The 129,756-nt window shown below is 45.4% G+C and overlaps 6 protein-coding genes, 2 non-coding genes and 2 pseudogenes across 11 annotated transcripts in view; 6 read left to right on the top strand and 4 right to left on the bottom strand.

Moving 5' to 3' along the window:
- Positions 1 to 26,426: 26,426 nt before the first annotated feature.
- LOC118001773 (poly(A)-specific ribonuclease PNLDC1-like) lies at positions 26,427 to 44,330 on the bottom strand. 2 transcript variants are annotated; one of them, XM_034991913.1, is made up of 19 exons: positions 44,255 to 44,330; positions 43,790 to 43,847; positions 43,437 to 43,510; positions 42,206 to 42,245; positions 41,545 to 41,668; positions 41,294 to 41,382; positions 39,530 to 39,630; positions 38,037 to 38,113; positions 37,713 to 37,856; positions 37,141 to 37,210; positions 35,307 to 35,392; positions 34,046 to 34,101; positions 30,980 to 31,044; positions 30,490 to 30,543; positions 30,261 to 30,303; positions 28,630 to 28,729; positions 28,147 to 28,322; positions 27,920 to 28,018; positions 26,427 to 26,665 (listed from the first exon to the last, which is right to left on the bottom strand). In XM_034991913.1, exons 1-19 carry the CDS (start codon positions 44,328 to 44,330, stop codon positions 26,602 to 26,604), a joined length of 1,596 nt encoding a protein of 531 aa, XP_034847804.1. In that variant the 3' UTR covers positions 26,427 to 26,601. The 2 variants fall into 2 exon arrangements, with proteins under 2 accessions (XP_034847804.1, XP_034847803.1); XM_034991912.1 differs by lacking the exon at positions 44,255 to 44,330 and having other exon boundaries at positions 43,790 to 44,085.
- A 1,594-nt stretch (positions 44,331 to 45,924) lies between these two features.
- Positions 45,925 to 51,334, bottom strand: LOC118001866 (39S ribosomal protein L18, mitochondrial). The gene is made up of 4 exons (XM_034992047.1): positions 51,158 to 51,334; positions 50,692 to 50,878; positions 46,938 to 47,169; positions 45,925 to 46,444 (listed from the first exon to the last, which is right to left on the bottom strand). The coding sequence occupies exons 1-4, from the start codon at positions 51,207 to 51,209 to the stop codon at positions 46,373 to 46,375; spliced, it is 543 nt and encodes a 180-aa protein (XP_034847938.1). The 5' UTR covers positions 51,210 to 51,334; the 3' UTR covers positions 45,925 to 46,372.
- Positions 51,335 to 52,138: 804 nt separating this feature from the next.
- On the top strand, positions 52,139 to 63,069 carry LOC118001864 (T-complex protein 1 subunit alpha). The gene is made up of 12 exons (XM_034992045.1): positions 52,139 to 52,381; positions 53,202 to 53,287; positions 53,482 to 53,610; positions 55,434 to 55,531; positions 55,914 to 56,024; positions 56,334 to 56,515; positions 56,904 to 57,030; positions 60,818 to 60,993; positions 61,363 to 61,486; positions 61,791 to 61,983; positions 62,121 to 62,284; positions 62,764 to 63,069. The coding sequence occupies exons 1-12, from the start codon at positions 52,318 to 52,320 to the stop codon at positions 62,978 to 62,980; spliced, it is 1,671 nt and encodes a 556-aa protein (XP_034847936.1). The 5' UTR covers positions 52,139 to 52,317; the 3' UTR covers positions 62,981 to 63,069.
- On the top strand, positions 55,689 to 55,828 carry LOC118001875. The gene has a single exon (XR_004676867.1). It is a non-coding gene; the product is annotated as a small nucleolar RNA SNORA29 (small nucleolar RNA).
- Positions 61,542 to 61,671, top strand: LOC118001873. Its single transcript, XR_004676866.1, has one exon. It is a non-coding gene; the product is annotated as a small nucleolar RNA SNORA20 (small nucleolar RNA).
- On the bottom strand, positions 62,974 to 75,943 carry LOC118001865 (acetyl-CoA acetyltransferase, cytosolic). The gene is made up of 9 exons (XM_034992046.1): positions 75,810 to 75,943; positions 75,139 to 75,273; positions 72,314 to 72,495; positions 70,678 to 70,795; positions 66,164 to 66,307; positions 65,178 to 65,300; positions 64,428 to 64,582; positions 63,783 to 63,893; positions 62,974 to 63,374 (listed from the first exon to the last, which is right to left on the bottom strand). Exons 1-9 carry the CDS (start codon positions 75,862 to 75,864, stop codon positions 63,204 to 63,206), a joined length of 1,194 nt encoding a protein of 397 aa, XP_034847937.1. The 5' UTR covers positions 75,865 to 75,943; the 3' UTR covers positions 62,974 to 63,203.
- Positions 68,282 to 68,997, top strand: LOC118001867 (annotated as a pseudogene).
- A 7,294-nt stretch (positions 75,944 to 83,237) lies between the features above and the next one.
- On the bottom strand, positions 83,238 to 109,822 carry LOC118001857 (pre-mRNA-splicing regulator WTAP-like). 3 transcript variants are annotated; one of them, XM_034992041.1, is made up of 8 exons: positions 109,670 to 109,822; positions 102,522 to 102,559; positions 100,088 to 100,143; positions 96,737 to 96,795; positions 94,943 to 95,070; positions 91,323 to 91,501; positions 85,952 to 86,106; positions 83,238 to 84,493 (listed from the first exon to the last, which is right to left on the bottom strand). In XM_034992041.1, the coding sequence occupies exons 2-8, from the start codon at positions 102,549 to 102,551 to the stop codon at positions 83,910 to 83,912; spliced, it is 1,191 nt and encodes a 396-aa protein (XP_034847932.1). In that variant the 5' UTR covers positions 102,552 to 102,559; positions 109,670 to 109,822; the 3' UTR covers positions 83,238 to 83,909. The 3 variants fall into 3 exon arrangements, with proteins under 3 accessions (XP_034847932.1, XP_034847930.1, XP_034847931.1); XM_034992039.1 differs by lacking the exon at positions 109,670 to 109,822 and adding an exon at positions 109,334 to 109,508; XM_034992040.1 differs by lacking the exon at positions 109,670 to 109,822 and adding an exon at positions 108,947 to 109,307.
- On the top strand, positions 93,240 to 93,355 carry LOC118001876 (annotated as a pseudogene).
- Positions 109,823 to 128,252: 18,430 nt separating the features above from the next.
- Positions 128,253 to 129,756, top strand: part of LOC118001859 (superoxide dismutase [Mn], mitochondrial) — an 11,438-nt gene continuing 9,934 nt past the window's right edge. Inside the window, exons 1-2 of the mRNA XM_034992042.1 lie at positions 128,253 to 128,371; positions 128,729 to 128,931. Coding sequence (XP_034847933.1) covers positions 128,349 to 128,371; positions 128,729 to 128,931 — 226 coding nt within the window. The 5' untranslated portion in view covers positions 128,253 to 128,348. The remainder of the gene's footprint in view (positions 128,372 to 128,728; positions 128,932 to 129,756) is intronic.

Genomic DNA, 129,756 nt, shown 5'->3' with positions numbered 1-129,756 from the left:
CACTGCTTCGGTAACTCCGGGGCACCAACACCTCTGTTCGGGGGTACAGCGTGTCCTGTGTGCCGTGAGCAGCCATCCTTGACACCGGGACGCTCTGAACCCCAACCCAGCCCTCCGCAGCTGTGTGCCCAGGGAAAACAAAGGCACTCTAATATTATTGAAAAATCTCACGTGTGTGGTGAGGGCTGGTGACTAGGGAGAAAAGGGATTTGTGAAGAAAGAAAGTTATCCTCCTTTGCTGCCATCCTTTTAAGCCGTTTCTATGGAAATGATCATCGATGGATGAATGGATAAAGAAAATGTATATATACACCACATTTACATACATACCACATTGATATTTATATATGTACACACACACACACACGCACACATATACACACACACAGTGGAATATTACTCACCCATAAAAAAGAAGGAAATCTCGCCATCGGCAACCGCGTGGATGGACCTCCACGTGGGCATTATGCCAGGTGAAATAAGTCAGACAGATAAAAACAAATACTACATGATCTCACTTATGTGTGGGGAAAAAAAGCCAAACTCATAGAAACAGAGAATTGGTGATTGCCAGAGGCTAGGGGTGAAGGGTGGACAAAATGGGGGAAGGAGGTCAAAAGGTATAAACTTCCAGTTCTGAGATAGTTAAATCCTGGGGATGTAAAGCAGAGCAAGGTGACTATAGTTAACAATATTGTAGCATACATTTGAAAGTTGCTAAGAGAATAGATCTTAAAAGTTCTCACTACAAGAAAAGAAATTGTAACTACGTATGGTATGGATGTTAAGTAACCTATGGTGATGATCATTTTGCAATATATACATATATCAAATCTTACGTTGTACACCTAACACTAACTAATGCAACGTCATGGGGCACCCAGGTGGCTCAGTCGGTTAAGCATCCGACTCTGGATCTCAGCTCAGGTCTTGATCTCGGGGGTTGTGAGTTCAAGCCCCACACTGGGCTCCACGCTGGGTGTGGAGCCTACTTAAAAAAAAACAACAACACTAATGCAGTGTTAAATGTCAATTATATCTCAATAGAAAAGTGTCTGGTGGTCGCCAGAAGGGAGGTGGATGGGGGGATGGGTGAAATAGGTGAAGGGGGTTAAGAGGACACTTATCACGATGAGCACTGAGCAATGTATAGAATTGTTGAATCATTATACTGAACACCTGAAACTAATATAACACTTCATGTGAATTATACTTGAATTTAAAAAAAGATGACTTCACTAGCCTTGGATTTATACATAAATATAACATACTTACAAAATATGTATATATAAATATAATATAAATCTAAGCAACTACTAAAACAGCTATACCAAAACACTACATATAAAATAAAACGTAGTTCTGGGCGCCTGGGTGGCTCAGATGGTTAAGCGTCTGCCTTCAGCTCAGGTCATGATCCCAGGGTCCTGGGATTGAGCCCGGCATTGGGCTCCCTGCTCCGCGGGGAGCCTGCTTCTCCCTCTGCCTCTCTCTCTCTGTCTCTAATGAATAAATAAATAAAATCTTTAAAAAAAAAATAAATAAATAAAACGTAGTTCTAAAATGTGTTCAAGGAAGTCACATGAAGGGACTAAAGAGAAAAAAACAACTATAAGAAAGTGAGGGAGAACAAAGAAAGAATGTTTGCATCTACATCTTGAATAGGGTGGTGGTTATACAGGTGTGTGCATTTTCTTAGCAGTCGTCAAGCTGTGTAACTGTGTTATTTTTTTGTATGTAAATTATATACCCATTAAAAAAAAATTTTTTTTTTTGAAACTAACACAAAAGCAAAATGTCCTGAAACGAGAAAGAGTGAGAGGATAGAAAACTCAGGCGTAACCTGATTACACCCTGGGCATTTTATTTTTTTTATTTTTATTTTTTTTAAAGATTTTATTTATTTATTCATGAGAGACAGAGAGAGAGAGAGAGAGAGGCAGAGGGAGAAGCAGGCTCCCAAGGAGCAGGGAGCCCAATGCGGGGCTCGATCCCAGGACCCTGGGATCATGACCTGAGCCAAAGGCAGACGCTTAACCGACTGAGCCACCCAGGCGCCCCACCCTGGGCATTTTAGTGGATGGCTTTGCAGTACACGTAGTGTCAATGTATAAACTGAAGAGCTATAGAGAGGCTCTATTTTGTCCTCCCTCAAGCAAGGATCGGATCTTTCCCTTTATCAGTCTGAAGATGGCCACGTCTCCCGCTCTGCTCTGGAGGACTGTGGAGCAGGGGGCCAACCCCTCGATGGGGGGGCAGCATTGCTGGAGGAGTCCGGCCCAGATGGACAAGAGCCAGGCTGCGCTGTGGACAACACCAACCTCAGGGGCCATTAACAGCAAGAAGCAGTGGCCCCCCACACCCTCCAGCACACGCCCCCCCACCCAGCCCTGCACCTCGCCGGTCCACGTGGCTCTTCTCCCCCTTCTTCCCAGCCCCTTAGCACATACCCAGTCACAGTCAGTGGAAAAACAGCTCTGCAAGGACGTGCCTGATTCTTTCCATCTTGGCAAACTGCAGCCTCTTTTTTTCCCTGCAACTGCCTCCAATAATTGAGCAATGCAGGCAGCGGGCTGGGGAGGAGCCTTCAAGGTACAATGGCGAGGAGACGGAATATTGGAAATATTAGAACCTCTTGGTGCCCTATGCCTGGTTTCCCTCCGCAAGAGAGGAGCTGGGACTCTGTCTCCAGTCTGTTCCTCCAGCAAGATGTGTCCCCATGCGCCATCACGCACACACACGTGTCCACCCCACGGGACAAAGGGCTCGTGGCTCTGCCCTCTCCCACAAGCACTCCGGCTGCCACTTCTGGAAGCCTTCTCCCCCATGGCAGACCCCTGCTAACCTCTTTGAGCCTCGAGTTTTCTCGAGCTCCCTGCAGGAGCAAGCATCCACACACCCCACCCCCCGCCCCGCTGCAGCCCCACCCATGAGGAATCCTGACATGACAGGACAGCCAGTGGAGAAGGCCGCTCACCCCGGCCGTCAGCCTCTGTGTCAGTCCCAGCGAGCAGTGACATGAGGGGACCACCGTCACCCCCACCGCAAAGATGACTCCCTACTCCTACCCCGAGACCCACCTGTAAAGGCCCCCTTGACTAGGAAATGCAATTCGATGCAGGTTCAAATCTCATTAACAGACAGATGGACGTGAAACCTGCTCTTTGGAAGACCTCTTACTCTGCATGTAATTTTCCATGTTAAAATGTACCTATCATAAAATTTAACATGTTACCCATTTTAAGTACCCAATTCAGTGCGCTAAGTACATTCATAGTGTTGTGCAACCACACGACCCTCCATCTCCAGGACGTTTTTCATCCTCCCAAACGGCAGCTCTGTCCCCACTAAACAGGAACCCTGCGTCCCTCCCTCCCCTCGGCCTCTGGCAAGCTCTCGTCTTCTGGCTCTGAGTCTGACCACCCGAAGCGCCCCCCGTGAGCGGGAGCATGCAGTATCCGTCCCCCTGTGACTGGCTTATTTCGCTGAGCCTGATCTCTTCGAGGTCCGGCCACGTTGTCTCATGTGTCGGATTTGCTTCCTTTTTATGACTCCATGAGGTCCCATCGTACGGAGCGGAATGTGTTCGGAACCCATTTTCCCCATCCACTTATCTGTCGATGAACTTGGGTTGTTGGAGGACGTCCTTCTTCAGACTTGCACTGGGGGACTTGCCTAAACAGCCTTCTTTCCCTCTAGTTTTTAGGACCCCTCTCAGAAGCAACTGGGGCACCCAGAAGACGCTGCCGGGACTGCCGGCCCTAAGCCACGTGTGCGCCCAGGGACCTGTGTCAGGGAGGTCCCTGAGCTGCCAGTGACAGAAACGGCCTCCAGCTAACCTGAATAGAAAGGGGGTTTATTAAAAGGATATTAGCTAGCTCACAGAATCTCCAGGACAAAAAAATCCGGGCTCAGTTAGGATGCCAAAAACAACTGCGTGATTGCTAAAATCGTGCGGCAGCTTTAGCTCCATCAGGACGGGGCTGCTCGGCCAAGCCTCAGATGATTCAGCGGCGCCGTCACCAGCACGGGCCTGCTGCCCTGGGCTCGGGGTCTCCCTGGCCACCAGCCACCCCCACCAGAGAGAGGGCGTCAGGGAGGCCGCTCCTGGTGAGGGACAGGGCCAAGTGCAGGCAGAGAAGAGGGCTGGGCCACGGCCCGCAGCCAGCTCGCCCCGCGCCGCCAGGTCCCCACACGGAACTCCAAGGAGTCCAAAAATTCTCGACCCCAAGCTGGCCTTCCAACTGTGCCAAAGGTGCATTTGTCAAGGGAGAAGCATAGAACGGAGTTAACAGTGCAGCAGCTTGGTGCGTGTGCTAAGACAGACATAACGTAAAACTGACTTGTTAACCTTTTTCAGGGCACGGTTCAGCAGCATTAAGGAGAGTCACACTGTTGGGCAACCACCACCACCAACCGTCTCCAGAACTTTCTCATCTTCCCAAACAGAAACCGTACACAGTACTTGTTCTCTGCTCTGGCTTCTTTCCCTTAGCAGACTCTTTTCCAGGTCCGTTCCCCTCGTGGCCTGGGTCTGAGTTCCCCGAGGCTGAATCATACTGAGCACAGGGAACATACCACTTCGTTTATCTGTTCTTCAGGCCACAGACCCTCGGTTGTCTCTGCCCTTTCGCTGCTGTGAGCAATGCGGCTGCGAACATGGCGTGGAGTCCCCGCTTGCGGTTTTGGGGGGTATAGTCCAAGCAGTGGAACTCCCGGATCGAGTGCTGGTCCCATGGGCAACCTGCTGGGGAGCCGCCACGCTGTTTTCCCCAGGGCTACGCCATTTCACGGGCCCACTGGCGACGGCTGAGGGTTTGGATCTGTCCGCAATCAGATTCTCAGCAACGCTTGCTGCTGTGTGTGTTTTGGGTACAGCCAGCCTCGTGGCCATGGAGGGTAGCTTGTTTGGGGACGTGCAGATAGCGAGATGTAGAGTGTGCATGCTCCCCTCTGAGCCCAGAGTCACCAGGGCTGGGCCTGTTCTCACCAGTTACGTTGGAGAGTGGGTTAGCTTCCTAGAGGAACAAATCACCACACACTGGGGGGCTTAAAACAATAGAAATGTATTCGCTTACAGTTCCGGGGGCCAGAAGGTACCAGCCGGGCCCTTCTCCCGCCCTGAGTCCCTAGGGAAGGGCCCTTCCTTGCCCCTTCCGCCATCTGCTGGCTCCTAGTGTCCCTTGGCTTGGGCCGCATCCCCAACCTCTGCCTCCGTCTCCACGGCCTCCTGCCCCGGGTAGGAGGGATCCTTAGCCTCGGCACCCCAACAGTACTCGTCTCTTGCAGTTTAAATAGTTTCTTTCAGGCAGGAAGGCAAGAAGACTTTCAGTTCAGTTGTTTCGAACACCCGCCCCATACAGAGCCGTCCCTCCCTGAAGAGCCCGTTCCTTCCCTCCCCCTGCAGAGCCCAGGCAGCATTGGTACAAGGCGGCTAAGGGATCCCGTGGCCTTAGGGGTGACGTTGAGTAGGGTCCTAGGAGAGGCAAACACCAAGGTGGGACGGTATCTGGGGCACTCTGCCCCATAAGAGCAAACAGCAAGCGGGCGGCAGGGGGAGAGCTGCCAGACCTCAGCGCAAGCCTGCTCCTGCCTGCAGCAGGGGGAAGATGGTTGGTGGCCGTGGCCTGGCCCGCCTGTGGACCGGGAAGTTTCAGCAAGGCCGTTGGAGCATCCCTGAGCGCATGACGGCTGTCCGTGCAGTCCCGTTTGCCCCAGCATCCTGTATGCGGCTCCGCCTTTGCCGGGAGCGGCCCCTGGCGGTGAGGCCTCAGGGCCCGGCCACCACCACCTCTGGGCTCCCCCGAGCTCCCCCCGACGCCCGGGCTGCTGGGCTCTGGGCCTCGCCAGCACCTTCCTGGCCTGGCTCTGGCATGTCTCCCTGCCCCGCTCCACCTCTACCCCAGCAGGACGTTCTCAGCCCACAAATGAAGCGGGAGGTCACACCAGGCTGGTCAGGCAGGATGCCCCGGGGCCCCTCCACCCAGGCTCCCAGACCGGAAGCAGGGAGAACCACCTCTCCTGCACCTAATCAAAGCCCCTGGGCTCTCCACAGCCTGGGTCTGAGCACCACGTCAAGCATCCCACCTTCGAGCCTTTGTCCCCAACAGGGACTTCATGACCAGCATCAGCCCCTGAATGTCCAGTCTATCTTAAAATAGACGCTCCGTGTCCTGTCCTCCAGGCCAGAACTAATGATATCTACAGCACCCCCAAACAGCCCCCAGGAAGCCAGTCCTTCAAGCATCTCCGAAAGCTTTTTTAAACTGGTTTAAACCCTAGCGTGAGCAATGATGTCTGTCTCAGGCAGAGGAAGAGGGACACAAGTCACAAACTCTGCTGAGAACAAAAACACATCAAAACATATTTCAGAAAATAGCATCCCTCCTTCCATTTGGGAAAAAAAGAGAGTTTCAAGTGACTCCACCTGTAGGCAAGGCGAAGCCCTGTCGGATTTCTTATTCTTAGGTGCCCTCCAGTGGTGACTTGGGTTTTCAAAAAACGGAACTCATTCCCATAACTCTATGTACTCTTCTGTTTCCCTGCTTCTGTAAGAAGTTGCATTTTTATCTCTGCAACTATTTTTAGGGGAATTTTACCTCCCCAAACCAGGGAAGATCCCCTTACCTTGGCAGACCCCAAATCAAATCGGCTGTTTTTAAATGCGTGACAGAGAGGCTGTTTTAAGCAAGTGAGAGATTCTGAATTTCTAAGAGGCAGCACTCAGAAGGGGTTTTAATGAAGTCCCTTTGTTTTCCACACAAGATAACATTCCGCTATTCAGATAACGCCCCCGATTGTCCACACCTTCTCATCGACGTTTCCACCTTGAAGTTCCAAAGGTTCAAGATTGGGGGGCTGCCTGCCTTACAAGGGTGGACAAAAACTGGACCCGGCCCAGCCCTGCTCCCCTCCCACGAGGTGACCCGTCTCCCTCTTTTAGGCTCCAAGATGACTGATAATGAAGACAGGCAATTATGACTGTCCCTGTCTCCGTTTGGGGACACTAAGAGGTGGGCTCGTTCTACATTGCTAACAGCCATGACGAAAAAGGGAAGCACACAAAAGCTATCATGACATAAAGAAAGCTCTCAAGACCAAAGAACAGCTTATGCTCTTGTTCTGCTTTGTCATTAGAGCTCCTCAGGATGACCTCCAGGGCCTTGCTGGGCTGGCTCTCCCGGGAGGACAGAGCGATGGAGGAGGTTCTGGTAAGTGCCCTGCTTGCTTCTGCCCAGGGTCCCCAGAACACCTGTTGTAACTGAAAAACTCAGAGTGATCCTTGGGCTACCACAGGTCCTGAGAATGTGGGCGCCTGATGTCTTAAACAAAATACTGGACAAAGTTGAGTACAGTTCTGCACACAAAAGACAAACTTCTTACACTTACCTCTATTGTATATTCTCAATGCACCTCTTGGCGGAAAACACAAAAGTAGAGGATGTGGTTCAAGACTGGAGACTGGCAATTCTGAAGGTGAGATCATCCCTGTTTCTTGCAGGAGTGGGAAGCGGGCCGGAGGTGCTCAGGGAAACAGAGCCCACGGAGCCAAACAAGGCCAGAGTTCCTGGATGGGTGTGTATGTTAGCCCCCACCTTCCCCAACTGTCATGGTGACTCACAGGAACATTAGCCCTGTTCTCATAGCAGTTACATGGCTGCAAGGAATAAGAAGGGAAGGCCATTAAAGCCCTACAGACACGCCGTTGTAGGAAATGTACATCCACAGGGGTGCCCGGCTGGCTCAGCCACTAGAATGTTCGACTCTCCGTCTTGGGGTCCTGAGTTCAAGCCCCACATTGGACATAGAGCTCACTAAAAAAACAAACAAACAAATAAATAAAATTTAAAAAAAGAAATGTCCATCCATAAATATTTATTCACTACTTTGTTTTCACCCTTCTCAAGTGCATAAAATATTTGAGATGACTTTAATGAATGCTTATAAATGATGTAGATAAAATTAAGATCTTAGAAGCACAGGTAGGATGAAAGATTTAGTCCAAAGGAAAAATTACCACAGAGCTATCCAGACTGCAGTCTCACAGATATTAATATGAATTCATAGCTACCTACGTATTTGATCTGAGCTTCTTGGTGGTCAAAGCAAAAAGGGAAACATGATTACCATTCTCCAGAAGGATACTACACTGATGTTGTTTCTTAGCTCTCCTTGCACTTAGATCTGAATACAATTTCTCTCCTGGTCTTCTTTGGAGTGAATAATGAATGCTTTTTTAGCATAAAAACACTGTAGTCCAAGTACACAGCTTTTTAGAGGTCCAGCTTGGAATGTGCTTAAAACCCTACATAACCTAGGAATAGACTGACAATCTTCAAAATATTTTCCATAAACTCAGATTTCTCTAGGTAGGTTCTTGGTAAAAGTAGATCATCAGGCTGTTCAAGGATATAGTCCCAGGCAATTATTTTGTTCTGTATCAGAATCAAAATAAACACAGCTACATGAGTTCCCAGTATCTGAAGGACATCCACGGCGGCTGCCTGTAACAGTCGGTCTGCAACTCTCAGTTTTCTAAAGGAAGCTACCTGACACTTCGTCCGTGTGTGAGTAATAATACTGCACAGAGGAAATATTCTCTACTGCTTTGACAGGACACAAATTCCACATAGTGGCACTAAGAAACCACCCACACTGAACAGTTAATTCCTATTTCTTTGAAAGTGACTATGTTCCCATCAAAGAGGAAATGCTCTAATGCGGAAATCGGTGATGAAGACGCAGAGGATGAGCAGCGGCTACTTGGCTGGGTGTCCAAGGCGCGGGAGGGACAGAGAAGCTGTCGCCTACAAGAGGGCCTCGGGCTACGAGCAGCTCTGGGCCAACCACCGCCAATGAGGAGCAGGAGGGGTGGAGCTGGTGGTGGCTCTGAATCCATGAGGCGGGAGATGTGGCTGCTTCCCTAGCCTTCAGGACTCGAGGTCTGTCCACACTTCGCTGCGGGAGCACAGCGCCGCCAGCTCCCCCTGAGCCCGGCCCCGGCCCGGGGGGAGCCCCGCCGCCATCTCCCTGCCCTCCACCTGGCAAGCTGTCCGGGCTCAGATCCCGTCTGGTTCTGTCTGCAGGATGTGGATGCTGTGGGTGCCTGGGGGGTTGCATGCGGCAGTTGTACAAAGGCTTGACAGTCTGCAAGTGACCACCAGGACCGATAGCCACTGCTGTGGGCGTTTAAAATCTTAATCTCCAGGGCACCCGGGGGGCTCAGACGGTTAAGCGTCTGCCTTCCGCTCAGGTCATGATCTCGGGGTCTGGGGCCATGATCCCTGCTCAGTGGGGGAGCCTGCTTCTTCCTCTGCCCTCTGCCCCTCCCCCACTCGTGCGCTCTCTCTCTCTCTCTCTCTCTCTCTCTCTCTCTCTCTTTCTCTCTGTCTCTCTGGGACACCAAAGCATCTCCCGGCTCCCGCTCAGAGAGAACAAACCCGTGTCGGGACCAGGTGGAACAATCTTGCAAGGGCGGGCAATGAGGGAAGGGGCCGTGTCCAGGAGGATAACCAAAGGCAAAGAAAAGCCAAATACAAATGATTGAGGAGAAGGAAAGAAAACAAGCCTGTTACCTTCTTTATGAAAGGATCTGGGAAGAAACAAGGAGAGAAGAATGGAAGTTTGGGACATGGATACTTTTGCCCGTTGCATATTTTTAGAAGGATATTCCTGTAGGACAGGCCTACATACAGAGCACACAAGAGAAAATAGCTGACCAATGGAAACCCCTGGTTGGTTTCTGATTTTTGGTGCCATATGTGGCTTTTCTGCTTCTAACAAACGGTTCTAATGATTATAGTCGTTACTATATTGCCAGCCATCTTTCCCTTGGAGGTAACCGAAATGACCCCTTCCCGAATTTTGATAACCTTCTAAAAGTACAGACTTTTTCTAAGAAGTGCCTATTTATCTTGAGGGTACAGTTGCCAAACCGCTTTAGCAGAAATACTAGCTATACACGATACAAATTTGTCAACCTTCTAGATTTTTCTAGTAGCATTTTAAAACTTGATTCTTGGGCAGAAAGTACTAACATTAGAGTGCCCAATTTTAAGTCAGACCCTTTGCAATTCCATATGGAGGGTCATCCATATCTAAGTCTCCTTTCCTTTATTTCAGGGGGTGGGGCGGTAGAGGGGGGGCTGGGGCCTTCATTACCAGTAAGTCACCTAGTGCTTGACTAACACTCGCATTCCGGGGGAGTTGCCACTGCCTCTCCAAAACCAGCTGTTGAAGAGGAGTCACCATGGTTCATCTGCAGGTGTATTACAGGGGACGTGGAAGGTTCCAGGAAGTTGTTACCTGTAAACAGCACTCAGGAAATGTCCATAGGTGTGTGTGTGTGAGTGTGTGTGTTTCACTTGCCTGTATTCCACAAAGGATGTGAAGTAGCTAAGACACATAAATTAAGTAAAAATGTGGACATGGATAAAAGCTGAAATCAGAGGGGGGGCGGAGCAAGATGGCGGAGGAGTAGGAGACCTGGATTTCGTCTCCTCTCAGCAATTCAGCTGGATAGGGATCAAACCATTCTGAACACCGACAAACCCAACAGGAGATCGAAGAAAAGAAGAGCAACAACTCTCTCATCAGAAAAGCGACCACTTTCTGGAAGGTAGGACGTGCGGAGAAGTGAACCCGAGGCGATATTCGGGAGGATAGACGGCGGGGGAGGGGCCTCCGTCGGCCGCTTCTGGCAAGTGATAGAGCCGCGGGGCACAAAATCGGAACTCTTAAAAGTCTGCTCCGCCGAGGGACGTCACTCGGGGGGCTAAGTGGGGGGTGGAACCCTCCGGGACAGTGTGGTCTCAGGACCCTCGGGGTCACAGAAAGACCGGGGGTGCCTGAGGGCGGCAGAGCTCCCAGGTAACGGAGCAGGGAAGCCGGCTGCAGAGGCGGAGCCCAGGCGCCATAAACCGTGATCCGCGGCCCAGTCGGGCCCCCGCTCCTCCAGCAGGGACCCAACAAGCGGCAGATGCGGGGAGACTCACCTTCCTCCCCGGGAGGAGCTGCGCGGGAGGGCACCGCAGGGATCGGCTGGGTTTGGAGACGCCACCCGGGGTCGGGGGCCAGAGAGAGAAACGCGCGGTCACAGGCTGGGTGAGCACGGAGTGCGGCCGGAGACCGGGAGACGGGAGTGACTGACGGCTTTTCCCTGGGGGCGCACTGAGGAGCGGAGCCCCGAGTTCTCGGCTCCTCCGGGGCGGAGATTGGGAGGCCGCCATTTTCACTCTCCGCCTCCAAAGCTGGACGGAAAGCTCGCAGGGAACAAAAGCCCGGAGAGCAAACCCGAGCAGATGACTTAGCCCGGACCCGGCAAGGGCGGGGCAATTCCGCCTCCGGCAGAGACATTTGGAAACCACGGCAACAGGCCCCTCCCCAGAAGATCAGCGAGAACAGCCGGCCAAGACCAAGTTTACCGATCAATGAGAACGGCAGAACTCCAGCGCTAGGGGAATACTGCACATAGAATCCATGGCTTTTTCCCAATGATTCTTTAGTCTTTCAAAGTTAATTTTTTTTAACTGTCTTTTTGCCTTTTTCTTTCTTTTTGAATTTTTCTTTTTCCCTTTTTCAACCAACATCTTATCAATCCCTTTTTTAAAAAAAAAAAAACATTTTTATTTTTCATTTTTAGAGTCATATTCTATCCCTTCATAGTGGTTACCCATATTTTTGGCTTATATATATAAGTTGTTCTCTCTTTAAAATTTTGAGATAGTTTCTTCTAACAGATTAAAATATACCCTAAATCTCTAGTATATGGTGTTTTCTATTCCCCTGCCTAATCACATCCTCTCCCTTTTTTTTTCTTTTTCTTTTTTCTTTTTTTAAATCCTCTTCTTTCTTTTTTCAAACAACTTCTTATCAATTCCTTTTATAAAATTTTTTATAATTTCCATTTTTACAGTCATATTCCATCCCTTCATCATATCAACCCTTATTTTTGTACATATATAAGTTTTTCTTTCTTTAAAATTTTGGGAGGCACTTTCTTCTAAAAGACCAAAATACACCCCAAATCTAGTGTGTGGCACTGATCTATATACCATATAGATCATATTTGATCACATTCTGGTTTTTTTTGTTGTTGTTGTTCTTTTGTTTTGTTTGTTTTTGTTTTTATCTTTATCTTTTTCTTTTTCTTTTTTTTCTTTTTCTTTTTTCTCTCTTTCCCTTTCTTATCCCACTGCTTCAGGTATTTTCTGATTTGTTTAGAGTATATTTTCTGGGGACGTGGTTACTCTGCTAACATTTTGTTCTCTCATTAATCTATTCTCTGCACAAAATGACAAGACGGAAAAAATCACCTCAACAAAAAGAACAAGAGGTAGTACCGACTGCCAGGGACCTACTCAATACGGACATTAGTACGATGTCAGATCTAGAGTTCAGAATCATCACTTTAAAGATACTAGCTGGGCTTGAAAAAAATATGGAAGTTATTAGAGAAACCCTTTCTGGAGAAGTAAAAGAGCTAAAATCCAACCAAGTAGAAATCAAAAAGGCTATTAATGAGGTGCAATCAAAAATGGGGGCGCTAACTGCTAGAATAAATGAGGCAGAAGAGAGAATCAGTAATATAGAAGATGAAATGATGGAAAATAAAGAAGCTGAGAAAAAGAGAGATAAACAACTACTGGATCACGAGGGCAGAATTCGAGAGATAAGCGATACCATAAGATGAAACAACATTAGAATAATTGGGATCCCAGAAGAAGAAGAAAGAGAGAGAGAGGCAGAAGGTATAATGGAGCAAATTATAGCAGAGAACTTCCCTAATTTGGGGAAAGAAACAGGCATGAAAATCCAGGAAGCACAGAGAACCCCTCTCAAAATCAATAAAAATAGGTCAACTCCCCGACATCTAATAGTAAAACTTACGAGTCTCAGAGGCAAAGAAAAAATCCTGAAAGCAGCTCGGGAGAAGAGATATGTAACCTACAAGGGTAGAAACATTAGATTGGCAACAGACCTATCCACAGAGACCTGGCAGGCCAGAAAGGACTGGCAGGATATATTCAGAGCACTAAATGAGAAAAATATGCAGCCAAGAATACTCTATCCAGCTAGGCTGTCATTGAAAATTGAAGGAGAGATAAAAAGCTTCCAGGACAAACAAAAACTAAAGGAATTTGCAAACACAAAACCAGCCCTACAGGAAATCTTGAAAGGGGTCCTCTAAGCAAAGAGAGAGCCTAAAAGCAACATAGACCAGAAAGGAACACAGACAATATACGGTAACAGTCACCTTACAGGCAATACAATGGCACTAAATTCCTGTCTTTCAATAGTTACCCTGAATGTAAATGGGCTAAATGCCCCAATCAAAAGACACAGGCTAACAGACTGGATTAAAAAACAAGACCCATCGATATGCTGTCTGCAAGAGACTCATTTTAGAACCAAAGACACCCCCAGATTGAAAGTGAGGGGGTGGAAAACTATTTACCATGCTAATGGACACCAAAAGAAAGCTGGGGTGGCAATCCTTATATCAGACAAATTAGATTTTAAACCAAAGACTATAATAAGAGATGAGGAAGGACACTATATCATACTAAAAGGATCTATCCAACAAGAAGATCTAACAATTGTAAATATCTATGCCCCTAACATGGGAGCAGCCAATTATATAAGGCAATTAATAACAAAAGCAAAGAAACACATCGACAACAATACAATAATAGTGAGGGACTTTAACATCCCCCTCACTGAAATGGACAGATCGTCTAAGCAAAAGATCAACAAGGAAATAAAGACTTTAAATGACACACTGGACCAAATGGACTTCACAGACATATTCAGAACATTCCACCCCAAAGCAACGGAATACACATTCTTCTCTAGTGCCCATGGAACATTCTCCAGAATAGATCACATCCTAGGTCATAAATCAGGTCTCAACCGGTACCAAAAGATTGGGATCATTCCCTGTCTATTTTCAGACCACAATGCTTTGAAACTAGAACTCAATCACAAGAGGAAAGTTGGAAAAAACTCAAATACATGGAGGCTAAAGAGCATCCTACTGAAGAATGAATGGGTCAACCAGGAAATTAAAGAAGAATTAAAAAAATACATGGAAACCAATGAAAATGAAAACACAACTGTTCAAAATCTTTGGGATGCAGCAAAGGCAGTCCTAAGAGGAAAGTATATAGCAATACAAGCCTTTCTCAAGAAACAAGAAAGGTCTCAAGTACACAACCTAACCCTACACCTAAAGGAGCTGGAGAAAGAACAGCAAATAAAGCCTAAACCCAGCAGGAGAAGAGAAATCATAAAGATCAGAGCAGAAATCAATGAAATAGAAACTAAAAGAACAGTAGAACAGATCAACGAAACTAGGAGCTGGTTCTTTGAAAGAATTAACAAGATTGATAAACCCCTGGCCAGACTTATCAAAAAGAGAAGAGAAATGACCCAAATCAACAAAATCATGAATGAAAGAGGAGAGATCACCACCAACACCAAAGAAATACAAACAATTATAAGAACATATTATGAGCAACTCTATGCCAGCAAATTAGATAACCTGGAAGAGATGGATGCATTCCTAGAGATGTATCAACTACCAAAACTGAACCAGGATGAAATAAAAAACCTGAACAGACCTATAACCACTAAGGAAATTGAAGCAGTCATCAAAAATCTCCCAAAAAACAAAAGCCCAGGGCCAGATGGCTTCCCAGGGGAATTCTACCAAACATTTCAAGAAGAATTAATACCTATTCTTCTGAAACTGTTCCAAAAAATAGAAACGGAAGGAAAACTTCCAAACTCATTTTATGAGGCCAGCATTACCTTGATCCCAAAACCAGACAAAGACCCCATCAAAAAGGAGAATTACAGACCAATATCCCTGATGAACATGGATGCAAAAATTCTCACCAAAATACTAGCCAATAGGATCCAACAGTACATTAAAAGGATTATTCACCATGACCAAGTGGGATTTATCCCTGGGCTGCAAGGTTGGTTCAACATCCGCAAATCAATCAATGTGATACAATACATTAATAGAAGAAAGAACAAGAATCATATGATCCTCTCAATAGATGCAGAAAAAGCTTTTGACAAAGTACAGCATCCTTTCTTGATCAAAACTCTTCAGAGTATAGGGATAGAGGGTACATACCTCAATATCATAAAAGCCATCTATGAAAAACCTACAGCGAATATTATTCTCAATGGGGAAAAACTGAGAGCTTTCCCCCTAAGGTCAGGAACGTGGCAGGGATGTCCACTATCACCACTGCTATTCAACCTAGTATTGGAAGTCCTAGCCACAGCAATCAGACAACAAAAAGAAATCAAAGGCATCCAAATTGGTAAAGAAGAAGTCAAACTCTCACTCTTTGCAGATGACATGATACTTTATGTGGAAAACCCCAAAGACTCCACCCCAAAACTGCTAGAACTCATACAGGAATTCAGTAAAGTGGCAGGATATAAAATCAATGCACAGAAGTCAGTGGCATTCCTAGACACCAACAACAAGACAGAAGAAAGAGAAATTAAGGAGTCGATCCCATTTACAATTGCACCCAAACCATAAGATACCTAGGAATAAATCTAACCAAAGAGACAAAGGATCTGTACTCAGAAAACTATAAAATACTCATGAAAGAAATTGAGGAAGACACAAAGAAATGGAAAAACATTCCATGCTCATGGATTGGAAGAACGAATATTGTGAAGATGTCAATGCTACCTAGAGCAATCTACACATTCAATGCAATCCCCATCAAAATACCATCCACTTTTTTCAAAGAAATGGAACAAATAATCCTAAAATTTGTATGGAACCAGAAAAGACCCCGCATAGCCAGAGGAATGTTGAAAAAGAAAAGCAAAGCCGGCGGCATCACAATTCCGGACTTCAAGCTCTATTACAAAGCTGTCATCATCAAGACAGCATGGTACTGGCACAAAAACAGACACATAGATCAATGGAACAGAATAGAGAGCCCAGAAATGGACCCTCAACTCTATGGTCAACTAATCTTCGACAAAACAGGAAAGAATGTCCAATGGAACAAAGACAGTCTCTTCAACAAATGGTGTTGGGAAAATTGGATAGCCACATGCAGAAGAATGAAACTGGACCATTTCCTTACACCACACACAAAAATAGACTCCAAATGGTTGAAAGACCTCAATGTGAGACAGGAGTCCATCCAAATCCTAAAGGAGAACACAGGCAGCAACCTCTTTGACCTCAGCCGAAGCAACTTCTTCCTAGAAACATCGCCAAAGGCAAGGGAAGCAAGGGCAAAAATGAACTATTGGGACTTCATCAAGATACAAAGCTTTTGCAAAGCAAAGGAAACAGTCAACAAAACCAAAAGACAACCGACAGAATGGGAGAAGATATTTGCAAATGACATTATCAGATAAAGGGCTAGTATCCAAAATCTATAAAGAACTCATCAAACTCAACACCCAAAGAATAAAGAATCCAATCAAGAAATGGGCAGAAGACATGAACAGACATTTTTCCAAAGACGACATCCAAATGGCCAACAGACACATGAAAAAGTGCTCAATATCGCTCAGCATCAGGGAAATCCAAATCAAAACCTCAATGAGATACCACCTCACACCAGTCAGAATGGCTAAAATTAACAAGTCAGGAAACGACAGATGTTGGCGGGGATGCGGAGAAAGGGGAACCCTCCTACACTGTTGGTGGGAATGCAAGCTGGTGCAGCCACTCTGGAAAACTGTATGGAGGTTCCTCAAAAAGTTGAAAATAGAGCTACCATATGATCCAGCAATTGCACTACTGGGTATTTACCCCAAAGATACAAAAGTAGGGATCCGAAGGGGTACGTGCACCCCGATGTTTATAGCAGCAATGTCCACAATAGCCAAACTGTGGAAAGAGCCAAGATGTCCATCGACAGATGACTGGATAAAGAAGATGTGGTATATATATACAATGGAATATTATGCAGCCATCAAAAGGAATGAGATCTTGCCATTTGCAATGACGTGGATGGAACTGGAGGGTATTATGTTGAGTGAAATAAGTCAAACAGAGAAAGACATGTATCATATGATCTCACTGATATGAGGAATTCTTAATCGCAGGAAACAAACAGTGTTGTTGGAGTGGGGGGTGGGGTGGGAGGGATGGGGTGACTGGGTGATAGACACTGGGGAGGGTATGTGCTCTGGTAAGCACTGTGAATTGTGCAAGACTGTTGAATCTCAGATCTGTACCTCTGAAACAAATAATGCAATATATGTTAAGAAAAAAAAAAAAGAAGAAGAAGAAGAAGGTAGCGGGAGGGGAAGAATGAAGCGGGGGAAATCGGAGGGGTAGACGAACCATGAGAGACGATGGACTCTGAAAAACAAACTGAGGGTTCTAGAGGGGAGAGGGGTGGGAGGATGGGTTGGCCTGGTGGTGGGTATTGAGGAGGGCATGTTCTGCATGGAGCACTGGGTGTTATGCACAAACAATGACTCATGGAACACTTCATCTAGAACTAATGATGTAATGTATGGGGATTAACATAAGAATTAAAAAAAAAAAAAAGCTGAAATCAGAAGGGCACAGGCAGATTGGGAAAGAAAAGCCAAGGGGAAAGTGCTACAAACACGCAGACCACAGAGTCATCCGGACACCGGCCACTGGGCGCTAAGCTCCTGGGCATCAGAGCAAAGAGAAAAACCCAGTAGCGTCCATGACTTGTGTTCTCTGTCAGCTGACTAGTCCCTGCCTGGGGGGCACAGTGCGGGGAGGGAGGATGCACACACACCCGGGTCTGAACAGGATTTCTACCATGGATGTTCCCAGTGATACAGTGAGCAAAGACTTTGAGATCAGTCATCAGGTGGTGTTTTTTACACTTCTGTGGTTCCACACATTTCTGCTGGGATATAATTCACATACCATCACATTCACCCATTTAAAGGGTTCAATTCAGGGGCGCCTGGGTGGCACCGTCAGTTGGGCGTCCAATTCTTGGTTTCAGCTCAGGTCTGATCTTGGGGCTGTAGGATCGAGGCCTGCGTTGGGCTCCATGCTCAGCATGGAGTCTGCTTGGGTTTCTCAATCTCTCTGCCCCTCTCACCCCCATGTGCTCTCTGTCTCTCCCTCTCTTTCTCTCTAAAATAAATAAATCTTTAAAAAATAAAGTGTACAATTCAGTGGGTTTTAGTATATTCACAGAATTGTGTAACCATCCCCACCGTCTAATTTTAGAACACCTTTATCATCCCCAAAAGAAAGCCCATATTCCTTAGCTTACACTCCCCATTCCCCGGCAACACAAATCTACTTTCTCCAAGTTACCTATGGATTTGCTTACTCCGAACATTTCATATAAATACAACATATGGTCTTTTGTGACTAGCTTCTTTCACTTAGCATAAGGTTTTCAATCCATGTTGTAGCATGGATCAGCGCTTTTATTGCCAAATAATATTCTATTGTTTCCATAGATCTTACATCTCTTGTAAAGTTAAGCAGAGAGCATAATTCTGGGGGTGGAGCAGGGGGGAGGCATCAAGTCAGAGGCTTTCTGGTAATCCAGCGGGATCTGTGGAGCTCACAGAATATCTAAGAAATGAAATGCACAGGTAGTCCTTCAAATTATGTTTGCAACTTTGTTCCAGACGGGCGCTTGATCAAAACCAAGCAGTGAGCAGCCCAAGTGCATACTGCCTGAAAAGGTGGGACAGGCAGAGCAGACCTGTGCTGGTTAAGGACGGACACACAGACTTCAAAACTGACAGGTCAGATGACAGGATTAAGGACCTTTTGTGCTAATTTAGGACCCTAACCAAGATTCCTACTTAGAAAGATGACTATTCCATCTGTGTAGGAGGCCCTTGCAGGCCGAGATAGAGTTTTACTTAGCCAACTGTTCTAGATCTTCCCCAGCATGTGAACAAAAAACGATCCAGAGCACAAAGCTGTGCAGCAGAGAGCCCATCTCAGGAGGTTGTGAAGACTCTCAGAGCAAAGTAAGCAAGTACCCACCACTATGCCAGAGAAATCTTAATGCATCCATGAGAACCATCCGCTACTATGAATAGGTGGCAAAATGAACCTCTAAGTAGACGCTCGTTCCCTTGCTGACTATACTTGCTGAATAGAGACCAATTAAATTTGGACAAATTATCTGGCATTTTTATTTAAAATCATTTTGGTTTAAAAAAAACATTCTGGTTTTAAGTGATTTTTTTAAAGGTTTTATTTATTTATTTGAGAGAGAGAGAGAGAGCGCGTGCGTACATGCATAAGTGGGGGTGGGCAGAGGAAGAAGCAGGCTTCCCACCGAGCAGGGAGCCCCATGCGGGGCTCGATTCCGGGGCCCCGGGATCATGACCTGAGCCGAAGGCAGACACTTAACTGACGGAGCCATCCAGGGGCCCCTGATTTAAGTGATTTTAAAAAGTCCTTCTTCCTGACAATGTTCAGGTTATAGAGCCAATTACCTACTACTTGCACTCCTAGCTTCTGATTTATGAGAAGTTATTTCTCATTTCGGTCTGTGACCCTTTGTCTCTGTCCCAGCAGCCAAAAGCCCTCTTGCCCGTCAGATGCTCCAGCCTGTCGTTTGATTCATCATTAAACAAATGCTCACTGAGTCCCTACATGTCAGGCACTGGGGACACGACGCCAAGCAAGACAACAACCCTGCCCTCACGGAGCCCACACAAGCAATAAACAATGAGGTGCATGCAAGGTGCTAAGAGCAGAGGCACAAGAGCGGGGAGGAGTTACGCGTTAGACGTGGTGGCATGACAGTGGCCTCCCGTAGACGTGACCTTGGATGGAGACCAGTGAGGCGAGGAAGAAAGCCAGGAGGTCTTGGATCTGGAAGGAGGGAAGCAAGTCACTTAGAAATTGTTCCCCACAGCTGTGCCAGAGCCGCGAGGACTGGAAGGGGCTCTCGCCCGTCTGCAGTGGGAAAGTACAGGCGTGAGTTGTGAGGCTGGTGGCGCGGCGGAATGAAGCATGTCTGTCCGGTTAGGGTTCAGCCCGAAAAACCGAGCTGCTAAAAGCGTAACAGGAATAAGGGAAGAACCAGGACTGGACGTGGGAAGTCAGAGGACCTGGGGAAGTCCCCGCTGGAGCGGCCTGGAGTGCCGGCGCAGGTGGGCTGCTCAGGGCACACAGGAAACTCCAAGAAGCATCGTGCCCAGCCATCCTGCAGAGGGGCGCCCACGGAGAGGGCGCGGCTCTGCAGAAGCTGGCTGGGGCTCCTGATGACGGGCAGGGCCACAGGCCAGCGTGGTATTTGCATCCACCGCTCAGCACCTGTCTCGGGATGAGGGTCGAGGAAGGGGGGACAACAGGGAAACAGCCCCGAATGTGTCAGACTTTTCCTGCTCCTGTCTCGAGTTCCCCTGCTGCACTTGCTGAATGCGAGCTTGTCGCAGGGACGTAAAGGAGCTCCACGCCCCACCTGCGTGTGCCTGTAGCAACCACCCCTGGGACACCCCGGGAAGGCTTCGTGGAGGCTCTCAGACTGGCTGCCAGACCACAACCGGGCGGCTTCCGGGGAAGGTGCCCGTGGTTTGGATTTGGTGGGTGACACGCTGGAGGCGTGGGGTCAATGACAGCTGGGAGCTTGCAGCTCCAGTTCCACGGAACTGAACTTGGCAGGTCCCCGGGCTCCTCAGACAGTAGAGGTGACCGAAATCTTCAGTAATCAGCACTTGGAATGAAATGTCATGCTGTTCGAAATCTGCCCGCTGGTAGGTTCTGGCTCCCTCCCACCCGACTGCCCCGATCAGACACGATAATCGTGCCTGCCGAGCGTCGCGCTGCAGCAGGTCTCGAGCCCCGTACAGCTGGAGAGAGGAGGACTCCGCCACGGAGTGTGTGCGCTTCCACCTGCCGCACGGTAAGACCGCTTGTGCTCCCCCCAAAACACACTGGGAGCATCAGCGGTCCGCATCCTCAAGCATCCTGCCTGTAGGTCCGGGCACCGCTCGCTTCGGGCCGGCCTCCCAAGGCTGGTTTTAGGCTGTCTTTATCCCTGTCACAGTCAACACTGACGTTGAAAGGGAAATGGCCAGTCTCCAAATGATGTCAATCATTCACTCTTATCACTAACAGGCTGAGCATTAACCCGGATGTGCATATTTATTGGTAAGTTGTGTGCTGACCTCATGTACTGATCTGCACATGAGAAAATGAAACTTTGAAGGGTAAGGAAAACAAATATAAATGAGGCTCTCCTATTGCCTTTCCAAACGCCAACGAAGGTCTTGGGTTTTCGCACAAGCCCGACCCCCAGGTAAGTAAATAGGCCCCAATGCAGGCAGTTTTTAAGACGTACAGAAAGGACCCCATTTGGCTGCAACGTAACAGCCAGGTGTCTAAGATTCCGTTAGAAATAGCTTCGGGTGTGACCGCAGGGTGATACTATAATGGCATTTGGTGAAGGAACGCAGGAACACTGGAACACTTCCTTGCCCGGTGACATTCCCTGGGTTTGCCAGGGGATCCTCACAGAGCCAGCAAAGGAACACTCTCTGAGCTGAGCTGCAGGCAAGGCCTCCTCAGGGCCTCCCTGACTCCAGACAGCCGCTCTGTGGGGATCCAGACACGGTCCCCTTCCTCCAGGGTATGCAGCGCCTCGTCAGAGCGCATGGCCTGGGGAGTGCTGCCCGGACTCCAGGCCCCGCCTCCTGTTGGCGGCCAGGTCCACCTGGGGTGGTGTGATGGGACCCCAGCTGTGCCCACGGGGGCGAGCGGGGAAGCAAAGACACTGCTGATGCGGGACGCGCCCAGAGCCCAGGTGGTGGCTGCTCCTTCTGGTCCCTGAGCCCATGAGGCCCCTCGGGGCGTCGGCATCTGAGCGATCCAGCAGCACCCAGTCAGCACTCGGCAGCCCCTCCTGGAAGAACTTTCCTTTCCCGGTTTACTCCCCAATGAAGCCTTTCTCAAAACTAAAGCATTTCTTGGGCAATACACTAACCACGTAACATCCTGTAAAAATGGAACCACGTGCCAGGAGACCAGGCAAGGGGGCGGCAGGCGTGGGGCCCAGCGGCGTAGCGGAGCCCAAGCGCCCCAGCCCTCCGCCTGACCCTGGGGCGAGACTCACCTGCTGCCTCACCTGAGTCGCTAACCACCAATAAATGACAAACACTATCTTGACAATGAAAAGACAAATGTCCCCTTCTCACAGGCACTGAAATAACACAATTTCAATGTACTCCCATGGCGACACCACACTTCTAGCTGCTCAGGTCCAAGACCACACATCCCCAACTCCGCTCGCTCTTCAATCCCACATTCATTCTGTCGGGAAGCACAGGGGCTCTAACCGGCAAGAGGCACCTGGATGCAGGACCCACCGCCTCCCACCACTGCCTTCCCCTGCCCCATCCCCAGGCCAGAGCAACAGCCTCGTAACCCCTCGCCCCCTGTGCCACACAGCCTGAGCCATCCCTTTACAACCGAAACTGGAATTAAGATAAAAATTAAAAAAAAAAAAAAAAAAAAAATTCCGGGCGCCTGGGTGGCTCAGTTGGTTAAGCGACTGCCTTCGGCTCAGGTCATGATCCTGGAGTCCCGGGATCGAGTCCCGCATCGGGCTCCCTGCTCGGCGGGGGGTCTGCTTCTCCCTCTGCCCTCTTCCCTCTCGTGCTCTCTGTCTCTCATTCTCTCTCTCAAATAAATAAAATCTTTAAAAAAAAAAACCTAAGCCAGCCGTGCCCTCCCCGGGCTTCAGTCCTCAGATAAAAGCATCACCAGGGCCTCGCCTGATTCACCCTCGGCTGCTTCCCTGCCCTCGGCTCCTACCTCACCCCCCTGGGCAGGCACTCCCCAGCCCCAGGGCTTTTGCAGCAAAGCCCCTGCTCACACAGCACCTCTGCGAGCCTCCTGAACACTCTAAGGTTGCAACCTACCCCCGTCTTTCAGTTTTTCCACTGCCAGCTCGGAATGACCTCACGTCCCCTTTCATCTTGGTCGTGTCTGCCTGTGTTTTCCTGGCCGCAGGCCCCAGCACCGGAGCGGTGCCTGACGCAGGGCAGGAGCTGAGCGAGGGTTTGTGGATGAAAGACTGTGCGCTCTGAGATCCGTACAGGGTTCAAACAAGTATGTTTTAAAGAGCAAGTCCAAAATGGTATTAAGGGAGAGAGAGAATGAGTGCCTGACTTTTCTGTTTTCTGCAACATATATTTTATTTTAAAAAATGTATAAACTCTGGCTTCTAAAGAGTCCACAGCAGCACATTTCACATGAGCTGGGTCTCTCCGGGATCGCACAGGCAGTGACGGCCCGTGCTTCACAAGGCTGAGGATGGGGCAGGAGGCCGGGCAGGTCCACGGGAGGCTAAAGGAATCATCCTTACAAGTTCATGAGCAGAAGCATCAGTGCCCTTGACAGAACGGCCAGAGCTCACTGGAACCGCCTTCCCTGGGCTCCCACTGTCCCGAGCGCGCTTCATTTCCGTGGCTCCACTCCCGGGTGGGGCCAGGCTCCCAGCAGTCAGGGCGCACACCCTGGGAGGACTGGGGCCCAAGTCTACACCAGGGGAAGCGAGGACAGACTGGGCTAGAGGGTCGGGGTGGCAGTAGGGTGGGCGTTATCCTGTAACCCGGCGTGCGGAGCAGGCTGGAGCGGGGTCGAGTGTAAACAACAAAGTGGGCTGAGCCCACGTCTCCCCCTGTAGTCTCTCTTTCCCCATGTCAGGACCTGGTACTTCTCTTTAGGAAAAGGGATCAAGGCAAATGATAGCAAGAGTTCAGACAGCAGGGGTTGGGGGAGGGAAACCTGTGTGTGGGAGCTGCCTCGTGTTGACCCTCGGCTGACACTATGGAAGCACCGTAGCATTCCAGAGACCACAGCGACAGTGTGGGGTCCCCAGCAGAGGCTGTGGGTCACTGCCTGCAAGCCTGGCCTCCAGCAAAGCCTGCTTCAGCCTCTGCTTTGTCGTCGTAAGGTGGGGGTTACACACACTTACCTGGCAGGACTGCGGTGAGCGAACTAAAACAGCGCTGCTGGAGAACGTGGTGGGCAGAATACTGGCGCCCAGAGACGCCCACATCCTAATCCCAGAAATGGGATTATGGCATCACGTGCAGCAAAAGGGACTTAGCATTTTAATTAGATTGCACTGGATTTTCAGACAAATTTATGGAAAATTGCACCAGAGATGCTTAATGGTTAGAAAGTAACAGGCTTTGTTTTTTCCTTAGGAAGTATTCCAAAGTTGATCACAAATGAATTTTTTTTTTTTTTTTTTTAAGTAGGCTCCATGCCCAGTGTGGAGCTTGAACTCACAACCCTGAGATCGAGCCCGGAGCTGGGATCAAGTGTCAGACACTTAACCGACTGAGTCATCCCAGGTGCCCCAATGACATGAACTTTTATCTTTCAGAGAAAATGTACTTGAAAGATATGAAAAGGCTAATTTTAAGATGACCGTTCTAAGACTGCTCTTTCCACCCATGATCTTTCTTATGCTAAAAATCTCATCGGTTACAAACAAGATTCAAACACTCTAAGAGCAAGAGCCGGGGTCAAGTCACTTCTACATGATGGGCGGTCGTTAAGGACATCCTAGGCCAGGGACACCTGGGGCAGCCGTGCATTCTTTTCCTTGACTGCAGAGGCAGAACCATGTCAATTATGCAGAATGTGGAGACTCCCCATTTTTAAGGTGCCTCAATGAGCAGCATCAAAGAGATCAAAGTCCATTCCAAGTAGCACGGAGGCTCTAAGCACAGGGAACTCTGGCTCACGGGGACACAGAGCCCCCCACCCCCGATTCCGTGGACTAGAGAGCCAAGCGCCCACCTGCGAGGGGACAGACCAGGAGCCCGGCCACACAGCCCAAGCGTTCTAACAGAGGCAGGAGAAGCCCAACCCCTGAGGGGGCCACCAGGACAGCAAAGATCCAGAACCTAGAGGAGACACCAGCTGAATGGAGTCTCAGGGGCGAGGGGAATGAGCCAGGCAGAGGGATGAGGAATGATGCCCAACATGGCTACAGGACAGGAGCAAGCAGGAAGGTGAGGGGCTCAGGAACCAGGGTGCAGAGTCTGTGGAGGGACTCTGAGCAGGAGAGGTGCAGGGGGGGCAGGCGGCTGGGGGCAGGCTGCAAGCCCGGCCTGTGAGCCGGTCTATGGTGAAGGGAAACATGGCTGAAAGGGGAGAATGGGCCTGAGCCACAAGGCGAGGCAGAGGGAAGGGGGGAGGGTAGAGCACCTGGTCTACGTTTTTGCTTTGGATTTTTCATTTAACGATGGGATAAAAGAACTACATGAAAAGCATGGGGATGAAGACCTAGACAAGACGAGGAGAAAGCAGGATGAGGGCAGCAAACAGCCCACGACCGGGACCCCCCGCCCCCGCCGCCCCCCCTCCCTGCAGCAGGGACGGCAGGCAGCGCAGCCGGCGTCCCCACCGCCCGAAGGCAGCCCGCATCGCCAGCGGACGGCCCACTGCAGGTGCACGCAACAGCGGCGCCCTGCAGACGGGCCAACGGGTGAGTAACTCCCTTCTCCAGAACCACACAAGCCAGTTGCTCCAACCCTGGAAAGTCAAAACGGTGACTCGGTTCACTCTGCCAAGGGCTTGTTCACTTCTCACGTTTGCTTACCGAATGTGGAGCTCATCTAACGAGACTGAGCCCCAAAAGCCCCCAAGAGAAAAGGGGGTGCTCCTCAGCGTATACAAAGTTACATTCAGTGGGGGGCGGGGGGACCTCACTAGGATGCCTTTTGGACAAACGGGTAAAACTTCCTTCCCCCCGCCCCCAGAGAGCAGGCCTTCACTGGTCCAACCACGAGCTGCCCCACTGGTCACTCACATCCCTCAGGACGGGCCTGGGGCTTCTGGAATGGCGTCTGCCCCCACTAGCGATTCCGCTTTATGGCTTTATGGAGGAAACTCCTCCGCACCCGCCCCTCACCCTGAATTTAAGGAGGCTTTGCTAAATCGGTAAGTGAAGTTCATGGTTGAGGAAACAGCCCAGCCGAGTTCAGCTCTCGATAGAGAACAGCTATTCTATATACACACACACACAGCTGGGTGAGGCGTAGAGCAGCGTGGCCCCTGGCGTGGCCCAGTGCAGGGGAAACAGAGTGACCAGATTGTATCTGGCCTCAAAAGGTACGCAATCTTTGCTTCTGAAGTGAATGTTAAATACTGTAAACCATAAAACATCACCAATACACATGGACACTTAGCTTCATTTCTTCCCCCTTTACTAAACTCAGGCTGGTAGGGATTTAGGTCTGGGGAAGGGCCTACCGGCCAAAAATTTCTCTCCCAGAAATAATGGAGCCTTTGGCTCACCTACTGTCCAGCTCCCATGCTAGCTGTCTGGGCAGGAGACCCTCTGGGGGTCTAGCCTAAATTCCCAGAGGCGAGGACTTCTCCCCATTCAAAGAAAAAAAAGCTCTGGCCACAAAAGTACCACATCTAAGGAATTCTTTATCGTTGATAATCATTACAGAATTTCACCTTCAAAACAAAGTTCCTCATAAGGACCACACAGATTGGCCTGCAAGTAAAAATATGATTTACACAAATAAAACCCACAAAAAAACCAAACGGATGGCTGTCCCAGGGAGGTGCAGGGATAGGACAGAGGCTGCCGGCTGCACTCAGTGGCCAGGTCTTCCGAGGAGAAGCGCCAGGAGGGCCCAGGTGATGACCACGCCACAGACCCTGCAAGACAGAGAGGTCAGCGGTCCTGGACGGCGGCGGGCTGTGTGAGAACGGGCAGGTCCAAAGCCAGACACGCAGGCCCCCACCCTGCTCACCCAAATGTTCCTGTCTTCCCATCATTCTCCCAGTGTGAACTTCTGCCTTGAGGGCAGAATGGCTTTCAGACACATGCAGACGAGTCATTTTCCTAGTGATTTACATCAGAGGTTGACGGATGGAGAAAAGATTGCCTAGGGGCCATTTTTCTTCAAGCATGCGGTTTTCTATAGATACGGCTCCTAACCAGCAAGCCAAAATCCTCAGAGCAATTCCATCTTTCAGTTACGCAGGCCAAAAACCATGATTCAAGCTCGACCCTGCTCCAGTTGGTCCTTGATCCCCCTTTAGCGCCCCACTCTGCCAGCCGGCAGCCCAAGCCCCGACCGGACGTTCCGCCCGCCTGCCTCCCCAGTGCTCTGCGTGCTCTGCAGTCTGCCCCACACAGAGCCAAGAGTCCCACCTCTCTGAAAATCTCCAGCTACCCGCAGCTTCTCCCACAGCCCTCACCCACAGCCCTCCACTCCACCAGGCCCACGTTCCTCCCCAGCCTCTCCTCATGGTCTTCTCACGGCCCCTCGGCATCCCGGACACCTCCCCACTCAAGGGCCTCTGCCCCACTGCCTGGCCAGTCCTCCCCAGTGCTCTCCCTGGCTTGTTCCCTTACCTCCTTGGAGACTTTAATGGGGTCCCCATCTCTTCCCTTAACCAGTAACCCCTCCTTCTGGCCCCCCACTCCTACCTCCTGACCTGCTCTTATTTTTAATAAATGCTTGTCACCTGATCGATCCTGAAATTCACTTGTTCACGGTTACCTCCCACTGGAGGGTGAGTTGTAGGAGAGCAGGGATTTTGTCTTATTTGCGGATGAAGCCTAGAACCTATGACACTACCCAATCCAGCAGACGTTCAGTAAATGCTCGTCCAGTGTTCCTGAAGGACATTCAGGTCGCCGTACTTGGGAATGACTCCTTTACAACACACACTGGTGGGCTGCCTGGCGGGCTCAGGCGGTTGAGCATCCGACTCTTCGTTTCGGCTGAGGTGGTGACCTCGGGGTCGTGAGATTGAGCCCCGCATCGTGCGTGCTCTGCGCTCAGCGGGGAGTCTGCTTCAGATTCTCTCCCTCTGCCCCTCCCTCCGCTCGTGTGCACGCTCAAATACAGCCCCCCCCCCCCAGCGAGCAAACTCCGCAGCCGCGGTCCCGGGCACGCTTACTGTAACAGGCAGCTGATGTTCGGGGAGTGCCTCCAGTACCGGTAGAGGGACACCTGCAGGCTGGGGTGGCCCCTGTACTCCTTCAGGATGCTCCGGGCACTGCCAACAGACAGTCTCGGGTCAGGCATGCAAGCGTCAGCCCTGCTGTTCCAAGCAGGCTCCAAGTGGCCGCAGAGAGACAGGGTGGCTGAGGGGCACGGGGGTGGGCCGAGCGCCGAGGCACCTACTCCTTAAACTTGTTGGTCAAGAGCAGGAACTGGCTCCGCGAGAGTCGCCGCACATCGAACTTGCAGAGATTCTGAAACTCACGATAGACTTGCTGCTCGCTGACCCCAGGCCACCTCCGGACACGGAGGAGGAGGATGGGAGGTCGGATACTGGGGCAATCTGGACCCGAGAAATTCTAGAAGGCAGGGAGAAGAACAGAGGAGGTTTTCTGCACTTCCTACGGACAACTGACCTGGTTTGAAAATCCTGAGAGGCTAGGAGAGGCTCTGTCTGGGCTGGGAAGGGACGGAAGGAATGCGCGCATCCACGACGCTTTGGGCAGGAAGACAAGAACAGAACAAGCCTAGCGGGGGCGGGAGGACCCTCTTCACTCTGGTTTTGGTTGCTCTCAGACCACCTCTGAGAGATCCCCGAGAAAACCGGGCTGCTTCCCAGCACATGCCTCTGAGAAGGGGAAAGGAGCAAAAAAAAAGGCTACTCACAATCTTAGGGACCCCAGCTCGGATAAGATTCACCTGGTTCACATAGGGAGCGAGCACATCAAGGTAGAGAGAGAAGGAGGGCTCAGGCATGGGGCCAGCACTACAGGGACAGAGAAAACCCCAAAGCATTCAGGCACACCAGCGGTCAAGCACAGGTCCTCAGCCACAGCGAAGGGTCTGGGGACGGAATAGGGGAGGGTGCCGCCTCAGACCACTCTCCCCTTCCTCCTTCCAAATCGGCAGACTCCCCCAACTGACCAATCCCAGAGCGCCCTCTGGGGCCCCAGCCACAGCTGAGCTTTCAGGGGTCACCATCTGTCGGTGACACTTGGATAAAGCTTCCTTGACAAGCATCAGCAATGGGCTCAGAGAATTAGTGAGAAGCCACGGTCCAAAGGTCCACTTGACAGGACATCGCTCTCAATCCCGAATGGCCGTCCCTCAGCCCTCATTCTCGCGAGCCTGCCTCCATGCAGACATGACCACGTGCCGGAGCCCAGGTCCGGGCAAAAGCACGGGCCTTGGAGCCAGGCAGGCCCGGGACGCCATGGAACTTCTCTACCCCTAGGAGGGTTTTGAGGTCAGGAGGATTAGAACCCAAGCATGGAAGGCACCCAGGTGCAGGGCATGAGGGGCTCCCCCATCAGGCACACGTGTACCTCCCAGTCGGCACTCAGATGCTGTCAAAGCACAGGAAAGAGTGAGAGAGCAGACTTATTTAAGTTATAAGCCTCACATCAATAGGTTATAGGGTATACAGCCATTACTAAAATGGAAAGATAGGGGCGCCTGGGTGGCTCAGTTGGTTAAGCGACTGCCTTCGGTTCAGGTCATGATCCTGGAGTCCCAGGATCGAGTCCCGCATCGGGCTCCCTGCTCGGCAGGGAGTCTGCTGCTCCCTCTGACCCTCCCCCCTCTCATGTGCTTGCTCTCTCTCAAATAAATAAATAAAATCTTAAAAAAATAAAATAAAATAAAATGGAAAGATATAGGTAGTACCAAAGTTAACAGATTAGTAAAATTAATAAAAATTTTGGACTAGTCTGAAAAGGTTTCCAAGTCAGCCTCAAAGACCCTGTTACAATTTTGATTCGCTCCTTCACCAAGCCTAAATCCTATTTAACAAATGCACACACCAAGGATGGTGGCCTAGAACGCATCTTCCAAGTGTGGCCTTGGTGCCTAGGAGCCTGGTGCCGTTACCATGGGGAAATGCATTTAAGATTCCAGTTCGGGGTTTTAAGAATCTCTCCCCTATATGCCTTATTCCGAGTCACTACCCTTTTCCGCAGCTTGTGTGGACCCCACGGATGTGCCCTCCCACCTCACTGATTTCCATGGTTACGAGAAACAGGTGGATAACAAAGCCTGCATACCAAACACTGTGAAGCACCGAGGCAGGTGTGAGGCCCTGCACCCCACCTTACTGCCTTGGCCTCCTGGCACGTGGATCTGCCCCGTGCTGAGAAGGGCCCTGGCCCAGCTCAGAGGGGGCCGGGGCAGTAGGAAAGGCCATCCCGCACCGCCCGTGTTTGGGAGAGCCACAGGAGCCCGGAGGTCCTCGCTTACAGCGAGGGCTCAGGGGATTGGACCACAGTTCCGGGAACAGGACAGAAGGAAGGAACACTCACCGGTGTGCTCTCCACAGAAGCAAGTGTGCCACTTTCAGAAGAACTGGGGGGGAAAGCTGGAGATGTAACACACGTCCAGGCTCAACCACAGCACCCCATCAAAATACACAAACCCCTGCTTTATGTCCGTTATGCACAACCCACCTGGAAATAGATGGGGAGCCTCGGGATGGTGGGGATTATCACAAATAAAGCAGGAGTCCCCCTTTCAGAGGACGGCAACGCTCACCTGATCCACAGAGGAAGGCATCGTACGCGGCCTCGTGAGGGTACTTGGTCTCAACTGAAGCAGCGTTCCAGAAGGAGAGAGCAGGGCACAGCCATCAGAACATGGCCTGCACAGGGCTCTCTCCCCCACCCAGCCGCACACCCGCACCGGCCGTGCACACATCACCGACAACCATCATTCCTCCAGAGATGTGTGTGCCCTTCTCCCCACCCACGCCTGTCTTCACCCCGGTCCCCCCACAGCAGCAGGAAGCCGAGGCGGAGAGCCTCCCGGCAGGCCGGCCACATGTCCAGGGGGAGGTGACCCCCAGGAGCTGCGATGCCTTCTGGGGTGGCTCCCTTGTAAGGGGGGTACCTGGAGCACAGACAGGAGAACGATGGAGCACTCCATGTGGCCCTCCCACACACCTGTCCATGGGGAGGCCAAGCCTCCACTCTGGTACCTCAATACTCTGCCGCCCATGGAGCAGCTTATGCTCACAGGAACATACCGTATTTTTCACACTTGCTTGCGTGAATAACCACTGGCCCGGAATTCTTGGTAGGATTCAAGTCACTAGTAGAGAAGAAAAACAGGATGGAGAGTCACCGCAAGTAAGCCCTTCTTGGTCTCTCCTCACCACGTTAACGTAAGTAAAAGGGTCCTCAGGACTGGGGTGCCTTTTTAAGAAAAAGACAAACAGGAACAGGCGGTAGGGTCTCGGTAGACAGACCAGGGCAGATGGAAGGAGCACACCTGGGCCGAGGCTGCAGCTGGGCTGCTCTGCGCACCTGCCACACGCTGAGCCAGACCCGAGGCACCAGGACACATGCGACACCGGCTCTGCCTGCAGAGCTACCCCGTGGCCCAAAGGGCAGGTACGGGGCTGGTCCCGCTGCTGCAGCGCCCCAGGCACGCACGGAGCACCCGAGGATAGGGAGGCTGCGGGCTGCAGGGACGGAAGGCTTCTCGAAGCAGGCAGTACCCCAGGAGTCCCCAACCCAAGGAACTCGCTCAGCTGAAGCCACGGGGAGGCGACCGGCATCTCGAGCACGGAGAGCATGCAAAGGGAGCGAGGGAAAGGGAGCGAGGGCTGATGGCGCTGCCGAGGCGAGCGGTGTGGCTGAAGCCCCCGTGGGAAGGGCAGGGGCCAGGAAGAGAGCTTGGATGATCTGTGGTGGGGAGACTTCAGCAGCATCAGGAAGACGGACCAGAAACCTGGCTCAGTCAGGTTCATGTTTTGAAAGATCACTCCAGCGACAGTACGCAGTGAGCCAGGCCAGGCCAGGGGATACCCGTGGCGCCTCTATGGTCCCTGGAATGAAAGAGGCCGGGGCGGAGGCAAGGATGCTGGGCACGCAGGGGCAAGGCAGACCTGAGAGGCTCCAGAGACGCTCAGGGCATCAGACAGACAGGAGTCCACGGACTAGAAGACGTGGCTGGCCCAGCCCCGGCCCTGGCACAGGGGATGGCACTCAACGAGGAAACCTTCCCTTTGTTTTCCGACAAAGGCTCTTAGAACCTGGGTGTGTGCCGAGCACCTCTGCACCGCTCGTTTCCCCATCTGTCCGGTGCATGTGCCCATTCGGTTTCAGGCCACCGGTCACAAGGCCAGCAGTGGACGCCACACAGACACGGGCCGAGCGCAGGCATCGGTCCAAGTCCTTTCCCGCGTGCGAGCACACTTGTGTCCACGGCTACCTGCGAGCTCCCCGCAGTCATATCCTCAGGTCACAGGTGGTACAACGGAGGCTCAGAGAGATTCGGTCGTTGCTCACAAGCCAGCGGGTGGCAAAGTCGGCCTTTCAACCCAAGCAGTCTCGATTCAGAGCCTGTGCGTTTCCAACAAAACCCTCACATTTGTGCACGGCCCCTGTGGCCATCAGGACTTCGCGAGAGTTGCAGGCACAGAGGTGGGTTTGAGGGACGGAGAACGATGCCAAGTTAAAGGTGCCCGTAGTCGCGTGGGGCAGGAAGGCCCGGCAGCCAGGCAGCGAGCGAAGGGCTGTCCTGGAGGTCTAAATAGTCACGGACAGCAGTAGCTGAAGCTAAGGGAGTGCATTTGGTCACCCAGGGACACGATAATGAGCAAGGAGCGGGTCGAGGAACGACCCTGAAGGGACTTAAGGGATGGGTGGAAGAACAAGAACCCACAAGGAATGGACTGAAAAACCATAAAACCCACCAGAAATCCAGGGAAGGGTATCACCGAAGCACGGGTGGGGAGAGGCTGAGCGTGCCAGGCTCCAGAGAGCAGTCACCATGCCCATTCCTCGGGCCTCCCATGCATCAGCCCTCGGCTGGGACGATGGAGGAGTCTGCCCCGGGCAAGCTCACGAGAGCAAGTTCCGTGAAGGAAGAGAACCTGACCTCCGTGGGTCACGGCCGCATAGAGGCCCCTGAAGAGGCATGTTGCAAAGAGAAGAAGGAAGACTGTGGTAGCGAGAGCACAGAGTCAGGAGGGTGGCTCTGCAGTTTAAGCGAGGAGAACAAGGCTGATGGCGGGCGAGGGGAGGGGAGGGGAGAGGGCCAGGCTGGAAGCCCCGCCAGGGACACCGCCGAGCCAGTGGAGGGAGGACCACGGGGCTGGAGGCTGGACAGGCGGGCGCAGGGCAGCCCTTCCCGCCTGGGCCCCCCCGACAGGAGGCGCTCATGTGTCCTGGCTGCTGGGAGACACCCTGACAAAGACAACACCACAAATGTTGGCAGGGCAGGGAGCGGACACTGCCTGCATTTGGCCTTGGATTTTCTTCCTGGAAATGGGGACCTGGGGGCGGGGGGCATTGGAGGAAGAACATGAAGCACGAGGGCCCAGAGGAGACTACCACGCACTGCACTGCAGGGGGGTGGGGGTGGGGGAATGCGGGTGGTCAGAGGACTGTCACCAAGAGAGGAACAGACCCATTCTCCTTTCAGAAAGGTGCCACCTTCAGCTGCCATGATGCCCCTCTCTCTCTGCTGCTCGGGGTTTCCTGGTCCTCCCAGATGGGGAGGAAGGAACCAAGCTCCCCAGACCCTGGCACTTCCCAGGCATCGTGTCCCCACTAGCACGACCCAGGCCTCAGTCAGAGCTCTAAGGGGGAGGTGGGAGCTGCTTCTACAGAAAGGTCAGGGTCATCCCTAGTATTGGGATCATTCATTCACTCAAGTGTTTGGGGTGCACCCTCCAGCCCCGTAGCAGGCCCATGACAAACACCAGGGTCCAGATGGAAAACAGCCCGATCTGCTGGAGCTTACCTCGCCAGTAATCAGACACAGATCAAGAGAAATTAAACCCTGGCCACCAGAAACCACCATATAATTCAACAGCTGTAGGTATTTCACGGGTTCCTGCCCCTCTAGATAGGGTGTACCCACCTCAGCACTAGGAACACTGTGGGTTGGGGAATTCTTGGCTGTTGGGGGCTATTCCTGTGCATCCTGGCCTCTACTCACCAGATATAGCCCCCATTTGTAACAACCCAAAATGTCTCAACATTGCCAGATGTGTCCTGGGGAATAAAATCCCCTCCACTGAGAACCTTTGCTCTAGGAGCAGCTCAAAAAAAAAAAAAAAAAAAAAAAAGGGCTTCCTTACCTGTTTAGGACTTCATAAACTTCTGAAAGATTTGAAACCCTTGGGAAATTCAGTTCCTAAAATTATGGAAAACAAATCAGGGAGAATAAAACTTGTGCTTTGTTATCTGCTTTGAGTATTGCCAAATGGCCATTAAAGAAACATGGAAAATAGTTCCTATAAACCCCTCTTTCTATTCAAACACAAGTGTCCTTATTCCTTGATCAGGATGTCCAAGCACCTAATGATCTTGGGTTTCCTAAAAGGTTCCCAAAAAGCGAAGCTAGAAAAACTTCAACAGCTCCTACAGCCTTCCTTCAAAGACATGTGCTTAAGTGGTTCCATGAACATACGCCTCCAAGGCACCAGGCCATGGCCAAGGACACACTCGTAGGACACCAGGTGCTCTGAGAACCAGAGCCTTGGGACATGCCAGGTCGCCGTAGAGCTCATCTCCTCTTGTGTGACAAGGAGTCCACATGGGTCCTCTCAGATCAGCCCACGTCCTTCCTGCTTCACGCTAGGACTCTGCCACACGGACACGAGCAGCATCAGAGAAGTGTTCAAGAACTAGAAACTGGGGTGGTACAGCAGTGAATGGGCTCTGGGCAAGGATGTACCAGGCAACCCAGTGCCATTTCTGTGGCTCCCTTATTGGATAGTTAACTTCAAGTGACCAGCTTCAGGCTTTAAAATGCTGATCTGATTTCCCTTTCTCTGTTCCTCAGTTTAACTTCGAAGAATCATTTAAGCCAGTGGGGTGCCTCCCTTCTCCATGTGTGGTTCACACCCTAACTGCACTGCACAAGCCCCTGGGAGCTTTTGAAATACAACCCCCCCCAATCCCTCCAAACCACTGGGAGTTGGTGGTGGGACCCAGGTGTCAGGATTTGGCTTCCCAGGGGATTGTAATGCACTCAGGGTGGCAAACCCATGACTTTACACCTCAGTAAAGATTCTTCAGAGACTCCTGCACCCTGATGCTCTTGGAGTTGGCTGCAAATACTCCTCACACATACCTCAAGCTCCAGCACAAGCTCTTCTGTGGACTGCTTATTTAGATCAGACAAGTTCCATATACCTCATTCAAAACATGGGAACTCGAATGAGGGAAGGAAAACACTCAGAAGCTAGTAAGATAACCCAATGTTAAAACACAAAGGAAGCCAATACTGGTTGTAAAATAGGAGAAAAGGGTTCCAAGAAAGATTTTTAAAAAGAGACAAAGTGACGTGTGATTGGGACAAAGCACTCCTTAACCCAAAGCAGCCCCGTTCCTTACCTTCCAGATATCCTTGGTCACGTTCTTAGTGTCAATGAGAACAGGAAACAGGTTGTGGATATTCAGCTTAAATTGATCATAGCTTTCTGAAGGAAAAGACCAGATAGAAGGGAGTTTGTTGGTAAAACATGGGAAGATTCTCCAACCTAGCTTGTCACCAACACTAACAAAGCAAACAAAATGGGAATTAAAAACGTCCTTTCTCCTAAATCATTAAGAATTGACAGATCTCAAACCAACCTGCCATCACCATTCATGGTGGTGAAAGCCAAATGGCTTTCCATTAAATTCAGGATATCGTCTATGGTCAAGGTTAATGTAGTTTGCAAGGTTCTAGCCAATGGAAAAACGGAAAAAGAAGTGCTATTGAAAAGGCAGATATGAAATCGTCACTTACAAGGGACTATTCAGAGAAGATCCAAGAAAAATCAACTAAAAATTGTGAGTGAAGTACCCCGATAAGGAACTGAGCTATCGATTGGTTTATTTATCAAAGGCCTACCTGCACACAGTTTAAAGAGGTTTGCTGCGAAACCAACCAACACAAGCCTTGCTCTCCTCGTCCCACTCCCCAGACAAGCACTTTCCAGTCCTTTTCTCTGGGTGTTTGTTCCCGGATTGCTCAGCTATGCTACGGGCGATTTCACCAGTTTTAGGCACCTACGTGGCTTCCTACTGCGTAAGAGGACTCCTGACTCAGCCCCGGACCGCACCTCCTTGCTCTCGTGGGGCCAGGTCACATTCCCCCCCACCCCGCCACCTTTCCTTTCTTACCCAGCTCTTGTTCTCCCTGCAATTTTGTTTTGTTGTCTCAGTTTTTCTGGTCATGGCTTATGAATTTTACCCCAACTTCTCCCCCAATTTCCTCAATATGCTCAAACTAAGGTGTTTTATCAATTCATTTCTTGGGGAAATCTTAGAACCGTCTCACCCTCTTGATCTAGATAGTGTACATTACTTCATTTAATCCCTGATACTAGGATATTGGTACCATTACTACCCCCCATTTTATAGGAAGCAGAGGAAGTGCTTTGTTGGAGCTCACACACGTAACAAGGGGTGGAATGAGGAGCCACGCATGGCTCCCAAGTCCATGCTTTTAACGGCTACACGACCCCGTTGTACATCCAGCCAGGGCACCATCAGTCATGGAAAAGTATGGCCCAACCACAAGACAAGGCCACACAGCCACTGATATGGAATTTATTAGGCCAATGACACAAATGCTTTCGGTAAGTGGAAATATAGCCAAACATAAAATCACCTATGTAGGGCGCCTGGGTGGCTCAGTTGGTTGAGCGACTGCCTTCGGCTCAGGTCATGATCCTGGAGTCCCTGGATCGAGTCCCGCATCGGGCTCCCTGCTCGGCGAGGAGCCTGCTTCTCCCTCTCACCCTCCCCCATCTCATGTACTCTCTCTCTCTCTCTCATTCTCGCTCTCTCAAATAAATAAATAAAAATCTTTAAAAAAAAAAAATCACCTATGTAGTGTGATCTAATTTGTGAGAACTCACAGAGGAAAAAGCAAAGTGTTGGGATTATAGCTGAGATTGAAGGCAGCATCTCTCCTGCTCACATTTCTGATTTTATAAGGTTTTATACAAGGATCTGGGACAACTTCCATAATGGGGGCCAGAGTATCCATTCAAATGTAAGTTTTTCTGCCAGAAAGGCACCTGGCTTCCACTCCGCGAAAATGGGAACAGGCACAGAGATGCTGGGACTCTACAGAAGCCAGTGGATCGTGAGGAGATAGCACAGGAGGACCCTGGCCCCCACCCCCTCTCAAGGTGGCCAGTGAAGATGGAGAGGGGGATGGCAGGTGTGCCCGTACCTGGGAGTGGCCGGAAGAACTTCTCGTGCAGATGCAGCAGGTCCATCATCATATTGTGGCCCACTAAGGGCTACTTGGAGGAATCGGCAGGTGGCAGAGAAGAGGTTTAAAAACAGACATCCGAGGTGAACATGCTCTCGCAGAGGGGGTAGCCTTAGAACCCACGGCAATCCTACCACACGGCAGTCCACCCCCCTTCACCCCACCCTCATGAGAGGTGGCCCAACGGCTCTGATGCCAGGAGGACAAGCACGGTGCAGGAGGGATGTGGGGCACAGGGTCCATGCTGGGGGTCTAAACTGAAGAACTTCCCCCAGCAGTCCTAGGTCAGCTAGTAGTGAAGCAGCCGTGTGCCCAACAGGGGGAAAGGAGCCGCAGGGTTTTATGCGGACACTCTGCCCCAGCTTAACCCATCACGGTTTGGGGAAAGCAAGGCTAGATCTAAAAAGCCAGTTACTGACAGGAAAGAACCACTTATCTCAAGGAATCTTATTTTTGTTGGAGGACACAGCATATTTCTATGCTCAGAAATACAAATGACTGCTAGGGATCAGATTTTTTTTTCCCCCTACCTTCTGGGCTTTCACCAGCATCTGGAAAAAGACCGAAAAACCCCTGGCAGAGAGAAGAATCTTCTCCTTCCAACAGCTGGCTCGATCACAGGAGGTGTTTTCAAGATACCAGCGATGTTGTTTACTCACTTTTTTCACTATTATCTGAGACAAAAGTAGAGACAAGTTCTCTGAATCCTGGGTTCCTGGGAATGAAGCCAAAGAAGCAATTCATCTCAAAAGGAGAGGTGAAAAGACAAGAGAAAGCCTTTCACAGAGGCCAGATTTGGTGGAATGAGCGAGAATAGAGCCACTGGGACCGCCTGCTCGCAGGTGGGAACTCACCCCCTGATCTCTCAGGACCGTCCAGATGTCGGGGAGGGCCTGCCTCAGCACCAGCTGGACCTCAAAGGCCTGGAAACCTGTGGCAAGGAAACGCAAGGCTTGCACAGAACCACCCAGACGGGGGTTCACTTTCCCCTCAGGAGAAGAAGTTGAGAGATGCACGGGGACAATGGAGAGGCAGCTCTCAGGTGTACCTAAACCCAGGAGCCCCCACGACAGGGATGGCACAGCATTCACGTCCATTCTCGAAGTTTATCTCAGGGCCACTCTGAGACAACCCTGGCGAGCCTTTGTGGGGGGGTTATAGCTTTTGACATTCACTGCATTAGAACAGTGAACGTTAAACAATGCAAAGTTCTCTTTTAAAATAATAAAACCATTACCCTGCTACCCGTGATTTTGTAACATCATGCACTGGTTATGTGAAAAATATTGCTTTGTGGAGTTACTCGAATTTTTTGATATTCACATATTACATACGATCAACAAGACATGTACCACGGGCCATCAGAATGGTCTCAGTATTGGGAAGCTTGTCAAGCTCACGGTGGCAGACCTGAGTTTTCCAAAATTTTAGTTTTTGATGGAAAGCTCAAATTTTATCACTCACAAATTCTGTTATTTTCCTGCAAGTGACAGGCTTACTTTTCTCACTTGAGAAAAGGACTGAAAATACCCAAAATCAAAATAACCACAGTCTGTTCTTTCATGTAAAAACGACATTCCATTAAAAGAAAAGGCATGGACTCAGCTCCCAGCTCAGAAACATGAACGGGCACTTTCATCCAGGGAACCGCTGCACTTCGGTTAGCAACAGCAAGGTTTTATGCATATGTATTTTGACACATCGAAATTAAAAGATGAACAAAGATTGAGTTACTTCTTCGCCACGAAGGTAGTTCATAAAAACTAGATTTTGTGTTTCTAAGCTGGAAGTGGCAACGAAGTACAGGAGGACAGCCCGCAGGGTCTGCTCCGAGGTGCATTTTTACCCACCGGCGCCCCGCTCAATACTATCCATGCAAATGCCCAGTGACAACGGCAAGTGACAGCCAAGTGAGATTTTGACAGTACTTTTGACCTTGTGCACCCCTTGGAAAGGGTCTGAGACCCCGGGGGGCCACAGACCAAGCCCGAGGACCACTAATTGAGGGCATGTTCATTGTGATTCCACACTGTGCCGTGGGGAAGAAAAAAAAAAAAATCCAGGGGTGAACACAAGTAAATAATAGTAACACAGGGTTCTCAGGATTGGGATAAAAAAGACGACTCTGAATGGAACGGGACATCTTCAACCTTAAAACTCAAAATAAGTCAAAAGGCCTCCGGCTTCTGAGTTGAGGTCAGAGCTTGATCTGACCCCAGGGACAACACGCCCGCTAAGCCGATGCCCAGGATCCACAGGAAGGAGAGGGTACGTGCCCCCCAACCCCTGCACCCGACAGTGACCAGCCCCAACACCCCCAGGCTGGGGGGAGCAGCCTCCTACCTACCAGCGATACCAGGGAGAGTCATCCAGTCGCCCTCCTCCGCCAGGTCCAGCCACCGTGTCACCTCATCGATCACCACCTTGATCTGGTCTTTATCCAGAGAACTGAAAATGGGCACATGAAAGTGGGATGCTGGAGAAAACCACCAGAACCTTAAGACAACGTTAACATGACAAGAGTTTCAGAGGACTCCGGTTTTAACATTGTGATCTCAGCAACAAAATAAACCCAAGAAAGACTATTTTCTGAATCTTGTTCTGCAAGAGAGAGCCAGACACTCGGCTGATACTCTCCCCTACAATCGCAGGAGCATGTTCCATCCCTTTCTGCTTCACTGGGATGCATGGGAGCTAGACAACACTAAACACTCCTGTCAGGCCTGTCTGCTTAATTCAGCTTTTGGGGTGAAAAAGCACCATCTGGTGAAATAAGGAAGAGACAGGAACTTTGGTAAGCACGTCCTCTACGTTAGAAATATAAGAACACGATGTTATTTTGAGATAAGGAAAGACTTTTCTCCAACATTTGAAAATAACAGAAGGTTAAAAATTCAAATAGATCTTCTCTTACAAAAAAAAAAAAAAAAAAGCTACATTTTTATATGAAAAACTCAGGATAAGGATTTCAGCGGAGGAAAAAAAAAAAGGCACCTCCAGGGGCACCTGGCTGGCTCAGTCAGTGGAACACACGAATCTTGATCTTGGGATTGTGAGTTCAAGCCCCACATTGGTCATAGAGCCTACTTAAAAAAAAAAAAAAAAAAAAAACAACAAACCTCCAATATTAATTATCTGGACCCAATATTCAATCATAATATTCCAGAGTTAAAAATCGGTCTAATTTAACCTCCCATCCTGATAAAGGCAAAGAATCTAAAGCTCAAAGAGCTGAAATGACTAGTTCAGCTCCAGACTCTACCAACACGGCCTGCCTAGGGCCCAGGGGACCACACAATGCTGTCACTCCACTACTCCTGGCCCAAGCTCCATAGCAGTCCTGGTTTCAAGTAAGACAACTGGCACTGGGGGCTTAAAAAAAAAAAAAAGGCAGAGGGGCGCCTGGGTGGCTCAGTCGGTTAAGCGTCTGCCTTCGGCTCAGGTCATGGTCCCGGGGTCCTGGGATCAAGTCTTGCATCGGGCTCTCTGCTCAGCTGGGAGTCTGCTTCTCCCTCTGCCTGCCACTCCCCCTGCTTGTACTCACTCTGTCAAATAAATAAAAATCTTAAAAAAAAAAAAAAAAAAAGAAGAAGAAAAAAAGAAAAAAAGGCAGACCCCGCCCTCAGGAGCACGCAGATTCAAGAACACGGGGCAATATGTCCAGGCCATGACTGGCGTGGTCAAGGTTATACGTCACTGACCACCGAGACCTCCCCGAGATCGCCCTGAAGGCCAGCATAACATCTCACACGGAGTCCCACAGAGCCTGCTCCCCTCCCCTCTCCGCCCCCCCACCCCACTGGCATGAAGCTCCCGCTTTTTCATTTGAGTACGGAGTTAAGAGTCAGTGCCTTTTTTCCCTTCACTTTTCAACACGAAAATCATCCTCCATATAGTAGGACGGCTCTCCTCTCAGGTGAGGGAACAGAACGCCCAGCACTTGGAGCTGCTGTGTTTGGCTGATGGCATGCTGCCGAAGCCGCCCCAGCTAAAGGTGATGGCGGGAGGTCACCATACCCTGGAGCCGGCACGCCAATCCACAGGAAACTCGGAAGATCAGCAGCAAGAGAGCAACAGAGAGTCCCAAAGCCCCCAGAGAAACGGGCTTTACCTGCGAACTCTCCAGTTCCCGGTCAGGATGCTGTGTTTAATTTTCTTCTCCTGCTCCTCATTCATATATGGGATCCCATTTTTGAGAAACTAGATGGGGAACAAGGAGACTAGTGGAGGCATCCTCTGGGCAGGGGAGCAGAGGGAAAAGAAGCCTTCCTTGTCCAGTTCACGTGGACAGGAAATGGGACTCAGCCCAGCTGGACCAGAGAACCTTTAAAACCTTCCCATTTCCCTTCTCTGCTGCCATACCTTGTTGTAGTCGAAGCCATACTGATTCAAAAACTGAACACTAGAAGCCTGGAAAGAGAATTCGGAATCCAAGATCCCAAATGTCGTCGGGAAGAGAAAGAAGTTACAGGAATGGGCTACATACCTATAAAATAAATAAATAAATGTAAAAAGGAAAAGCCAAAACCATTTTTAAAATTCTAGCTCTCAGAGCTGACTTCGGAGCAGGCTCCTCCTTTCATTCAAGAAGTATTTGAATGTTGGCTTTTTCTAGTACCAAGTGGCCCTGGGGCCAAAGGAAAAAGGCAGAGATCCTGCCCGCATGGAAGAGTCTAGCCCCCATCCTGAGCCTACTGTTCAGCAGGCTTTCTGACTGCTGGTTCCTGGGAGCCACATCACCCTCATTATGACACCGTGTTAACTGCTACCTTCAGGGCGCACAGAAACGGGGAGAGGAGCACCTAAATGCTGGGAAAGGCACCCCAGAAAAGATACTGTGCCGAGAGAGACTTGGAGGAGCCAGAAGCTGCAGGGGACAGTGGGGCGGAAACGCACAGAAACAGAGGAGACTATGGAATGTCTAGGGCCAACGTGGTTCAGACCCTGAGGCAGTTGGAGGGGAGCAGGTGGAGAGGATCAGTGGGCAAGAGCCAGGTGTTTTGCAAAAGGTCTTCATACATACTTGTTCAACTCTCCTTCAATACTGGAAAACACAGACAATCCTAGAAGAAAGAGGAGGAAATGAATACCAAAGAAAACCTACCAGAAGTGAGCTTCAGAAAGGAAACATTTTGAACAATATTTTGCACCTAAAGAAACTGTGTACCCTTTAGAATAAGATTGTCTCTTAAAGAAAATATGGGGCGGGGCGCCGGAGTGGCTCCTTGGTTAAGCGTCTGCCTTCGGCTCAGGTCATGATCCTAGGGTCCTGGGATTGAGCCCACATCCGACCCCCTGGTCAGCGGGGAAGCCTACTTCTCCCTCTCCCCCAGTTTGTGCTCTAGTAAATAAAATCTTAAAAAGAAAAAAAGAGAGAAAACACAGACTTGGAACAGGAGAACTATCAACTGTAATTCACACTGAAATTATTAAAATAGGATGGTGAATGGTTCTTCAAACACAGAATATTGACATTTTTTCTAGTTTTAAAACTCACCAGAGGAAATGCTAAAAACCAGAGATGTATACATTTAATGGCTTTAAAATGTCCATATTGCTAAAGAGACCCTATGCAAAGTGAAGAAGGCTTCAAAGTAGGGGAGGACAACAGAAATGTATCAGCGTGCTGTTTCATGTACTTTTCACGGAGGTCTTACAATTAAGGAAAAAACCACAAGAGAATAGCAAAGGACAAGGATAGAGAGCAACCACACACACAGACGGTCCTCATTCACAGAAAAAGCAGGGGCCAGTAAAATCTGCTGGAAGTATACCAAATACATATGCACATACCAGAACAATACACACAAAAGGTAACTCAAATGTACATCATTAGCAGACTGAGTCAATGGATATATTCAATTTGGAATACTATGTGACTGTTAAAAATGGAGAGCTGTTTATGTCAATACAGAAAGATCTCTAAGCTCCATTAGCGAACAAGGCTACAGAGCAAGATACTTATAACGTGATCTTGTTTGTATAAGTTTTCTGTAAACAAAAATCATGCACATTTTCCCTTGAAAGATGGTACAGACTCCTTCATGTTGATGAACGGTGCTGCTAAACGAGGTTTCTGCTTGTTGCACAGTGTTAGGCCCACAGGCACAACACAGACAAAAACCGAACAAGCATCCACAACCACAGCCAATCTCTCTGAAAGGGGTCAACGCTGTTTTACCAGCAGGAAACACAAAGACAACCCAAGTATCTCCTTCAGTAACTCAGAAGGAACGGCTGAAGAGGACACTCACCAATCTGACAGATGGTGAATTGCTGAACACTGTGGCGGGTCTTTAGATACCACTCGGAGGGCAAGTCGAAAAGACTGGGGGAAAAACAGGCATCTCATTCCACAGGCAAGGAGAGGACATAAAGGTGCCACAGCCTCCGCGCCGGAGGGGCGCCTCTCAGCCAGAGGCAGCGTTACCTTGTTACCAAGAGGGAAGGCTACCAGCATTTAGAGGACAAGGGCCAGGTCCCCAGCCGCCCCCCCCAAGGGCTGCCCTGCCCCCTCAAAGCCAATAAGGGACGTGGCCGGAGTGCGAGGCACGAGGGCACAGAGGAGCGCACCTCCCCTGGCTCAGCTACGGCAGCTTTGGTGTACCTGATCTGCTGGGGCCGGGACAGGCTAGAGCGAAGGCCTGTGAACTCTATGTCCAGACCTGCGGGCCAGAAAAAAAAAGACAAGCGTCCCCAGACGCAGACCATTGCCGCACGGTTCTTGCTGTCAGTGCTGCAGGTGGCAAACGTGTTCGGCTCACCGTCGGCGCTCACGAGGCCAGGCGGGATCAAGAAGACGAAAATGAGAAAGCCAAAGCAAGGATACGCCAGGCCAGTCATCCCGTGGGCTCGGCTCCCCCTGGGCCACAGTGGGGCCAAGGCCGCAAGTGCTGCTTAACGTCTCACCGCCCGGCCGGAGGGCTCTCCCGCCCTTGGGGGGGCCCTCTCGGAGCCTCCCGCGGCCTGGAGTCCGTCCCCGCTAGGCCCCACCTCCCCGCCCCGGCCCGCCCCCGCAGGCTCGCGCCCCCCAGAGCAGATTGGCGACAGGCCCGACTCCCCCGCGCCTCACCCACGAAGTCGGCGCCCAGGACGAGCTCCTGCAGCAGAGGGAGACTCTGCTCGAACTCGTCGGCGCCCACGTCCATGGCCGCGCAGCTCGGCCGAAGGCGCCCGGTGCGGCCACGCGCTGCCACGCGCTTCCGCCGCGCCGCCCTTCTTAAGGGGCTCGCACGGCGATTGGCCGCGTGCCGCCACCTGCCCGCCCACAGGTGTCTGCTTGCGCACCTCGCCCGCCCGCCGGGGCTGCCGGAGGCCCCGCCTTCGCAGCCAGAGCCCGGCTCCCCTGGCGGCGGCGATCTCTCTGCGGTCGCTGGAAGGTGGCACTTCCGTAGAGCTGGGTATTAAGAGGCGTGGTAGGAGAAAACAGCGCGGAAGAAGGGTACGTGCAGACCGGGCGGGAGCGCCTGAAGGAACTGCAGGAAGGAGGCAATCACGGCAGCTGCGGCGGGGGAGGGCCCCATCTCGTCCGCGTTGAAATCTGCACGTCTTCGCACCTGGCCCCGTCCCCTCCCCCACACTCTATCTTCTCCACTTTGTCTGCAACATCATCCGTGATACCATCTCTCACACTTGCCACAAAGACCCTCAGGAGTTGCCTATCAAACTGAGGAAACCTTTGGTGCAGAGATGATCTAGGACCATCCTATTCCTTGCAGAGAAAACCCCTACCTACAGCGTTACTTCCAGGTGAACCCTATTTTTGTCACTGCCAATTTCCAAAGCCACTAGTCCAGTCTTCGGTATTTACACCCGCCCTTGAACACCAGACTTGTTTGAAAAGCCTTCTACAACCACAATCTTCAAAGTGAAGTGCTCCAGTCTTTAAGATGAGGCAAGAAAATATCGGACCTATAATAAACACTTTCAAATGTCTCCACTAGGGTATTTATTGATCACAAGAGGACCACTAAGTCACTGCATCCTCTCAGAACCAATCATACTTTTAAAAAATGTTGGTGCATACCCATCTTTTTAAAATACCAAACACTCGGATTAGAAATAGTAATGTTATTTCACTTCTGTATAAATATATAATTGGGATACACATTTAAAAATTGGGAAATGCTCTAGAAGCCGCCTTAACTGCTTACAGGTTCTTTCTCATTGCACCGGTCTTAAATAGCCAGAAAGTTATTTTGATTTAATCGACCCCTATAAAAGAGTTGCCGTTGATTCCCACTTAGCCCAGCTTCATTTTAGATTAAGGTGATTGCACTTCAAGCTTCATCTCCTATCCAACAAATTCTCTTTTCAAGGCAAACTGAGCATACACCAACCCTGCTCCTTTCCACCTCCACTTTCAGTTCCTCACTGCGTTTCTTTCTTCTTTCACATCTGGTTCTGCATGTCAGGGTTCAGGAGCCCAACTAAGGTCACGATTTGCCCCTTCTATCTTCACAGCACTAAGACTTTATAATAAATTGGGGCGCCTGGGTGGCTCAGTCGTTAAGCGTCTGCCTTCGGCTCAGGTCATGATCCCAGGGTCCTGGGATCGAGCCCCGCATCGGGCTCCCTGCTCCGCGGGAAGCCTGCTTCTCCCTCTCCCACTCCCCCTGCTTGTGTTCCCTCTCTCGCTGTGTCTCTCTCTGTCAAATAAATAAATAAAATCTTTAAAAAAAAAAAAAGACTTTGTAATAAATTGATACGGACAGTTCCTATTTTAAAAAAAGGTCCACACTCTGAAGAGCAACAGCTGTCATTTATTGAGATTAACCACTATGAGCTGGACATGGTAACAAGTAGTTTGCACAAATCTCCTATGTGTACTCTTGCCACAGAGGGCTCAAAGGCAAAGAAGATTTCATGTAACCAGAAAGTGCTCATATCTGCGTTTATTCTTTAACTTATAAACAACATTTAATTTGTCCTTGCAAAGTTAATTATAATTGGCAACAGCTTTTCCCAGATACTTCTGTCCAAGAAGGGGAAGAATTTAGCCCTTAATTAAACCACCGCCCCCCAACACACACACACAAGAGGAGGAGGGGATGACCTTAACTAGTGATAACATTCCACCGTTACATGATTGTACAAAACTTCCAAGCTGGCTGTCCTTCCAGATGCTCCCTTCTGAAGGACGCAACGGCTCACAGCTTTATAGTCACACGTTCGGAACGATGCTCCTCTTTCAGTCATAGATTCTCCGAGGCTCCTGCAGCACCACACCGCCTTCCGTCATGGCACCCTGCAGTCGCTTCATCTGGTTTTGAAGATCCGAAAAAAGGAAAAGGTTAAGTTAGCGCAATAAAGAAGCTGACAAGAAACAGTTCGTTCCCAAGAGAACTAAAACAGCTGATTTGCTCCTTGCTAAGCCCCAGCCTACACTGATTTCCCAGAAAGTGATCTTAATAATGACACAGATAAGAGACTCTAGAGATGTCAAAGATTAGTGGTGTTTCATCATACAGACAAGATGTCAACACATGAACGGGGAAGTAGAGTGGGGGACATCGTGGCTGCACAGTCAGTCACCCTGGACTCACTCTGGACAAGCCAGCCTCAGGTGACTTGGGCATACTACTCCTGACCCTCTGGGCTGCTATGAAGATGGAATAAGGTCACACATGTCAGGATACCCACCTCAGGATCTGCCACATGGAAAGAACTTGATAAATCCAACTATTGTTACTATGTAAGCACCTGCTGTCAAGAATTCATACCTTTTAAAAATAAGTACATGAAAACCAAAATACCGAGTCCGAGGCTGCCTCCCAAGGAGTGGGTTGGTAGACCATGAAGTTGATTCCTGCCTCTAAGCATCGCTCTGCCAGCACTCGTCCTATACTCTCACAGGCCACCACGTTTTTGGTGCTGTAAAGATGCTTTTTAATAGCCCATTCCCGAGTGGATGCTGAAACCACAACCTGGCCGTTGCGATGCTCAACCAACGCTTCTACATGATGCTGAGTCCTTATAACTCGCAACCTAAATGAGATGAGAAGAGAATAAAATCATAAAAGAATCCTAAAGATAAAAGGCCTCAGGTGAATAAAGGCCTACACATTACTCAAGAATGCAATGTCTGTTTCATTTACTTGAACAGAGTTAACCTGGATTTGACTTGGGAAAGCTGTTTTTCCTGTCTTTATGAGGTTACCCTCAATAACAATAAACTAAACATTTCCACTTAATCTCAAATATCCAGGAGAAATTTGGTATTTCTGAGATGTGAGAATTATTACACAGCATCACTTCAAAAAAGGATCTGAGGAGGCAGAGCTAAGCTGTGACCCTCCAACGAGTAAGGATATACTTACTCTGTTTCTACTTTCCAGTAACACCAAAATAAATGTAAGATTGATCAAAGATTTAAATTAAAAACTGAAATCATAATACTAGCAAGCAGATTGTTTTTTACAACCTCAAAGTAAGTCTATTTATTTTATTTAAATTCAATTAACATATAACGTATTATTAGTTTCAGAGACAGAGGTCAGTGATTCATCAGTCTTATATAATATCCGGTGCTCATTACATCACGTGCCCTCCTTAATGTCCATCACCCAGTTATCCCATTCCCCCACCCTCTTCCCCTCCAGCAACTCTCAGTTTGTTTCCTATGATTAAGAGTCTAAAGTAAGCCTATTTAAATAGGACATCAAACCATGTCATCCTGCTTTTATAAAGAAAAACCAAAGTTTTCTACAGTTAAAAAAACAGTAAACTGAAGTCAAAAGGCAGCAAGAAACAAAAAATACTTTAAACACATATTATTTATTCGAAGGGCTAATTTCCGTATGTAAAAAGCCTCCTATAATCTGAAAAAAAAAAAAAAGACCAATACCTTAATAGGCAAAGGATCTGAACAGACTGTTCACAGAAACAAAATATTAAAGACTCTCAGGCCCATGAAAATACGCCCATCTCACTGATGAGACGCATGGACAAGGCAATTCATTGCTAAATTGTTTGGAATCATTAAGGTAATCATCAATATGGAGCTAACTAAAACATCCATACGGTGGTGTTCTATCCAGTTACCGGAAGGAATGAAGTAGCTGCCATTCACTGAGCACCTACCATGCCAGGCACTGTCCTGTTTACAGGCAGAGCTCATGTTTCAAAATGATCTCTCATTATTCTTTTTTCTTTCTTTCTCTATTTTTTTAAGGCCACAGAAACTGACATAGAAAGGGTTAGTAACTTTACCAAGATTACAACTAATGGTAAGTAACGGAGCTAGAACTTCAGTCCAGGGGTCTGGCTCCAGAGCCAATGTTCTAAACAAGAGAAAGGATTTCCAAGATGGATTCTGAAGGGGGCAGGGAGGATTCAGATGAAAAACAGTGTACGTGGTATGCTAATATTTGTAAATTTTTTTTTAAGATTTTATTTATTTATTTGACAGAGAGAGAAAGCACAAGCAGGGGGAGCGGTTGGCAGAGGGAGAAGCAGGCTCCCAGCTGAGCAGGGAGCCCAACGTGGGACTTGATCCCAGAACCCTGGGATCATGACCCAAGCCGAAGGCAGACACTTACATTTAAAACAGACTGAGACACCCAGGTGCCCTAATATTTGTAATTTAAAAACTACTAAGTTTACACTTATGTGCACAAATTATCTCCAAAAGGATACACATAAAACCTATTTACCCTTTGGATTTTATAGCATACATTTATATTACACATTTAAAAATTAAGCTCACATTAAATAAAACACCAAAATTAGAGGTCACACCAGGATTCTTAGTGTGAAACAGCAGGAAAAAACACTAGATTGAGAAATGTGGGTTCTACACCTGGTTTTGCTGGCAGCCCTAGTAAAAATCACAATTTATCAAAGGTCAACAATCCTTTTCCATAAGGGCTCAGACAGTAAATGCTTTAGGCTTTGTAAGCCACAGGGTCTCCTGCAACTGCTCAACTCAGCCATAGTAATACTAGAACAGCCAGGTGAGAATGAGTGGTGGTGTGTTACAATAAAACATCCTTTGTGGATAATGAAATTTCAATTTTATATAATTTTCATATCACAAAATATTATTCTTTGGAATTCTTTCTCACGTTTTAAAGAAAGGAAATTTTTAGCTTGCAAGCCAACTATGGCCCATGGGCGATAGTTTGCTGATCCTTGTCTTAAACCATTTGTTCAACAAAGGCATAGGACTCATCCTCTCTAAGGTCACTTCCTATTATAATATGCCAAAATTCTATACTGATAATACTGTGAATATATCAGGGGAAAAAAGTGGGAAAATAAATCTCTAATTATTTAAATGATCCAATATTAAGTAAATACGTTGAATGTGTCAAAAGAATTTTAGATTAATTCAAGGGATCTGCCTACTCCCTTTGACTCCTTCCTACGTACACTAAGTAAAAATGCTTCATAGCAACTGTAAAATTTTATTATCCCTATTCCATCGTCCACAACAAAACTTAAAATTTTTGCTAACAAGGATGTATTTTCTCTTTGCATGTCCTGCATCTAGCACAATGCCTATGAAGTGTCATAGGCCTAATGTTTGTTGAATGAATGTATCACATAGTTATGCCTCCTATTTAACTTCCAATTACAATTTATATAGTCCTTAAGAAATATTCCATTTTTAACAAATGCTTACCAAGTAAATAACCAGCAGATAAACACCAACATAAAGCAGCAAGTGGTAATAATTTATAGTGTCTTGGATCTTAGGTAGGTCAGACAAAACATGTTTGTATCTTAGCTCTAGAGCTTATTAACCTTGTCCCCCCTAAGCCTCCATTCTCTTGCTCCCATAAAATGAAGGAAATTACTGTATCTGCTTCATAAAGTAATTTTAAGGGTTAAATGAGAAAATGCACATAAAGCAACTAAGAGCTCCTGGCAAATACAAAGTGTTCAATAAATAACCATCTTCATAACAAAGAATAGACTCCTAACTTGCCTCCTGCTTCTATTCTTCCCCCATTACAAATTTCTCCTCAAAGCAACTGGAATGATCTTCAATTCAACCTCAAAATTTACTAAATTCTGTCTTCCACTATTGTGAAAAACTGTGAGGTGCTGACTCCAATTTACAAAGGTAATGATCTGTCTCCTACCTACCTGTCCATCCTCACCTTACGCTATTCACTCCTTCCGCACACTGGACTCCAGGTACGCTGGCCTCGTAGTTGTTCAAACACACAAGCCCGTCCCCACCCCAGCCATTTCCTCTGCTGGGAACGCTCTTCTTGGCAGATCGTCTTATCTTTCAGAAGGGGCCTTAGCAGGCCCCAGTCTCCCCATCCTAACATCATCCTCTTTAAATTTTCTCCCTGACACCTACTTGTTTGTCCCTCCAGGTCCACCCCCTCACATCCCCCCAACCCCCGTCCACTAACCCCTCCTCCACCCCCAAATGGCGGCTTCCTGAGGAGACCATCTCCAGAAATATCTGGGCCGTTGACTGAATTGATGAAAACAATCTGCAGGGCACCGTGCACCGCTCTGTAGGGTCGATTAACTAGCCGACTTAATTACCTGTGCCAGAACTCACGGGAGGGCCACGTTGTCCCCCAACCCCGCTCCTTCCTGGCCACACCTAAGAGCTCCAGATTGCGGGGGTTCCGATTGGTGAACTCTGGGGCAACAGCGGCATTTTCCAGGGGGTCCACTTCAGGCTTCGCCGCTGGCTCGGAACTGGTTGAGAACGCTGCGACCCCACACCCTAAGAACGGGAGCCACCACATGTATCTTAAAAAATTACAAACACGGACAAAACAGGAGTATGACCCAACCTCTACCCCATCCACTCCCCGGAAAGGAGAGAGGAGGTAAATCTGGTCACAGGGTACAGTCATCACAGACCCCGCTTAATTTCCTGCTACGGTCGCCACAACGCTGTTAGCCAGTTTACTGTCCGCTGGGGGTTGAACTGAAAACACGACCTGCATATGCCCATTACTGTGCAGGCCCTGGGGAGTCATCTGAGAGAAGCGGGAATTACCGGGGTTCCTGCAAACCGACAGCTTCCCCCAGAGCCGCGACCGGAGCGCCATTGCTGAGGGATCGCGGGCAAAACCTCGGAAAAGCCTCGCGTCCGCTCCTCATCGGCGTCCCGGCCGCTTGCCGGCCGCAGCCATCTTAACTCAGGGAAAAGCTTTCGGATTCAGGAGGTCACCTACGGCTCGACCCGGAACTAACAAACCCCGCCGCCGAGCGGCTGACGGGACGAGCGGCTGCCTCTGCTCCTCCAATCACTGCCTACCATGCAGTGCACGTGACGCCGGAGCCCGCCAACCACTGGCGCAACGCGCTTGCGGGCGGGGCGCAACCCACTAGTTTAGGCGCAGCGTTTCGCCAGAGTGGCGGGCGCGAGGCTCCGGTAATTTCACGTTTCTTTGTTTGGGCGTTGGGGTCGCAGAGCGTCGGCCGATCGTTGTTGGAGCCACACGCAGCCCCCCTGGGGAGTGGGAGAAACCGGGGGCAGCGCGAGATGCAGTTTCTCTTCAGAAACCGTAGTTGGCATTTTTCCCGTATGGCCCACGTAAAGCTCTTGCCCGTCCAACCCGGGTTCAGGCCCCCAGCTTAGGCCCGTGAGAGCAGGAACCAAGCTCGTGACTCGCCACCTGCTCGCCGAAGACCGTTAAAAGCGAACACGCGGCACTAGCTCAGAAAGCCAGCTTTCCCGTGAAGGGCCCGCCCTCTCTCGTCACACCCCAACTCCAAGCCCCGCCCTACCGTCCACTTTTTCTAGAAGGCACTAGAATGTGCGAAGGCGCACGCGCAACCCGTGCCTGGACGAGGGGAGGAGAAGCTTCAGCCGAGCACCTCCTTCCTTCTCCCGGGCAAGATCCTTACTTCCGTTCTCCTACCCTCGCGCCCTTCTAATTCGTTCTCTAATTGGGCGAAAATGCTGAGCCCGCCCCCTCCCGGCTCCTCCCTTCCTGCTCTTCCGCACTTTTCGCTCCCCCCATCCCTTTTTTCGTTCCCGTCCTGCCCCGCGGCCGGGCGGGGGGACCGGTGTTCCCAGCAGTCCCCGCGGCCTCGCTCGGGCCGGTTCCACGCCTTAGCCGCCACGGCCACCGCCGCCGCCGCCGGGCCTAGGGACCCAGACGCTGGTTTCCCGCAGTGAGAGTGAAACTCGACGTGTACCCCGCCGCGAAGATGGAGGGGCCTTTGTCCGTGTTCGGAGACCGCAGCACTGGGGAGGCGATCCGCTCCCAGAACGGTAAGGGCGAACAAGGCCTGGGCCGGGCCCACGGCGGTGCGCGGCTGCGGGCGCGGTGCCTTCCCTTTCTCTCCCGGGGGAGGGCCTGGGGTCCGCCACTTCGCGGTGGGCGGCAGCGCCCTTTCCCCGCAGGCGAGGAATTCCGGAGAGCCCCGCACGTTTTGGGGATGTGTCCCGCTGCGTGTGGTGGGCCGCGGGTGCCCGGGCCCTGGAACCAGAAAAGCGCTCCCGGGCCTGGAGAGCCAGCTCCCCGCAGGGACACGTGCCGGTCACGCCTCGAGTCCCCTTTGGTCCGGGTGCCCTGCGCCTCTCAGGTTCCGATTGTGACCAGCATGAGCGTGTATCTCAACCTTTGCGCCTCGTTTTAGGACCATTAGCCAGAGAAGACTAGTCTTAATTGCTCGTTTCGCTGAGGAACGAATGGCCGCAGTCCACATGACTTGCCCCTTGTACCCCATTGGTTGGCCTCTGCAGTAGATGCCGGGTGCTCCGTGTCCGGTTCCGATTCTTACCCGCCCATCGCTGACAGGTTTTGACGGTGCGGTTGGTTGAGGAAATTTCAGTTGAACGTTAGCCTACGTGGTACTTAAAGTGGGTTTTTCCTAGCAAACGGTACGAATTAGGCATTTGTTGTTGTTGAGCCTCTTGAGAGCGCGTGCACGTTGAATGTATGGATGCCTGCCCATCTTATTTTAAGTAATTAAGGATAGATGTGTAGATTTGGGAAATCCGGAGGCTGTTGGATGTCATTTACTCACTTTAAGCTCGAATGGCTAGCATTTGGGGCAGTGGATTTAATTTTTTTTTTTCATTTCTACAGTCATGGCTGCGGCTTCCATTGCCAATATTGTAAAAAGCTCTCTTGGTCCAGTTGGCTTGGATAAAATGTTGGTGGATGATATTGGTGTAAGTACACCTGTTTGTTACTTTAAAGGAAAATAACAGTGCTTAAGCAGTTAGCTATGTGAATTCTCTGTTTTTATCACAATGCTGGTATTGGAAGGTGTGGTAAAGGTGATAATGGATTTGTGTTAATTTAAAGGATGCCCTGTGTTTGCCAGTGATGGTGTTGTCTTTTTTCTTCCCTGCAAATTTCTTAGGATGTAACCATTACTAATGACGGTGCAACCATCCTGAAGTTACTGGAGGTAGAACATCCTGCAGCTAAAGTTCTTTGTGAGCTAGCTGATCTGCAAGACAAAGAAGTGGGAGATGGAACCACCTCAGTGGTAGGTAGTTTGTCACCTGGTAGATGGCTGTAGATTAGTTGTTTTCCCATAATTGAACTTGCGACAAAGTGAAGCCATAACCAAGTCATTTGTTTCTGAGTCAGAAATAAGTTATATACTTAAAAGTGAGAAAATTGAAGTTGTTTCTGGCATAATGATTCAGAAACAGAATTTGAAAATCAGTACTTACGGCTAGTTTGTAGAGATAATATAGTTGACTCATTTTAAATGTGGATTTTCACAAGTTTCATGAGTTTTTCAGCTACAACAATATGTATACATCGCATACAGAGGGTTTTTTTTTTTTTAAAGTTCTGTTTCTGTGTTGCCTGGGTGGCTCAGTAAGTTAACGTCTGACTCTTGATCTCAGGGTCCTGAGTTCAAGCCCCTTGTTAAAAAAAAAGTTTTCTTCTCTCACTACCTGAAACTTAGAAGTTCCTAAAAATCTTCTCTTTATAGCTAGCTAGGGGAAGAATGTTACTGGTTTTAAACCAAAAAAAAAAAAAGATGTTTTATATTAAATGCTAATGGGCAATCTTGAGAGTTCACAATGGGAGTGCAAGAAAGTAAACATGAAAAATAACATGATACAAACTTCTCAGGATCATCCAGCAAACTGATGTAGTGTGCTTTGTAGTATAGAAACACTACTACTTGGTAAGGAGCAAATAATAGTTTGCTCTAAAACAGGCAGTGGTTTGTGGGGAAAATGTTTATATTTCTAGATTAAACTTCAAACCATGAAAAAATGGAATCTACCTCTTCTGAAATAACAAAAATAGTTTCTAAGTAACTTGTTTACAATATTATTAAAAATAAAGTGATTATAATTTCCCCAGAAGAAGCAGAGTTTTGATTTTTTAATGTCTTTAGAAGAATGGTTTTTTTTATTTTATTTAAATTCAGTTAATTAACACACAGTGTGTTATTAGTTTCAGAAGTAGAGTTCAGTGATTCCTCAGTTGCACATAACCCCCAGTGCTCATTACATCACATGCCCTCCTTAATGTCCATCACCCAGTTACCCCATCCCACCCACCACCATCTCCCCTCCAGCAACCTTCAGTTTGTTTCCTAAGATTAAGAGTCTCTTATGGTTTTTCTCCCTCTCTTTGTCACCTTATTTTGTTTTAACCTCCCTTCTATGATCCTGTTCTGTATCTTAAATTCCACATGAGTGAAATCATATGATTGTCTTTCTCTGATTGACTTATTTGGCTTAGCATAATACTCTCTAGTTCTATCCATGCCCTTGCACATGGTAAGATTTTCTTTTATGATGACTAATATTCCATTGTGTGTGTGTGTGTGTGTGTATACACCACATAGAAGAATGGTTTTTAAAATAAACCAAGTAATAATCTAAAACAATATAGATCATAGAAGTAGTAAAGTCTTCAGTTGGTTCCTGTTGAGCACTTAATCTTTAAAGGTAGTAGATGTGTAGTTCTCTACTATTGTTCTGCAGAACTGGTTTATAAGCCAGAACAGTTTTCAGGCTCCTATCAGCCTTTGGCCATTCGCATATAAAACACTGTAAGGGGCACCTGGGTGGTGCAGTCGGTTAATTGACTCAGGTCATGATCTCAGGGTTGTGAGATCTAGCCCCTTGTCAGCTCCATGCCTCCTGCTTAAGATTCTCTCTTCTCCTCTCAAAAAAAAAAACTGTACAGTTATTTTTTTTTTTTTTTTTTCAGATTCCCAGTAAACAGTTATTTACCATCATAAGCATTCTGGTTGATAAAGCTAATCATTTTAGTGTTGTTTTTACATACACATTGCACATGTTGTCAGACTAAGAGCGATGAATGTTTTCTCAACAGGTTATTATTGCAGCAGAACTTCTTAAAAATGCAGATGAACTAGTCAAACAGAAAATTCATCCCACATCAGTTATTAGTGGCTATCGACTTGCTTGCAAGTAAGCTTGTTTGCATTCAGAGAAAATTTTACAGTATGTGATGTTATAGTTGTAAACAGTTTGTGTTGTTGAAATGTTAATGACTAAATTTTATTTTGAAAAAATGCTGTTCTATAGTAATACTTGAAGTAAGAAGTAGGGTAGTGTGGTGTTTTTTTTTCCCATTTGACTACCACATTTTCTCCCAATAATAGATTTTGGTGGCTATGCTTATGGGATATATTAAGACTGCCATGATCTGAAGAGGGAGGATTTATTTGTGTCCTCCTCCTATATGAAATGGCCAAACAGAAAATTGGTGCCTAACACATTTTGACAGTGATAAAACAAAAAAGCTTGAGTAGTGAATTTATAAATGTTTTCTCCCACACACTTCAAACAGGGAGGCAGTACGATACATCAGTGAAAATCTAATTATTAACACAGATGAACTTGGAAGAGATTGCCTGATCAATGCCGCTAAGACATCGATGTCTTCCAAAATCATTGGAATGTATCCTTGTGATGGTTCAATCAAGTTTAGGCTTTTTTGAAAGCAAGATCTTGGTTAGTTTTTGTGCTGAGTGATAACTGTATTAAAATTATTTGCTCCCTTCCTTGCTTTTCTAGGGGGAGAGATAATAAAGTGTCATAGTAATATGAATTGCAAGCAATGATAAATAGTACTCCAGTATTTTGATGGCATAATTAATGCTTGTTTCTTTGATGAGATTGCTAAAAGAAGTGCCTTTGAATTCCCTTGATTTTTGTGTGCACCCATTGTCCATTCCATGTCTCTTGTTCTCCTTAACTTTTGGCTTAGAAGTGGTGATTTTTTTGCCAATATGGTAGTAGATGCTGTACTTGCAGTTAAATACACAGACGTAAGAGGCCAGCCTCGCTATCCAGTCAATTCCGTTAATGTTCTGAAAGCCCATGGGAGAAGTCAGATGGAGAGTATGCTCATCAATGGCTATGCACTCAACTGTGTGGTGGGATCCCAGGGTAAGGCTTAGGATTTGATACTAAAGGCTAAAATTTGCTTTTTGTGGACTACATACTATATACGTCCTTTAGGTGAGCTATCCAAGACTAGCACTTACTGTTCTTTAGGAAAGCCCAGGGGAAAAGGAAATTGTACATCTAGGTTTTCAGTTTTGCTTGTGTAACTTAAGCACATAAAACTTAGGAAAAATGCAAGTTAAACAAAGTACATGGGTAGAGGCCATAAAAATTTGTAGGGTTAAATGTAATAAAAATGTAAATTTCTGTCTTTAAGGATAGTATAATTTAATATTTCTCACTACTTTTATCCTGCTTTAAGAATAGCTGTATTTTTAAATTGTAACATTGTTATAGTTCTTACAAAAGGATTTAATATGTTCAATTATAGGCATGACCAAAAGAATAGTTAATGCAAAAATTGCTTGCCTTGACTTCAGCCTGCAGAAAACAAAAATGAAGCTTGGTGTACAAGTGGTTATTACAGACCCTGAGAAACTGGACCAGATTAGACAGAGGTATGTTGAGAGTTTATTTTTGACCTTTGAAAGAGGTGTTTGTAAGTTATACTTCTTTTAGAGCAGGTGACAGTAAAAAAAGTATACTAAAAACAAGGAGTGGGGCACCTGGGTGGCTCAGTCAGTTAAACATCTGACTTGGACTCAGGTCGTGATCTCAGTGCTGAGATGGAGCCCCCTTATGGGCTCTGTGCTCAGCAGGGAGTCTGCCTGTCCCTCTGCTGCCCCCTGCCCCCCCATGCAATCTTTTTTAAAAAAAAAATAAAAAGGAAGGAATGTTACACTTCCTAGGTAACAGCAAGTAATCAACCAGTTGCCAGGTAGCAGAGAATGGTGATGATGCAACTGGATTATCTTAAGTGTGGGTGTCTTGGAGGACTTGAAAAATTAATTTTTATTTATTTTTTTTAAACTTGGTTATTTTTGGGACGCCTGGGTGGCTCAGTTGGTTGAGTGTCTGCCTTCGGCTCGGGTTGTGATCCCGGGGTCCTGGGATTGAGTCCTGCATCAGGCTCCCTGCTCAGTGAGGAGCTTGCTTCTCCCTCTCCCTCTGCCTGTCATTTCCCCTGCTTGTGTGCTCGTGCTCTCTCTCTCTCTCTCTGTGTCAAATAAATGAAGAAAGAAAATAAGTAAATAAGCTTGTGGTTTTTTTTTTATTTGAGAGGGTGGGGGGATGAGCAGGGGGCGAGGCAGAGGGAGAAGTAAGCTCCCTGCTGAGCAAGGAACCCGATGCGGGCCTTGATCCCAGAACCCTGGGATCATGACCTGAGGTGAAGGCACATGTTTAACCGACTGAGCCACCCGGGCATCCCGAAAAATTAATTTTTAACCGAAGTCAAACTTCTGCTGGAAAGTTAGAAAATGGTGGTGGCTTGGTGTTTTAAGATAGATTCGGTGATAAAAGTACTATGAAAATTTTGATTCTGTGTGTGATTAACATTAAAGATACATCCAAGAATGTAATTCCTCAGATAAGCAGTATAGCGTTGATTGCATGCTTGCTGTACACCAGGTGCTAGGGGATACTACATGGTTATGGACTGGTTAGCGTGCTAGAGAGCTAGAGTTCAGTTTGACTGCCTGCTTCCACTTGACCCGTATCGTTCACATATTTTTTTTAATGGTTAGTTGGTTTGTTAAAAAATAAACAGTAATTGACCCAAACCTACAAGAAATCTTTGCCAAGAGTCAGGCATGCTGTCTCCTTTTAGATCTGCATATGTACTTTTTTTCTTCCCGATAAACTGAAATTGTCCTTTCTTCCACCAAATTCCTCTAGTTTAAGTGTTCTCAAGCTGCATCTTCCGTTACTAGTTCTATTCCTTTCCTTTTCTAAATTCCAGTTGCAGCCCCTTTGTAGCTCTCTTAACCAGAAATAAAAGCCGCCTGCTCCCGGTACCCCCTATCCTTCCCCATCTCTTCACAGCTGGATGTCCCAAGTTTTTTATATAAAAACTGTTTTCTGATACTTTATTTCTCATGTTCTCAGTTCTGTTCTGTTCTCCAGTGGAGGACCATTTGCTAAAGTCACTAGTGGTGCCTAGGGTAAAATTCACTAGACACTTTGAATCTTCATTTGACCTTTATCCAGCTGGTTGACTACTCCCTTGGAACACTTGGGAGAGGTGGTGAGTGGCTTTGTGATACTTCCCTGTCTGTATTTGTCTGCCTGGGCAGCCCCGGGGTCTGCTCTGCTGTCCCCGGGATAACTCCTTGTCACTCCTAGGACTTCAGATACTATTTGTGTTGGAGACTTCCAAATCTGTTTGTCTGAGCTCCAGACACCTATGAACACTTCTTATGCATCCCAAAGTCAATGTTTAAAACTGAACTTAGGGTGGTACCCATAAATCTACTTTTGCCGTTTTAGTGCCGTTTTTTGCCCTTGGAGAAAACTAGGAAATATTCTTAACTCCTCTTTGTACCTCGTGCCTTTCTGTCTCCTAATCTCTAATCAAATCTCTTGCCAAGGCTGTTGTAGAGGCAGCCAAGCCAAGCTGGTCACCTGGGTTTCACGCTCTTTTTTTAAAAATTTTTATTTATTTATTTACTTGACAGACACAGTGAGAGAGGGAACACAAGCAGGGGGAGTGGGAGAGGGAGAAGCAGGCTTCCTGCGGAGCAGGGAGCCCGATGTAGGGCTCCATCCCAGGACCCTGGGATCATGACCTGAGCCGAAGGCAGACGCTTAACGACTGAGCCACCCAGGCGCCCCAACCTGGGTTTCACTCTTGTCCCCTCTCCCAGACTGTTTTCCACACAGCAGCCATGTTGACCTCATCACTTCCAAGGGCAGAGCTTTTTGTAGGTTTCCCATTGCTCTGGATAGATTTTAATTTCTTACATGTTTTTTTCGCTGTGGTCTGGCCACACCTGGAACTAAGATCCTCCAAACTCTTACCCTGCTGGTCCTTAGTAAGGTTCTTCCCTCTGCCTGTGACATACTCTCAGCCTACTGGTTTTGACTGGTTAATTTTTTACTTATTTTTTAGCTGGTCAGTCTCTCAAAGCAGCTTTTCTTTCTCCTTCGATCTAAATTCTACTCTACCCTGAGTTCTGTACTTGATCTTCCTGGGCCTTAGCATGGTTTTGTGTGTTTGTAGGACTCAGACTGTAAGCTCTAAAGTTAGAGCCTGAAGGATGTGCTTGGCTTCGCAGCTCCTGCCCACAGTGTGGCATCTAGCTCAGTATTCTCAGGGAGGTTAATTTGAGGTTCATCTTGAATTCATTTTACTTTAAAAATTCTTTGAATGGTGGGGCGCCTGGGTGGCTCAGTCGTTAAGCGTCTGCCTTCGGCTCAGGTCATGATCCCAGGGTCCTGGGATCGAGCCCCGCATCAGGCTCCCTGCTCCGCGGGAAGCCTGCTTCTCCCTCTCCCACTCCCCCTGCTTGTGTTCCCTCTCTGGCTGTCTTTCCCTCTGTCAAATAAATAAAAACCTTAGGGGGGAAAAAAATTCTTTGAATGGTAAGTGAGATTATTTCAGTGATTGGTATTTTGCCTTCTTCAAATCTGTTTCCCTTCCCCATACATAGCTTGCTTATGATTTCCGTCCTGTGTCTGCCTGCCTCTTGGCAGGCTCGCGTGAAGAACACAGGGGCGTCAGATGCACCTCTTGAAAACTGAACTCTTTCTCATCCTGCACCATTTTAGCCCAGGAACCATTGACTGACCCTCCCCATCACCTCAGCTATAAACTGAGACTTCTGTTCGGACCATCTGTTCTCATCAGACATGGTCTTTGATCTCCATTTACCACCTCCTTACCTCACTCCTCCATCTTGCCAGTGCAGTCTCCACCCTGACGTCAGGGGATCCTTTTGAAGACAGATTTGATAATACTCTTATTTAAAAATATTAAACTTGCTAACTAACAGTCCACACTCTAGCATCCCTACAAAAGGTTTTCCGTTTTCTGGTCCTACTGGCCATTTCAATGCTGCACCCCTCTTAACTCCAGACTTTCAGGCTTTCGTTGTCTCACCTGGCAGGCTGGAGTCTGGCCTCTCACCATCTCTGCATTCCATTGTAGTAACACTTTTTCAGAGCATGGTTGACACACCCTTCCCTTCCTGACCACAGTGTTTGGTTAGGAACTCCCACTGGGTGGGGGAGACAAGTGATAATTTTAAATTATTTGAACTTTTCTGTAAATTGATTTAAATTTTGGTCACAGAAGGGAATGTTTGATGTAATTTAATGTGCACTTATTTTGTGGAAAGTACTTGATGGAAGATAGAACTAGATTAACAACACAAAAGATAACTTTGGGTTATCATATCTTTGTAGAGAATCTGATATCACCAAGGAGCGGATCCAGAAGATCCTGGCTACTGGTGCCAACGTTATTCTAACCACCGGTGGAATTGACGACATGTGTCTGAAGTATTTTGTGGAGACAGGAGCTATGGCAGTTAGAAGAGTTTTAAAAAAGGACCTCAAACGCATCGCTAAAGCTTCTGGAGGTAGGGCTTCTGTTGGCTCCCAGCTGCGGTGTGTCACCAGCGTGTCTCTTTATGTTGGGATGTTCTCACTGAGCAGCTTCAAAAACAAAGTTTTTACTTACTCCCTTAATGCTTTGTGCTGCAGATACATCTTACAGAGCCACTTTTCATGTTACTGGAAAAGTTCTTTAACTGACTGAATTTCTTTACCTCAAAATGACATAGTTCCACGTTAGGATAAAAGGACAGCGGTTTGTCTGATGCCTGACTGCAAACCTTAAATTTGCACCTATACATTGCTTTTATCATAAATGTTTCTGAATTTAAGACAGGATAGGAAAACATTCATTGGAAAACCATGTTTACAGATCTTTGTCATCATTTTAATAGCAACTGTTCTGTCAACCCTGGCCAATTTGGAAGGAGAAGAAACTTTTGAAGCTTCGATGCTGGGACAAGCAGAAGAGGTGGTACAGGAGAGAATTTGTGATGATGAGCTGATCTTGATCAAAAAGTAAGCTGCTTTCTAAATTACAAAGCTGTACAGATTTTATTAGTGAGTAGATCACCTTCCCATTGATTTGCTGCTCTAGTCTTTCAGTGATAGGAGCGGTTATACGCATGGGAGAGAACAATGTTAGGCCGTGGTTAATGGAGGTGGAGTGACCATTTCATCTCCTCTGCGCAGCCCAGACACTGCTTCTCTGTGTCTGAATGAACTGTGTGAGCAGGATTCAGTTAAGGTGCTTACAGTGAATTTCTGTGTAGATTTATTTTATAAAAGTACTGATGTCAGAATTCTTTATTTTTTTGAATAGCACTAAGGCTCGTACATCTGCATCAATTATCTTACGTGGGGCAAATGATTTCATGTGTGACGAGATGGAGCGCTCTTTACATGATGCTCTTTGTGTGGTGAAGAGAGTTTTGGAGTCGAAATCTGTGGTGCCAGGTGGGGGTGCTGTAGAAGCAGCCCTTTCCATATACCTTGAGAACTACGCAACCAGCATGGTAAGAAGATCTAATAATGTGTCTTTTTCAAGAAGGGCACGGGACACCATCCCTGGCACTTGGTTGCTAAGGCCTTCTCTGAGGCCGGCACTGCTGCTGTGGGTTTTGTGAAGACAGCTCGTTGTCTTTCTTCTCAGGGGTCTCGGGAACAGCTTGCTATCGCGGAGTTTGCAAGATCTCTTCTTGTTATTCCCAACACACTGGCAGTTAATGCTGCCCAAGACTCCACAGATCTGGTTGCAAAGTTAAGAGCTTTCCATAATGAGGCTCAAGTTAACCCAGAACGCAAAAATCTAAAATGGTAAGCATACAGTTTGTCTCTTTCATGGTCATCCGTGTATTCTATGTGGTAGTTTAGCTTTGTTTTAAATTCAAGAAAGGTGATAGCTAGTGATTATATTAGCGTGGGTGTATTTTAGTTAGCATCTCTGATTTCCAAATCTCTTCCTGCTTCTCTGGGTAGTCCCTGTACCTATACAAGGGTCCCAGAGGCAGAGGGGGATTGTTTTGGGGTGATCTGAATCTTCTGAAGCTGTCCCTGTTTAAGATGTTAAATGATGTTTAGAAACAGTATTTGTACTATCCTCTAACCTTTCTACAACTCCTTCAGTACTTCTCATTACTTGTCATCAGCTACTGTAGTCTTAGAGGTCTACCATAAGGTCCCAACATTTTCCAAGATGAACATTTGAGTGGAGTGGCCAGATTTAAAGAGCTGGAATGGGATTGGTCTACATTATATAAGAACCCGTTTATCGTTTGTTTTTTTTTTAATTGCAGGATTGGCCTTGATTTGGTTAATGGTAAACCTCGAGACAACAAACAAGCAGGGGTGTTTGAACCAACCATAGTGAAAGTAAAGAGTTTGAAGTTTGCAACAGAAGCTGCAATTACCATTCTTCGAATTGATGATCTCATCAAATTACACCCTGAGAGCAAAGATGACAAGCATGGAGGTTACGAAGATGCCGTTCACTCGGGAGCCCTTGATGACTGATCTGCTTTCTCTTTTATTTATAACAATGTTGGATGCACTTCTCTTGTTCCTCGAGTATTACACATTAAAAAATAACAAGCTGTCAAGCCTTGGGTTCTTACGAAAGATGTTTTCCATCCTCACTTTGGTCCTGTGATTTCACATACTGTAATTTAGTACCTTTTTAGTTTAAAAAGAGATTAGGTTCCAGTTGAGTTTAGGCATGATTAATTGTTAAGCAATTTCATCCTCTTTGAACACACATGGCTATGCCCATCCCACCCCCGATGCACAGGGCAGCAACACCACGGTGTCCACCCATCCGCTCCATCGTGTGTAACAGGGTAACAAGAATCCGACAGCCAGATGCTCCAAGAGGGTGGCCCAAGGCTATAGCCCCTCCTTGAATGTTGACCTAAGAGGGAAAGGATACATACCATTTATTCTCTGGACATAGGGTAAAAATCCTAAATTATCTTTTCCCTTTTAATGTTACACCAGTAAACTGTCCTTTCAAATTCCACTTTTATTTTAACTGCTTAGGAAATTTATACCCATGTGACATCCACCCTACCTTACCAGTTTAGAAGAGTCACAATGCTCTGTTTGTGTCAAAAGTGAGTGGAGTCCAGGGGTTTCACCCTGGGAAGCAATAAAATAACCAATCCCAGCAGGAGCTTCCCAGTGTCCGCCCAGTTAACGAGACGGCCAGTACCTGCCACACTGTGGAGCTCTGTGTACCTAGGTTTTGCTGTTTACAATCAAATTTGCATTGCAAATGTTCACCTGCCTGCTGTCCTGGGGACTGCCTGCTCAGGCTTACCTTCTCTGGTTTTAATCCCAGTTCTTTAGTTACTGCAACAGAGAGGGCTGCAAAAGCTTCGTTGATCTCAAATATGTCCACATCCTCCAGGGACCAACCTGCTTTTGCAACCTAAGGGAAAGAGTAATGGAACAGAGGTCTAAAAACCCAGGTGGAATCTTTCTTGTAGATACTAGAACAACAGACTGTGATATTAAAGGATCTCTTAAGGGTTCCCACATGAACCTAGTGATACCAATTCTAAGACTATGGATAAAACATTCCTCTGGATTCTAAAAAAAAGTTTTGAAGCCAGTAACACGTTAAGCGTAGGTGAGATGATCTAGGTGATTCATCAGTTCCGCTAAAAAGCGTTACGATCCAAATGTTCTCGGCTGTTTTTGGCAGGGAAGGAGACTATAGAGATAAAACTACATGAATAAGCTCATTGAAGGCTAATGGGAAGGCTTTCATACAAGAGAAACAAAGCAAATGAAATAGGATCAGAATAAACAAAAGCTCAACCTTGGCATTTTGGAGTGGAGAGGATCTGAGCCAAGGTTTAAGAGGCGGAACTGAAAAGGGAACTACAGGGTGTTGGTCTGGTCCCAAAGAGGTTCGTTCTACCAACAAAGAACAGGTGCTAACATTCAGAATTAAACTCACAGCTTGCTTTATCGCTGGAATTGGTCCTGTCCCCATAATGGAAGGTTCCACACCTACTTGTGACCAGGAAACTATCTGTGCTAACGGTGTGAGCCCTCGATTCGCAGCCTCTGACTTCTTCATAAGAACCACAGCTGCAGCACCATCATTTATTCCTGTAAAATACGAACGTCTTCATTTCTGAAATGCTCATTAATTTGAGTTCTGTACCTGTGTCTACTTTCTCTAACACCTGGACACATGCGTCCAATTATTCTTAATACATCTTGGCAAAGTCACGTGCCATAATTCCTGTTTTACAGTGTAGTTAGAAATGCGAAGTTTGGTAATATGACCTAATTGACCACAACATTCTAACCAAAGGAAGTGGAAAGCTTACAAGACTGGGGGAGGGAAGAGTAATGAGAAGAAATGGGAGAAAGAGCCTTGCTCTCACATAAGGCATTGGGAGTTTCTGGTTTCGGAAAAGCATCAAGGTAGGAGATGAAACTTTGGTTCCCTAGTTTGCTTTTTCATTTGTATGTCTAGTTAGGATGTCAGGAAGTCAAATTCATTCTTTAATACATAGGTTAAGTCGAAAATAGGGCGATGATAAGTAATGATCAAATACGAGAAACTACATCTTCCCTTCAAGCAACTAAAGGTCTTAGCATAATTTGTACATAAATAATAAATGAAATGAAAAAGGCATTAATTTGGTAGACCTAGCAGAAGATGGTATTCCCCCAACTGCCCTTTGGGAAATCTAACCTGAAGCATTAGCTGGGGTGACTGTCCCTGTTCCATCTGTAAGAAAGTAAGGCTTTAACTTTGATACGGCTTCTATGTTGGTCCCATGGCGAGGAAATTCATCTGCTTTCACTTCAGTAAGACCTGAGCAAAGGAAGATGAATTAACCAAAATTAGTACAGAGATGGCCGTGAATGTATTAGGAATGGCGGAGTTCTCGAACATGATGCGTGAGGCTTCAGATTTGGAAAGGTTTATTTAAAAATTTATTAAAAAATACTTGCATTCCAACAGGAAAGCACACATAAAAAAGTTGCATGTTCAAACATTTCATAAGCACTGTCCTCATGAGATACTTTTGAGTGTTTTCCACATCCACAGCCCCTTCTGAGGAAGGCAGTTCTTCGTGCAAAAGGTGGCTAAGGTGTGGGGCGTAGGACTTGCTGGTTACAACCGACATGATGAGGGAACGTCAAAGGCACTCTCCTAAGGGTTGGACATAAGCGATGGCACTTACGGGCAACAGAACAGTTTTCAGTAACAGCTCTTTGACCGGAGCATTCCATATTAGATAACAGCAAAGGACCCCAAAACATGCACCCTCATGAAATATGAAATGTATACAGACACATACAGGAAGTAATGGATGTTCTGAGGAGACTGAGCCTGGAGGGGCAAAACGTCACTGTTGCCTCCTAACGACCATGAGCCAATGCTCCAGTTTCTCACACAAAACCTGCTCCATCTACAGAACGGTGTGCACACTCTGGGACCAGGGGTGCTCGGTGCTGACACAGTGTCCCATGTTCTTTACCCCCCAGCACCCCATAAACAAGACCCCCACCCTGCCATTTTCAGGCGTATCCAAGATCAATCTTTTCTTTGCAACCCAAAAGACATAACTAAGACACGATGTATAGACATTCCTGTGTATTATTTCTTGGAGTATTACTCTTACCTATAAATAGGCACGCCAATGTTCAAACCATTACAATCTATATACTCACCTTTTCTAGAAGATACGAAAACTGGTATAATCTCTTTGTCAAAATAGCCAGCTTTCTGCGCACTTTCTGTCCTGTTCTGGGACAGAACTGCAAACTTGTCCTGATCTTCTCTGCTCACTTGCCATTTTTTGGCTACATTTTCAGCTGTGAAAGAAAATAATAGTAATAAAGCAAAAGACAAACATTTTCAGGAACTGGCTTTTAGTAGCTCAGGTTTTTCACCTGAAACCGAGCACTGCACCCCCCCCCCCCCCCCCCCCGCCAAGCAGGCCCGCTGACAGGCTGAGACAGTGCTCTGCAGCCGTCTGGCCTCCCACGGGCGATGAATTCAGGGAGGCTGCAGCGACTCTTAAGAAGTCATTTTTTTCTTTGCTTCCTTCCTTCTCTTTTCCTTTCTTTTTAACCGTCGACTTTCAGAAATGTCCTTCATGCAGATTCACCAACTGTTTATATTTCTGCCCCATTTACTTCATCATTCTCTCTCTGAACCATCTGAGAAAAAGTTATAATCATGCCTCTTTATCCCTAAATTTTAATTTCGTTGTATATTTCCCCCAAATGGCCATTTTCTTACATAAGCACAGCTCTCAAAATCAGGAAATTTAACACTGACACAGGCCTATTATCTAATTCTTGGTCCATATTCCAGTTTCACCTTGTGTCTCAGGGATGTCCTTTGTGGCTAATTTGTATGTTCAGTCCAGGATCACGCCTTGCACTTCACTGGCAATCTCTTTAGTGTCTTTTTATTGGAACAGTTCCTCACACTATCTTTGTGTTTCTTCACCTTGATATTTTTGAGGAGCAGGGGCCAGTTCTTTTATCAAATGTCTCCAATTTAGGTTTCAGATTTCCTCAAGATTAGATTAAGATTTTGCAGAAAAGCAGGTATCCCACTGACATGACCTTCTCAGTGAATCTTATCAGGATACTTGTGATATTAGTTTATCTCAGGTGGTGTGAGCTTTGATCACTTGGTTAAAGTGTCTCTACACTGTAAAGTTACTATTTTTCCATTTATAATTTTTTAAAAATTTTTATTTATTTGAGAGAGCAAGTGAGAGAGAGAGAGAGCACAAACAGGGGGAGGGGCAGAGGGAAAGGGAGAAGCAGACTCCCCGCTGAGCAGGGAGCCAGACGTGGGGCTCGATCCCAGGACCCTCATGACCTGAGCCAAAGACAGATGCTTAACTGACTGAGCCACTCAGGTGTCCCTCCATTTATAATTAATCAGGAAGTTACGGGAAGTTATTTTGACATTATGAAGAAATGTCTTCTTCCTCATCCAATTTCACCCACTACTTTTCACATTCCTGATTTTCTTATTGCATCCTGAACATTACACAGTTGCTATACTGTTGAACATCTGGATTTTATTATCTTTAGCAAGCATACTGAGTTTCATTCCCACTAACATACTGGCAGATCATCTGGATCCTTTTGAAGCTTATTTTTTTAAGCTTATTAGTTTGTGTCTAGAGTAGTCTTTACTCTGGGGCTAGAGGAACCCTGCCCCTAAACTGTGGTCTTTCTGAGATGTCAATGGAGTGTCCAGTGGGTTCAGTAAAGTTTCTACTCTGCATGGTCAGAACTCCTATGTCTCCAAGTAATCAATTCACAACTCCCTAGCAGCTGTTTCTACTGGACCTGGTAGGGTGTTGTCCTACACATGCATAGCTGAGTATTTGACCCAAGAGATGAGGGAACCCTTATGGAGATTTCTGGAGCTCCTTTCCTAGCTTCGTTCTCTCCAGTACTCTGCCCCTCAAACTCCAGGAATCTCAGCAGCTCCAAACTCTGACCTCGGCCTCCCCAGTTCAATGGCCACCATCCCCCCAGGTAGAAAGTCAGTGAGAGTGGAGTTTTCCCTTCTTTCAAGAATCTCGGGGCGCCTGGGTAGCTTAGTCGGTTAAGCATCCGACTCTTGATCTCAGCTCAGGTCTCGATGTCAGAGTCATGAGTTTAAGACCCACGCTGGGCTCCACGCCGGGTGTGGAGCCTACTTTAAAAAAAAAAAAAAAAGAATCTCAGTCTTGCAACTGACTGCATTTGAGGTAGAGGTGGGGTTGGTGTGGGCAAGTCCCCCACTCTCGTCCAGGGGAGCCCTAGAGCAGCCCCCTGGGGAGGGGACCCCAGAAGAAGGGCAACAAATTGCTCTGGGTGGGGGAAAGCGAGGTGCTCTGCTAACCTGCCCCTCCCTCATCACGGGATTCTGTGGGGCAGAAAGAGGGAACTTGAGGCCCCAGTGCCCTGACAGGAATCTTCAAACAGCTCTCTCAACTTTTTCGGATGTTGCCCAAACCTGGGGTCTATTACTTCCCCTGGGCCAAGATCCGGACATGGGCACACTGAGAACATTCAGCAGGCTGTGGCTGTGTGACATGACTCAATCCCGAATGACCCTGGGGGCTCAGCATGGATCTGACAGCACAGGATCCTGGTCTGCACCAAGTTGGTGGAGCCGTTCCAAGCCCAGTTAGACTCCCAGTACCTTGTCCTTGGGGAGCTCGAACACCAGAAACGGAGGAACATGTTCCTCTATATAAATCTAGGAGGCAGGGTTTCCCAAGGCTGACAGGAGGAAAGAGCTGATAGGCATCAGACGGAGGCTCTGTGGGGAAGCCCTGACTGTGTGGAAGGAATGCATCTACCCTTGCTAGAACAAGCCCTCCAGGAGCAGAGGAGGTACCAGCAAGAGAGTGGGAGCAGTTCCTGGCAACCGTCCCCCACAACCTGCTCCTGAGGCCACGCCCACTGGAGATGCCTGCATCACTGTGGAGAACATGCAGGACCTTCCCCAGAGTGACAGCCTTTGTCCAGAAGCAGAGAGAAGGGGAGTGGGGGGTGGCTGCTAATTTGGATTGTTCCAGACACCCCCTGCCAGGAGCCTGCAAGAGGCCGAGCTGTGGGGTGCTGGGGGCTGAGCCTTGAGTGGGAATGTGGAGGGTTCTGGAAGGTCCTCACAAATAAGGGCCCCAGCAGCGTGTAAAAAAAAAACAGAATCTCAGGCTTATATGATTGTTGGTCAGTATTTGAAAACAGTAGCTTGGGGCGCCTGGGTGGCTCAGTTGGTTAAGTGACTGCCTTCGGCTCAGGTCATGATCCTGGAGTCCCTGGATCGAGTCCCGCATCGGGCTCCCTGCTCAGCGAGGAGCCTGCTTCTCCCTCTGACCCTACCCCCTCTCATGTGCTCTCTCTCAAATAAATAAATAAAATCTTTAAAAAAAAAAAAAAGAAAACTGTAGCTTGATATATTTTGACCATTTTTATATTTGTCTATATTAGAGAGTCTAGTCTTTACTAATTACTACATCATGGCCTGAGTCTTTTTTTTTAAACGCAACAGAAATTTATTTTCTCATCTCCGATCAAGGTGTGAGCAGGTCTGTTTTCTCCTGAGGCCTCGCTCCCAGCCGCCTTCTCGCCAAGTCCGCACACGGTCTTTCTCCCGGGCTCACATCTCCCGTATTTCGTCCTCTTCTTACAAGGACGCAGTTAGACGGCATTTGGGGCCACGGTAAAGGTCTCGTTTTAACTTAATTACTCCTTAAAAGGCCCTAACTCCAAATACAGTCACGTTCTGAGGTCCTGCGGTTTGGGCTTCAACATAGGACTTTTGGAAGGTCGTAATTCCGCCCGTAACACCTCAGAAAGGGCTTGGGAGCTGGATTTTCAGGGACAGCCTCTGGTGACGTTGAGACAGTCAGCTGTTGTAACACACTTCGAGAACCCCTGGCCTGGCCTCGACGACCAGGAAGACCCCGGCCCGGCGCACACAGAGGCTGCCGGCGTGTGGCCACATTCTCTAGCCATCCCTGCTGCTGCTGTAGCTCACGGGGGCCAAGACGCCTTAGCTCCTCACTGCTCCTCTGCCTGGACACACACTGTCCCCTCTGCTTAGACTCTTGCTCTTTCCCCCACTTTCTCATCTGACTTCCGTCTGACTTCTACTTCTCCTAGACCCAGAGCCACTGCCACCTACATTTAAGGGTGTGTAACCTCTCAGGGCTTGTTTCTTCAACTAACTCTACAATGAAATGTTCCTTCTGTTCTTGAGTTTTACATTCCAAAAGTGGGAAAGACAGGAGCTCGTTGGATTTTCTGGCTGCTCCGCTGGTTCACCTGGACCGCAGGCGACTAAGGCAGGCCGGGTGGCACAGCACAAAGGCAGCGTGAGGCACGAGAAGTACCCGGTCATCTCTGATAACCGCCTTGGCCACACAACCGCGGTTCGTGGGCCCTCGTTTCTTCCCACAGTAAAATGGGAGATTGCTCAGAGCTCGGGAGCCCCGCCCACCTCTAACCTGCAAAGGTCAAGGAGTCACAGCGGGGGGGACATGCTATTTCCTCAGTTGGGCTCAGCAAAGCGGAAGGAGCCCTGCCATCTGTGATGCAGAATGATCAGGACATGGTCGCTGCCCTTCAAGAGCAGAGAGCACCTGCAAAGCTGACAATTATAGGATCTCTTGTAAACCTTTCCGCCCTTGGTCTGTTTTCGGCTGTGTCTGCCTTACCTGTAATGCCCATGTGGTAGCTGTGGAATGCGTCAGTAAGCCCGTCACAGAGTATGCTGTCGGCCAGTGGCATTTCCCCAATCTTGACTCCTGCCCTCAAATGAATCAAGTGAGGAGCCTGGAAACAAGAAATACAAATGGATTTAGGATTGTTTGACACTAGTCCTCTCCTTAGGATCCCACCCAAAACTATCCAGTGGTTCCTCAGTCTTCACCTAGACCCCCCTCTGTGACCCACAATTCTGGCCCACCCTCTTCCCCACCCAGGGTCTGGGGCCTGAAGACCCTTGGAATCAGAAGACTACTCTATCCTGCCTACTCCTGAGAAGCTGTTACTCTCCTACCTACCTATTTCCATTTACCGCCAAATCTCTCCATTCTGTGTCCTATTTCCTTAAGGACCTCATTTATTCTTTCCAAAGAGGCAACAAGTTATCTGTTAAATGAGGAGCTCATCTAAAAGCATAAATGATGCTAACAGTGTGTCACTTATTTTGATAAAAGACATAATGCCTATAATGAGAATAATCAGGTTGCCTAATTAACTAATGGGAAGGGATTTCTGGGTGGGGAGCTTCTTAACTCCTACCAATTCAACAGCAGCTATAATAGGATGGAAACATTTGGGAGTCAGAAGATCTCTATTTGAATTCTGGCTCTGGGCCTCAGTTTCCGGATCTGTAAATTGGGAATGATACCACCTACCCTCTGAGGGCTATTGTGACGGTTATGTATAAAAGCACCTTGTGAAGTACCACACAGACACTGGTGCAGTCCCTTCAGTCACTCTGATCCTGTTTAGTACCTTCAACTTACCTCCTCCTGGGCCTCAGCAATTGCTGAGCAGAATCAGCCTCTGTCTAGGGGATCCCCAGGTCAGACCCCGAACTGCCTGTAGGAAGCAGGGGATATACTTTTTCCTTTTCACTGCCGTGCCAATTTGAGGGCTGGACCTTGGTGAAACAAATCCCGCCTGGTCCTCTTTTCCACATTCTATGCTTCCAAAAGGTCAACTAAATTGGGTCCCTGGGGTCCTCCTCGTCAAGTGCAGGACAGTAAGTGAAAACATCTGCTTTTGACTTTTCCCCACAATGAGAAAAAAATTTGAGATGAAGGATACCAACTGACTAATGTTATAGGTTTAATTCAGAAAATATTTTATGCTTTGGTAACATTTTAGAAAAAAGTATATTCTGTTCCAATCACACTGGCTGATGGGCTTTTTCTACAACCTGGATCTCCCATGCAACTTGGAAGACGAATTAACAACCAGGTAGAGGGACACCTGGGTGGCTCAGTCGGTTAAGTGTCTGCCTTGGGCTCAGGTCACAATCCCAGAATCCTGGGATCAAGCCCCGTGTCAGGCTCCCTGCTCAGTGGGGAGCCTACTTCTTCCTCTTCTTTTGTCCCTCCCCTCCCCCCCCCAGCTCATGCTCTCACTCTCTCTCAAATAAATAAATAAAATCTTTTAAAAAATAAAAATAAAACCATCCAGATAGGGATTCAAAGTTGAATCCATTTTTTCAGGGTTTACTGTTTGGTTTCAGCTCTTCTATGGGTCAGTTTACTCCGCTATGGCACGGACATGAGTTTATTAGTGAGAGGTGAGTGACAGCCATCTCTCCAGAGGCCTTACCTTGCTCATACTTTCCATGCCTCCTGCAACCACAATGCTGGAGTCTCCTATCCCTACTGACTGGGCTGCAAGGCACACGGCTTTTAGGCCTGACCCACAGACCATTTGGCAGCTCCATGCTGGAACCGAGTAAGGGATTCCTGCACCCACACTGGCTTGTCGAACAGGATTCTGCCCACAACCTGGCAGAGGGAACACAGAGACCTCACAGTAATCAAGGAGAAGGGCAAAATATTTAGATCAAAGTGCACAGATATTAGATTAACAACTGGGCTCCTGTCACTTCCCAGTCAAGCTGAACCAAGCCACACTCCCAACCAGACAGAAAAGGCCCATGTCCACTCTATACTTGCCACTCTAGCCCCTGAATATGGATTATCCTTTGCTTGTGGACATAAGCTTTCTTTTCCACAAGGAAGTTATTAATATCATAAGAAGGAAATGTTCTTCTGGTGATCTTTTGACAGAGCTTGAATAAGCACACTCTCTTCTAAACACAGGGCAGAACTTGGGCATTATTCATGTTTCTAACTAGGGCTATGAGCTTCCATGATCATGGCTTAAGACATCTAGCATGGTAAGAGGGTTAAAGAGGAAAACTTCTTCCCTTCCTTGATATTCATCACACATGGTTAACCGGTTATGTAACAAGACATGTACAAAATCAGAACTGACAAATACCTTTCTATAATTCAACTGTGGGGACTTCCTTCAGGGAATGGGAAGAAATACATTACACATATAATCGTAGCAGGGAAGAGAATGGAGTGGAAAGTTTCAAATATTCTCAGTACCCATTGTCTATTATCAAAGGATCAATACTTATACAGTGGTCACTCTGCTGCCAATTTCAGATACACCCACACCTAGTACCTTTCCTCAGTGAGTTTGTTAGCAAAAACCAGCACATGGGTCACAGACAAAAATTTAGAGATTATATTCATCACAATGTTCTTTATCTGGGATTAGACTGGTAGCCCTGAGACTGAGAGTGAAAACAGATACAGGAGAAATTATTAAAAAGAACGAGGAGCACCTGAGTGGCTCAGTTGGTTAGGCAGCTGGCTCTTGATTCTGGCTCAGGTCATGATCTCAGGGCCCTGGGATTGAACCTCAAGGCGAGCTCCAAGCTCAGCAAGCAGTCTGATTGAAGATTCTCTCTCTCCCTCAGCCCCTCCCCGTGCTCATGCACACACACTCTCTCTCAAATAAATAAATCTTAAAAAAAAAAAAGGAATCAAAATACCTCTGAATTAAACTCATAGCATGTTAGTTAATAAAAAAAAGACATTATTTAAGGCTCCTGCTTTTGAAGCTACAATTAATTACATATGCATTTAAGTAAATAACTCCTTCATAAAAATATTATGTGTCTATTCATAACCCCCATCTTCAAGGTAAGAAATGAGTGTTACACATAATTAACTAATAGCCTGGCATTTAGCAGAGTATGAGTTCCATGAGAATGAGGATTTCTATCTGATATGAACACTGCTTATCCCTAGTGGAAAGAATAGTGCCTGGAGCACAGCAGGTGCCCAGGTAGTATTTTTACAGGATTGTGGAGGGCACGTAGGCTTAAGGAGCCGGACAGGTGAGGGTTCAAATACTAGCTGCACTTCAAACTGTGCCCCTGAAAATCTCATTTAATCATTTGCAGAACAGATAATACGATTCAACGGACTTACGGAGAGGATTCAATAAAGCAATGAAAGCACTAAGCAGAGTGCTTTAAAGGCCCAGCATTCAGCAGGTCCTCAATGAACATAGCTATTATTTGTATTTTAATTATGTGGAGATACTAGAGAGGACAGATGTGGAAGAGATAACAGAGAAACCAGCATGACGGACCCTATGGCAACTAAGTCTGAATCGTGGGTCTGGGAAGGAAGGAGGATGTGGGCTGAAGGCAGCCAGTCTGAGAATATTACATATTTTAAAGCCCTTGAGAGTCATGACAAAGTGGTAGGCTCCAACTTTATGGCCCCTAAGGACAATTTGAGAAAGGATAATCGGGAATTGCAACTACAAAACTATCAAGTGAATATAACAAAAAATGGGCCAGGTCTCAGACAGGGTAAGGACAAAAGTTGGTTGTAAGTGAGCATTACCAATTACCGCTAGGAACAATTAGAATTTATGCTACTGAGTGAGCATGAATCTAGTTGTGTGTTTGTTGTTGTTGTTTTGAGATTTTATTTATTTATTTGACAGAGGGAGACACAGTGAGAGAGGGAACACAAGCAGGGGGAGTGCCCCTCATGAATCTGGTTATTAATAACCAGGAATTGTCAGCGGTCACTGGAACCAGAAGTGAGACTGGAGCACTCTTGGTGACTCACCTGTCCCCACCCAGGGAGTGACAGCCCTGTGAGGAGCAGGAGGTGAGCCTTATGGGGCCCGGGGCAAGGACCTCACCTGTGTTGTTGGAGCCCTGTCGCCAGCACCTGGCACAGTGCAGGGCACAAAGGAGGAATTCACACATTTGGGCTAGATGTGTGGCACTTTAGGGGCGTATGCAGGGCCGTGTGTACTCTTGATGGGTGGGCTGGGCCTGGTTCTAAAGAACGAAGAAGGCCGTGGAGGACGGTGGCCTAGTCCAGGTTCATCAGAAGACGCCTAGGAAAGTCGCACGGCGCTAGGCTGGACAGTAGCCAGTGACGGGGGCTTGGCAGGGGGGCAGCAGGAAGAACCCCGACAGCGGGAACTCCGTGAGCAGACCTCCGGAGTTAAGAACTTCAGTTTCGGGAGCGGGAGGGGTGAGGGGGGCGTCGATGGGCGGCTTCCAATGACCCTGACCTCCGCCGGGACCTCTGAGGAATTACCTGCTGCCAAGACGTGTCCAAATATGACCTCCGACACCTCTTCGGGAGCCACGGCGGCTCTCTTCAGGACTTCTTTGATGACGGTCGCGCCCAGGTCATGGGCAGGGACGGAGGCTAAGGCACCATTGAAGGAGCCTAGGGAAGAAGGGGAAGCTCGGGCGATGAGCACGGCGCCCAGCGCGGCTCGAGCGGGCACGGAGCGGACCCGCGGGAAACCCACGCATCCATTTCCCAAGCGCCAGCAGATGCGCTCGGCCCACGCTTCCCTAACAAAAGGGGTCCACAGTCCCGCGCGCCCAAGGGCTGTGAAATCTCCACAGCGCTAAGCACCGCACGGCAACTCTCAGCAATCCTCCATTCGCCAGCGCGGCCCCGCTCGGACCACCCAGCGACCCCGCCCCTGCGGCCACGGGCCGACATGGTTCCTCCAGGAGCTGGCCAACCAGAGGACTCGAAAGAGAGCGCCTACCTTCGCCAGCCAATGGGAAGGCAGGGCGGCACGGTGGTTCTACCCGGGGACCCAATCGGAGCACGCGAGGCGGAGTAGGCCTCAGCGGGCGAGGATGGGGTGGGGCTGCCGGCCGGCAGGCCCGAGAAGGCGCGGAGTGCCGGTGCCGGGGCATCCCAGGGGTTCCGGGGTCCCCGCGGCTGGACCGCCGCCGGCCACTTACCTATGGCGGTCCGAGCCGCAGAGACGATGACCACGGGATCAGAGCCTGCACTCATCCTGCCGCACGACCACTTCTCGAGCTGCTGCCGGCCTGGCGCGGCGGGCGAGTGAGGCAAAACCTCGCTCGGCCGCTGACAGGCCGCGCCGGGGGGCGGAGCCGCAGGCCGCCCCGCCTCCGCCTCCGCGGGCGTCAGTGCGCAGGCGCGACGGCGGGGCGCGTGGCGGTGAGGTGGGCCGTGAGGGGGCCTAGGCGGTGGGCGGGCCCGCGAGGGCCCGGGCCCGGGCCGAGACACACGCCACCCTCACCTCAGGCCCTTATCCGAACACCCCAGTGTTGTAGCTTGTCTTGACGTTTTTGTTTTGGGGGGCGAGGGCAGGTTTTCTGAACTTAGTGTTTTTCGAGCCAGTGAGCACCACCCAGCGGTGACAGTAGTGCCCCACGTTCAGCCCAGGACCCGGATCCCAGTGGTGAGGATGTGGGTGCGAATCCTGCCAGCTGCAAGCCTGCGGGCGGTTCTTTTGCGTGCTTCTGCTCTGGTGGCTTCGAAAGCTCCTCTCCGTGTTGCCTGGGCGCCAGTATCATCCATTCATTAGAGGTTAACTTGGTTCTCCTCTGGGCAAACCCTTTTCAGTGCCTTCCTGCGGGGTTGGCACCACTTGCCTTACAATTATGCTGGCAGATCAGCTCCAGCGCTGATGAGGAGGAGGTCGGGGTGTCTTAATCCCACAGACGGAAACATTTCCTCCAGTAACAGTAACCCACTCTTCAGCCTCAGGTTTGGGTGTTTTCTCTTGGACACGCCCCACAGTGTCTCTAGTCTTCCAGAGAGAGCTCTTGCTTTGTCTTCTCTCCAGCCCTCAGGGCAGTGTTAGACCCACAGTAGGGGCTTAATGCATTAATAAATATTAGTGAATTTTCATGATATTATCCAAAAGCTTTAACAATCCCCAAGGGCTGCATAAGACCCCATACAGAGGTTAGAGTCAGCCACAGATATGGAAACTCAAATATTTGAATTGGGGTGGCTCCGTTGGCAGAGCATGCAACTCAATCTCGGGGTTATCAGTTCTCTACCCCACACTGAGGGTAGAGATTACTTAAAAATAAAATCTTTATGGGTGCTTGGATGGTTCAGTTGGTTAAGCATCTGACTCTTGGTTTCTGCACGGGTCATTATCCCAGGGTTATGAGATTAAGCCCCGAGTTGGGCTCTGCAAGAGCGCAGCCATCTGCTTGAAATTCTCTCTCCCTCTGCCCCTCCCCCTGCTCATGTGCACTCATGCACTCTCTCAAATAAAATCTTAGAAAAAATTTAAAACTCTTAAAAATTTTTTGAATAGGGCGCCTGGGTGGCTCAGTTGGTTAAGTGACTGCCTTCAGCTCAGGTCATGATCCTGGAGTCCCTGGATCGAGTCCCGCATCGGGCTCCCTGCTCTGCAGGGAGTCTGCTTCTCCCTCTGACCTTCCCCCCTCTCATGCTCTCTCTCAAATAAATAAATAAAATCTTAAAAAAAAAAAATTTTTTTTTGAATAATTAACATTGAACAATCATCGATTGTCAATACTGGCAAGGTGTGTTTGAGTACACACCTGGGTGGGGTAATCGGCGATAGCTGGAATATCATGGATTTAGACTTAATACTTTTCACCTCTTTCCATAGATCCAGTTATAATGATTGATTCCCAACATCCATTTTACTGAATAGATATGTGACCCAATCTTCACCACAGAAGGGTGAAGGAAGTTTGCTGGTTTGGTTCTGGGAACAAAAGTCTCACTTCTAAGAAATAGAAAGAAGGATGGATCCTTCTTTCCTTTGGACAGTGTCTGGGTGTGAGGCCTGGAACTGCTGCATCCACCTTTTGAGTATGAGCGGAACCAGCATGACCCTTGGCAAGACCAACACACTGAGGAAAGCAGAGTAGAGGTGGAAAGAGTACAGCCTTCGAGGGCATCTCTGAGGTCAGCCCTAACTAAGTTCAGCGTCTGAATTCAACCTCTGATTTTCCAACTATGTGAGACAAATACTTCTTGTTTAGGCCAGCTTGAATTAGACAAGCTATTGTGTCACATGCCACTGAGAACATCCTGATTTATCCACACTGAATTCCTAGGAGGAAAGTAAGATTTTTGGATACGGTAGGAAGGAAAGGGGTTTCTAGGCAGGCAGTGCTTGTTGAGAACACTGGGGCAAGAGAACTTTGTCACAATGTTGTGCAAGGGAAACTGCTGCCAAGCCTGGAAAATCCTTCTGAAGAGCTTTCAAGTAGATTGAAAACACATTAGGTCCTAGGATACATAAAGACTTTGCAGAGGTATGTGGATGGACCAAATGAACCAGAGAAGACAAAGCATTGGCCCTACAGTAGGACAGCTTGGGTAACAGTTGTTTCCTTTGGGAGAAATCCTTAGTCTGGAATAGTGATGGAATCAGCAGTCCTCCCTAAGAATTCAGCAGCAAATCTAAGATTCTTCTTTCTGCAATGTGGTCCCTGTCCCAAAACATAGCAGAGTCTAGGAATGTATGGAACTTGTGCCTTGGCTTCAGGCTCTATTCTATCCCAGTGTCCCCTTACATCTCTGGCTACTCAGTGCCCTTTGTGGGCTTACTTTGACTGCACCTTAATATATTCCCCAAGGTTGTTACTTTGCACCAACACTCTGGGTAATAGCAGTCACTCCCATGGCTTCAGTTACCGCTATATGCTGACCACTCTGAAATCTCTCTCATCGAGTTGTATCCTGAGCAGATGCCCTCTCCATTAAAATTCCCCATAAGCACATCAAGTTTAACACATCTAAACCAAACTCATTGTTAACATCTACCTCTTCCAGCCTTTATTCTTTCATCTCCATTCAAAAAATGAGCAGTGCAACTTATCTTGTCAACCAACCTACTGGGTAGCAAGCACACTCCACTTAGACATCACTTCTTCCAGGAAGCCTTCCTATCTCCTGCCTTTGGTGCCCCTTGGCATCATCTACCTAACTTGTCTTCTTACCAGATATTAAAATTCCTAGTTTCATCTGTCTCCTGTAGTAGACCACATAAGCTTTGCAAGATCATCTTGTTATACTACTTTATGCACAGCTCCTAACACATTGCAGGCATTAAATAGGAATACTAATATATTCTCTATGCCCAGTGCCTAACACACATGAATGAATATGAATATATTCTTCGGGATGCAAGGAATGTGTTCAACTGTTTCCTACCTGGAGGCTCTATCAAGAACCAAGAGCAAAAATTGAGAGGATAATTGCTTGCTTCTGTTGAGGGGCTACACAGCACCTGTCTTCAGGGGAGTCATTACAGTTGCTCAAAAAGCTCTTGAATATTCAGAGCTTTGTCTGGGCCAGATAGGAACTAAGAATAACAAATAGGCAAAAGAGTATCATGTTAAAAATGGCATCTAGATCTACGATCATATGCTACCTAGGCTGGTAGAGTGGGTGGGTATGCACCATAATCTCCAAGTGCAAGTGCGGGGTCACTGCTACATCAGTGCTACTGAGCCAGTTTCTCCTGAAGGGGCCTTGCAACCGTTCTTGGTTAAGTTTCACAAACAGGGTTGCAGGAGTGCAGGCCAGATTTAAGCCAGAAGGTAGAATCCCCCAACCTCCCATGTAGCAAACCCCCTGGTTTGTCTGAAGGGAACAATGACTCAACACTGTGGATTGGCCACCGCTAGTTTCCTGTGCACTCTTGACAATAGGGGTAAGCTCCATTCTTTCCTGGCACAATTACCCCAGGATGGCTCCAGGTCAAAGGTAATATTATCCAGGGTTGTAAGAAGTGTTAATTATAACCACGGGGATGAATAAACTCCTACAAAAGCATCAACAGATGAGGGGGCAATGACTGGTCTAGAGGACAAACTGCTACCAATGAGAAATAAGGAATATCTGAAAATTTTGAGAAAGAGTGGCTTTGCAAAATTGTTTGCAGAAGCGTCCTAGAAACTAGAGTGCTCAGTTGCATCAAATATAGCTGAGAGGCCAAGAACACGAACATCTAGTGAGCCCTCTGTACCAAGCGTGGTTACATTTGTTCTCTTTACAACCTTTCCAGCAGCAGCATCCACTGAACCTAATGTGAAGAGATGGCAACTGGTACACCACCCTCCAACCATACCAGACCTTCATGAAATGTTCTCATCCCTCTTGTCCACAAACTGGTATTTCCTTCAAAAGTCAAACCGCTTCTAAGATTATTCTTAACTAAACCCTCTTACTTTATCCAGCATCTTCAACTATATTCAGAAGTTTTATAATTTGCATTTCCCCCCGTCACCGCATTGCTGGCTCATTTGGTGGTTACCAGCTCCTACATGTTTGGCACAACCATTCAGACTGCTTGCAAAATGTCATGCTCAGCTCCAGCAGTTCTTCCTCCTACTACAGAGGATGCGGCAGGAGGACACAGCAACAAGCCTGGGCTCTTGAAATCAAGACACGCTTCTGCTGTCAGCTCCGAGGCAGGCACTGTCCAGGAAGCTTTGATGACAGCACCCTCGAGTGCCCACCCAACACTTAACAACCTTTGGGTGATCACTTAACCCTTTTAAACCCATTTCTTTCTTTTTTTTTTTTTTTAAAGATTTTATTTATTTGAGAGAGAGAATGAGAGAGAGCACATGAGAGGGGGGGGTCAGAGGGAGAAGCAGACTCCCCGCCGAGCAGGGAGCCCGATGCGGGACTCGATCCAGGGACTCCAGGATCATGACCTGAGCCGAAGGTAGTCGCTTAACCAACTGAGCCACCCAGGCACCCCTAAACCCATTTCTTGTTCTGTAAAACAAACAAGTGCCTCTTCTCACGAGGGTGATAGTAAAATGGCATATATAAAATATGTGTCAGTTTTTGGCATGTTAAGTATTCAATAGATATCAAAAATGTTAAGGCATTTTTTTTTTACTATCTTCATAGTACAAATCTCCCTGGAATAATGCTAAAGTAGAGACATCAAAACTATCTTACCTTTTTAGATTTTATCCAAATTGACTACCCTTAAAATTAACCTTTTTTGCAGTACACTCAAGCTTTTGCCAAACGGCGGGATTCTCCATTTCCAGGAGTCATCTAAAGAATGCCTCAGCACTCACTTGTACCAGTTAAAGAGAAGTAGTACATTTTAACAGGAAGTAAACAGGCAGCTTTTCACTTTTACATCTCAAGACATCACAATCCATTTAAAGTAAGCTTCCATCTTTTCTATCCAAATAATATAAATTTATATTTGAAGTAGTTTGATCAACGGAGATGGTCCGTCATCAGGACTGGCACTTTGAGATACTAGCAACGGCTAACATCGACTGAGCAGTCACTGTGTGCTTGGCACTGCTGTAAGCACTTTACATGTATTAACTCATTTAATGCAGTTTCCAGGAAACAACTGAGCCACAGAGGGAGAAAGGAGCTTGCCCAAGCCATGAAGCAGGTTAAGCAGTAAAGCCAGGATTCAAATCCATTAGCTCCAGAGTCCACTCGCTCATCCTGGATTATGACTTACCACCTCTCTTATCATAGTTGTACCAGCAAAAAAAGCATCCAATTCCAAAACTGAAGAATACTGACTCTGCACAATCCAAAGTTCTCTCTGCCCAAGTTACTCATCAACTAACACAGATGCATCAGAAACTTCAAAATTAGTAATGACATACAACAGGTCTATATTAAATTTAGTCGTAAAATTCTATCACTAGTTGAAAAATTAATTTCCTACTGTACAACAAAGATTACAGAACATCAAAGGAAAGAGAAATTCCATTTTTGTTTAAATTGGGCAAGTTAAAAAAGGACATACATTAAGAAAAACCAAAGTCAAAAGTACTTTATAATGGGGCGCCTGGGTGGCTCAGATGGTTAAGCGTCTGCCTTCGGCTCAGGTCATGATCTCAGGGTCCTGGGATCGAGTCCCGCATCAGGCTCCCTGCTCCTTGGGAGCCTGCTTCTCCCTCTGCCTTTCTCTCTCGCTCTGTCTCTCATGAATAAAAAAAAATAAAAAAATAAAAAAATCTAAAAAAGTACTTTATAATGGAGGAAATATTTAGTATTTTAATATACACCACAATGTTTAACCATCCTAAGTAAATGTATTTAAAATTGTGTAGAATCTATTTACTTGAGACTACACAAGAGGCCAATCAAAAGTCAAGAAGTGCAGTTATCTTAAACACACCAATGAAGGCAAGATATACCTGTATGCCAGTTAAACAAGCAAAAACACAGGAGCTATTTTCAAATAAGCTGTACCTCAGTTTCAAGTGTCATTAACTCCACTTCTGAGGTTCCTTGATTGTTACAATACCTAAAACAAGAAAATATTTTCTTTTCAGCAGAAATCACATTTCATCTCAACCACATATATGAAAAGGTATAGATTCTAAAGTCATTCCATACCATACTTTGATACTTAATGTTTAAAATCAGACAATGAAACAGAGTCTTAAAAACATCTTAAATACACTTTCTCCTTTAACATCCCACAGCCTTACCACGTAGTATCAGCAGGTATGTTATTAGTGTAACTCAAGAGCAGTGGCTTTTTATTTTTAAAGACTTAGAGAGCGAGCGAGCGAGCGGAGGGGAGAGGGTTAGAGGGATAGATAAACTCCAAGCAGACTCTGCGGTAAGCGCAATCCCAATGTGGGACTCGATTTCACGACCCTGAGATCTTGTGGCCAATGTTTTAAAATAAACATCACTGGGGCACCTGGATGGCTCAGTCCTGAATGTGGCCAATGTTTTAAAATAAACATCACTGGGGCACCTGGATGGCTCAGTCCGTTGAGTGTCTGCCTTCGGCTCCAGTCATGATCTTGGGGTCCTAGGATCAAGCATGTCGGGCTCTCTGCTCAGCGGGCAGACTACTTTTTTCCCTCTCCCTCTGCTTGATGCTCCCCCTGCTTGTGCTCTGTCAAAATCTTAAAAAAAAATAAAAATCACTGACTATACAGATACCTGAATCATTTCACAAAAAGAAAGTCTACTTTTCAACTAAAAACTAATACGTAACGATTTTCTTCCAATACTTCTCTTTATACTTAAAATATTTGAATATTTTATAATTATTTTTACAAGTCACAAAAAAAACATTTATAGTCCTAAATTCCATGTTCATTTTGCAAAAAACAAAGCATACTTGTTTTTAAAGATTTTATTTTTTTAAGTAATTTCTACACCCAATGTGGGGCTGTAACACATAACCCTACGATCAAGAGTTGCATGCTCCACCAACTGAGCCAGCCAAATGCCCTAAAGCATACCTTTTTTAAAAATTAAGTGCACAATCAAAATTGATGCATGAACATAAGCTTCACCATTGTGGTATGTTGAAGGATGATGAGTAGAAATTCAGCAATTCAATCAAAATAAATGACAACAGTTAAACACACACATACAAATAAAAAAACTAATGCAAGTGGTTACAATAAAAATCTTTATTTAGGTTTGGTCAGTACAGGTAAGATATACTGGAGTCACAGAGCAATATGCATTAACAGGATACAACAGTTCATAAAAACTGAGTAACTATGCACACAAATTTCTTAAACATTCAGTCACCTAAAGAGAAAATGCACAGATGTATGGTGGAAAAAACTGTATCTAACACTGAAACTACTACAGGACTCCATCAGCAAGTCCAACTTTTAGTGATAAAACTACTGTACTGGGCAAACTTGGCAGTCATAAACCCACATCTACTCTAACAAGTCTGAATGGTGCATAAGTGTAATAACAGCATGAGTAAGAATGCCCTTACACAGCACAGGTTCTAGGAGAGACACAGATTTATACAGACATCATTGTGTTATACTTTAAGATTTCCATTTACAACTTCACATTAACTCATATAAAAATAACTTGACCCTACACAAAATGTCCTTTTAGCAACATTCAAGGTAATTAACTGTTACAATTTCCAAAGTGGCAGAGGTATTGAAGCAAAGAAGGGGAGGGAAAAAAAAGGGGGAGGGGGGAGAAAAAAACCACACCCACAAAAAAAGGCAAACTGTGACAAAAGTATGCGTTAATTTTCTGGACAGTATCCTCTCCCAAATTAAATGACACTGTATAAAAATTTGCTGGAAAAAATATTACAAAACTGAACCCTGTACATTTACACTTGAGTCCAAGCCATTCTGAACGTGGCGGGAACCCGCAGTTCGGTTACCTTTCCCACTCACTGTTTTCTCCTCTTGAGGGTCATGACTGGAGTCTGTGTCATTTGAGTGGTGTGTGAGAGAGTTTTCACTGCCCGTGGGAGAGTCTACACTTTCATACCCCGCACTGAGTTGATTTACGTAACTACTACCTCCTCTGCCAGTTCTCTCCTCTGAGCTGTTGGAGGCCTTATGACCATTCCCAGGAGAAGAAGGAAAGTCATCTTCGGCTGTGTCCCCCTCCCTGTGAAATCCAGACCCAGACGTCCTCGGCCGGGAGGAACTGCCGTTACTTGGTCCGTTGGCCAGCCGACTGCAGTCTTTACCTGTGGCCTCTGCCTGTGCTACAGGCTCAGAAGATGTAGTCCTGCTGGTACTTGGGGCTGGAGCTTGAGACTGCTGCTGTTGGTACTGAGCCAACTGTTGGCGAGTCTCTTTCAGTTGTTGCTGAAGAACTAGAATGGTGCTCTGCATACCCTCTACTTCTTCATCAAGTTGAATGATGAAGTCATTCAGTTCTGTGCAAAGGAGAGTCAAACCTACTTTAATATCTCTTAAACATATTTTATATTTTTAAAGATTTAGAACATATTTTAAAAATACTAGTCTGTCACAAAGCCAGACACTCAATAAATGTTTAAGTGAACGAATACAATTCTAAAGAATCACAAAATACTTAAAATTTTTTTGCTTGCAATTTAAAAATAGCCATTTAAGAATGAGTTTGGGTTTTTCGGGGGTGGGGGGTGGGGGAGACATGCTTAAAATATCCTAAAGCAACCAAGTTAAAACTGATTCAAACCATCTAGCCATATACAACTGATTATAGCCCCCCCAAATCCACTCCACATGTTTACCTGGGGCCCACATGGCTGGTTCCCTTTCTCCTTACCCCCCTAGCCAGTGTTTGTCTCAGCTCCACAGCAGGTTTAGCCCTAGGGAGCAGTGGGTCCTCTACTCTAAGACTCCAAAGAGGCCTATGCTATAACAAAAACAAAAATCAGAGAAAATAACTCCTGAAAACTGACAAAATACACATGTCCATTAAGTCCTAAAAAGACTTGGGAGAGGGGAAAGTCCTTGACTACTATACAAAATCGCCTAGTCACTATGTTTACAAATATTAAGAGCTAATAACTATCACTTTGAAAAGGTATGTTATGTTAAAAGGTATCATATTGACTACTGATCTTTGCAATTATCAAATATATTGACTTTCAATTTATTTTTAAAATTTTATTCATTTGATAGAGAGCAAGCAGAGGGCACAAGACAGAAGCAGGCTCCCCACTGAGCAGGGAGCCCGATATGGGGCTTGATCCCAGAACCCTGGGATCATGACCTGAGTCAAAGGCAGGCGCCCCTTAACTTTCAATTTTATTTCCAGAGTTCGGATATTTTAGTTACTATTCATCTTCCTCAAAAAGAGAAAAAACAGAAGGGATACAGCTACACTTGCCCCCCAAAAAAAGGCGGGGGGGGGGGGAAGAAGGGGGATGGCAGTGGCTGACAATTAAGTCCAGTTTATCTTTGGCAAATTTAAATATTACATCTTATTCACTAAACATGACCTTAACAGGTACAATTAATTCTGTATTTTTAGACCACTGGAAATAGCCAAATACTTCCAATATTTACACTTAGAATATTGATTAAATGAAGATAACCCCCTTTTAAATATTGAATATGAATTTATATATGTAATGCGTTAGTAATAAACAGCCTATTTTTCACCAAATTCCACCCCCCAAAAAACCAAAAACTAAGGAAATTTGCACAATAAACAAGAGTGTGTGTGGGGGGGGAACCACTAAAGTTAAATGGCTTTGCTGACTCAACTAGAAATGTTTCATTTATAATTTTTCAGGACCACTGGCACAGATTAGTACATACAGAATCTAATCTATAATATTCATGCCTGGCAAATTTTTTAAAGCCAGTGCAAAGTTAACCAAACTGTTCAAAAAAACCCTTACCATCCTGACTGCTTTTAAGCTCCTCACTATATTTCTTCTGTAAAGCCAACTCTGCTTCAAGTTGTGCAATACGTCCCTGGGACAGCTGCCTTCCAAGCTCTTGATTCTCCTGGATAAGCATTCGACACTTCGCCATTAACTTTTTGCCTGTTTGGCTGCAAAGGAAAGAGCCATCCATCATAAAATGAAGACAAGTGTCTACAACCTTGTTTGCTTGCAATTATTACAGCAATAGATGTTAACACGTACAGAATGTAACTGTCACGGCAGATGCCTCCCTATAATTACCATCTTCTTTTCTGGAACACGTCCATCTTCTGCATTTCAGTATTTTGCCAATACAGCAGCAAAAATAAACCCTAAACAAAAAGTACCCAAATGGCCACATTTTCTATTACACTAGTAATGGATTCTGATATCTATTTTCATCCCAAATTATCATTTGAAATGGAAACAAGCCAGTTAACTAATGCAAACCTCAGATATACCAATATTAATAAAACACTAAGGTACTTAGTTTCATGGAACAGAAAAGTTCTTGAAAAGGTAAATGCAATAACGTAGAGTATATTTATTGTTGCTGAAGTAGCATTTGATGAGGGTGCCTCTTCAAAGGCAGCTGTCATAAGAATGTTTATTGCAGTAAATGAGGCATATTCCATAATTGTTTTTAGAGACTTTTAATATTTTTAAAGTAATCTCTACACCCAACGTGGGGCTTGAGCTCATGACCCTGAGATCAAGAGTCACATGCTCTACTGACTGAGGCGCCCCTAAAGAGCCTTTTTAAAAAGAGCCTCAAGAGTATTTCCATCCACGGGGTGCCTGGGTGGCTCAGTCGTTAAGCGTCTGCCTTTGGCTCAGGTCATGATCCCCGGGTCCTGGGATCGAGCCCCGCATCGGGCTCCCTGCTCGGCAGGAAGCCTGCTTCTCCCTCTCCTGTTCCCCCTGCTTGTGTTCCCTCTCTCGCTGTGTCTCTCTCCGTCAAATAAATAAAATCTAAAAAAAAAAAAAAAAAAAAAAAAAAGAATATTTCCATCCACTAATCCCTCATTTAACTTTTTTTATATACTTTTGAGCCGTCTTAAACACAAGTTTTTAAAAATTTAATATTGATATGTGGTTAAGATTTTATTCATGTTATAGAAGATTACCTTTAGAACAGGAAAATAAGATTGGGGTTGTTTATCACAAATAATGTAAATATGTTAAATATCTGCCAAATTAGGAGCACCAAACTTTCCACAAATTAGTTACCAAGTATTAGTGCAACCTTCTATAGAACCTACACACACATACACAGCAACTGCAAAAATGCAATCAAAAGCCTTGGTAACAGTCCTCAATGAAACTCTGCCTTTTCTTTAGACTCAACAATAACAAGAGAAATGATCACTTTTAAAGGGATCTGATCTAAGTACATAATTGTGATGTTACCTGATACTTAAGACAGCCTGATACTAAAAAAAAAAAAATTTTTTTTTAAGTGGGCTCTACACCCAACATGGTGCTTCCAACCCCGAAATCAAGAGTCATATGCTCCACCAGGGACAGTCTGATATTCTTCTGATGGTGTTAAGTTCAGAAAAACCTAACCTAACTGGTTAGAAAATTTTTTTGCTGACACTTTCTGTTCTTTCCCTCACCTACCGGGGGCTTTCACCTGCCTGATATATCACTCTAGAACGCATCTGAACCTGATTATCATAGGCTTTCAGACTTAAAATGAGAGCATTTTGTAAATGATTCTCATGCTTTGACTCCGTGTTGTTTTTTTTACCCATAGTACATATCCTACCCTAGTGTAATTCAAGCAAAAGTTGGTAATTTAAATTTATCTGTGGTACAGTAAAACCTGGGTTACTGCTGCTCAGAGCAGCCTCAGGTGAAAGCACTTGCTAAGGGTTTTATTCTCTATATGGCAACTTTAGTAGCTGGTGTTCTTGTTCATTGCAACTGTAGCTCCAGAAAACTCCCCTCCCCACCATTTCCCATTAGCACCCTCAGACTTTGGCCTCCAATGAACAGGAGTTTAGAAATCCCATGAGGGAGTTCAGAGATAGGTACCACTATCAGGTAGTGGCACTCCTCCCACCTTACTGTCCACGCTCCCACAATTTTGTTTTCTTATACAGAGTCTATATAGCAGTAGTGTTTTCCAACTAACCTGAAAATCCTTCTATGTGAATTTAAGAGAGAGTAGAAAAAAAATACTGTAAAACCAATACATTAATTTGTGACCTGACTTAATCTCATATAAAGTATATCATAAAGTGAATGCAAAAAATGTTTCATTCATAGTCGTAGTACCTTTTTATAAAGGCCTGGTCTAAGATAACCCTATCACTTCTAAAATTAGTGATTATTCAAACAAGTCTTAACAAAACTGTTCTTTACACATTTTGTCATTTTACCATGTCATATAAGATTTATGTTGTGTTCATCACATCCCCCAAAATGAGAAGAGTTCAATTACAAGTAACTGTCTTTGGAATATTTTACTTTAATTACAACCCCCCCAACCCATTCCTAAAATCAAATAATTCCAAAGAAAATATGAAAGGAAACAGTTTGAGAGAAAGATTTATAAAAAAGAACAGACACTATACATTGCTTTATAATCACAAGGAAGAGGGCCAGGATATCTGAGAGGTGTACACAAAATTACCTAAATGATTAAATGCAAAACAGAACTGTCAAAACAACTGAAATAGATCGCTCTTAAATACTCTTAAAATATATGCACTGTTACATGTATGGAATATTTTAACTAAAGCAGAGAAGATAACTCAATCTTTCTCTTTCAAAATTAAAACAGAATAAGAAAGTGTGTGTATGTGGGGGGGACCCACAACCCATTCTATTTGAATTATTCCAAACACAGTACTGATTGAGCACTGTTTCAAGTTAATGATGTATTTATAGTACCGTTTATAGCCTATTCTTTACAGAACAAAAATCCATTTACAGGTGATTAAAATAAATTATGATTTATTAATACAAAGAAAATATTATGTAACCATTAAAAATTAAGTAATCTAAATGTACTTAAAAAATAAAAAACTGTGCAAGGGATAAAATGTGTTGGGGGGGGGACGCCAAACTTCAATCATCTATGTTACGTACGTTCACATTTGTTTAAAATCGATATCTATAAAATGACTGTATATGCATAGAAATTATCTTGATGATACCCAAGAAACTTAGCAGTGGTTACTGCTCTTGGAGAACAGATTGGGGAAGGAAAGGTCACATCCAGGAGTGACTCTCACTTTTTGTCTCCATCTTTCTTCATGCTGTTCCAATTTTGTACATGAGCCTGTATTAACTTATTAAAAAACGTTTTTAACAGTAAGAAGAAAAAAATCCACAGACCTCACAGTGACTCTTACCTAAGCGGCAAAGAAAGATGCTGGCTAATAAATCTGAGTACATGTTAATAATACATTTTATGAATTATTTCTTGACTTACTAAAAACATGTAGGCCATTTCTACTGTGATCTTAAATGGCATAAAATATATGCAAATGCCTTAATGTGGCACAATAAGCTAATTTCAAACAGATTTGGTTACTTACCCTCCAACCCCACAAATAGTGAGAATTTTAGAAGCGGATCTCTTGCTGTAAAGTCACACAAACCACTTCTTCAACCCACCCTCTGCCCCACAATCAGTTCCCTAAAGCACAAACATACAAGATACTTACAATTGATTTGAATGGTTAAGAGAGAACTTAAGTCACCCTTGTTAAAACTGCACTTAAACGTTGGGACAATCTGGAACATATATCTTCCACTCATCTTAGACTCCATTATCACCAAGTGAAAATTCGCACTGGTGACTTATAGAATGATCTGACGAAAAAAATTCACCTCCAGGATTGGATGGAAGCATGAAGAAAATAATGCCTCATTTATCTAAATGATCAAATGAATTTGCTAGAAATGATCACTATACCTTTTTTTCAATTCACAAAATGTCTCACTTAGGCCAGCCCACAGTTCCAATACATTATTTCCCCAATCTTCTGGTAGGCACCCTGTGAAGCTGTCCCACATTAATTTCTACTGCAATATCCTGGGACAAGGTGTCAAAAAGTAACAAGTGTCAAGTCTCCTTGTCTTTTATGATACCAGCTGGAAAAACGTAGGTCTTTAAAAATGAGACACAGCCTTTTCCTTCACTTTGAAGAGCACAGCAACAATTTTTCCAAAATCAATCTGCTCTCCACAGCCCCCCAAAATCAAAATGTTAAAAGTACAACAAAATCATCATAGTATTCCTTGAACTTAAAAAAAAAAAAAAAAAAAAAACCAACTATTTCAAGGCACATTTAATTTAATATCAAGAGTGCAATACAAAAGGCCCAAATACAATGAAGGAAACACATTCCCCCATTAACACCAACGACAATGCTCTTTCAACATGTGCCTGTTGAATGGAATGGGGATTTAATTTCACTACTAAAAAAAATAATGCAGTGAGTCTCATCACAGCCAATATCCTTATACAATCTAGTAGTGAAATGAATGTTTATAATGCTTCAAACATTTTCAACCTGAAGTTTGATACCACACCTTTTTGTTTGTACAGTCCTCAATAAGATTATCTACAGCATTAGCAACCATTCAAAGAACAAACCATTGATTAAAACCACATTGATTTAAGGCTCAATCAAGTAATATAGAGCCCCAAACTAAATGGTTAAATATATGAACTACTTGTACTGACATCTATTATTTGATTCTCTCGTGACTATTATTAAATTGGTTCTTAGCAAATAAACTCTTTAAAGGCAAAATTCACCTCATTTGAGTTTTGACCCAGAAGTTCAACAACAATCACGAAGTCCACAGTCTTATTGGCAAAACTGATATACAGTGTCTCTAAGTCACTATGCTCAAGGTTAAGAGCGATGCATATTCCATTTTTACATTTTACTGGAATTTTACATGTTCAATTCATGATTTTAAATCTCTAGGTTTTCATTCCTCCAAACTGTCTGAAGACACAGTGTGCCACAGACTTAAAACTTCTGTTTCTCCCTCTATTTTCTTCAAACAGAAACATTTCTCAAGTGTCTACATGTTCTAGAAGGGGAATTTTTCGGAGGTGGCCACTTCTTCGGAATAGTCCGACGCCATCAGGCCTCTGAAGCAAGGGGAGGGGGAAGAGAAAAAAGCTGAAACACAAGGTTCATCTGGTAAGTTTTACATTAACCATTACAAGCTGGATAGTATAAGAATGTGGCTTTTTTTGGCTCAAAAAGTCTGAGTCTTGGTGTGGAAACGAGTACTTGGCTGTCCCACCACAGCTTTCTCGTAGTGGGACTGTCAGGGAAGTCTTGACTGGGGAGTATGATTTGTTTACCTATCAGGCGTAAACTTCCAGGCACTCAGTTCATTTTGGGCTTGTTCCAGTTTGTCTTTAGTCTGTTCCAGTTCACCTTTCATTTTTAGGAAAAACAAGTTGATCGCTGGGTCTACCATTGTTGATCTCAGTTGGGCAACGCTAGGCTGCTGGACTTGCTTGAGGTACTGGATTTGAGTCTGTACAAAGCAAAAAAACCAATTACTACCAAATCAAAGAAAAATATATACATAGAAAGGTGAGACAAAATCCCTTTCATTCACAGAATTTACCAACTTGTTAAGTCCTTCCCCCTTTGATCTTAATATCCTCTAAGAAAAGTACAAATTATAAACAACTATTTAAGATTAGCCATGTAGGAATTAAGGCTATGATTGCATTTCCATATCTGGAAAGGCTACATCCTACTCTGAAACCAAAATGATACCAAAAAAAAAAAATCACTGTTGTATTTCCTAAAAATGTTGACACCCACTAGAAAAAAGCCATGTGTAAAATACTATATAAGAGTACAGTGAGGGGCGCCTCGGTGGCGCAGTCTGTTAAGCGTCTGACTCTCTTAATTTCGGCTCAGGGTCATGATCTCAGGGTGATGAGATCAGGCCCCACTGAAGTTTCTCTCTCCCTCTCCCTCTGCCCTGCCCCACTGTGCACTTGTGCTCTCTCAAATAAATAAATATTAAAAAAAAAAAAAAAAGAAAAAAGTACAGTGGTTTACTCTTTCCAAATTTGTATCTATAGAAATTATTCTATGTATGTCTCCTAAAAAATACACCTAGTAAAAAATTGGAACTTAAAATACACATTTGTATTTCCAAATTTAAAAATATATAATGCTTATATTTACATGAGTTGTCATTACAGCATTATAAATAGCACCTTAAGTCAATATATTCAATTTTTCCTTCTGAGATCTGAATCACAGAATTGTATAGGTGGAATGTGCCTGACCAAATCCAAACTGCTTATTTTTGAAATTAAATAAGCTAACTATCCAAGGATACAGTTAGTTCAGTGCCAGAATTGAGACTAGAGAACAGTTCTCAAGCCTCCTCACTCCCAACGTAGGGCTTTTTCCACCACACCAGAACCCCTCTACTTACATATGAAACCTTCAATTTCGACTTCAGTTGTACTACTTACTAGCACACTAAAAATACATTTCTAAAATATGAAATACAGTTTATTAGCATTAAATGCATCACTTTCTTCACACCCAAAGTAGATTTGGTTCAAGATCCTGCTGCACACTAAGGCTTAAATAGGATCAAAGTTAACAATTTACAGACTGCTAATTTCTACCATAAATTTAGTAAAAAATACAAATATCTGGATTGGGAATATATTTACTATTTCATTGAGCAAACAGAAGTGATTTTTATTTAGCTTAATGAGATTTTTTAAAGTAACTCATTTTAAACAAAAAAGTACAACTGTTTATTCAATATAAGACGAGTTGCTAAAATAATTGAACAGGAATAAAGCGTTATCATATAGTATATACACCACGGCCTGGGATCCCTAAAGAAAACATGCCTCTCCAATACTGACATAGTTACTATTTAGGTTTACAAAGTGAACTGCCCTCATCTGCACATATAATCTTGCCCGTTCCTTATGTTTTTGCTCCTGCCGCCCTTTTGGCAAAACCTTACTCTGTATCTAACTGAAAATAGTTGTTCAGTTGACCTGTGCAGGGGAGAGCTGTAAAAAATATGACTAGAAATGGGTAGGTTCTAGTTCAAATAGCCTTAAAAACCTGGGATGAGAAGACAAAAGGGTGATGGAGCATCACCAAAGGCTCTGATCAGGCATGATATGATCAAAACTGCCAGAGTATATATAAAATAGCTGGAGAATCACAGAAGTGAGTCAAGAGCATATATTGTCTAGGTAAGTGTTAAGTATAAGAACTACATGTTGTATGAAAGGAACACTCCCCTTGACAAGGATGGAACAGGCCCTCAGTCCTGACAACACACATATGGTTAAGGCATCACCATCCACTGCGTGGCATCTAACCACTGTTTAAAAAAAAAGTACATAACTAGGATGGCAACGATAGGACCCAAGAAGAAAGAATTCAAGACACACTGATGCTATGCGATAATACTATTGACATGATCCATTCACTCTACCAGCGGTTAGCACTTTGAAGGTAAGATTCATCCTTTTCATGTGATAAGCATGTAGCAGAGTGCCACACAAACAGAGACCTAAAACTAGGTAGAATCTAGAATCCTTAATACCAGAAAAAGTAGAAAAGAATTAAAAAGTTTTGAAACTCGGTACTCTAGAGACATAGTACCCACTCCATTAGATCTGAAAATCTAAGAGGAAAAAAAAATTTTTTTTTGAAGGGATGGAGTGGGTGTTACAAATACAGAAAAGAAAATTATATTCAAACTACTGGGCAAGACTTCCTGGAACCATGTGTCCACATAAAAAAAATAACCAAAGATTGGGATGGTCTAGAGTTTAAATTACAGAAACTAAAGGTGTGTGATTATTGAGAAAATAAATTTTAAGAAATAAAAGGACTGTGACTGAGCCCTAAAAGAACACTATATTGGTAGAATCAGGAATAGGACTGTGCCCCATATATTATCAGAGTCTCCAATGATCAGAATATTGCCTTCTGTATTAGATTTAATAAACAGTGTTATCAGACCAATGGAGATTACACAAAAGAATTCAAGCAAATTTCAGATTTTTGGGGCGCCTGGCTGGCTCAGTCAGAAGAGCATGCAATTCGGCCGCCTGGGTGGCTCAGTCAGTTAAGCATCTGCCTTCGGCTCAGGCCATGATCCCAGGGTACTGGGATCGAGTCCCACATCAGGCTCCCTGCTCAGCAGAGTCAATTCTCCCTCTACCTCTACCCCCTGCTTATGATCTCTCTCTCAAATAAATAAAATCTTAAAAAAAAAAAAAAAAAGGGCAATTCAATTTTAGGGATGTGAGTTTGAGCCCTACATTGGGTGTAGAGATTAAATAATTTTTTTAAAAATTTCGGATTTTCAAAATTAGAAAAACATGGATAAAACTACCTCTACGTTACATAACATATATACAAACACTAATAAAAAGAATTGGGTAAGACTACTGAAGATAGCATATAACTGAACCTAAATTCAACCAGAGGTGAATGATCAAATATGTCACTGGATTTCAGATCTATGTAAAAATGGCAAATATTACAAATGAAGCTGTAACATTAAAAGCAGATATGGAAGAGGTTACTGATACTAACAAAAAAGTTTTATACACAGAGAGGTAAAGAGAGCAGAGGAGAAAGGGACAGTTTGCTTAGCAAGAGCAAATGCTTCTTATGCCCTCAGGTATCAAGAAAAATATCTGAATCAATATACTGATTCTCGTATGAAATTTCAGAGAATAACTTAAAACTTTTAACTTCTTGGCCAAAAAAAATATTTTTATAATCCAACAATGGGGTGATCTACCATAATTTCAGCATTTTATAGCTCAAAGCCTACCTACCTTAACAAAATGTTCATTTGTAATTACTATTAAGTTTGTAAAATTAGCTAACTACCAATACACGTAATAATGCAGACTAAAAACCAATTCCTCAAAAGACCTAAAACATTTGAAATACTTACAGTACACTCTTGCATCTCTTGCTCCTTGGTTGCTAGTCGCATTACAAGGATGTTTTCCCTGCGAGCAGACTCTTGCTGTTGCTGCTTTAGTTTTTCTTCAGACTCCCTTAACCCAGTTACATCATTAGCTGATGAATAAACGAAAAGAATTCCATTATGAATTATGAAATATAATTTCAAGATCAAAATGACCTACCCAAAATAAAGTTCAAAATGACCTACCCAAAATAAAGTTGATTGCCTTTGTCAAGAATAAAAGCAGAGGCAAAAAAATTCATCAAGTCTTTAGTTTCTATCCTACTTTTATAACAATCTGTTATAAAATTTGTTCTTGATCATGAGTGCTCTTTTAAGAGATAGCGGTGTTAGAGTGGCCTACAGCCACCTAATACTACGTAGACTTATGTTGTTATTGTACAATCTACCTCCAACAGAACATGGGGAACATCGTTATCTTCATCTATAGCGTGTCCACAACGTCCTGACCATATTGTTTTCAACCTATCCGATGAAAACATGCCAGTAACTGCATAAACAATTATCACTTAAAGCTCTCACAATATTGGGGCACCTAGGTGGCTCAGTCAGTTGAGCATCTGACTCTTGGTTTCGGCTCAGGTCATGATCTCAGGGTTGTGAGACTGAGCCCCACATGGGGTTCAGAGCTCTGGGCGGAGTCTGCTTGAGACTGTCTCCTTCTCCCTCTGTCCCCCCCACCCTCCGCTCGTGCACATGCACGTGCAAACTCTCTCTCTAAAATCAATAAAATCTTAAAAAAAAAAGCTTTCAGGGCACCTGGGTGGATCAGTTGGTTAACTGTCTGCCATCAGCTCAGGTCATGATCCCAGGGTCCTGGGATCAGGCCCTACTTCGGGCTCCCTGCTCAGTGGGGAAGCCTGTTTCTCCCTCTCCCTCTGCTGCTCCCCCTGCTTGTGCTTGCTCTCTCCCTCCCTGTCTCTCTCTCTCAAATAAAGAAAATCGTAAAAAAAAAAAAAAAAAAAGCTTTCACAATACTAATGTCTATGGATTATAATATAGTCATATAGTAATTGAAATTTCAGGGTATTAAGCTTTCTGAACTTGGAAAACAATATTGCTTTGTACACTCACAAATAGTATGTTACTCCTAACTCAGTGAAAAGTGACAAAAACTAAAATGGTTTGAAATTAATAAACTTTGTTGGTATTATTTTTCAGTTTTGAAAAATCTATAAATATGTACCTATACCCTGTTATTACACATTAAGCTCTCAGAATTTATGTGTTGCTTCTCTGTACTTCCTTTCTAAAACCAGTAACTCAAGCTTCACTTCCAATTCTTCTGTGGAAGGAATTATGGACACATCAAGGAAAGTTTCAAGTAGTTATATATTTCCCCATCTCTACTCAGACACCTGTATGTAATTCTACTAAAACAATCATGCTATTATACGATTATTACATATCGGGTCTTCCCCAAATGACTGGGTAGGAATTCCTCAAGAAGAGGGATCATGGCTCATTCATCTATTTTGTAGCAGCAATATAGTGAATGCTTGGGAGAGTTCTTTAACAAAATGCTTGAATGAAAATTACAATTGCTTAGGGGCACCTGGCTGGCTTAGTTGGAAGAGTGTGCAACTCTTGATCTCGGGATCATGAGTTTGAGCCCCACACCTGTGTAGAGATTACTTAAATAAATAAAAACATAAAAAAAATTACAATTGCTTAGTAAAACCAATTATCCTGTGTCTATAACAAAAATCTAAAAGGAGATAGTCACATAACTTTTAGGACGCTAAAATTCAAACTTACAATTAAGATCTGTGTACTTGCCCTCCAAAGCTTGGACATATGCTTCATACTGTTTCCATCTAGTACAAAAATAAATCCATATATTAGTTGTCACATTGATACTTTTATTAAAAATACTAGAAAATCACATACATAAACTTATAAATTTAAGTAATGCGAAGAATTTCACTACATGATTTTTAACCAATAATAAAATTAGCCACTTCATTATTCCTTCTGAACTTACAGAAACTACGTAAAAGAAAATACAGGAAAAAAGTGTTCTCTGCCGAGAATATACCAAGTATGCTCCTTTGGGGGTCAGTTCATATGCCTTACGGGACTTTGTATCACTGAGGCTCAGCACAATGCCTAGATTACAAAACTAAGTAAAAAACTTATTACTACTTTCAGATACGCTGTCTGCCTCAAACAAATGGAACCTAAGAAACGTGCCTAATTATAAAGAACTAAAGGTTCTTTATCTTGGCTCTTTTGGGAAAATACCATAAAGCCAAACCAGTGGTTCAAAGTAATATTTATTTTTGTCTGTAAAAATGGGAGAATATACTATTTTCCAGGACTATTCTTTAAACCACACCTACCTGACAGAAATAATCTGCATAAATGACATATACTATCAGAGTATGAAGGAACCTTTCTTCCTTGTTATATTCCTCTACCCTCAAAATACAGGCTATGCTAGCTTGGCAATTACTGTTGAAAACAATGTCCCTAGTCTTATGTTTACGCAACTAACAAAAAGTAACACGCCCTGAAAGTCTGCTATCCTGCTTACTGAAGAGCTATGCTTTTAAGCTGCTCTTCAGTTACAGCTAATCAAAATTTACAGTTGATCCTTGACCAATGTAGGGTGGGGGTTTAGATGTGACAAACCCTGCATAGTCAAAAATCCGTGTATAACTTTTGACTCCCCAAAAAGCTTAACTACTAATAGCCTACTGTTGACCAGAAGGAAACCTTACTGATAAATATAAACACTTAAATTACACATATTTTGTGTTTGTATTATACACTACATTCTTACAATAAAGCTAGAAAAAGGAAACATTAAAAAAAAAAAGAAAAGAAAATACACTTGAAGTACTATACTGTACAAGATCTGAACGCTAAATGGACCCCCACAGTTCAAACCTGTTTGAAGGGTCAACGTACCTTTGATTTTAGAAAATCTTTCCATAAAACCTCAGTAACTCTGACAGGTTTGCTATGAGATACATTAATACTACAACATAATGAAAAAAAATTTCCATAATACCAAGCTTTACATAAAGACTACTGTTCAAAGGCATGCTTATTTTTCTTTTAAGATTTTTATTCATTTATCTGAGAGACCATGAGCAGGGGGAAAGGGTAGAAGGTGAAGCAGTCTCCCCACTGAGCAGGAAGCCCGAGGTGGGACTCGATCCCAGGACCCTGGGATCATGACCTGAGCCGAAGGCAGATGCTTAACCAGCTGAGCCACCCAGGTGTCCCTCAACCAAGAGCATCCTTTCAAGATGACAGATAACACAGAATAGTTAGATAAGTAGCACTTCATTTAAAATCACCAAGAGAATTAACGAGGGGTAAAAACTCACTTAAAAGTCATATATGAGGGCGCCTGGGTGGCTCAGTTGGTTAAGCAACTGCCTTTGGCTCAGGTCATGATCCTGGAGTCCCAGGATCGAGTCCCACATCAGGCTCCCTGCTCAGCAGGGTGTCTGCTTCTCCCTCTGACCCTCCTCCCTCTTGTGCTCTCTCTCAAATAAAAAATCTTAAAAAAAAAAAAAAAAAGTCACATATGAGAATTCCCTAAAAGAAGTTAAAGAATATAAACTGCAGGACTTAAAAACCTTAAAGGTAACTTAATATAAAAAATTGCTACTATGAATTTTTATTAAAATTATATTACTGATTTCTCTCCCTACAAATAAATGAAGAAAAAGACTATACATACTAACCAGAGATACAAAGAGAATATCAACACGTGAGTGGCAGTATATCACAAGCAAGGGTCTACACCTCAGCAGGAGAGGACAAGAGTGTTTTAGAATACTAAGAATTTAAATTTCATGTATGGGAAAACAAATGTATGCAATGAAAAAAGTCCTTTGCATGAAGACGATAAAGAGCCTGTCCACAATATGAGTAGCTAAGGAAGGTGGGAAATTATCAGACTCTAGTTAACAATGGAACATGTCATCTACACCTGCCTATTTTATAAAACACCTTTTCTGGGGCACCTGGGTGGTTCAGTCGGTTACGCATCTGCCTTCTGCTCAGGTCATGATCCCAGGGTCCTGGGATTGAGCCTGGGCCGGCCTCTCCTTCTGCCCCTCCCCCACCTTGTGCTTTCTCTCACTCTCTCTCTTTCAAATAAAATCTTAAAAAAAAAAAGAAAAATACTTTTGTCTCTAAAAATTATCATCTAAAAAACTTATCACCCAGGGCGCCTGAGTGGCTCAGTTGGTTAAGCGACTGCCTTCGGCTCAGGTCATGATCCTGGAGTCCCGGGATCGAGTCCCGCATCCGGCTCCCTGCTCAGCGGGGAGTCTGCTTCTCCCTCTGACCCTCCTCCCTCTCATGCTCTCGGTCTCTCATTCTCTCTGTCTCAAATAAATCAAATCTTTAAAAAAAAAAAACAACTTATCACCCAAAGTAATAAAATGTAAAAAGAACAAATTTAAGTTACACAACACAAAACATGTGTTGATCCCATTTTATATTAAAAAAAGAAATACACTTAATGCTGTTCTTGACCTTTGGCTTTTCAAAGACATTTATAAGATAACCACAGAAATTCAGAGCTTGGAGTAACCTTTTAAAGTAATTTAATTCAACTCCTTAACTTGCAGAGGAGAAAATGGATATAAAGTTATACGAACTGACCAATGTCACAGTTATGAGAAAGAGTAACTTTGCTATCAGTAAATAATGTATTTCTTCCATAACTAAACATGTCATCCTTTAGGACTACAACTTTTTCACACATTAATCAGAAAAGGAAAAAATAATGACATCAAAACAAGTCTACATATTTGTTAAATTGAAAGCTTTCTGAGAGCAGGGTCTTTCAAATGCTCTAAGTTAAAATTCTGAGTACCTTCCCTCTGCAAGAAAAACTCAGGCTATCTAGCAATCTAGAAGATACCCAAGCTAGTACTTTAGTTCTTTCAAGTGTTATGCTTTTCTCAATGTTTACCTATTGAAGAAACAGACCATAGAAACTATGTTCAAAAAGTACATTAAATGATTTGAGGATGTATTAATGTTAAAAACCAAACAATCAAACTTGAAAATAATTATAAGATAGAATCACAATATGTTCTATAGAAAGCATTTTATATTTTTGATAAAAGAACATTTTACCTTAGAATTAACTCATCCCGTGCCATAACTTTGAAGTCTGTTTCACTCAGCCGAACCTATATATAAAGAAAATCAAAATATGAACTGACTGCTCTTCCTAAAACTTTAAAATATTAAATACCACTGGCTCTTATGTTCTTCATACTTTTTATAAAGACAAGATCTTAACATTTTAGTCCCCCAATTGCTCATTTCTGTTATTAGGAATACCCTTATTACTGAAAACACACAAAGGCCCTCCCAAAGAACCTCTGTGCTGAAATATATGAAACCTCTCCAGAGCCCCAGGTTAAATGGCCCAGTACATATTATTGTTTTTAAAAAATCTTATATTATTGTTTTTAAAAGGTACACTATCTTTAACACAGGCATCATTCTTAGGGAAATGCAAATTAAAACTCCAATGAGCTATCACTACACACTTTTTAGAATGGCTTTTAAAAAAATAGTGATAACACCAAATGCTGGGGGAAGATGTAGAGAAACCAAACTTTCACACATTGCTGGTGAGAATGTAAAATGGTACAGCTGCTCTGGAGAATATTTTGGCAATTCCTTTTAAACAAAAAATGGATGTAACATACAACCAACCCAGCAGTTGCATTCATCTTTAAAGAAATAAAAAAATTTATTTTCACACAGAAGTTTGTACATGAATGTTTACAGCTTTATTTGTAGTAGCCCCCAAACTGGAAACTACCCAAATGTCTTTCAACAGGCGAATGGTTAAACTATGATACATCCATACCTTTGAAATACTAGATTCACCATTAAAAAGAAACCCTATGGATCAACTTAGATAAACCTCCAGGAAATTATACTGGGTGGAAAAAATATCTCAAAAAGTTACATATACTGCCAGATTTCATTTGTACAACATTTGTGAAATAGCATAATTACTGAAATGGAGAACGGATTAGTGGTTGCCAAGGGTTTGGGATGGATGGGGCTATAGAGGAATGGCAAAATGGGAGCTTGTGGTAATGCTTCAGTTAACTATTTTGGTTGTGATGGTGGTTACACTAAGTTACCTGTGATGAAACTACAATGAGCTATCAAAACACACACACACAATATGCCTGTGTTAAGCTGGACAGTATCAATGTCAAGTTCCTGGTTTTCGTATGGTTATGTAAGATGTCTCATAGTTATGCAAGATTAACGCTAAAGGAGGCTGGATGAGGAGTGCCACAAAACCCCCTGTACATTTCTTTGCAACTTTCGGTTTATCAATAATTATTTCAAAATAAAAAGTTTAAAAAAATGCGCACAATATTCTAGCTGAAACTGCTTTGTAAATTGAGAAATATTAAGTGTTTCTCTATACCAAGTGAAGATTGTAAAGGTGAGGCACCTCTCCTGCTTTAGTATAAAATTAATGCTTTACTAAGTTTCCTTTATAAGAAACTTGTTTCAAATTGTAACACTAACCAGTAACATAGTACTATTATGGAAGAGGGCAAATCATTGTACCAAAATATATTAAAAGTCTAACAGAAAGTGGGAAGCCTGGGTGGCTCAGTCGTTAAGCGTCTGCCTTCAGCTCGGGTCATGGTCCCAGGGTCCCGGGACCGAGTCCCACATCGTGCTCCCTGCTCAGCGGGAAGCCTGCTTCTCCCTCTCCCACTCCCCATGCTTGTTTTCCCTCTCTCGCTGTCTCTCTCTTCTGTCAAATAAATAAAATCTTTAAAACATAAAAATAAAACAAGTCTAACAGAAAGCACACAGTTAATTCTGATTATTAAAACACAGTAAAATTCTTTATTTCATGAATAATTTGACTTCAAAACTTAAGACAAATCCCTAATACTTATCACCTAAACTGTTCATTTAAATATTCACTTGTTAATAAGCTCATTCCCTGCTTTCCCATTTGAATTATAAATTACTTTCAGAAACTATGTTATTTTGCAACTTTTAAGTGTGTGTGTGTGTGTGTGTGTGTGTGTAATAATGACTAAACTGAATTAAGTTAGGGAAATAGAACAGGGAGAAAATGAGAAACAACTTCAGAGGAGAAAGCAGAATCTACGAACTAGCTATAACCTTCTGTTGAAAAAATAAAGAAGTGGTTTTACCTTACAACCAAAGGGATTTAAAAAGTACGAAAGAAAATAAGTAACTTATAAACAACTCGTGAAGCCATCTTTTTTCACATTTATAGTTATGTAGATGGAAATATTCACATAGCAAAGATTAAGAGTAGACCACGGAGATAAATTATAACACAAGTTTTCCAAAAACTAAAAATACTCTAAAAATACTTTGCATACAAGATACAATGTCTAGCACATTACACACCCACAACGTTCGTAGTGTTATAACGCAAGAGAGTGAAAAATAAGCAAATAAAGACAGTCCTTTCAAACCTATTGATTGCCCCCCCACACACACACAAGGACTTAAAAACTGGGGGCAAAAAAACAAAACACACCTTTTTCGGAAGAGGTTCCTCGTTGGTCATCTTGAATCCTAGAAAAAAGGGCAGAGAAGAGGTTCAACTGATGTTCCTCCGGTTAAGGTAGTAACAAGAAATACTGGCTTCCCAAACTAATTTATTAGGGAACTCGGTTTTGACCAAGTCATTATTTATTTAGTAATAGTTTTAGATTTACAGAAAAGTTACAAAAATATTACAAGGTTCCTGTATACTCCACACCCACCTTTCTCCTTTGTTAACACCTTACATTACCACTGTTCTTAAGTTATTAAAAAAATTCCTTTGCAAAAAAAGTTAATCATTCCTTTTGATATTCCTATAAAGGACTAACAGAAATGTAAATCTTCAATGCATTCTTACAGTCACCCTATGAGAAAGAGAAATCTTACAGAAGTGACATCACTGTGCTAAAGTCAGACACTGACCTCAGGCAGTATCCCAGGCGTCTTGCTGAAAGGATATGAAGTATAGTTCCAGTTGCTAAGCCTTTCCTTTTACAGCATCATGTTGTTATAGTAAGGTAGAGAGACTCTATCATCGTGATAATTCACTACTGTACAACGCTTACATATATGATATATATTTATACCTTAATAAAATATTCCTACACTATTTAATTTCATGCCACAGAATTTGTATCTCAAATTAGTTTTATAAATTTATACAAAATTTACTTAACAATAGCAAAAGATAGGTTATACAACGGAACAACTCTCATTAACTTTATTATGCTCACTGAAAACACTTCTACTTCCTAATATTCAAACAAGGACACAAGCTAATTTAAATTTATTCCTATGTTTTATATCCAACAGTTTTGTCATGACTCTTCCCCTTAAATTTTACACTTCCTTTATATTCATTTTACTTACTCATAACAAATTCCAAGAGATGTACAGGATGGTAACTATAATTAATAATACTGTATTGCATGTTTGAAAGTTGCTAAGAGAATAAATCCTGAAGGTCTTCAAAAGGAAAAAAGTAAAAGAACTTTTCTAACTATGTGGTAACAGATGGTAACTAGGCTTAAAGGGGTGAACATTTCACAGAATATACAAATATCCAACCATTATGTTGTACACCTGAGACTGACCTTACATGTCAATTATACAATATTTTAAAAATTAGCCAAAGAATTTATGGTGTAAAACTGAATTTTTAAAAGCTACTGGACTTCATATTATTTGAGTTCCTCAAAAGGAGATAATCTTCCAATACCATTTTTTATGTTACATACCATCCCAACTCTGTAAATCAGATATTCCAATCATAAACTGCCATTAAAACCTCATTTTCAGACTAGATATACTGTGTTAAAGAAATCAGGACATTTTAGGAAAAAAATCATTAATTGCTCATATATTATATTACTGGCTTAATTCTTCCCTCTTTAATAATCTTACCATTGGATGCAGCAAGCAAAAACCTGAGTATGTCATTTTTTTCTGAGCTAATCAAGTTGATCAAGTCTCTGGCCAATATCTATAAAGACATAACCGTATTTCTACAACTTAAGGTCTGTATATTTTTCTAATTTTTCTCTTTAAATTGGTCCCTGTTTACTTTAGACCTCTTCTTGTTGCCCAGTTTATACTCCGTTAGAAGTAATGGACAGCGGCTTAGTGACTATCCTAACATGATACCAGTGATTCCAATCATTTGGGAAACAAACCTTCACCACGTTTATCCCCACAGAGATCTACTTCTATTTTAGTATGTTTAAAGTACATTCACTCTACTTGACTGCAACCTATTGGAACCCAGAAATCAAGCCTGGCATTTCCTTGGAATTTCCCATTTGTCTACGCTAAATATAATAGGTAAACATCGATTCTAGCCATTTGAACTTTTAGCCAATTTAACTAGTATATGTGTACCTATATATGCCACTAACCTGATTAAATCCTTCTAAAGGCTCCCATCTCACTCAAAATAGTGCATGCCAATCCTCTGCTATCCCCTCACATCAATCTTTATTTTCTTCATAGCTCTTATCATGATTTGATATTTTACATACTTATCTGTTTCTCCCAATTATAAAATAAGCTCCATGAGAGCTGTTTCATTCACTGCTAATGCCACAGTACACAGGAGGCACTCAAACATATGCTGAATGGAAATATGAACAAATGAATTTGCTTCAGTTACTACTGAAATCATTAACAGTGAGTTAATAACCCAATCTAATTTTCCCCAAAAAATAACCATGACGACCTACTGTAAAATTTGAGAATGTGAAACCTAATATAAAAGATACTGTGGTGGGCGCCTGGGTGGCTCAGTTGGTTAAGCAACTGCCTTCGGCTCAGGTCATGATCCTGGAGTCCCGGGATCGAGTCCCGCATCGGGCTCCCTGCTCGGCAGGGAGTCTGCTTCTCCCTCTGACCCTCCCCCCTCTCGTGTGCTCTCTCTCAAATAAATAAATAAAATATTAAAAAAAAAAAAAAGATACTGTGGTAAAATGCTGTAAGTGACAGTGTGAAAACAGTTAAATTTACCACTGCAGACAGTCTACCTGTTAACTAGTTAATGGGCACTACAGCTACTCAAAATTTTAGTCATAAAACTTAAGCATTATGGATGTTACTCAATATATATTCCAGTTATAAACTAGTAAATGCTTCTACAACGTGACACTTTCTTTCCCCAGGTTTATTTATTCATTCTTTTCTTAATACATATCCAAACTATTCCATTAAAATAAAATTAATTGCAAGCTTAATTAGCAACAAATAAGCTACTGTTTTTAACGGGCATTGAAAGGACTAGGAAACACAAGAAAGAAGTTCTAGTAACCCTGCTTTTTTTTTTTTTTTTTTTTTAAGATTTTATTTAGTTATTTGACAGAGAGAGACAGTGAGAGCAGGAACACAAGCAGGGGGAGTGGGAGAGGGAGAAGCAGGCTTCCCGCCGAGCAACGAGCCCGATGTGGGACTCGATCCCAGGACCCTAGGATCATGACCTGAGCCGAAGGCAGACGCTTAACGACTGAGCCACCCAGGCGCCCGTAACCCTGCTTTTCTATAAGAGGGTGCAAACTATGAAAACAAAAAAAGCCACAGAACTTGAGCGTCGGTTTCCCATCCCAAAATGAATTATTTCCACCAAGGCTAAAATTATTCGGCTACTTCTAAAGATAAACTATATTAATCTTTAGTATGGTGACTAGCACAAAATAAGCAATTAGTAGTTTCCTTCTCCCCATCAAAAAAAACAAAGACTCTCAATCACTACTTCTTGAAGAAACTGAAGGGAGAATTCAAAGGCTGAGATGAACAATGAAGACCTGCTGCTCCTGTCTTTTTTTTTTTTTTTTAAGATTTATGTATTTGAGACAGAGACAGAGAGGGAGAGACAGAGAGAGAGCAGCAGACTCCCTGTGAGCAGGGAGCCAGATGTGGGTCTTGATCCCAGAACTCTGGGATCATGACCTGCCTGCTCCTGTCTTTGTTTCTAAGCCCCACTGCAGAATTCTTGGTGATCTCCAATTTTTAAAACTCTAAACAGCAAGTTTTTAAATTTTTTAAACACTGGTTTATATGCTCTTCTAAAAAGTTTGATGGTGGACAAATTTTAATTACACATCGCTCAAAGAATGTGTATATTTTCTTTATAAAAATATAAATTTGTGACATACGCCAAAGATAAAAGCAGTTTTTGTATAAAGGTTTGCACTTCATGTTAACTCTCAGAGTCACATGTCATTCCACATGTTATAGAATATGTGACCTGGGAATTCAAAGGTTAAGCATTTTGAAAGAAATTCCTCCCTGATTTTTAGCTACTGAAAAATCAATCTTTCCTTCAGACTCCATAATATGCCATAAGAGTTAAACAAGCAGCTTAGCAAAAGGCAAATCAGAACAGGTTTAAATTTAAAAGTATCAACATTCAGCTATTTAGTCAAAATAAAATTTGGTTCTCAAATTTGACTTTCACATTGCATGAATATACTAGGAAAATTATTCCGCAAGGCAACCTTTAAATTACAACCGAAAGCACAATAGTCATATAAAATCAATTCTAGATTCATGAAGACAGTGTACATCCCAGGTTCTTAGATCTATTTTTGTATCAGAAAAATGGAGTAACTGAAATATCTGGAGCTGAATCCTGAATCTTGGGGGGAAAAATGAATATATACTCATTGCTATGAGTCACACTTAATTATCACAACTTTTCAAAGTCAAAGTTAGCCTCCATTTTCCAGATGATGAAAATGATTATGAGTCACTAAATGATTAACTCTGGTCAAAACAGCTATTAATTAATGAATTGGGGGTTAGGGTCCCAAATGAAGCACCTCTCTAAAGTTGGTAACTGAGGAAGATGGATTATTCTTCCACTCTTCCATCCTCAATAATGAATAAGCTTAACTAACTAAAGAACACAGAAAAGCAAAAGAGAAAAAACTTAAAATTGGCCAATATGGTTACCTTTTCGGAGGTTTAAGATTGGTTAAAACATGTTCTTAAAATTATGTAAAGGTTTCAGTTATTCACATGAATTAATTCAGGATAATCTCTTAAATTCAGATCTCAGAATCACTATGTACTCTTGATGCTTTGAACACTGACAAAAACTTTACGATGGAGTTCGGTTTCAGTTGGTTAGGTGCCTAGCATCCCAGATCACAGTACTTCCCTGGCTCTTAGCATTATGATCCAAAGTTATGCAACTCAATTCTCTCTCAGAGAGGTGAACACCAGCCAACACAATTTGAGAAAGCATGTACCTCACTGAAACTAATCCTAACTAAACTCAAGAAACTAATAATCCAACAGCAAACAACCTTGGCTCTATAGTAAACAGGGTATTACAGTTAGGAATCAGACGAGCACCTTTTCCTGACTCTTATCAGTCAATGGATCTTGAGCAAGTCACTTAACTCTGGGCTACAGTCTCCAAATCAGCAAAAAAAAAAATGGATACCAATTTTGCCTGCCTTACAAAGTGCTGCAAATCTCAATGCTCAAGTGCCATAAAAATGTTACACAAAGGATTTTTCAAATAAAATATCAACATCAAAAGATAATTTTAATGTGCATTTAAAAAAATTAAACTAAATTCCACCAACTGCATGTTCAAGAGTGGAGAATATTTACTTATAGCACCCAGTTCTAGCCTGATGAACCAGCTTAATATCCAATGGGCTATACGGTTATGGGAATACTGAAAAGTTTTTGAGAAGCTGAGTATCAGAAAACATTTAAAGGCAAAAAAGTAGGAAATAATTTTAAAAATAAAAACAAGCATAAAACCAAACACTATATAGATCTTGTTTTGCTAAAAGACCCATCAACTTAAAAATTTTAAGAGTAAACTTTTTTCAAGAGCAAGGTAACATACAATTATATGAAAATGCTGACCACCAAGTACAGGATATTTTCAAGGAGATTCTACACTACATACATACAAGAACACAAGAGGCTTTGAAACCTGTAACGTCCTGTACATATATAATTACAGCTCTTGTCTCCACACTGTAGAGATTTTCTGTATCATATAGACCAACTCATTCCTAACACACAAAAATATTTTGAGCAGGCATGACTCAAAACTGAATCAGGAAAACTAGATATTATTAAGTTCTGATGAGCTAAGTAAAACATCAGCAGTGCCTGGGACACACTTTTATTATTACTTTCCTCCTTTGGGACTTAGAAATTTATGCTTCAGTTCCGCCACTGAGAAGTGAAAATACTGACCACTTGGCTATAGCTACCTGTTTAAGACAAGATAAGATCTAAAATAAAAGAACTCCCCAAATACACCCACCCAAGCCCTTAAAATTTAACTTTATCTTCATCACATGCCACCTGGTGGACTGCATTTCTTTCCCCGACTTGCCTCATCAGGTGCTACTGAACGACAATAGCAAATAAAATTTGGGTATCTTGAGAAGATTTTCCAACGTAAGTTTTTTTCTTAATGGGGGCTTGAATGTCGACAATATATGCACCTATCATAGAAAACTTAATGGTCAGAACTTAAAAATTAAAAAACGAGAACTCGTGCCAGACCCGTGACTTCCACTTACCTTCCTCAGTAATGGAATTACCTAAAGAAATGCAAAACTAGATGGACAACTCGAGACTGTAACACACTGTTGGAAACACTCTTCTACCCAGGGCAAAAGAACCGTCTTTTCACTTTAGAAACAGTTTCTCAGGAACGTAACACAGTCCTTTGAGATCAGATTGACTTCATCAAAACAAGAACTTGGACTTTCCACTGTGTCCTCTACTGACTAAATATGGTTCAAACAACCACCTTAGAGAGACCCAAGACGAGACTCAAAAAATTGCGCGAAAACCTCCCCTCTGCTGAATTAATAAAGAATTCTTTCTTTACTCAGAATGCATGCCATCGTCTAAAAATGGAAGTCTACAGGAGGATGCAGCTGCAGTAACCACCTGCGCGACGTGAAACTGGTCAACGAACACGCTTTCCTTCCCTGGCTGAACTCGTTAGTGCCGCCAGTCCTCAGGATCCGGAGGAGAGAGGTGGGAGGGGGCGACAGAGAGGCGGGGACACGACGTGCACCGAGGGGGCGGCCTCCCGGTAACGCCGGCCCGCGGGAGCGCCCGCCTCGCCCCCGGGACGGAGGATGGAGGCAAAATGGCCTCGGGCGGCGGAAGCGTCCCCGCAGGCGGGAAAGAGGCGCAGCTAACGGGAGGCCGGCGGGCCCGGGAGCCCGACTCACCCTCCGAGCTCTGCCCGCCCTTTCCCGGGCCGGCCGCGCCTCAGCCCTAGGGACCCGCAGGTCCTCGCGGCCGCTCCCGCCGGCGGCCCGCACCTACCTCTCCAGACGGAGGCCGCGCCGGCGCCGCCCAGTCACATAGGCCAAGGCCGCGCTGCCCGCTCGCCGCCCAGACCTCCAGACCTCACTACCCCCGGCCCCCGCGCTCCTCCTACCGCCGCAGCCCCGTCGCTGCCCTTTATTTGCGGGTCTCGCTGCCACAAAATGGCGCTGAGGGAGGACGCGAGGCCCCGACGCCCCACCCCCTTCCCGCTCCGCCCGCCGCCCCGCCCCGCCCCGCCCGCCGCCCCGCCCGCCGCGCAGCCCGGCCCTAAGCCGCCGCAGTCGTCGCCCGCCCTCGTCACCGCCCCGCCATGTTTGCGTCCGACCCACTCACCGAGTCGTCTCACGGACGCGGCCGCAGCCACCGGCCCGTCACTGGGCCCCGCTGCAGGGAGGAGAGGCGAAGGGACGGCACTCGCCCGGAGCCTCCAGGCGCCAAGGGAGGAGTTGCGCTTGGGTAGCACGCCCCACAGAGTTGGAGCCCTACAGATTCGGCGGGGGCGGGGGGAGAAGCGGGCCGCGAGGAGGGGGTGGGCGACGAGGTCGGAGGTCAGCCGCGGGGCATCACGGGAAGGGCGGCGGGGGTCGCGATTGGCGGCGCGGGGCGGAAGCGCTCGCCGGGCCACCTGCGGCTGCGGCGCAGCCTCTGGCGGAGGAATCTGGGCCAGGCGGCGCGTGATTGGCCGGTTTGTGGTGCAGGATGCATCGGTGATGCTTCCGCGCGCTGGCGGGCCAGGTGCAACCTCAGGATCTAGGCCGTGGGTGGGGAGTAGGGTCAGTTCAGGCTTCGCTTAGCCTTGTTGCTTGAGAGCTTAGAAACTGGTGTTCTGTCTTCTGAAACGCAGCATCCCGGCTTCTTGGCTCATCCCGAGGCTAAACGGAGGAGCTATTGTCTAGCAGATGGGGGTTGTGCCTGTGTCAGCGGCTCTAGGGGCACCTTGCAAACTCAGAAACGCGGGGAAGGCGAACCCTGTGAGTTGTTAATGAGCCTTAGGAAATACGTTTTGTAATTTGAACATGCTCCCTTACGCAAGACTTTGTGTCACCCAGACCACTGCATAAGAACGATGGTGTTACCTGCCAAGCGTGAAACAGTTTCTTACACTTACTACAAGGGGCCAGGTAACTCTTTTGATTGATCTTCCCTTATCCGGCTTTACTAAAAGTGTTTATCCTTAAGGGAGCTGTCCGGAAATGAGGTGATTTGTAAGGATAAGACTGAAGTGTTCTCCAGATGGTCAAAGGGTTCATGGTATATTCCCAGTAAGTCAGATCAGTGTGGAGAAAATATTTGCAACTTACAGCACAGGAAATCTTGAAAACTGGGAAAAGACCAAAATCCGAAGAGAATTTTTGGGCAAGAACGTGAACAGACAATTCACAGAAAAGAATAGCAGTGGTCCTTAAACATAGAAGGCTGTTTGCCCTCACTTATAATGGAAATACACATTGAAATGACAAAACTCTGGAGAAACAGTGCTCATAAATTTCTTGGTGGCGATGGAAAAATGAAGACCTATGGAGTACCAAAATGCCATTTGCATTTATTCTTATATCTTGCAATTCTATTTCTAACCCTAACCGTATTCTGAAAATACACCTCCACAAATAGAAACAACATGTACGCAAGGTTACTTGTTGCAGTGTCATTTGTCATAACAAAAATTTGGAAATAACCCGAATGTCCATTAATAGGGAACTGGTTGGACATGATAAAACCATACAATGGAATACAATGCAGCCATAAAAAAAAAAAAAAAGAATGAGTTGCTTTGGAATGAGTCCCAAGTTACATGGAAAATTGGAAGGATGGGGCGCCTGGGTGGCTCAGTCAGTTAAGTGTCTGCCTTCAGCTCAGGTCATGATCCCAGGGTCCTGGGATCAAGTCCTGCATTGGGCTACCTGCTCATCCGGGAGTCTGCCTCTACCTTGGCCCCTCCCTCCCCACTCGTGTGTACTTGTGTGCTCGTGCATGCTCTCTCTCTCTCTCTCTTTCTCTCTCTCTGTCTCGAAAATAAATAAATAAATAAAATCTTTAAAAAAAAGAAAGAAAAAATTGAAAAGATACCCTAGAAACAAAAACGGTTACCTACAGAGGATTGTGGAAAGGGTGCAGGGGAAAGAAGTAGAAGCAAGGCATTTGATTTTGAACTTCTAAAGTTTTACCTAGCCAAAAAGTAAGTAAAGGAACCAAAGTAAACGTTGAAAGCAAATTGAAACAAACTTACCTTTAAGTCAAATTGGTAACATAACCAATGTTGTTACCCAGAGAAAATAATTATTCCCCCAGGGCTTTTGAACATAGTACTCAGGCAACATCTGTGGTGGGATATGTTCTAAGGATGAAAAAGAACTACAAAGGAATCTGAAGCTTCTCTCAGTGGTTTAGAATTAATGGCAGTACGGTTACTGTGGTTTTGAAACTGTATTATAGGATAACAATATTATAATGTATAACTTTTAGGCATAAGAGAAAAGAAGGTATAAAATCAAGGAAGTTCAGAAAAAGCCTGTAATACACTTAAATTATAAGTATCAATTTGAGCACGTGATTCTAAAAATAAATTTCCTGGTTCTGGGCACTGAAATGGCCAAGAAGCACTAGGGTGACAAACTGTCCCAGGGATTTCCCAGGATGCTACCTTTTCGGTGTTAAAATTGGAACTGTTGGAGGCAAACCAGGATGGTTGGTCACCTTTAGGAGCAATGAGCACACTTGCCCCCCAGATCATGGTTTCTAAATTCCATTTCTCACTAAATAGATCCAAAACTCCTTGGAGAATTGGCTGATTCCAGGCTGGGGCAGAGAAAGTACAGGATGAGTCAGACATTTTGTGCCTGAATGCAGAGGAAGTGCTTAGGCTAATAAAGATAAGTCAACAAGACTCAGGAGAAAAGGCAAAACTGATCTATAGGGATAGAAGTCAAATCCATGCCTGGGTGGGGCAGGGCGGAGCATGAATTGACTGGAAAGGAAAATGGGGAACTTTGGGGGGTTATGGAAATATTCTACATCACAATTAAGGTGGTGTTTACCCAGGCTTTGTGTATATATATATAAAGTATATATATATAAAATATATATATATAAAAAATATGTATGTATAACATGTATATATGTCACCATTCATCACACTGCGCCACTAAATGGGCACACTTAATGTCAATTTTACCTCATATAAGGTATATATATTTATTACGTACATACACTTCATATAAATTAACCCTCATATGTATGTATGTATTCATGGTAATTTTAACATCAAAAGGAAAATGGCAACAATTAATTGTATATACTGAATAGATAAAAATCTATAACCCTAGAGTAACACTTGAGAGAAGGGGTAGAGGATGGTTTTCCATCTTTGGAAATGGGTATTACATCAAGTCACTCTGAAAATGAGCAATTAAAGGGAATATAGTATTTTGCCCTACCTTTTTTTTTAAGAAAAGGAAAACTGTGGTTCACTCCGGGTTAATGAGGAAAACCTTTTCCTCACAATAGGGTGCTAGCAAATAAATGTAGAATAAATAATGTAATTAGCAAATAATTAGTATGCAAATCTAAAGAAATAATTGATTCAGGCAAGGATCATCAATGGACTTTAAAACCTTTAGATGACAGATTGCTGGGAAATCAGAGTATGCATTTGGAACCAAAATATCATTTCTCAGATTATTTATCTAATTGTGAAGAGAATGCATTTGTATAGTGGAGTCATTTGGTGGTCACCATCTGAACCAAATGAACAAATTTAGAATCTGTAATAGTGGGACAACCTCCAATTTACAGAAAATACAGGAGAAAGAGTAATAGTAACAAATCTAATGGCACTAGCAAAATTATTCCCCCCAAAACTTTATGAAACTGTAAGCAATAACTTTTTATCGAACACCTGAGTTAGGTCTAGCCCAGTCCTCAGTATCACTATCCACCCAACTTTAAGCTACAATTTCAAAAGAGATATCAAAGTATGCTGAAAGTTATTTACATTTGACTGTTTTAAATAGCACATGCTGTTGAGTTAGATTGACGTGAAGTAAATTGGCCACTTCTTTCCCATCAGCCTAGTAGCCTATAATCTATATTCCTACTACTTTGATTTAGGAACCATCTAATAAAATATGAATAGGAAAAAAGAGAAAGAAGAAGAAAAAGGCACTCACAGTAAGTCTGGCCTTTGTCATTGGCACATAAGAAGTCCAGGGAGCTTGGAGATGGGCAGAATTGGCAGTTAAAGAAGTTGGTAGTAATTCATGGATGCTCTTCTGAGCTCAGAAATGGCATGACCATGACCCTGAGCATGTCAAGTTTTTCCATAAGTCAGTACTTTGGATTGGTCCATTCTTCCTGTCTGCCTTGCTCTTTCTACTCTTCCTTACTAGGTTATCTCCTATTACTCATTAGCAATTAGCTTTAGAGACATTATTTAGCCTATTATGTGTTGATCATAGAGATTTGCGGTTTCACACATATGGGAGCTAAACAAAGCTCTCTAGACCAATTTTCTGTTTTTAAGCTAGTGGATTTTACAGTGACTTTCTTACAAAGTTTTTCTTTGAGCAGCAATGCAATATACTAACCCAATGTATCTAATCTTTCAGGTTTCGTTAACGTTTATAACCATAAAGCTAATGGTGTTTAGTCTTTCTTTACAGACCAAAAGAACTCCATTGGTACTCTTTAAACAAGTTTTAAAAAATAAATAATTATATTCATATAATAATTTTTACAAGTACTATTTTTAAAATGCTATTTCATGGTATCTATCTCCTGAACATAATACTGAACAATTTTCCAAGCTTTGTTTCCTTCTATTGTTTTTTGGGTTTTTTTTTAAGATTTTATTTATCTGAGGGAGAGAGTGAGAGAGTAGAAGCAGGGAGGGGCAGAGGGAGAGGGAGAAGGAGGCTCCTCGTTGGGCAGGGAGCCCAATGCAGGACTCAATCCTAGGACCCTGAGATCATGATCTGAGCCAAAGGCAGATGCCTAACCAACTGAGCCATCCAGGCGCCCCTTCTTGTATTGTTTTGAATCAGTGTATTTGTTAAAAACCCAGGAAACATTCATTAAATACTTGCCACACTATACTAAATACAAAGGAGATTTTATCCCCCAAATAGTGACTCTACTGGAAGTTTCAGTCATTCTGAATCCTTGATGGGGGCAGGGAGCAGAGATAATAGAGGTGTGGGGAACGCAGAATCACTTGTTCTTGAAAACAGGCTTGTCTAGTTCCTGGGAAATCCTTTATTAAAAAAATAATAAAATAAAGGCAGACCTTGGAGATAATTTCCCTATCATGATCTCTGTCCTTGTCACCCATTCAGTGCAAATAACAGCACTTTCTGAAAAGGAATCAGTGTGCTAGCATGACTAAGCATCACTGTACTCCTTCCAACTTCCACCAGGGTACCATGGCACACACTGCTGGGAGCCATGTTCCTCTTCTTGCTGATGGTTTCCTAATGGTGTTTGAGTCATAAGATCTTCAGCCCAGGGGATGAATTATGGCTGGTATGAGCCGATGTTTCTTAACAGGAGTGCTATTGATATTTGGGTAGGATGAATTTTTGTGTGTGTGTAAAAGTGTTCCGTGCATTTTAGGACATTCTGCATCCCAAGACTAACCCACTAAATGCCAGTGGTATCTCTCTATTTATGTGACAACTGAAAGTACCCCGTCTATAGTTCCAGTACCTCTGTATGGGGAGGATTCCCCTGATGAGAATCAATGGGGGGGTATTGGAATCTTCTTTACCAAAAATCATGATACCCCATCTTCCTGCAGGCAGAATTAGCCAGTTGATCAGTTCTGGCCAGGACCAGAGGAAATCTCCTGGGGCTTCTGAGAAAGGTTTTTCTTTCTGATAAGAGAGGTGTACATGAGGAAAAGTGTTTTTCGCCCTCCCTTCCTCTTAACAGTCTGGGAGAGGCTGTGATGCTCATACCTATAGGAACCATCTCACGATCAGGAAGTACCAAGTGGGAAAACAAGCCAGCCTGCTGAGAATACAGAGTAGGGAGTGAAAAGTTCCTGGATTGTGGATGACATTGTTAAGCTTCCCAAATGAACCCAGGGACTGCCAACTGCTGGGCTTTTTATGAAGTAAAATAGAAATATATTTTAAACCACTGTCCATCAGGGTGCATATTAACACATCACCAAACACATTCTGACTTAGGTAGTTAGGGAAAAAGAGTATTTACATGATAAACAAGTTAAAGAAAATGGAAAGGTACCGAGTAAAGCTAGGTTTTTCTTGGGGCAAAAATATAATAAAACAATTCACCTGCAGAGAGTTGAATACTTAAAAGTCTCAATATATGGATTATATTTGCTTTATTGAACCCATGCATCAAAATAATTGTTCTTCCTGTACCACTTTACATTAGGTTATGATTATGGCCCTCATTGTTTAGTGACTTGATAAAGCAGAAATTTACGTACCATTATTTACTTCCAGAAACCCAAGCCTTATAAGACACAGACCTAGCCACATTAAATATGTAAAGGGCCTGGAGAATCTTCTTTTCAGAACTACTATTCTCTTTTCCTTTGCTGCTTGCCAGCCTATGGGTACAACAGCTAAGTTCTGTTGGGTCAAACACTCAATGAAACCTCTTCTAATTTTTAAAAAGGACAGCCTTTTATTCCCCATAGATTAAAGAACCACTAGCTCAGGAGACAGTCCATCCAAAAACCATGTGCCTGACTCGCTCCTGATCATTGAAAATCTGTACTTCTTGCAGAGAAGAGCAGTTGTTCCAGTCACTGTGCTGACCACCTGCTACAGACGTCTGTTAGGAATAACATAAGACTTATTTTCATTGCTCTTTCCTGCCTTTTTTTTTTATTATTTTTTTTTATTTGAAGGCAGAGAGCCCAAGCAGGGGGAGCAGCAAGTAGAGGGAGAGGGAGAAGCAGACTCCCCGCTGAGCAGGGAGCCCCATGCAGGGCTCCATCCCAGGACCCTGGGACCACGACCCGAGCTGAAGGCAGATGCTTAACCGACTGAGCCACCCAGGCACCCCCCTGCCTTTTTTAGCCTCTTTTCTCTATCCCACTCATCTGTGTCCAGTGCTACTGGCCACATCCAGATCTTTATCTTTTCTCATGCAGAACTCCAACAGCCTCCTAGTTGGTCCCCTGCCACCCATCAAAAACATCGTCCACAGAGCAGTTCTGGAAGATTTCCATTTTTGGGGTTATGGAGCAGACATACTATTCCATGTTCCTCTCACGAAGCACAACAATAAGTCCTGCATGTTACCTATGAAACGAACATAAGAAAGCACACGGGCTAGGGACATCAGGACCGGAGAGCAACACAAAGCTTGTCCCGTTCCCTGAACTTTCTCTTTGCTTTATAAACCTCAGAAGCAGGCAATCTCAAAATACCAACAGGCATAGACAAAACATACTCCACTCCCCCCCCCGAAAAGTCTGTTCCCTATAACCAAAGGACCAGGGAAGAGACAGCCCAGCAAGACAGAAAATCTTTAGACAGCAACCACTCTTTACAGCCAGCACCCCCACGCGTGCCATCACAGGGTACTGATTAAAAGCATCGGTGAGCCAGGATGTGGTTAATCCGGAGACACTGGAGCAGGAGTTACCGCACAACCCCAACACATTGTTACACCTTTTCAACAAAGGGCGACACCGGAAGTGCTTTTTAGTATTCTGGGAAAGAGCACCACCTTGTGATGAAAGAAAAGGAAACAATCGAAATGCTGTGCTTCTAAGCCCTTGGTCAAAGCCAAGTCAAGGTGGACTTTTAGAGGCTAACTCCCCAGGGGGTGGTGTACCATCCGGAGAAGGGGCTGATGAAGCCCAACGTTCCAGATCAAAGCTGGGCTCATCCCTCTTGAGGAGGGGACATTCTGTATGAGATGTATCCCACAGTGGGGGACTCAGGGATATCTGAGGTCCTGGTTTTCTGGACAGGAAAAAGAAGATGAGGAAATTTATAGAAAGAAAGAGAAGCAAACTGATTCTTAACACTTTGCTGGAGGCTTTACATACATTGTTTTATTAGTTCTCACAAGCAGACTTGTAGGGAAGTGAGGTCTTGTATTAGTCCCATTTGGCAGGTGGGACAGCCGAGGCACAGAGAGGTTCAATAACAGCACAGATAAGAAGAGGGAAAGCCTCAACTTGGAAAAGTTAAGGTGATTTCAGGGTCTCCTCTCCTAAACATACACAACAGGCTTCCCTCAGGAACATATGTACACATAGAAACCTTCAGCAAAATAAAGGTATGACTACGGCAGAGAACGTAACTTAAAAGTATGTTTAATCTCCTCAGCCTGATATGATAAAAGTAAGGGTCCCTCTTTGGGACAGCCTTATTTTATGCCTGTAGACCCCTGTGCCTAAGAACAAGTTCCCCTCTCAGCAGGAGAAGGTTTATGTACAGTGGAGGGGGATTTTGTTCTTGTTCCGTAGAAAATAAGTGCTAAATATAGCCAAACCACCCAGTAAGTTTGAGTCGTGCTTCCGCCCCAGAGAGAGGAATAACCAAATGATAACAAGGGCAGATTTGGGTAGGAGACCATCTAAAAGTGGCTGCAGTGACCACAGGGTCTTTCTTAATAAGGAAAACCAGGCTGTCCAAGGCCATGTCCAGAAGGCATGGAAAATTTAGGTGTGTTTAGGCAAACAAGTGTTTCCAGAGCTCCATTCTCTGAGCAGGGCTCAGCAGTGAGGGAGTCCTGCCGGTGGAAGGTGATGCTGGACAGAGTTTGTGGCAGCCGTGCTAATTATAATCCAAGTGGGAGCCCAAGCGGGAGTCCAGAGGCAGAGAAGGGGATCCAGCCCCTAGAAGAAGGGACTGGCAAGGGCCAGGAAGTGTTCGTGGGCCTCAGGCATTGAAAAAAGGGAATAAGTAAGATAGCCAGGATAAATCACAGCAGCTAAATGTGCTCTTACTATAAGGCATTACAAAGATAATAAATATATAATACTTCTTTTAAATTTTATTTAATTACTTGAGAGAGAGAGAAAAGGGGGGAGAAGGACAAGCAGACCCCCTGATGAGCAGGGAGCCCGATGCGGGGCTCCATCCCAGGACCCTGAGATCATGACCTGAGCTGAAGTCAGACAACCGACTGAGCCACCCAGGTGCCCCTATTTAATAAGTTTTTAAAGGATAAACCGTGGTGTGGCTTTGACCTAGGTATTTTTCCAAAACCCACTCTATATGTGGCTTCAGCCTTGGCCTTTGGAAAACTGGGATCAAGTGCTCACTTCATTGTCATTTGGATCATCCCTGGCCTTGTGCTAGATGAGAGGTTGTGTAATTGCTTCAGTTACTGTCCTATTCAACTTGGGTAACAACGTCACTCATAGAATCAAGGCATGCTGTCCCGATTATTTCCAACAGACAGATGTAGCATGGGGTGAACATCTTCTTGGGTTCTGTGTTCACTGAAATTCTATTAGTTATATAAATGTATATTCATTACACAAAAGCTTTAAAAGAGCTAAAATGTATTTAGCTCTTTTAAATACATTTCTCTTCTGTTTAATATCATTTAAATTCTTATCAACATTTATTGACTCAAAAGAATATAATGGTCTTCCTAAAGTTATCTACCTAATATTTAACATTCTCATTTACTTCAACCTATCTTCAAATGTATTTAGCTTTCTAAGTGTTCTTAATAACTGCTTTGTACAGGGGTGCCTGCGTGGCTTAGTCGGTTAAGTGTCTGACTTTGGCTCATGATTTTTGATCTTGATCTCGGGGTCCTAGGATTGAGCCCCATGGAGGACTCCATGCTCAGCGGGGAGTTGTCTTCTCTCTTTCCCTCTGCTCCGCACCCCCCCCCCCCCCCCGTGCAGTCTCTCAAATAAATAAAGAAAATCTTTAAAAAGATAAAAATAGAAATAAAAAATTAAGTTATACTCATACTACTACTAAATGTTTTATTTTTTTATTTTTAATCTTTTTTAGAGAGGGAGGCAGGAGGGGCAAAGGGAGGGGCAGAGGGAGAGAATCTCAAGCAGTTTTCCCACTGAGCCCAGAGCCCCCCACCCCCCTGCCTCAACATAGGGCTTGATCTCACAACCCTGAGATCATGACCTGAGCTGAAATCAAGGGTCAGGCGCTTAACTGACTGAGCCACCCAGGCGCCCCAACTTTTCTAAAGGAATTTTCAAGAGATGTTTGAAAACAACTCAGGATGCCATAACATATCTTGAAGAACCTAAGTTGTAACTTTTCATAGTACTTGCTAGATTTAAAGTCACGTTTGGGCTGATTAAAGGTGGGTACCCTTGGGCAAGGTGGTGGTGTGGGTGCAGGCTTGCCTCTAAAATCCCCATTGAAATGACCCAAGGGACAAACTCATGGGGAAAAAAAAATCCACAGTACTGCTAGAAATCTGAAGTGCCACTCAAAGACCAGAAATCTGGGAGAATTTCTGTAGACATAGTCTTTTTTTTCCCCCTTAATTGAGGGGGGTAGGGGGGCTGAAGGAGAGAGAGAGAGAATCCTCAAGCAGACTCCCCGCTGAGGAGGGAGCCCCACACAGGGCTCGATCCCATGACCCGGAGATCATGATCTGGGCAGAAACTAAGAGTCAGAGGCTTAACTGACTGAGCCCCCCAGGCACCCCTCTGGTAAACAGGCTTGATGTGTCGCTGCCACATTGGGTAGCAATGATTTGTGGGATGTGATCGCACAGTGACTCCACTGTGTTATTATGTTGGCCGGCTGAGCTTGGTTTTTCTTTGCCCCTGGACCAAAATGCTGGTGCCAGGACCTTTTTTCCCTTTCTTTCTTTCTTTCTTTTTTTTTAATTGTAGGTGATAAATCATATATTCACTTTAAGTTGGGACACAGGCTCAGTCTTAAATGCCCAGTCCTATGTACAAACCTCTGCCATGGACTTTAAGTTGAGACTTGTGCTTTAGTGCAGGACTGCAGTGGGAGAAGGAGAGGGAAGTCTGCAGTCTGCAGTGGGAGGAGAGGGAAGCTGGTGGGCTCTTCCAGTCTTGGGCCTTCTTCTCCTGCTCTTCCTTTCCTAGCATGCTAACCCTGGTTTCTGGCTTTCCAGGGATTGAGCTGCAGGAGAGAGGAGGTGTGGGGTTATGGTTCATGCTGGTGGTGTGGGGAGTGAGGGGCCTGTGGGGGAATCTTTTTTTTTTTTTTTTAAGATTTTATTTATTTATTTGAGACAGAGAGAATGAGATACAGAGAGCATGAGAGGGAGGAGGGTCAGAGGGAGAAGCAGACTCCCTGCCAAACAGGGAGCCCGATGCGGGACTCGATCCCGGGACTCCAGGATCATGACCTGAGCCGAAGGCAGTCGCTTAACCAACTGAGCCACCCAGGCGCCCCTTGTGGGGGAATCTTAACTTGACTATTACTGTCTTGTCTGGCTGTTGTTTGACACTGACTCTTGTGGTTTTGGAGACCACCTGTCACTGAGGATTTCTCACCCAGAACTTAGTCAAAAAGCTGAGAGACCGCATTGTGTTCCAGGGAAGCTTAAGAAAAGAAAACGAGATCTCTGCTTTATGCTGACCCCGAAAGAAAAGTAGGCCAGCAGAAAGTCAAATTTTAACAAAAATAAACGTTATGTCCAAAGACCAGTCATTTATTTTTTTTTTTTAAGATTTTATTTATTTATTTGACAGAGAGAGACAACAGCAAGAGAGGGAACAGAAGCAGGGGGAGTGGGAGAAGCAGGCTTCCCGCTGAGCAGGGAGCCCGATGCGGGGCTCGATCCCAGGACCCCGGGATCACGACCCGAGCCGAAGGCAGACGCCCAATGACTGAGCCACCCAGGTGCCCCCAAAGACCAGTCATTTAAACATAACTTCCAAAGTGCATACCCAGAGATAGGTGTTCCTCATTTAACACTAAGAGACATCTTCTTATTCCATGTGATCAAAAAAGTTGGAGTCAGAAAATATGTCATGACCTTATCTTAAGCAATGCATTTTAACTTAAAACATGCAAATGCATATCCATTCAATACCTTTCAGATGAAGAGCCAGAACATTGTTGGAGCTGCCCGTGACTACACTAATCGTGCATTGTCTATGGTTTCCGTTTTCAGTTCTCAGCTGTGGGGTGGGAACTTGAAGACACCTGCAAAGCAATCTGATCCTTTCACCATTCAGTGATCTTCCCAATCATATTACTTGTTTTGCCCTCCTCTAATTGAACAGCGATTATTTTTAGTGGCTCACCTTTATTGAAACTTTACAAAGTATTCACTTTAGTTTTCATTAAAATAACTTCCTTTCTCACATCTTAAATAGGGCTTTGTTAAATCACATAATTTCAAAAAAAAATCACATAATTTCAATAACTGGTAAATAAGTAAAACTAGGCATAAATCTGTTAGGGGAACAAATACACCTGCCTCTTGGTAAGCATCCACCCCAACTGCTGGGGCAGTAGTGAGTGGTCTGGCCCTGATAATTCATGGGTTACGGGCATCTGTCACTATGCCCTACAGAGGAATGGAAAGATGTCTGTTAATCTGGAAAGCTGTTGAGGTGGACTGTGTATGAAAGCTTCTACGATATGTATTCTGCCTGGAATGGCATGGTATGGTGGAAAGCATGGGTTTCTCCACTATGCCTTCCATGGTCTGGCATCCTTTGCTGACTAACTCACTTGGTGTGACATTTTTGTAATAGTTTTGCCTCTAGGACAGTGGTCCTCAATTGGAGATGATTTGGCCCCCAGGGGACATTTGGCAATGTTTGAGACATTTTTCGTTGTCAAAGCTGGAGGTGAGTGAGTGCTATTGGTATCTAGTGGGGGTTAACAGGGAGGTGGATAAATATCCTACAATCCACAGGGCAACTCCCATAACAGGGTCATCTGGTCCAAAATGTCAGCTCTGCTTGGGGGAGAGACCCTGCTCTCTGGGTTCTGGCCTCTGACCCCAGACTCCAGTGTCTGGGTGGCTTTTGGCCTTCCCATCAGCACTCCCAGATGTCACCATCCTTCCTGAGTGACAGGCTCCCCAGGTCTGTGACAAAGTTCCTGGGGATAAGGATGATCGCTGGTTCTATACACAACTCATAACGAGCTTAGCATCCAGAGGACAGTAGGTACATCATTGTTTAAATAATAACAACATGGGCGCCTGGGTGGTTCAGTCGATGGGTGTCTGCCTTCGGCTCGGGTCATGATCCAGGGTCCTGGGATCAAGCCCCGCATCAGGCTCCCTTCTCAGCAGGAAGCCTGCTTCTCCCTCTCCCACTCCCCCTCCTTGTGTTCCCTCTCTTGCTCTCTCTCTTTCTGTCAAATAAATAAATAAAATCTTAAAAAAATAAAAATAAATTTATAAATAATAACAACAGAACACAGAGGTTGAAGCACCAGTTGAAATCCTTTCTCATTCACCCTCCAGTTCCAACTAATGGAGTCAGCCGCTACCAGAAGTAAGATTATGAATCCCTACAGCCTGGATCAAAGGTGGAGAGGTTCATGTTGTGGACAGGCTGTGCAGGTTTGGCAGCTTCCCCCACTGGGAAATACAAAAGGGCGACTGAAAGGAAGAGCAGTTCTGGGCTTTAACAGAGTGTTGGGCTTGATCCTTTCTGATTTTGCTCTCCACTCATGCCCTTGGAGAAAGAGGATCATGGAACCTATGCGCCCTGAACATTGAGGGTGAGCTTGGACACTGGTACCCACTTTTTGTCAGGATATTTCTGAAGGTGGAGGCACCAACCAGTCTCAAAGGGAGCATGGAGATGAAGCATGAACCAGGCTGCCCTGTCCTGCATGTTGATCAAAGGAACATTCACCCAGAAAAGGGACAGGGGAGCCCAACAGACGCATGGTCACACCTGGGCAGGGACAAGGGCTCTACCTGACAGAGAGCCAGCTGGGGTGAGGCTGAGCCAGATAGGTCATCTGTATAAAAACACTTGTGCATATGTGGGGCCACTAAAATGAAGTTGAACCAGACCGAGATAAAACGCACCTCTTCTTTCTCAGCCTCTGACTGTGGCTGGAACTGGTACCTGGGGTCAGATGACACCAAAGCAGGAGACAGCTAAGAAAGGCCATCCCTCCTGGATACAGACTCCCTTTTCCCTCCCTGCAGGTGAGTGCCAGCAAGCCCTCTGAAGGAGCAGGGCAGGGAGGAGAGGGGAGGGGAGTGCCGTGGGGTGAGTCCCTAGTGGGAAGGAGACCCAGTGATTGTGATTATAAACTCAACAGTGGCTGACAGTTTGAAAACCAGATTGGATTACAGAAAGCTGTGAACTGCTGTATTAGTTTGCTTGGGTTGTAAAGCAAAATACCATAGATGGGGTGGCCGAAGCAACAGAAATCTGTTTTTTCACAGTTCTGGAGGCGGGAACTCTGAGATCATGCTGTCAGCAGGATTGATTTCTCTTTAGGTCTCTCTCCTTGGCTTGCAGATGGTCACCTCTCAGTCTGTGTGTGTGACTTTATCTCCCCTTATAAGGACACCTGTCACACTGGCTTAGGGCCCACCCTGAAACTCTCATTTTAATTTAAGCACCTTTTTAAAGGCCCTATCTCCAAATACAGTCACATTCTAACGTACTGGGTGTTAGATCTTCAACATACAAATTTTTGGGGGACACAATGCAGTCCATAATAACTGGGTTAAGTACTAACCTGGTCTGGGACAAAACTAAGATGTCTGCTCAAGGGAGAGTTGAATGTTCAGGGTCAGTGTTGAGATTAAGAGAACTTCTGGTTTGTACATCACTGAGAGGATACTCTTCAAATCCCATACAGGAGTAATTGATAATCAACCAGACTATCTTGTACCAATATATAGCTGACTAGTTCCTTAAACTAAATTAATACTCTCTTTTTTAAAGATTTTATTTATTTATTTATTTATTTATTTATTTATTTATTTATTTATTTATTTAAGAGAGACAGAGATAGTAAGAGAGAGCATGAGTGGGGTGGGGGCAGGGAGAGGGAGAAGCAGACTCCCCGCCCAGCAGGGAACCCGTTGCAGGGCTGGATCCCAGGACCCCAGGATCATGACCTGAGCCAAAAAGGCAGACGCTTAACTGACTGAGTCACCCAGGTGCCTCTAAATTAATACTCTTAGGGTGAAAACACTTCTAGGCTTATTTCACATGATTTTATGCTATTTCCCCCACAAAAGGGCCAGTGAAGATATAAGCCAGCACCAGAGTGGGGGGATGTAGGCCAAGATAGCTAGTGTTCTGGGACATGCCTGAGGTGGGACCCAAAGTTCATACTATTTCCAATGGACCAAGTTCTGGCATGAACCTCTGTGGTATATGAGGCCAAGCCTCCTGCACACCTACGCTGGTTCCTTGGTGTGGGGTGTAACCCCTGGCATATGCTGGCCAGGAGATATAGCCAGCCTGAGATCGTTATGCTTGGTCATTGCCCTCAGGGACGTGGGTCCATTCATCTTGGGTAGCTCTCGGGAATTATTCTTAGAACTGTGCCCATGAATTCAGTTTTATTCCATGATAATCCTGGGATATTAATAGATCAACACACTTCTCACACAGAATACATTGGCCAAGTTGTTTTTCTACCTGCTGTGATGGTTAATTTTACGTGTCAATTTGGAGGGTGTTTTGGATGAAATTAACATTTAAATGGGTGAACTTGGGGTAAAGCAGATTGCCTTCCATAATGTGGGTGGACCTCATCCAATCAGCTGAGGACCTGCACAGAACAAAAACTGACCTCCTAAGCAAGAGGAATTCTCCCTCAGAATGTCTTTGCACTGGATCTACATGATTGGCTGTCCTGGGTCTCCAGCCTGTCGGTTCACACTGTAGACTTTGGACTTGCCAGCCTCCATAATCCATGAGTCAATTCCTTATAATATACCTCTTTCTCTCTATATATACAAATCATATCAATTCTGTTTCTTTTTTAAAAAAAGATTAATTTATTTATTTTGGAGAGAGAGAGAAAGAGCATGCAAAGGGGAAGGGGAGAGGGAGAGAGAGAATCCCAAGCAGGCTCTGTGCTGAGCCCAACACCGGGCTCAATCTCATGACCCTGAGATCGTGACCTGAGCAGAAATCAAGAGTTGGGCGCTTAACCAACTGAGCCACTCAGGCGCCCCTCAATTCTGTTTCTTAATTCATCTCTTTCTCTCCATATATACAAATCATATCAATTCTGTTTCTCTGGGGAACTCTGACTAATACACCTGGAGTAGTTATGATGGTGGGTTATTCATTCCCCTAAAGGGGTAGACACTGCATCGTCTTTATGGAGGGATCTGCTGGACTCTAGATATGGGACCCCCTTTCTTTTTATGCTCCTCTATTCTGGCTTCCCAGGTTTATGGCCTGCAAGGGTGGGAAAAGTCAGGTGACCCAGTGCCAAAGGCAGCTCTAGGAAGCTGGGTTTTCACTGAGGCTAAGAAGTAATGTGATTGAAAGTACAACCCAACATGAGAACGGAGAAGCAGTATCAAGCTCAGGTCCAAGAATTATGACCTGAGTCATATACAAGAGATGAGTCTGGAGATTAGATTTCACATTTTTTTCAGGCTGGAAATATGCACAGCTAACTGACTACATCTCCCAGCCTTCTCTGTAGCTAAGTGTATCTGTTGGGTGAATCTACTGCAAAGGGTCCTTAAAAGGGAGACAGCTGGGGCCCAACCTTTTTTCCTTCCCTCTTCATGGGAAGGAGGTGAGATGGCTGGTGCTCTAGAAACTATCATGGATCATGAAGCAACTCTGAGGACAGAGGAGCCTGGGTCCTTGATCATCTCATGGCACTGTCATCCCAGCTTGGACTGCCTACTTCAGATTGCTTTTACATGAGGGAATGGATATGCTCTTCTGTGTTTGAGACACTCAGTCACTAGAATATGAATGTGATTAATAACTGGCTCAAAATGATTTCATCTCAACCCATATTTTGCTTCCTGCAGCCAATATGTTGGTCTAACGTGGTGGGTCTGAGTAGCTTTGGGAAGTTTATGCAAGGGAAATGCCCAGTTATGATGCCAGATGTGACAGATGACATCCTGAGCTGGCTGGAGGAATTTGGGACAGGCCCCAGTCAACTGTAATCTAACTCCAGGCCAATACTGAATGAGTACTTCCTATAGTCGCCAACAAAAAAGAAAAAGAGGCCTGTTCATTGGGTGTGGCAGACAAAGAAGGTAAAAAAACTTCTCCTAATCTCCAGTATCCCCCAAATCCTTGGTCTCAATCCAGATACTCTCACAGTTGGGGTTGTCTTCTGGAAGGATGTAGCTGATACAGATGTGATGTGAGAGACACTTCTACCAGACTGTTACTGTCACTAGCCCACCCCCCAATTGTTCCTTGTTCAAAAGGGCATCTCCTGAGGGGGTCAATTTAAGTATCAAAGTATCATCATCTGTACAAACTAGGAGTACATCCATGCAGCCTAACCGGGCTCAGTCGCCTTACGGTGATAGAACAAGCCTTTTTATTAGTGACTGATCTGTCACTGAATTCTGTTATTTCATCCTTCAAAATGTCCTTTTCTTCCAGTTCTCAGAGCTAGTACCCTAAAACTGGCTCTTAGGACCTCAGCTAGGATTCACGGAACAGCTTTCTAACTAGCTTGCCCTTCACGATATCAATGCCAGACTACCTTGACTGAAAAACTATTTTATATCTCAGTTCAGCTAAAATGCTTCTTAATTTCCATAACCAACCAAATTTGAGTTTTGAGCATATGCCTAGCTTGCCCCCAACCTGATTTTACTCCTTTATCCCATCAAATATTCTTGGTTAGTTTCCCAACTGTTGGCAAGTGCCAGCCCTCTTGCTGAGAAGCCAGCTCAGTAGTTCCTGTTAGCTATTCCCCAACCCAAATCCTAGTCATCCTTGGGAAGGGGGGAGAGATAGGGAGGGGGGTGTAAGAGAGTAGCTGAAACTATTCAGCACCTACTCTGCTTCCTTTTATATTATCCTATTCAGTAAGGATCCAACTTACACCAATAATAGTGTTAAGGGTTTACTAACTTCTATATAGAAAGGATTCACACAATTTAGGATTTTTTTTAAATTGTTGAGAAAGCATTAGATGCAGCTCATTGGGCTGTTAGACACAGTAGGAAAGAATCCTCTGTTGCACTTTTGTAATATTCTCCTGAGCTTTTGGTTCTTGGAAGTCACTCTGAACAAACACTCAGGACCTGACTGGTCAGGCTTAGTAATCAAGAAAGTACGAACTTTCGGTTCTAATCCACTCTTTTACTTATTAACTGTGTGATCAGGGCAACCTGCTTAACTTCAGGGAGCTCATTAATACCGCCTGGAGTCAACGATACCTACTCTAGGAGTGAAATAAAGATAAATGCATATAAACCCAGCAGCATAGTCCCTGGCACGTTGCAGGCGTTCAGTAACACTATCAGGCCGCCCCGGTCCTGGCTCCGGTCCCAAGGTCGAATTCACTCGGAAAGAAAGGTCACTCCGGGCAGCGGCTGGAGGGGCACCGGCTCTACACCGTACCAGCGCTCAGGACTCTCCTCCCTGCGGGCCCTCCCTAGCCCGCCAGAGCGCGCCAAGGCCGCTCAGGGAAGCCGCAGCCCTCCCGCCCAGGAGGTCGCCGGACCCCACCGCGGCCCCGAGGCGCCGGGAGCAAAGGGGCGGGGTTGCGGCGGCTGCGCCTGCTGGGCCCCCCCCGCGGGCCCCCGAGGGGGCGGGGCTGCGGGCCGTACCATCTTCCACGTGGGGGGGGTAGAGCGCGGCCTTCCCTTTGGCCACACGCTCAGAAGCGGGCAGGTGGGCGCCGCCGTTCCCCTGGCCGCCCGGGGCAGGTCCCTCATGCCCCTCCTTTTCCTCCTCTCGCATCCCCTGGGCTCAGGGCGCGGGCTGGCTCCGGCAGGGCAGGCCCCGGGCCGCGCGCCCCCCGGCGTGGGAGCGGCAGGCGCAGGGGGCGGAGCCCGTGGAGGTCGGCGGTGTCCCCGCGGCGCGGCCCGCGGGCTGCGTCTGTGTGCGCCCGGCCCTCGGCGCGGCGGTTCGGCTCTGCGGCCTGGACTGCTGGCGTAGCTCACCATGCTGTCCCGGGCAGCGCGCAGGTGAGGCGCCCGGGCCGCAGGGCGCAGCGGGGGCGGGCCGCGGCCCGGAGGGCGGAGGGGCTCGGGCGGCCGCCTCCACCGGCCCCGCTCCGTGCGTGCCCGCGCCGGCGCGGCGGGTCCCGGGCATCTCCGCGGCCCCGGCGCCGTGGGGACGCGGCGGGCGGCCCTGCGTCGGGGCAGGTGGCCGCCGAGCGCGCCCCGGTGCTGCCGCGGCGCAGGGCTGCCGCGTTGGTGTAAAGCTGCAGCGAACGTGGAGGGCGAGCGAGCGAGCGAGCGAGCGAGCGGTAGAAAGGCCCGGATGGCGCTGGGTCTGCGTAGACGCGTGAGCGAATCGGTCTGCGTCTGCTCTCTTCGCAGCACGAGCCGGACGCTGGTGCCGGCGCTGGGGTCGCTGGCTGCCCGGCAGAAGCACAGCCTCCCCGACTTGCCGTACGATTATGGCGCCCTGGAGCCTCACATCAACGCCCAGATCATGCAGCTGCACCACAGCAAGCACCACGCGACCTACGTGAACAACCTGAATGCCATCGAGGAGAAGTACCTGGAGGCGCTGGAGAAGGGTAGGTGCCAGGCTGCCTGCCGGTGAGAAGCGACAGGGAAAGGGGACCGCGAGGCGCGGCCCCGGGAACCAGGAGAGCGGCTCCTCCGCGTGTTCCGGAATTCACAAGGAATGCGGTCGTTTTGTGGGAAACTGAAACAGGCCTGTGTGTATCTACTAATACTTAGAATTCAGTGTTACGATATAATATGGACTTACCCCCCCCCCCCCGCCCCCAGAGAGCTTAGTTGACAAAACCGGTAAGGAGCGTGTGGACTTTGTGGCCGGGGGCGTGTGTGTACGAGAGTCTGTGTGTTAATGTCTCCGTACAGAATCGTATTACACTTTTCAGCCTGCTAATCAGTGGCTTGCACGAGAAAAACAACTGACGGTGTGTATTGCTTAATAAGCTGCCCAGTTAAAACATGTCGTTTTTCCAAGTTTATTGACTTTAGGTCCTCTGACATTTGAGTAAATTTCGGACCGTGACATCTTGCTGACGGGGGGCATCTAGTGGGAAAAGGTAGTATTTCAGCCTGATTGCATGAGGTAATTGGCTAAACAAAAACAAGAGGAAGTTGCCACATTCTGGAAGATTTGTGACGGGAACCGTGAGTACGCGGAAAAATTTTGGTGATTTGTACGGGAAAGGGGTTTTAGAAAATAACAAATTCGGGGAAGATGTGGTAATGATGGCAAGGTGGGGAATATCCCAGTTGTGAAATTATTTCCTGCATGATAACACCTGACAACTTGAACCTTTCTCTTCAATATTTTAAGAACAACTTAATTTCAGTCCTTCTCTTGTGCAATCACACCTTTACTCGTTTTCATGAAGGTTACTGAA

This window comes from Mirounga leonina, unplaced genomic scaffold (assembly GCF_011800145.1).
Source record: "Mirounga leonina isolate KUSES-001 unplaced genomic scaffold, KU_Mleo_1.0 Mir_54, whole genome shotgun sequence".
NCBI lineage: Eukaryota > Metazoa > Chordata > Mammalia > Carnivora > Phocidae > Mirounga > Mirounga leonina.
This window is presented reverse-complemented; position numbering and strand designations above follow the sequence as displayed.

Coding starts and splice junctions, on each gene's coding strand:
- LOC118001773 (XM_034991912.1), bottom strand. CDS start 44,025: ATGACTGGCCTGGCGTATCCTTGCTTTGGCTTTCTCATTTTCGTCTTC. Junction 43,511..43,789: donor TCCCGGCCCCAGCAGATCAG/GTACACCAAAGC, acceptor TTTTTCCCCCAG/TCTTTTCGACTTGCCCTCCG. Junction 37,857..38,036: donor CGGTCCTGAGAGATCAGGGG/GTGAGTTCCCAC, acceptor CTTTTGTCTCAG/ATAATAGTGAAAAAAGTGAG.
- LOC118001857 (XM_034992041.1), bottom strand. CDS start 102,551: ATGACCAACGAGGAACCTCTTCCGAAAAAG. Junction 100,144..102,521: donor AGGAACCTCTTCCGAAAAAG/GTGTGTTTTGTT, acceptor CTTTATATATAG/GTTCGGCTGAGTGAAACAGA. Junction 96,796..100,087: donor CGGGATGAGTTAATTCTAAG/GTAAAATGTTCT, acceptor TTTTTGTACTAG/ATGGAAACAGTATGAAGCAT.
- LOC118001864 (XM_034992045.1), top strand. CDS start 52,318: ATGGAGGGGCCTTTGTCCGTGTTCGGAGACCGCAGCACTGGGGAGGCG. Junction 52,382..53,201: donor GGCGATCCGCTCCCAGAACG/GTAAGGGCGAAC, acceptor TCATTTCTACAG/TCATGGCTGCGGCTTCCATT. Junction 56,516..56,903: donor CTGTGTGGTGGGATCCCAGG/GTAAGGCTTAGG, acceptor GTTCAATTATAG/GCATGACCAAAAGAATAGTT.
- LOC118001865 (XM_034992046.1), bottom strand. CDS start 75,864: ATGAGTGCAGGCTCTGATCCCGTGGTCATCGTCTCTGCGGCTCGGACC. Junction 65,301..66,163: donor TTTCGTATCTTCTAGAAAAG/GTGAGTATATAG, acceptor TCCTTTGCTCAG/GTCTTACTGAAGTGAAAGCA. Junction 64,583..65,177: donor CACCCCAGCTAATGCTTCAG/GTTAGATTTCCC, acceptor CGTATTTTACAG/GAATAAATGATGGTGCTGCA.
- LOC118001866 (XM_034992047.1), bottom strand. CDS start 51,209: ATGGCGCTCCGGTCGCGGCTCTGGGGGAAGCTGTCGGTTTGCAGGAAC. Junction 50,879..51,157: donor GTCGGTTTGCAGGAACCCCG/GTAATTCCCGCT, acceptor TCCCGTTCTTAG/GGTGTGGGGTCGCAGCGTTC. Junction 47,170..50,691: donor TCCCGTGAGTTCTGGCACAG/GTAATTAAGTCG, acceptor CATCTCATTTAG/GTTGCGAGTTATAAGGACTC.